Below are 144,179 nucleotides of genomic sequence, written 5' to 3'. Positions count from 1 at the left end.
CTGATGAGTTTACCAAGTTTACACAGGCATGTCCTACAGGACCAATGCCTGATGCCATTGCTAAAGTTAAGTCTGTGAAATGTTTCATTCAAGTCAAATCAAGTGGAGTAGGCTTTTATTTTCATTCCAACCATATACAGTTCAGTACACAGTGAAACGAAAAAACGTTCCTCCAGGACCAAGGTGCTACATACATGCAACAACATAAATTTACAACACAACTCTACCGGAACCAGCTAGCTAACTAAGAGACCTAATTGGCTGACTATTTTTAAGTTAACCTAAAACTACTTCTATACAAAAAAAAAACAATAGACAACAAAGTATATGTGCAAAAATGCAAACAGAGTGACAAACACTACAGAAAGCTACAAAGAGCTATAGAGTGAGAAACACAACAACGTAACCTGTTTCAGTACTTTCGTAGTAATAAGGTATAAGTTAAGGTAGTGGGAAGAGTAAACATTTGACATTCCTGAGTAGCAGCAATGATTTAAAAATACTTTGTGAAAAAAAAAGATCCAGTACTGCAGGATGGAGTGCTAAGAGTTGGAGGACGTCTTGGTAGGTCTGCAATGCCTGAGCTTGTAAAACACCCAGTCATTATACCCAAAGACTCACACATTACAACTTTAATCCTAAGAGACATTCACGAACAGGTCGGACATTGTGGAAGGAATTATATGCTGTCAAAACTGCGTCAGAAATACTGGATTCCGACGGCAAATTCCCTTGTAAGAAAGTTTCTGTCCAGTTGTGTGACATGTAGAAAGATCAGAGCAAAGAATAGTGAACAAAAAATGTCAGAACTGCCACGTGATAGAATAACACCAGATCACCCACCGTTCACTAATGTAGGGGTAGACTATTTTGGACCCTTCGAGGTCAAACAGGGTAGAAGTAATGTTAAAAGATATGGCGTATTGTTTACTTGCCTGACAACAAGAGCCGTGCACATTGAAGACGCGCAGTCATTAGATACAGACTCCTGCTTAAATGCTATTCGACGCTTTATGTGCAGAAAAGGCCAGGTGTCAGTTATGAGAAGTGATAATGGAACACACTTCATAGGTGCTGAGACTGAATTGCGTAAAGCTATCCAACAGTGGAATCAGTAAAAAATTTAAGGCGTCCTCATGCAAAAGGGGATACAATGGATATTTAATCCTCCTGCTGGGTCTCATTTTGGTGGAATATGGGAAAGGCAGATAAGATAAGAAAATCTTGAGGTCCGTACTAAAAGAACAAACACTAAACGATGAGAGCTTGCATACATTCCTGTGTGAGGTGACAGCTATAATGAATGACCGTCCCCTTACCACTGCTACGGACGATCCCACAGACCTGGAGCCCCTGACACCTAACCACCTGCTGCTGATGAAAAAACAGCCAAACTTGCCTCCTGGACTTTTAAAAAAAGAGGACATTTATGCACGTCGCAAGTGGAAGCAAATTCAATACTTTGCCGACTTATCGACTTAAGCGATGGGTGCGTGAATACTTGCCCTTGCTTCAGGAGCGCCAAAAATGGTCTCAAGTGAAAAAAAACCCTCACGATCGGAGACATAGTCCTAATAATTGACGAGTGTTCTCCAGGAAATTTATGAGTCGTCGGAAGGAACACGAAAGTGTTCCCTGATAAAAAAGGACTTGTGAGACGTGTACTGGTCAAAACTAAAACCAGTACCCTGAAAAGACCCATCGAAAAGCTGTGCCTCATATGTGAAATGGACTGTTAATTCCCTTATAAAGTAGTCATGGTTCTTTCATTTGGTACGCAAAGATATGAATACCTTAAGTTAAACCGTTAACAAATGTTTAAAGTGTTAAGAAAGTTAATTAAAATTTTTATTCAATAGTAAATGTTGTGGCCCAATTGTAAAAAAAAAAAAACAACAAAACAAAAAATGTGTGTAATTGTCAGTCTTCCTGCCTGTCAATTAGGGGCTGGAAATGTAAGGGCCATATTTCATTCTTGTGATTTGTTGTTGTGTTTATTTCATTTCAGTCTATTAGTTATTAAGCACTAAGTATCATACTCATAATTTGTATTGTGACATCATTTCATGTGTTGTTCTGTGACATCATCTCACAGTTATGTAGCTGCATGTCTATCACGCACGTTAGTTGTTAGTTGTTGTTGAGACACGGAAGGATACAGAAAGGTGTGGAGCACACAAGCTTTTGACCGTAAGACAGTAAGCTAAAAGGAATACAGTAAAATGAGTTGTTGTAACTGTAACTCTATCAAAGCTACAGAACACAGCAAGTGACTTGTCGTGACTACAGTGGATTTATGCAAGAAACTGTAACAACCATTGTACTTTGATGTTAAAAATAAACAAGAGACAAAGAAATCAACGAAACGTCTGGAGTCGTCAGTGACACTGTGTAACAAAAGACACGCATCAGAACTTGTGAATAACATCCACGTACACCCTTTTCTTTCCATTTTTTTTCCCGTAAGACCTCGCCGCGAGTCCATGCTTCATGGTGCCGCCTGTGCACTTAGAGTCAAACCCGTTATATGGCCCAAATGTAGTCAACAATAGGCCTATATATTAAACGTTTTATTCTTGTTTTAATGTTATTTGGAAGTAAACGAAAAAGTAATAGCTAAAATAGTAAAATTAATAGTTAAAATATTAACAAGGGGAATGTTTTATCATGTGGGCATTATAAGATTTGTATTAAAAACTTCTAACTAAAAAGTGGCAGCTGGCACGCCTAAAAATAGAAGCAGGTTAATTTTTTTTAATAGTCTAAATAAAAATTTTTCTTTTTAATTTCCTACATTTCCTACAGTCTAATCAGCGCTCAACCGCACCAAAACGTTTTCCCAAGCGCAGAGGAATGTTGTTGTACTAAATAATATTTATGCAGTAAGGGCCTCTTATTCCTGTTAATCCTGGGTTGTCGCACCCTCCCCAGGTGTGAATCAGCTGTTCTCCCCTATACATTCAGAGAAACTGAAATGGACCTCTCCACACTTTAAAAACCTCTTGAATCTGAGGCTCTTCTGGAGACTTTCAGTAATTAAAATTTGTGTAATTTTAATCTTCTGGATTCTAGATTCTAAAGTTGACATTGTTACTGTTTGTAATCCTTGGAATGGAAGAAATTGAGATTTTCCATATGATAGCATAAATTGCATTGTTTTTAATCACCCTATACACAATACAATTCTTTGGTATTTTTATTAAAAAAAATAAAAACGGGTATGGGGCTATCTTGGTTTATTAATCCTCGTGCCTGGCTTAGGTTTAGTATTCAGTGCGCACCGTTTGTACATATAGTTAAAATAACAGATCATAACACTCAGAAAGACCTTTTATTTGGGGTAAAGTGACTGATGTGCCTAACATTTTTCAGCAGATCCTCTGTTTCACTAAATAATCCTTGACTTTTCATGAGTATGTAACACCTCTCTCTCTCTTTCACACACACACACACACACACACACACACACACACAGCAGACCAATTTATTAGCACGTCCCTCCCCCAAACAGCGCAGCCATTTACTTTCTTTCCATTTACGTACATCTGAACTGAGTCGTTTACATAAGTCACTGATCAATAGCTCATCATATCAATTTATTCATACAGATCTTCCTGTTTTACATGAAAATTTACAGGTTTGTTACAGAATGATTGACTCTGACAGAGCCATCAGAACAGTGGCTGGAACACCTAAAACACATGCAGGATTATTTTTTTATATTCTAAACATTTCTAAACGTGGGCTATTGTTATTTACTTACAATATTTGTTCATTCAATTTAAATGGGGTTTGGGCTCCGGGATGTTGAGCATCGTGATCCTTAACTTTACTTTCTGTGACGGCGTGCGCCTGTGATGGGTGTGCGCACAAGTCTACTATCGCTACTCGCTCACTCCGTAGGCTCCCTGAATAGGCAGCAAAGGGACAGAGCCGCCTATTCGTGCCGGCTGGCGATAATTAACTTTAATAAGATTGCGGGCTTATAGAGTTACTGCATTATGTTTCAAGACATTCTTAATTGAGATTTTACTCCTAATTACATGTCCACAAATACTTTGACATACACTTATCAACAGAAACTCTCCGTGTTATCATGAATTGCATTTTATGTGAATGTTACATATGAGACTCGCGCACAAACACACACTTATAGGCCTATAATATATTTACATACAAACACATGCTGTATACACATAAAAACATAATATATTCAATAAATTTGTGAATTACACTCAAAGTAATTATGAAGTCTGATTTAATTGGTACCATTAAACATTTTATTTCTATTTATTCTATGTTTTGCGGGCGAAATAGCAGGTTACATTTTTACATCCCAGCAGCCCCGTTGCGCTGTATCACTGCCGGCCAAAACCTTATAAAATACAAGTGAAACATTAAACGAATTTATCATCACAGTACTAAAATTACAGTACCATTAATAAGCAAAGTAAATGTTAACGCAGTGAGACTTTATATTTTATCATAACACTCGTGTAGCCAGAAAACTCTGGTTGTGTGTATCAGAAAACATGGGTGAGTCACAGGTGTTGTCAGATTAATGGGCAAAAACAATATAATAAACCTATATAAGCTACATAGCCTTTATAAGACTTTACTTTTATTTAAGTGCACACACAATGATAACAAAAAGTTATGATGTAAAATAACGAAAGCAAACAGGGATACAGCGCTATTCTGTATTGGTTTCTGTTAACTTGAGCGCGTCAAAAAATACACAGAAACTCCGTGTATACTCGCCTCACGGACGTGAAAAATATATATTTACAGAAAGCAAAATGTCTGCTTTTATATAAACTAATGAAAAAAAATTTGCTTATGTAATTCGTATGAAACGTGGATTACTACAGCGCATCCACTCACAGCCGAAATGAAAATACATCAACTTATCAATGAATTATTAAAATGGCCAGTCAGTTTCCTTGCTGTTTTCCCCGACGCATTCATAATCATTAGTCTAGTTCTGCCGGTGCGGTGTTTATCCCCACCCCCGTTAAAACGGAGTATTCGGAGGTTGTGCGCGCGCGGTCCACTACACAGCTAAAACATATTTGTATATTATGACTGAGATACGGCGGCTCACATCGGCTCAAATGTGTGTTTGTTATATTTCTGGGAAAGAAAAATCTCTTATAAATGTCTCATATCGGCCGCGGGTTCACGCAAACATTTTACATACACTAAAAGATTAATTCACAACCACATTTCGGCCATTCACACACATGCGTTGTGCTATGTTGTTTGTACACACTTTTACTTTTACCCTTCTAATCTCCCCTTTGATCAAAATGCTTCCGATAATGCTTCCAAAATGCTTCCGATATAATTAAAGCTGCTCACATCACGCGCGCTTTCACTTTAAATCGTGTCGATTTAAAGTGAAAGCGCGCGTGATGTGAGCAGCTTTAATTATTGATAATTAAAAAATTATCAAATGGTAGATATAAACAGCAAAAAGGACAATATTATTTTACTTTTGATTATTATTATCATGTTATTGAATAATTATTTGAAACTGAAGCGCTCCGTGTAGATTAATACCACGAGTCATTTTATCATACAAATTATTACGTTGTGCTCGGACCACTAAGCGTCTGTGGATTCCAAAATTGACATTTTTACCGTTTTTTTAATCACTGGAATAAAAGAGATAGAAAGTTTCCTTATCATAACACGCCTTGTTTTGTTTTTAATCGCTCGATACACAACCATCTAAAATAAAGCGGCTCACATCAGTGAGCCGTTTGCAAAATGTCCCCTTGCACCACCTGGCGGTCATTTCACAAATTACTTTGAATTGCGACTGATTTATTTTGGCTGTTGCTGTTTGCCGCGACAGAGTGCGTGACAGTCATAGACATTCCATGTGAGTAACCACTGTATATTTGCCAAAAATATATATTTTCCCCGTAGTGTGTGAATGCGCATGTAAATGCATGTAAATATGTGTGTGCTTTGTGATGGATTGGCAGCCCGTCAAGGGTGTACCTCACCTCATGTCTCCTTGAATAGGTCACCAACACTCTGTACACAGGATAAAGTGGTGTAGACAATGAGTAAGTGAGTAAGTAAATAAGTAATATTTTTTTAGGTGTTGTAAACATATATATTATATATATGTTGTAAATACCAATTTTGACCTAAATTGCATATAATTATTATTATTTTAGAAAAAACACTATACCTTTTGGGATTTTCAATTCATAATAATGTTGATGACTGTTAATGCAAATAAAAATATATAAACAAATAAATAAATCTAGCAGATAGGTCTTGACCTGTGTTTGCATTTACACAGTCAGCATTTCAAGTAAAAAAAGCTTTAGTAATATGGATCATGTAGGGTTTTAGTGTTATATAGTATGTAGACCTAAATGTCATATACAATGGAACCTTCGATTACGAGCAAAATTCATTCTGGAAGCAGGCTCTTATTTCGAAAACCCGGGGAAACCAAATTGAATTTTTTCATTAGAAATAATGGAAACTCAAATAATTTGTTACCCAGCCCAGTATTAATACATTAAAATAATTAACACAAAATATAAAGTACAAATAAAACAAATTAACCTGCACCTTACTTAAAAAAAAAGTAAAAATAAATCCCTCCACTCTTTTTACACACGCGTGCACACAACGAAAACACTGTTTTATCGGAAAAATAAACAAAAATCTCTCTAATGACACTCGATTGAGAGACACACTAATGAAATCACTGCTGTAAAGTAAAAATAAAACAAATTAACCTGCACTTTACCTTTAAAAAGAATTGCGATCAGTGTTTCTGTGTAGAGCAGAAAGAAAGAGTGTGTGTGTGTCTGCGAAGGCAAGTAGGAGGGGTCTGTGTGTGTGTGGCACTTGTGTCCAAAGATGCCAATCAGACATAAACAGCAGGCTAATACAGAGAGAGAAAATTAATCTTTAACCTCTCTAATAAGACTTGCTTTTGCTTTACATGTGCGCTGTACACACACGCATACAGACACAAAATAAAATATGTTTTACGCGCACACACGTCGTCACAGTGTTATAGTAAACAGTACATGTGTGCGCGGATGTTAATCATACCAGTAAGAGATGCGCACTAAGTCCCAGCAGGGGAGATAATTACCCACAATTTCACAGTACAAGAGAGAGAAAAACTGTTGACTCAATTGTGATCACCTGACGCTCAGCGTCAAAACAAGAGATGCATGTGTGATACATGATACTTGGTTCTCGTAAACCAAGACTTGTTCTTTTTCCAAGATAAAATGTATTAAAAATCTTTGCTCATCTTGCGGAACACTCGCAAACCACATTACTCGTAATTCGAGGTTCCACCGTAATTATAATAATTTTCTAAAAAAAAAAAAAAAAAAAAATACCCATCACCTTTGGGATGAATTGAGAAGCTGACTGTGTCAAGGCAAAAAAAAAATACAGGTCAAGACCTTTAGTTATGTTTACATCAAACATAAGAACAAAGAAACTTTGCAATCTCCACTTTAACTGTATGATGGTTGTTGGCACTAGAAGGACTGGTTTAAGGATTTCATAAAATGAGGATCTTCTGAGAATTTTACACAACACTCTAGTGATTATACAAAATAGTGTGAAAAAACACTGAGTTCTGTAGATGGAAAGTCTTGTTTATTAAAGAGGTCAGAGGAAAACAGGCAAATTCCCAGATAGCACTACTGTGTTGGTCCAACCGCAGCAAAATTTTGGTAACCTTTTGTCAGTGCTCCAACATCGGCCAACATTGGGACAGTGCATACTGTCCCAATGTGATGTTGTTCCATGTTGCCATCAGTGGTTATAAATTAAATGATATTGCTTTAGCTTTGTACAGTAGGCTGTCTTAATGAAGCAGTTACATCAGGAGCTCATATGAGGGTTGGTTACCATAACTAGGGGTTGGTTATATAACTATACAAATTTTTTTTGTCAATTTTATCTTGATAAACGAGTGAGTCTTGATATACGAGTACCATCTTGGAGTTTGATGTGGCACGCATGCCCTTCTTGTTTTGACGCCGAGCATCACGTGATCACAACTGAGCCAATAGTCCTTTATCTCTCAAGCTGTGGAGTTGTGGGTTCCAGTGCAATTCTTAGTGCACATGCGTCACTCCTATAGTCAACATCTGTGCGAGCGTGTATTGTTTATTATAAAACTGTGACCATGTGTGTGCTTGTAAAGCATCTTTTTTCCAGTTTCTCTCTTTCTCTGTCAGAAAGCACTAATTCCGTTGTGTGCGCGCGCAAGTGTCATTAGAGAGTGTGTGACACTAATGACACTCACACATGCACACATGAACATACTCTAATGGAACAGCTTCTCTGTCGCAGTTCTTTTCAAAGGTAACGTGCAGGTTGATTAGTTTTATTTTTACTTTACGGCAGTGATTTCGTTAGTGTGTGTGCGTAATCAAGCATCATTGTTAAAAAGAAGTTCCTTGTTAAAGACACACTGTGTGTGTGTGTGAAAGAGAGAGAGAGAGAGAGAGAGAAAGTTGCCCCACACAGTAGACATTACTCTTGTTTTACTCTGGTTTCACACACATACACAGCGCATGTGCACACACAACCATACTAAAAAAAAAAAAAAAAAAACTGTCTGCTTATGATAACCTTATTTTCTTGCTCTTGTGAGATGCCCAGCGTTGCCACAGTACAGGCAGAGACCCTGGGTTAGTCGTCTTTGTCTTGCAGCCGGTGCGATCCTACCCCTATCCAGTTGCATAGGTTTCGTCCCCTGGGGTTTACTGATGTCATCGGTTGGTAAGGAAGGGAGATGGCCACGCTCCCTGTGTTGGTGCGGCATGAGGCGAGTAGTGCTGAGCAGTGTATGGAGAGCTGGATAAATCGTTTCAATCCCACGTCATCATCGTAGGTAGCTAGCATGAGTCGCAGATTGGGTTCCAATCCCTGATGGTAGGTGGTTATGAGGGCCTGCTCATTCCATCCAGTATGGAAGTACTAGAGTACGGAAACACAAAGCATAATTTTGAAGTGATTGGTTACTTTGTCTCAGGTAATATAACTGCTGTCTAGCGGACACCTCGCTGTCAGCTCACTCGAAAACCTCCTTGAAGTGAGTTACATCGATATGATCTTGTCACCGGTCCTGCCTGTGACCAGATTGATTAAGCCTATTGTATTGATTTAGCCTATTGCCTGATCAGTGGGATATAATGCAGATTTTATGGTGAACGCTAGGGAGCACTGCAGCAGGAACCCCTTCCAATTCCCTGCTGAACCAGAAAAGGGGGCTGGTCGCGCCATGGGGCTGGAAATTTGGAGCGCAGAGGAAGCGTTGGATGTGCCCTGTAATGGCAGTGGTGTTGCTGTTAGTAATGCCTGGCGAAGCTGTTCCATTAGCGCTAGAACTGGGTCTGGGTCTGGCTCACTCATCTTTGACATTTGGTAAGGTCTGGGCTTCTGTAACAAAGACAAACTCCACGAGATATTAAGTACAAAAATAAGTAAGTTTATTTTACAGTGAGGTAAATCACCGTAGGGTAAGAGATGCAGTTCTGTAGCAGGTAAAAGTTAGATTTTACATACAGGTAACCAAGGGGAGATTTCTGTTATAAATATAAGAGAATAAATTTCTGTTTACTTTCTCCTTTTTGCGAGGGCGTCGAGAAGTACAAACTGACAACACTGGGAGACGAGAACAACCACACACCATGGAGGGTCGGAGATAACCACCAATTCAACTGGATCACTTCTGGAAACAAAAGCACAGGCAAGTAGTTAGATAAGTGTGTTTTTTTTTTCTCTTTTAACGCATTCACAGGGAATTGAGTCCACTTTCTTAGATACACTGGACACTGGATAGCCTGGACACTGACTAAAGCGAGGTGTGTGGTTTTTATGTGCTGCTGCTAATTGGTGACAGGTGATGGTGATTAGTACTCCAGAGATAAAGGGCGTGGTGTCTGACTGAGTTTGGAACCTACCTAGGATTTACTACAGGTTCATGTTGACTTCAATGTTCAGTATACAGAGTCAGCCAAAAAAATGGATACACACTTCAGGAAAAGAAAAAAAGTATAATGTACTATACATTTTATACAGTGTATATATATATATATATATATATATATATATATATATATATATATATATATATATATAATATCTGTGTATTTATATGCTATTTCTTTTATTGGTTGATTGGTCTAATGATTCGTTTTTTTTATGGTAAATCCAATTTACTAGCCAGGAAATAATAACCATAGCTTTGATGCTTATAAAAACTTTTAACCTTTTATTCAAGTATTTTCTCATAAAAAAAAATACAATTCAAATTTTTCCTACTGTACATAAAAAATATTTGTCAAGAAGTAATTCCAAAGGCTGTGTGGGGCATGCATACATTGTATACACTCAGCCAAAAAAGAAACGTCCCTTTTTCAGGACTGTGTATTTCAACAATAATGTTGTAAAAATCCAAATAACTTTACAGATCTTCATTGTAAAGGTGTTTAAACAATGTTTTCCATGCATGTTCAATTAACCATAATCAATTAATTAACATGCACCTGTGGAATGGTCGTTAAGACCTTAACAGCTTACAGAAAGTAGGCATTTAAGGTCACAGTTCTAAAAACGCAGGACACTAAAGAGACTTGTCTACCGACTGTGAAAAACACCCAAAGAAAGATGCCTAGGGTCCCTGCTCATCTGCCTAAACGTGCATTAGGCATGCTGCAGGGAGGCATGAGGACTGCTAATGTGGCTAGGCCAATAAATTGCCATGTCCACACTGTGAGACGCCTAAGACAACGCTACAGGGAGACAGGAAGGACAGCTGATCATCCTCGCAGTGGAAGACCGCGTGTAACAACACCTGCATAGGATCGGTACATCCGAATATCACACCTGCGTGACAGGTACAGGATGGCCACAACAACTGCTCGAGTCACACCAGGAACACACAATCCCTCCATCAGTGCTCAGACTGTCCGCAATAGGCAGTCCATGAGGAGGAGATGCACTGCAGTACTTTAAGCAGCTGGTGGCCACACCAGATACTGACTGGTACTTTTGATTTTGAGGGACACATTGTGAAACATTTTTAGTTTATGTCTTATGGTGTTGACTCTTTTAGTGTTCATACAAATATTTACACATTAAGTCTACTGAAAATAAAAAGAGTTGAAAGTCAGAGGACGTTTCTTTTTTTGCTGTGTATATATACACCCCTATGCTGCTGTGAGTGAGTGAGTGGGTGGGTGGATGAGTGAGTGAGTGAGCTGTTTTACTTCAACACAGCATGTACACCATCATTCACATCATATATTCAAGAATTCATTAAGTATATTCTGCCTTTTTAATTCAATATTTTAATATTTTCTATTCATTTCATATAGACTGAATTTTATTCAATACATTAAAGGGGTCATACGGGCCTACATGCACTTTTTCAAGCTGTTTGGACTGAAATGTGTGTTAGGAGAGTGTGTACACAACCACTCTACAATGATAAAGAGCCGCCCAGTGATTTTTTTTTCTTCATTTATTAAAATAAGATCCCCCTTCTGAAATCAGGCCAATCTCAAATGCCTGTCAATATGACGCCACACCGACAGAGTCCGCTCCTACTATAGTTGATTGACACTGGTGTTTTAGCAAAGACCCGCCCCGAGTGAAAAGAAAGCTGTCGGCCATTGTTTTTCGCCGCTGGAGCAAAATGTCGCCTAAGCAAGTGTGGTGTACAGTTGTTGGGTGTAATAGCAAACACAGCAGTCGTCATTCACTACCGACATCTGAGCCGCTGAGGACGCAGTGGCTGAATTTAGTTTTTGAAGCTAACGTCCCCGCCGATCTACCTAAATGCGTTTATGTTTGCGCTAATAATTTTTCACCAGACTGCTTTATAAACGCGGGTCAGTATAAAGAAGGTTTTGCTAGGAAGCAGCTCCTAAAAAAATTGATCTGTACTAACGCTTCGTGTTCCTGCTTCATCTTAACCAGGCTCGGTGAGTGTGATTTCTTTTTCTATGACTCTTTGCAGATCGCCTTTTCTAATAATCACAATGAATGCGGAGTGTAAGTTAACTTACACTCTCATAGAACATGGTTATGTAGTCTTCTCTATGTACATCCGTCTCTATATAATTCCTAACGGCACGTTTATAATAAACCATGCATTAAGGTGATTGTCTAGTTGCAAACTGTGTACGTAGTCGGAAAACTATATTATGCTTACCTTTGTAACGTTAGATGGTTTATAACGATGTCTGTAAAAGATTAAGAAGTCATGTAAACACATCAGTAAACACATCGCGTTCGTATCTCTCTCAGCAAGCTTCTCTGCTTTTGTTGTTGTTGCTCGCGGCAGCATAACAGCCCATTAATTCATGCCCATGCAGTGATGAGAAAGACAAATGGGTCGATGCAGTCCATTCTTTTAATTTCTGCGTTGTCAGGCAATATTACAAACTTCCAGGTGGGTTCCTACTTAAATCAAACCAAAAACCACTTAGAAAACAGGCTCAGGCTCTATATTCCAGCGTTTTCCAGTTTGGACTGCATTACCCCCAAAGCATTGCCCACAACGCATGTTTATTATAAACGGGCAATTAGGGATTATATAGAAACGGATGTACATAGAGAAAAAGCCATAACCATGTTCTATGAGAGTATAAGTTAACTTACACTCCGCATTCATCGTGATTATTAAAAAAGGCAATCTGCAAAGAGTCATAGAAAAAGAAATTACTCACTGATCCTGGTGAAGATGAAGCAGGAACACGAAGCGTTAGTACAGATCCATTTTTTAGGAGCTGCTTCCTAGTAAAACCTGCTTTATATTGACCCTCGTTTATAAAGCAGTCTGGTAAAAAATAATTATCGTAAACATGAATGCATTTAGGTAAATCGGCGGGGACGTTAGCTTTAAAAACTAAATTCAGCCACTGCGTCCTCAGCGGCTCAGATGTCGGTAGTGAATGACGACTGCTGTGTTTGCTATTACACCGAACAACTGTACACTACACTCGCTTAGGCGGCATTTTGCTCCAGCGGCGAAAAACAATGGCCGACAGCTTCTTCTCATTTGGGGCGGGTCTTTGCTAAAACACCAGTGTCAATCAACTAGTGTAGGAGCAGCCTCTTGTGGTGTGGCCTGATTTCAGAAGGGGCATGTTATTGTAATAAATGTAAAGAAAACCACTGGGCGGCTCTTTATCATCGTAGAGTGGTTGTGTACGCACTCTCCTAACACACAGTTCAGTCCAAACAGCTTTAAAAAAGTGCATGTAGGCCTGTATGACCCCTTTAAGACCTATTTGTTCCTTTAATACTTGGGTTAAAACCAAAAAATGTTTTTTTAAATGCTCAGGGTTTGACTAAAGGTACTTGTTAGTTAGTAACCTAAGTATAAGGATCTATGCAATAATGAAAAATTTAAAGCACTTTTGTACTTTAAGTCACTCTGTATTAGAGCATCTGCCAAATTCCTTAATGAAGATGTATGTAATGAGTGGTGACTTAGGCAGCTAAGGCTCTAGGTTGTTGGTTTAGGGATCTGATGATCTGTGTCCAAGCCCTACTGTCTGTGGTTGCCATACTGGTTACTTCCCAGATGTTGGCAAAAAAATTTATTAACCACAAAGTGTACTTTTGTGTATTTCTTACACAGTAAAAATTGTTGGAATGCACTTATAAATATATATATTTTAACTTAATTAATTACTGATTAGTTAGTACATTACATATACAATACAGCCATATACTTTAAGTGTACTAAGTATACTTAGTACACTTAAAGTATTTAGTAGTAAGTTCCACTTAAGCACACAAAAGTAGATTTAAAAAAGTAAAACTGTGCTTTTGTATAATTTACTTACAACTTACAAAATTAGTTGGTCCAAAATAGCAAACCTCATGTATACTAATCATTAATTACAAGTAATGCTTTGGCATGCTAGGATGCCACCATCACCCTTGGTTTACTTATCAGGGATAATCTGATCATTTTAATTATACACTACTGTTCAAAAGTTTGGGGTCACTTTCTGACTCCATGATCGTTCCTGATTTTTCTTTCTTTCTACATTGTAAAGAAATGCTGGAGGCGTCTAAAAAATGCATTAATCTCCATTGAACAGTTAATGGTGAGTTGTGTCTGCTACTTATGACTTCATAACGCCTCTAATCTGAGGTGCTGTTAATTGGTCATTTTTCAGGCTGATAACTCTAAATGAACTTCTCGTCTGTGGCAGAGGTAGGTTTTGGTCTCACCCTCCTGAGATGTCCTTCATGAGAGCCATTTTCATTATGGTGCTTGACGGATTTTGCAAATGCACTTGACGATTTTGCATACTGTTCTTGCAAGAACTATTACAAAAAGGCTGACCTCTGTGTCTTAAAATAACAATTAACTGTTGTTTTCGTTGTTTTTATATAATTACCTATTTCCATATGTATTATTTTATAGTTTTGAAATCGTCAGTATTGTTGTAGAATGTAGAAAATAAATCACTAAACAAAAACAAAGAAAGTTGCAAGTGACCCCAAACTTTTGAATAGTAGTATATCTTCTCACACATTTTACACTTATTTCCTTAATTTTTTTTATGATTCTGTAAAGCTGCTTTACAACAATGACCATTGTTAAAAGCATTATATAAATAAATGTAATTAAATTGAATTGAAGTCCATGCTCGAGTATAAAAGGGGACCCAAGCATCAGTCCAGTGAGAAATGTGTGCCTTCTCCCCTATTGCAGCAGACCCTGGCCCTGCGCTGAGTCACATACACTGAACCCTCACACTAAACACCCCAATCTCTTCAGTGACTTCTGAATTAAATAAAAGAGCTTATTTTCCTTATTTCTTGCTACACTGCGTTTAATGTTCTGGCTTCCCCTATGTGCTTTACACCATCACTTCACACAAACACTATATACACTTCCTTTGTTCTGTCTGTACACTGCAGTGGTACAAGTTTCAAACTAAGGCTTTGTAATCAGTGTCAGAAGTTTGTAATCAACTCTGAAAAGAACAGGGAGTCTGTGAAGAGATAAGGAACAGACAAAATATAGACCATTGTCCTGGCCAAAAGACGGTGGCAATGAATAAGTACCCGAGATTCATGGACAAGGGTCTAGAGCTCTGTGATGTTGCTTCTAAGCTAAAACACCAGAGAATCGCTTAACTTTTCTTGTTTTTTTAGTCAAATTCAGATCTATCTTCGCTGCTACCTAGAAGGAATGATTACTGATTCTCCTCACACTACCTCAATTCATTACATCATCACCACAAAGTAATGAAATGTGTCATGTTGTCACTTTGTTACTCTTTGTTACTCATGTGCAATTTATGTTGTTTCTTTTGTATAAGACTTGTACTGTAAAGGATAGTTTTCTGTTAATTTAAAAATGTCAATTTGTCTCAGTTAATTCGGCTTCTTGGTTAACTAGTTAGTTTTTGTTAATTTTTGTTGTTAATTTATGTTGTAATCAGTGGTGGGTAGTAACGAGTTACATTTACTCCGTTACATTTACTTCAGTAACTTTTTGAGAAAAAAAATTATTCTCAGAGTAGTATTATGCAAATTTTTGAAGAAACACGCTACTCTTACTCCTTTTACAATCTATATATATTTGGTGGCTGTCTTTCGTCTTGGCAATGTTGTATTATTCACGTACCTTGGTGGCAATATTTTTTATTATTTAATTATAAAAGTAATCAATTAAGTCGAATTACACCATGCATCAGTTCTAATGTAGTGTATCAAATTGGGGTCACAGAAGACATTAAACAATTAAAATCCACAAAGTAAATATTCACAAAGAGCATAGCGGAGTTCAGGCGCCAGTCTTGTTCAGCTATAGCCAACAGTCAAACCATGTACAAAAACACAAGATTAATCAAAATACATTTAATTGCATGTGGTACATGGGCACTCTAAATGTTTATTACATGGGTAGCCTAAAATGAGCACACTTTTCAGATTATCAAAAACACAAACAGATGATGATTGTCAAGTTGTAGTATGTTCTGTATTTTCTGGTCATTATCCAGTCTTTAATAAATTAGCAGTCAAGTCAATCGAAGAACCAGCCTTGTTAATCCTATCCTGTATAGTACTTTTAACAGTGGTCATTCAAAAACTTTACAGAAATAAAAAATTATAGATCTAGATTGGAATTTTTTTATTTTTTATTTTACACAGTAGCCCCCTCCCTCCTCCTCTCCTCTCTCATCTTACTTTAGCCTTGATTCTTTTTAAATGTGTGGATTAATTTGTTTTATTATTTTGTATGGGGAAATTTAATTTAATATACAAGCACACTTCCAGAATGAATTATGCAATCCAAGGTTTAACTGTAAATGATAAAAGGTTTGTCCTTGATAAGCAAGTTGGAGTGACAGTGGCAGGGAAAAACTGTGGCAAGGAACCAGATTGAAGAGGGAAAAGATTTTATTTGCTATTTGTACACATACCTACAGTATCTGGAATTTTTTGCATAAGCTCTCTCAGTCAGTGATAAAAAGAAACATAAAAAAGGTAAAAAATAATCATGTAATCTAGGAAAAATAGTAAAAGGACTTAAGCAATCAGGAAATAACACACTATAAGCATAATCTCTCTGTCAGTAATAAAAAGAAACATAAAGGTAAAAATAATCAAGTAATCTAGGAATTAATAGTAGAAGGACTTCAGCAATCAGAATATAACACACTATAAAATTATCTACTATGGCATATTTTAAACATGATTCTCAGATATTGAGCTATTGCACTTTTTAAAATTTCCAAATTGCACTTTTCATATCAGATTTTATATTGCATTTGTTCTTTGATAATAAATTGTTGAAGAATAGTAATTTAATCTTATACCAGATACATGACCACTCATTATAGCAGCAGGTCTCAATACGACAGAGACAAAAGTTTACAGGAATGAGGCAGACATGCTCTTTTCTTTCTCATTTCTTTTGTCATCAATCTGACTGTGGCTGGAAAGGTGCTGTTACAGAAACGTGCATTGCATGTGAATATACTGTCTGGTCTGAGGTTTGTTTGTTGTGCATTTTTGCATAAACAGAGAGTGAGTTGGGTGGTGTGTGTCCCTGCAGCATTGTGTGTATAGAGTGTCCATGGAGGGCAGGTCAGATCAAATGAGATTCTCTGCAACCTTTATGACTCTTTAGAGAGGCATTCCGTTTGGCCTGGATAGGGGGCACCATATTCCAGCATTCTTTAGCAGCCGAATGAGAACAGTCATTGCTGGGACCTTTTCATTGTAGTAATGATGTTTTTTTTTTTTGTTTGTTTTGTTTTTTGTACAGCTCAGGTTTTCTGTCACTCCACTTCAGTCCCTTTGATGATGAAAGGGATCAGGTGGTGTTTTTTTTTTTTCATGACTATTTATTTGGTCTTGTCTGAGTTCAATAAGGATATTTATGGATATTTTTCTTATTTATGGATAGGAACATTGTTTTCCTATCCATAAATAAGAATGTTTTTGACAAGTTTTCTGTAACTGGACCCATCAATATCCTTAATGAAGCCCAGGATGGTTGTATCATCTGTGTCTTTAACGAGTACAGTGTCATCATGGGCGGTGAGACCGTTGTTGGTGTACAGGGTGTAGAGTTTAGGCCTGTTGAGGAATCAGCCCTGTTTTGTTCCTGTGCTGATTGTGAGCTCAACCGAGACCTTGTCTCTTATTCGTATTTCCCACCTGTGGTCTGTCCATAAGAAAGTCCAGAATCCAATTACTAGTGCAAGTTGGGTCCCCAAGGTCCCAGACTTACAGTCTAGGAAGAGTATCCTTACATATGTTCTGCTGTAGTCTAGGTGTTGAAGTGTATGGTCTAGGGTCATAACTACAACGCCATCCACTGTTCTATTGGGGCGGTAAGCAAACTGAAATAGGTATCTGGGATCATGGAGTTGATATGTGACAGTACCAGTTTTTTTAGGATCTTCATGGCAAACACATGCCACTGAGCTGAAATCATTTGGAGTAAACATGTCTGTTTTTTGGCACTGGTATGATTATGAAAACTTGAATTAATGTGGGACGAATGTTTGTGTGAGAGACAAGTTAAAGGCATCTGTGTGTACGCTGTCAGGTCCAACTGCTTTGTGAGAGTTAACTCGCTTCAGAATCTTTAAGACCTGTGTGTGTCACTTGGGGTATTGTGTCCTCTGGGTTGCAGGGGGATTTTAAGGGTGTATCAGTTTTCAGTCTGTCTAATCTGGTGTGGAATTTGTTAAGTCTTGTACAGTGATGTTTCGGGTTTCAGTCCTGTTTGCATTCATTATTGGAGGCTCAGGTAGAATTAATTGCTCCACAGTCCTGACTATGGAGCAACTCCAGTCACAAGTCCTCCCATAGGTGCCCCCACCCGAAAGTCTTAAAGTGGTGCCCGCGAGCGCTGGGTGGGGCCCTTCTGCTTGGCAATGAGCGGTACAGTGTGATACAGTAACTCGGCTGCACGCTGGCTCGGACGGCTGATCACCGCCGGAGAGCCTGGAGGACTGCACGGGGAGAATGTTACCCTGTCCCCAGCTAGGTTCACCTAGCGCCCTTTTGCCGTAATGTGCCGCCATTATGGGCTCAGCGCGCTCGGCCTCGTGCAGCGCCTCAGAAAGGGAAGCTGGTGCCGCTAACCTGATCGTGGAGCCACGTGTCGCCGCGCGTCGCCCTCCAGCGAGAGAGCTACCCGGATTGCTGTTTCCGCCGGGGACCAGCCCGCGAAGTCGGCGGCTAGCTCCACTTGGGCGAGGAATGCGTGGGGTTTAACGGCGCCGTTGTAGGAGGGAAGGCGCAGCTGCAGGTTGCCTTGCTGGCTGATGGCGCACGGAGCTGTATCTTGATCCGGTGCTTGCGCAGCGCCGGCCTCCGCCCCAAGATCCAGTGCCGGATTTTCATCTCGCTGCTCCGCGTTGGTTGCCGTGGTGTGCTCGCGCTAGCTCCGTCGGGAAAGTGCTTTTTCTTTCTGAGTAGTCGCTCCGCTACTCGGCGGCCCGCTTGGATTTTTAGAAGATCCTCCGATGTGCGCTCCAACCCGTTACTCTCCATCCCACTTCTGACACCAATGTAGTGTTTTACCGCCGGGAAGGATGTGGAAGAGACAAGCAAGCTTACTTGCTGCCCAATGCAATGGCTGGGAGTACTTTATTTCACACACGCAGCTATACAAAAGCAAGAACAGCACATTCACACGAAGCCTTTCTCCAATTCAGCCTAAGCATGAACTGGAGCACATTCCACACATCACATACACCACACACAACCAGGGCCGAAGCCACTAACCCAAACACCTTTCCCCAACATGGTGAACACACCGACATCCCCGCAAAGCATGCTGGTCGTCAGCATGCTCTACTCTACGTCCATGAATCCCCCAGATCTGCTCCTTTACCTAAGGCTAATCTATTCACAAAAATGCTTGGCTAAATAAATAAGTTTTTGGCATAGATTTAAACGCTGAGACTGTATTGAACTGAACTGTATTATATTGCAGCATTAATTGGAAGGCTGATCCAAAACTTTGGGACTTTAGTTTTCATAATATGCGGTACTGACAAGCAGTCTGCACCCTTTGATTGACGTAGGCGTGGCAGATCATAAGACACTAGCAGTTCACTGACGTATAGCCGCGTGAGACCATTTAATGCTTTCTAAGTCAAAAATAGTAGTTTATAATCTATGTGAAATTTCACTGGGATCCAGTGTAGTGTGATTAAGGTAGGGGTACATCTAGTGAAGCTTGTTTATGCACCTAGTTGAACAAGAGTTCAAACTAGAGGTAATAAAAGCATGGACTATTTTTTCTTCATTGTTTAGTGACAATATATTCCTTATATTGGCAATATTTTTTAAATAAAAGAATGCTATCCTGGTTATTATCCTTATGAGCTATAAATTGCAGATTTTAATCTATAACTGTGGTATTTAATGAAAATTAAGTTTTTGACACAGATTTACAGTAAGCTTACAGTTAATCAGAAAGCTTACAGTACTTTTATTTGTATGTGGTCCTAGTATCAGAACCTCTGTCTTGTCAGGATTAAGGAGATAGAAGTTAATTAACATCCAGTCTTTGATATCTCTCACACATTGCTCAACTTTATTAAGATCCTTTTTCTTACAGTATCTGGCTTTGCTGAGACAAATAATTGTGTGTCATCAGCATAACAGTGAAAACTAATACCATGCTTACAAATGATGTTGCCCAGAGGAAAAATGTAAAGAGAAAAATGCAGTGGGCCTAAATCCAAACCCTGTGAAAGACCAAACTTCAACTGAAAACATCTCGGGTTACTTTGCTGTAACCCTGTTCCCTGAAACGAAGAACTGACGAGTGCATACTGAAGACAGTAAGTGAAACCTTTCCTGCTCCGGAGCTGTAAAAGGCGGAGGACAGAGGCTTTGAGGAAGACTGGGTGCATGGTCAAGAATGGAAATAGTTTGGGTGAGGATGCAGAATAGCTCTGAGGGGCAAAGTTTAGGCAGGACGGGAAGCCTGCAGATCTACAATTCTCTTGAAAGAAGTAACTATAGGAATAGGAAGGATTTGAGAAACAATCACTTTGACATTCAAGCTTTTGAACCTGCCATTTTTGGATAGCGGTTGAGTCCGCGAAGATCTAAAATTAGACGCACCACCATTAGGTTGGACCACCACCATTACAGTGAGGAATACACATTGGCTGTAGTTGTCCAATCAACTGAAAGCACCTTCGTTGGTTGGTTGGTGACATAGCTTCCTGTTTTTGTATCGTTGCCGCGAAAGTTTCGCATTTGTATCAGTGTTTAAATTACATAGCTTTTTCATTTATACAATAATAATATTAATAGCAACTAGTTTTTACATCTTCATACTATTTGGCTTCGCCTTTTTCTGCGCTTTTTGGAGAACCCGCGAGTTTCTTCGTCTAAGAACAACAAACGGAATTCAGCTCCAAACAACTAAACTCCGACTCAGGTACGATATCATGTCCAATATTCAGCTCGTTCAGTTGGTAGAGTGCAGGATGTTTAGACATTCTTCCTCCGTCGTTAGTGGTGATTTTATTTGTGATAGGTGTGTGTTAGTAAGCACTCTAACGGAGAAGATATCAGCCTTAGAGGACTTTAGAGAGGGTTAGAGAGTGTGAGAGCAGTGTTATTCCCATAGCGGACAGTCTGGGTGCTGCAAGCGGAGATAACCAGCCCCCGACTCCGGCATTAGAGCCCTCACAGCGGGGGGAGTGGGTGACGACTCGGCGGCATACTTGTTCAGCCAAAGCTAATGCTAAGGCTAGCCCACCAAAGCACACCTCTTCTGCGCTTCACGTGTCCAACAGGTTTGCTCTCCTCAGTGATGCACCTGAAACCTGAAAGAGCTCTGGTTATAGGAGACTCTATAATGAGGCACGTGAAATTAGCCAGGCCTTTAGGCGCGCCAGCAGCAGTGGTTAGGTGTATCCCGGGAGCCAGAGCACCAGACATAGCAGGTAATCTTAGGGCTCTAGGACAGCACAGGTTTTCCAAGATAGTGGTACATGCTGGAACTAATGATATACGCCTTCGTCAGTCAGAGGTTAGTAAGAGTAACTTTATAGAGGTGTTTAAATTAGCGAAGGCAATGTTTGATGGAGTAGTATGCTCTGGTCCCATCCCAATGAGACGTGGCGACATACCTTACAGCAGGTTATGGTCTCTGAACCGCTGGATGTCCAGGTGGTGCTCCGAAAACAACGTGAGCTTCATTGATAATTGGACCTTTGAGGGCAAAACTGGCCTGTTACGGCGGGACGGTGTCCATCCCACTCGGGAACGTGCTGCTTTCATTTCTTGTAGTATAGCCCCCACCCTCTGGGGAAGAGGCCTAGTTAATCAGTGACAATCCAGAGCCCAGGCTAGGGAGCAGACAGACAGTCTTAACCAACCGTCTGCTAGCTGCATAGAGTCACTCAGGGTTCATCATATTGAGACTGTGTCTGTTCCCTGAGCTAAAAACAAATTTAGAAAGACTCAGAAAGTCTGTTTTAGTAATTTAATTAACATAAAAACCACAAACTCAGATCATACTGAATGCACAGCCGGCACCTCTGATCTGAAGCTAGGACTGTTAAATATTAGATCTCTCGCATCTAAAGCAGTTATAGTTAATGAAATTATCGCAGATCAGGAGTTTGATATACTTTGTTTAACAGAAACCTAGATTACACAGGACGAGTATGTAGCTCTTAATGAAGCTAGTCCTCCTGGATACAGCTACATACACCAGCCTCGGTTAACTGGTAAAGGGGAAGGCGTCGCAGTTATTCACAATGATAATTTGACTATTGTACAAAAACAGGGACACACATTTAATTAATTTAAAATTCTTTATAGTAACATAAGTGTATTTAACTATATTAAGTCAGCTCAGTCGATTCTAATAATTATCACTTACAGACCTTCAGGTCCGTACTCTGAATTTCTTAGTGAATTTGCAGATTTCCTCCCAAACCTAGTCATTTCTGTAGACAAAGTGTTAATTGCTGGAGATTTTAATATTCATTTTGAGAATCCAGAAGACCCTCTGAGAACAGCATTTATGTCCATACTTGACTCGGTCGGAGTAAATCAGTGTGTAGTAGGACCCACTCATAAAGCAGGTCACACTTTAGATTTAATTAAGTATAAGAAATTTACACACAATTCCACTATCTGAAGTTATCTTAGATCACTATCTTGTCTTAATTCAAATGTGTCACAGTAATAATGTACGCACAGCGCCGCGCTACCATATGAAACGTACATTCACATCAACTACCAAACAGAGTTTTATCAGTAGTCTCCCAGAGTTCACAACTTCGATTAGATCACCGTCTGACCCCACAGAACTCGATCAGGCGACTAAATATTTAGAGTCGACATTTCGCTATACCTTAGATAATGTAGCTCCAGTTAAAAGAAAAGTTATTAAAGATAAGAAACTTGCTCCCTGGTATAACGATCACACGCGCACTTTAAAACAGACTATTCGGAAATTAGAACGTAAATGGCGTCAAACTAAATTGTTAGTATTTAAAATAGCATGGAAGGAGAGCATCCTGAACTATAGAAAAGCTCTTAGTGTAGCTAGATCAACATATCTCTCCACTCTTATAGAAAATAACAAAAATAATCCTAGATTTTTATTTAATGCTGTAGCCAAATTAACCAGAAATAAGTCCACTGCAGAAATCTCCACAACAACATCATGCAATAGTGAGGACTTCATGAACTTTTTTAATAATAAAATTGTAAATATTAGGCATAAAATTGAGGTTTTGAAACCGAACAATGTAATTGATGCAGATGTTAATCTAGCCATGTCAGATCAGAACCTAGAATACTTTACTCCCCTTGAAGAGGATGAACTAATTTCACTCATCTCTTCTGCGAATTCATCAACCTGTACAGTATATTAGATCCTGTACGGACACATTTTCTTAAACAGATAGTACCAGCAATAACAGAACATTGGTTATGTTCCAAAATCTTTTAAATTAGCAGTTATCAAACCAATAATTAAGAAACCTGACCTCGACCCCTGTCAGCTGTCCAATTACAGGCCAATATCAAACCTCCCCTTTATCTCTAAGATCCTGGAAAAGATAGTAGCGGAGCAGCTATGCTCATATCTACATAGAAATGGCATACATGAACTGTATCAGTCAGGATTTAGGCCTCATCACAGCACAGAGACAGCACTCGTTAAAGTAGTAAATGACCTCCTATTGGCCTCTGATAAGGGTTGTGTAACTATGCTTGTATTACTCGACCTCAGTGCAGCTTTTGACACCATTGATCACACTATTCTTCTTCACAGATTAGAAAATGTAGTAGGAATTAAGATACAGCCCTCTCCTGGCTCAGATCCTATCTGACCCATCGTTATCAGCATGTAGACCTAAATAGTGATTATTCTGCATGTTCTCTAGTGGAGTTTGGCATTCCGCAGAGCTCAGTTTTAGGGCCACTGCTTTTTTCCCTTTACATGCTTCCTCTGGGCAACATAATCCGTAAGCATGGTATTAGTTTTCATTGTTATGCTGACGACACACAGTTATATGTCTCAGCAAAACCTGATGAGAAAAAACAGCTTACTAAAGTTAAGCAATGTGTGCAGGACATAAGAAATTGGATGCTAATTAACTTCCTTCTGCTTAATCCGGATATTCTAGTCATAGGACCGCATACAGCTAGGAATAAAATTTTAGATCACACCTTAACTTTAGATGGCCTTTCTGTTCCATCAAGTGCAACAGTGAAAGACCTTGGTGTGATTATAGATTCCAGCCTTTCATTTGAAGCTCATGTAGATAATATTACCAGGATAGCATTCTTTCACCTCAGAAATATTGCCAAGATAAGAAATATATTGTCGCTAAACGATGCAGAAAAACTAGTTTATGCTTTTATCACCTCTAGGTTGGACTATTGTAATGCCTTACTGTCTGGTTGTTCAGCTAGATGCATAAATAAGCTTCAGCTAGTCCAAAATGCAGCAGCAAGAGTCCTCACTAGAACCAAAGGATATGAGCACATCACCCCTATCTTATCTTCACTGCATTGGCTCCCTGTGAAATTTCGCATTAATTTTAAAATACTACTCTTGCTGTATAAAGCATTAAATGGTCTCGCGCCGCAGTACCTTACGCTTCGATCAAAGGATGTCAGTACCGCGTATTATGAAAAATACAGCTGGGGACAGAGCTTTTTCTTACAAAGCCCCAAAATTATAGAATGGTCTTCCAAATAGTGTTCGGGACTCAAAGACAGTCTCAGTGTTTAAGTCTAGGCTAAAAACCTATTTATTTAGCCAAGCATTTTTATAAATAGATCTGCCTTAGGTATAGAAGCAGATCTGGGGGACTCATGGACGTAGAGTATTATGGTGAACTGGTATGTTTAGATGCTGTCTTCCTCACTCTCACTGATCACTCAGGTTTGCTGACGGTGATCCAGACTCCCTCTCCCCTCTGGACCTGTCTGATCCATCCTGGTGCCCCGCTTCTGGTTAAAGATCTCATCACATGGGTCTACCTGGGTCTTCAATAACTACCTGGACTACATATTAACATTAATTAACATCAGCTATTATAGCTGAACTGCCTGCCACCTAACACACTGTATAAATGCAGATCATTTACTGCTTTCTGTTTTACCCAAATGAGGATGGGTTCCCTGTTAAGTCTGGTTCCTTTCAAGGTTTCTTCCTATTACCATCTCAGGGAGTTTTTCCTTGCCACTGTCGTCCTCGGCTTGCTCACCGGGGACAAACTGACCATTTTAATTCATACACATTCACATTTCATACAAACTTAAATAATTCTTTTGATTGTGTAAAGATGCTTTGCGGCAATGACAATTGCTAAAAGCGCTATACAAATAAAATTGAATTGAATTGAATTGAAATGATGCGGCCCCCCTTTCCTCTTGGAAACCAAGAAATACTGACTGTAGTAGCCTGACTTTCTGACCTTCTGTAACTCCAGAGTCAGCAGATGCGCCCTTGCCGGTTTGACGGAAGTGGAGACCATGCCATTGAAACGCGGAGGGCGATGTGAGAACTGGATCTTGTAGCCTCTCTCTACAGTACCCAAAGAAATATACTTGGCAGTCGCTTTCACACTGCCAGTTTCAACCTGGCAGGAAAAGACAAAAGAACTAACATTTCTTGAATCCAGGGAGAACACTTCATCCTTAAAAGGAATTTTACACGCCCCTCCCCGGGCAGAGCCAGGTCCTGGGGGAATGAAGAAGACAGTAAGTAGGTCCGACTTCTTTAAGGTGGATTGCGCGGCGCGCTGCACCCCAGTCTTACAAGGGGGTGCCCGAAGAGACGAAGAGTCTGTGGCTCGGCGACGTTCCGGGAACGCCCTATCATGAAGAGCTCCGCCAGTGCTCAAATCTTTCAGCAGGTCATCCTGGTAAGCCTGCAAAACCAGCCATGGTGTGCAGTGAATCACCAGCCTGATCCCTTGCCTGAAAGACTTTCCCCACCAGAAAAGATGTCAGTCTATGTGGCTTGGTGGGGAGAGTGTGCTTTTTCAGGGAGGATGATGTCTCAGGAGAGAGATAGCCCGCATGCATTTCTTATATCTGGGACATCATCATATAACCCCGCTCCTTCGCATCAACGATATTTAAATAAATAAATCAAAGTTGATGGCAAGAAGAACATGGGATAAAGCACTTTAATCGAAACAGTGAGTGTGGAGATCGCCCTTCCGAGATGGGATTATCGCACAGAGGGACACATCTCGCTTGAAGCTCAACCATATTGGTAAGTAAAAGATTTTCCTACCTTTGCTGGTCTACACATACACAATACCAGTCCTGAAGAAAAAAAGATCTGAGGAATGTTTCCGGTTCACTTCTATTCATAACCTGCAGGTGCACTTCATCAGATGACGTCACCTGAGGTTATATAAGCCAAAAATTTGGCGTTTAATACACACCTGCTTCACAACTGGCAACACAAACAAGATGCTCCCATAGCATTTTCACGCAGCATTAAGTGTAGCTTTTGAAAGGCAGAATAGTCACCATTTAAATCTACAAACTGATAGCGATCAGTCAAATAGGATATAAGCCAGGAGAGGGCCCTTCCTTGAATTACTACTACCTTTTCTAGAGGAGATTCTGGGGGACTGTTCCATGAGTACTGAGCTGGAACTGGTGCTGGAAAGGAGGACCTTGAACAAAATGCTGTCCATCATGTCCAACACCAGTCACCCAGCATGCTCAGTTTACTCCTTTCACAGAGCTGCTCTACTGACAGGCTCAGGAAATCCCTTGTTCCCAGGGTCAAATGCTGCTTTAACACATCTTTACAGTGCCTGGGGATGTGATTGAAATTCCTGGTCAGAGGGTCCTTCTACCCAGTGTCATCCTGTGGGGTTGTGAGGCCCTAGGCGAGATCATAAAAACCCACTGGTGTAAATAACTTCCATAGCAATTTTACGAGTTAAGAGAAAGCACATAAAATGACAATATTTAAGTGTATAAATGTGCGTTAAGTACAAAATATTCAACATACAACACAGTATATGTAAAACATCAAATTTAAACAAATTTGCAAGTAAAGAATTGCAAATATTTTAGTGCAAATATATGTACAAATGTGCTTAAAAAAGTAAGCAAAATATATAAGTATACATTAAACAAATAAAATTAAATATAAATGTCACATACTAACCGGAATGAATGCAACCACGGGGGGGCGCAATCCAGTGTCTTCTTGTGCCAGTTCCAAGTCTGGATAAATGCAGAGGGTTGTGTCAGGAAGGGCATCCGACGTAAAACATTTGCCAAATCAATGATGCGAATCAAGAATATAATTCCCATACCGGATCGGTCGTGGCCCGGGTTAACAACGACCGCCACTGGTGCTGTTGACCTACAGGGTGCTGGTGGAAATTGGGCTACTGTTGGTCGAAGAAGGAGAGGAGGAAGGCGTGTTCGTAAGCAGAGAGAGAAGAGGAAAGGCAAGAGTTTAGGAGTGATAGTAGGGACTTTGAATGTTGGGACCATGACAGGGAAGGGAAGAGAGTTAGTTGATATGATGCAGAGAAGAAAGGTGGATATACTGTGTGTACAGGAGACCAGGTGGAAAGGCAGCAAGGCTAGAAGCTTAGGATCAGGGTTCAAATTGTTTTACCATGGTGGGGATAGGGAAAGAAATGGAGTAGGAGTTATTCTGAAAGAGGAGTTTGTAAGGAATGTTCTAGAGGTGAAGAGAGTATCAGATAGGGTGATGAGTCTGAAGATGGAAATTGAAGGGATAATGTTCAATGTTGTTAGTGGTTATGCCCCACAGGTAGGATGTGAGTTTAAAGAGAAGGAGAAATTCTGGAGTGAGTTAGATGAAGTGATGCAGAGCATCCCCAGAGGTGAAAGAGTGGTGATTGGTGCAGACTTCAATGGACATGTTGGGGAAGGGAACAGAGGTGATGAAAATGTGATGGGCAGGTTTGGTCTTCAGGACAGGAATGTAGAAGGACAGATGGTGTTGGACTTTGCAAAGAGGATGGAAATGGCAGTAGTAAATACTTTCTTCCAGAAGAGGCAGGAACATAGGGTGACATATAAGAGTGGAGGCAGAAGCACTCAGGTAGCCTACATCTTGTGTCGACGTTGTAACCTGAAAGAGATCAGTGACTGCAAAGTGTTGGTAGGGGAGAGTGTAGCCAGACAACACAGAATGGTGGTGTGTAAAATAACCCTGGTGGTGAGGAAGGTGAAGAGGACAAAGGCAGAGCACAGGACAAAGTGGTGGAAGCTGAGAAAGGAAGAATGTTGTGAAGTCTTTAGGGAGGAGTTGAGACAGGCTATGGGTGGTCAGGAGGTGCTTTCAGTTGACTGGACAACTACAGCCAATGTGATCAGGGAGACAGGTAGGAGGGTACTTGGTGTATCATCAGGTAAGGGGAAAATGGACAAGGAGTCTTGGTGGTGGAATAAGGAAGTCCAGGAGTGTATACAGGGAAAGAGGCTAGCTAAGTGGGACACTGAGAGGACTGAAGAGAGTAGACAGGAGTACAGGGAGATGCAGAGTAAGGTGAAGGTAGAGGTGGCAAAGGCCAAACAAAGAGCATATGACTTGTATGCTAGGCTAGACAGTAAGGAGGGAGAGGGGGATCTGTACAGGTTGGCAAGGCAGAGAGATAGAGATGGGAAGGATGTGCAGCAGGTTAGAGTGATTAAAGATAGAGATGGAAATGTACTGACAGATGCCAGGAGGGTGATGGGAAGATGGAAGGAGTACTTTAAGGAGTTGATGAATGAGGAAAACGAAAGAGAACAAAGAGTAGAAGAGGTGACTGTTGTGGAACAGGAAGTAGCAAATATTGGTAGAAGTGAGGTGAGAAGGGCGTTGAAGAGGATGAAGAGTGGAAAGGCTGTTGGTCCTGATGACATACCTGTGGAGGTATGGAAGTGCTTAGGAGAGATGGCAGTAGAGTTTTTGACAAGTTTGTTTAACAAGATCTTGGAGAGTGAGAGGATTCCAGAGGAATGGAGGAGAAGTGTATTGGTGCCAATTTAAGAACAAGGGAGATGTGCAAAGCTGTGGCAATTATAGAGGTATAAAGTTAATGAGCCAGACAATGAAGCTGTGGGAAAGAGTAGTGGAAGCTCGGTTAAGGGCAGAGGTGAGCATTTGTGAGCAGCAATATGGTTTTATGCCTAGAAAGAGTACATCAGATGCAGTATTTGCTTTAAGGATGCTGGCGGAGAAGTACAGAGAAGGTAACAGGGAGTTGCATTGTGTCTTTTTAGATTTAGAGAAAGCGTATGACAGGGTGCCAAGAGAGGAGCTGTGGTATTGTATGAGGAAGTCTGGAGTGGCAGAGAAGTATGTTAGAGTGGTGCAGGACATGTATGAGAGCTGTAAGACAGTGGTAAGATGTGCTGTGGGTGTGAAAGAAGAGTTTAAGGTGGAGGTGGGTCTGCATCAAGGATCGGCTCTAAGCCCCTTTTTGTTTGCTCTGGTGATGGACAGGATGACAGATGAGGTAAGACAGGAGTCCCCATGGACTATGATGTTTGCAGATGACATTGTGCTCTGTAGCGAGAGCAGGGAACAGGTGGAGGAAAATTTGGAGAGATGGAGGTATGCTCTGGAAAGCAAAGGAATGAAGGTTAGCCGCAGCAAGACGGAATACATGTGTGTAAATGAGAGGGACCCAGGAGGATTGGTGAGGCTACAGGGAGCAGAGGTAAAGAAGGTGCAGGATTTTAAGTACTTGGGGTCAACGGTCCAGAGCAACGGAGAGTGTGGAAAGGAGGTCAAGAGGCGGGTACAGGCAGGTTGGAATGGGTGGAGAAAAGTGTCAGGTGTGTTGTGCGATAAAAGAATATCAGCGAGAATGAAAGGAAAGGTGTACAGGACAGTGGTGAGACCAGTGATGCTCTACGGCTTAGAGACAGTGGCGCTGAAGAAAAGACAGGAGGCAGAGTTGGAGGTAGCAGAGCTGAAGATGTTGAGGTTCTCCTTGGGAGTGACAAGGATGGATAGGATTAAGAATGAGTTTATCAGAGGGACAACCCACGTTAGATGTTTTGGAGATAAAGTCAGAGAGGCCAGATTGAGGTGGTTTGGGCATGTTCAGAGGAGAGATTGTGAATATATCGGTAGAAGGTTGCTGAGGTTGGAACTGCCAGGCAGGAGGTATAGAGGAAGACCAAAGAGGAGATTTATGGATGCAGTGAGAGAGGACATGAAGTTAGTTGGTGTGAGAGAAGAGGATGCAGAGGATAGGGTTAGATGGAGGCAGATGATTCGCTGTGGCGACCCCTGAAAGGGAACAGCCGAAAGACAAAGAAGAAGATACTAACCGGAATGATCAGGAGATTTAGCACACTTAGCGGTTAGCCCTTTGTAGTGTGGATGGTAAACCCAAGATTCTTGGTGGAAAGCCATACCTTGTCACCTACGTGGTACAATCGTTCCGGAGGGTGTCGACGGCAGTTTTGGGTAGTGTAGCGGGCATTGGCTTGTTGAATTGCCCAATTAGCCTGGTTCCACAACCGCCGACACCTGCGGACCAACTGTTGGGCTGACGGTACGTCAACCTCTGGTCCTTGTAGCAGAGTAGATGTGGAGATTATGTGAAAGTTCTGCCCAGGAGCGCTGATGGTTTGCTATGAAACATCTTAAGTAGCGCTCCAGTTGTTGGTTGGCCCGCTCTGTCTGACCGTTAGTCTGAGGGTGATAACCGGATGATAGACTGCAGGTGGAGTCGATCAGATGGCAGAAGGCCTTCCAGAATCTGGCAGTGAGCCCTCTGTCCGAGATGATGTCCTTTGGGAACCTATGCAGATGTACTACGTGCTCTAATATTAGCTCTGCTGTTGTTTTGGCTGATGGGTGTCCGGCGAGGGCCACCAAGTGCACGGCCTTAGATAACCGATCAACGATGGTCAGGATGGTGTATTTTCCCTCGGAGACCGGCAGGCCCATAATGAAGTCGACGACAATGTGCGTCCAGGGCCGTTGAGGAGTTGTGAGGGGCTGTAGTTCACCTGGCGTTGGTTGTTTGGTGTGTTTTGCCCTGGCGCACACTGGGCATGCCTGGACGAACTCTTTGACGTCCCTCGCGATGGATGGCCACCAGAAGTTGCGTTGGATGAACTGGAGGGTCCGTCGCATGCCCGGGTGTCTGGAAAGGGGTGATGAGTGGCACCACTGGAGGACTTTCGATCTCATGACGTCGGGCACGTAGAGTTGTCCAGGTGGCCCACCTGCCGGCTCGGTCTCTGTGGTTTGTGCCTGGCGAACCTTTGTTACCAGGTCTAGCTGAAGTGGCGCGATGATCTTCGAGGGGGAAGGACAGGCGCAGGGTCCACCCAGGGAGCGTCCACTTCATGTTGGCGAGAGAGGGCGTCTGCTTTGGTGTTTTTCGATCCCAGGCGGTACGAAAGGTGGAAATTACAATGTTCGAAAAATAGCACCCACTGCGCCTGTCTTGGGTTCAGCTGCTTTAGATTCCGGATAGTGATTAGATTTTAATGGTCGGTCCAGATAATGAATGGCTCTCTGGCGCCCTGGAGCCAGTGTCGCCATTCTTCCAAAGCCCACTTTATGGCCAGCAGCTCACGGTCCCCTACCTCGTATCGCTGCTGAGTGGTGTCAAATCTTTTGGAGAAAAAACTACATGGGTGTAGCTTTTGATCTGGACTTCGTTGCGAGAGAACAGCCCCAGTGCCCATATCTGAAGCGTCCACCTCTACAACGAATGGTTTATTGACGTCAGGATGTAGAAGGATGGGGGCAGTGGTAAAACGGTTGCGTTTTTTTAAGGTGGCAATGGCAGTAGAGTGAGTTTGAAAAGAAGAGATGAGGGACGGGTCAGAGCGGTTAAGGGCGCTGCAACTGTACTGTAGTCCCGGATATAGCGGCGATAGAAGTTCGCAAACCCTAGAAACCATTGAAGTTGATTGGGAGTCTTGGGTAGGAGCCAATGACGCACAACTTCTATCTTCTGCGGGTCCACGGCCTCACCCTGGGGCAAGATAACAAAACCCAGGAACGTGGTGGAGCGCTCGTGAAAAGCGCACTTCTACAACTTACAGAACAGTTGGTGGGCGAGTAGTCTCTTTAGAATCGCTCTGACATGCTGGACGTGTTCGTCAGCGTTGCTGGAGTAGATGAGGATATCGCCTAGGTAAACAAATGCCGACCAGCCAAGCATGTCTTGTTGAATTAGCCATGGCTATCCCAGGATGATAGGGGGCGATGATACAGTGGTAAGGTGGAATCTGAGCTGCGCTTGGTGTTGGTCGATGGACAGGGTAATGGGTTGGGTTTGGGCGATGATGAGGCTAGATGAGACAGGCCCACCGTCCACAGATGTAATACGAACGGGCTGGGATAACGCCTTAGTTTTTACCCCCAATTTTTTGGCATAAGAAAAGTCAATAAAGTTGCCTACAGCACCGGAGTCGATGAACGCAGTACTTCGAACCCGTTTGTGGCCAAATTGGAGGGATACCTGAACCGTAAGGCGAGAGGTGGTGATGTTGGAAGTGGTGGAGATTTGGAGAGGGCCCGGTGAGTCTCTCCTCCTGCTCACCGGGGCTGTGTGTTTCCCGGACGCAGTGGACAGATCGCCCAGTGGTGTGCCGCTGACCCACAGTAGGCACACAGCCCCTCTCAACCGGCGTTCGGCTACGGTCAGGGAGGCGCTTCCTAATTGCATGGGTTCCCCGGCTCCGGTGTCAACCCAGCAGGAGGTGGAGATCCGACATGTCCTTGGGTGGTGGGAGTGAAGGCAGTCGATGGACGTGAAGTAGTGTAGGCGAAGGTGGGTGTATTAGTATTTGTGAACATAGATTCCACGATATGTCTTTCACGATGTGTCGCGTGTTTGACACACATGCTTCAACAACCGGTCACGCGGAGAGCGTTCTCATAGCGTTTTTACGCAGCATTGAGTGTAGCTTTTGAAAGGGAACTTTAGTTTGAGCTTGCTTTTCTTCCTCTGCTTTTCTCTCTTATTTTTTTCGACAGCACCTTTTTTGTCATGCAACTTCCTAATAAGAAATGGAACATAAATAAATGGTAAGGGCAAATTTTAAATGGGACATTTTAGGACATTTTTGACTGTCTATAAAACATGAGAAATTTGTAGAACATGAGAATATCGTGGAATCTATGTGCACAAATACTATGATCATTAAGGCACTTCAGTTCTCCCAGTATATCGCAGGCGGTGTATGCAAATTAGTATGTGATGCTTTTTTGTATGTTTCAAATCTTTTAGGCTTTTATTTATATTGTTTTTTTGTATTCATTATTGTTTTTAGCAATTTATGTATTGATTTATACAGAGCTATTTTTTTTCAAAATTGTGAGTATTTTTTTCTTTTCCTGAAGTGTAATATACAGAATTTTTTTGTCTAACTCTGTATATATACATATATTTATAATATATATATATATATATATATATATATATATATATATATATATATATATATTCTTTTAGGGTTTTTTTACTACACCATACATGATTGGTGATTACTACTACATGTTTATTGGATATTATGTTACTATCTTTGCTACTGGATGTTGGAAATTTTCTTTGGGATCAATAAAGTATCTACAGCTTATCTACTGAGGTGACCCTTCTCCGGATTCGTCAGTGTGGCCGGTCAAAACAATGCTTCAATGTTATGTAATATTCTTATGCAATATTGTGAAAAGATGCATCTATCTGGTTTTCCACTTGGGTCATGGGCAGGTGCACCACCAAATTAATAAGACAGCAGTGATTGCAGCCTGTCTGAAACCTAAGAACAAAAAGGGGGTGAGGCAGTTCCTTTGGCCAATATAAGAGGTCTGTGCTTACTTTTTATATGTCATCAGCCCACTGACTGACCTCAAAAAAAGGGGACACGGATCTGTTCTAGGTAAAAGCCTTTTGAACAGATAAACATGTTTTTGTGTGAGGGTTACAGTTCACTTGATTTTAGTTTTCTATTCCTTTTCTTTGGCAGACTGAAGAATGAGACCGAAGGCAGGGGCGATTTTGCCACAAGTGATAGATGGAAATAGTGGCCTTTGCTGTACAGTATATCACGCGCAAATTATCTGTGGAATAGAAAAAGCACGATAGAAAAATAGTGCCTGGCTGTTAAGTTTGCAGTCCTCACTCTCTGGTACTACCTTCTGGAACAACTTGCCACCCTTGATCACATCCAGTGGATCCGTTACATGAGGGCTGGCAATGTTGCTACTTGTTGGTATCTGGCACTGCCCATTTATGCAAAGGCTGTGTCAAACTTCGTCTCCTGCCAGAGGGAAGCCAGCTGCAGGTTGGATGGCTTATTATTAGGAGAAAGATCGTTGAGAGGGTTAAGTTTAAAACCTTTCCACATAACATTACTAATATCATTCAAGAATTTTCCCCTCCATTTATTCCATCCATTAATTAACTATTTACTGTACACATTTCCATTGCCCTGTTTGAATCATATCCCTGCTTGAGAATGCCGCTTCCTTCCTATTAATAGCTATTTTAGTATCCCTACTGACCCATGTCTTAATATTAGGAAACCATTTTTGTATTTTTACATGGGTTGACAGAGTTGACACAAAACAATATATACTGTAGGTTATTACTGTGTCCAATATACAGTCAATATAATCATATCATAAAAATATAGTTCAATCAATGCATTTGAAACATCTCTCACCATTTTCCCTTCAACAGGCCACCTCTGTGTGGTTTGTTTGACATATTCAGATGAACTAAATTGTAGTCAGCCTGCCCTATAAACAGCAATACAAAAGTCATATAGTGTAACTGTTCTTAATATTGAAGTTAACCAAGTGTATTGCCAATTTGTTACATGTATCTCTCTTATGTGGGGCATGTAACGAATTGTTTAAAAGATGGTAGGATAGAAGAAAGTAAACAATTATTAAAATCTCTATTAATAATAATGAGAGTGAACAACCACACTTCAGGAATTGCAATACATGCCGTGGGGGTACATACATACCTTAAGCATTGACATGAGTTAATGAAGAAGTTATTATGGTTGACAACTTACCGCGAACAATTCTATTAGTCCAGAGTGAAGTGTGTTTTTACAGTTGTATGACTGGGATGACACCACAGGTTGTTCGCATACAAACATATTCCTCCACCTGACAGGTGTCCACAGAATTTTGTGGAACAGTGTGTCTAATCCTTTGATAAGCAGTGGTGATAATTGAAGATGTCAGTGACATTAACTAAATATTATCCTGTGGGAATAATTTACCCCACTTAATAAAGATTTCCATTTAGTCATGAAAAACACTTGGCATGTAATGACTGTCACAGGTCAGGCTCATAAGCATCTAGAAAGGAAAGAAATTCCAAACACTGCTGAGTCCCCTTTCTTCTATTCCTGGGTAATATCTGACGTTTGTGGTACAAAATGTACCGAGACACTATATGTGAGAATTTTATGAGTCTGTGCTGACACCCACAAAATTCATTGCTGCTGAGAAAGAGCTGCAGTGCGTAGCAGGTTGGCACAGAAAATTCCTGAGGATTGTGTTACTCTCTGAAATTCTCCTGGTTTGTAATCAAGACACAAGGCCATTATCCCAACATGAATGCCTAAGCAGTTTATTCTTCCCATATAATTTCAGCATTATGTTTAAAGCAAAAACATGAACTTTCAGCTCGTATTTTCCTACACTACAACCACCTCATCACTCTTCGCTCGGCTCAAAAACCACACACACTTTGTCCAAGAGGCCCATCAAATGCAGGCCAACACAGGAAAGCACAGAACTGTGTTCTCATGAAACTCCTATTATGTCTGTCATTGACATGTAGCATGATATTATTATCATTATTAAGATTGTTATGAAGGAAGTTTTTGAGGTAATGCAAGACAAAAAACAAAGTAATTGATGGTGCCACATGCATTTGAGGTTATTAAGATGGCTTTTGTTTTTAATTTTGTCTGTGCTGCTTACATAAGAAAAATCTACATCCACTATGCATATTTGTATTTATTACCATCATAGTGCCTGGCTTTAAAAAATCACAAATACAAACAAGGGTGAAAGAGTAAGAGGCTGCAATTTCATTCATCATATTTTATGACTTTTTTCTCCTTTTTAAAATGCTGTGAAACTTACTAGAAAAGCTCTGATTTAAGCAAATGCATCTGGATTTTTGTCCCTTTAAGTTACAAAATTATTTTATGCTTGAATTTAAAAAAAGGAAAACAACATGTGTATGAATTCTATAACACCAAACATTGAATATGTGGAAGCAAAATAGAAATACTTAAGATGAAAACAGAATCTTAGATCTAAAAACCCCTGAGTATTGCATTTTTTTTCAAAAAATCCAAAAGATAAATGTCAGGTGACAGCCTGCAAAAGAGAACAATATGGTATGAGGTAGTGCAATCATCGTTCAAGAGGTTGTAAAAAGTATGCTTTAATGTGCCAGCTCATTTTTATTTAATGTTTTTTTTTTTTTTGCTTGTTTCTTTGTTTGTATTTGTTAAGGGGAAAGGATTCTATACATATTGGCTTACAAATGGGATTGGAGGAGGTATGTTTATGTGCATCTCAAGTCCACATAAATCACCAACCATAAATCAAGTTGGAAAAATCCCATAGTTTTGATTAGTAAAAAAAAAAAAAAAAAAGATTTATGTTTATCCAATATTTACTGAACCCTGAGGAAGAGGACACATTCAGTAGCACAAAACATTTCCCTATTTCCTTGGTAGTTTCTTCCACAACACAAGACGTTGTAATAATTCACACACACACACACACACACACACACACACACACACACACACACACACACACGCACTCACTAAGAAGACATTTAGCTTAATAGGTTTCAAGTAACATAAATGGTCAATTTATGCATGTTTTGGTATCCTGTGAGCAGTTTTTAAACTCTGTTATAACATTTACCCTGGATAGCACTGTTTCCAGAGTTTGGCCAGGGCTGAGTTCATTTTCTAAGATCTCTAACAGTGCAAATTTCCGCAAAGCATTTTGAGTTGTTCATCGTTTTTTCAGCATCAGCACTACAACAGCACACAACACTGGAAATACAGCTGTATACAGTAGCTCTGTCGATCTACTTCAGTACCCAATGTATTATAAAAAAAAAATAAAGTTTGGCCAATTTGGTAAATCAAGATGGCGCTGGTGAGGTCGGCTGCCGTCACGACTGCTCCGACCAACTTTTCTTTGTTTTTGTTTTTTAAGTTAGTTTTCAGTGTTTTAAAATCCGCAAAATTACCACCATTGAGTACATTAGTTATGATAGAGACACCCTTTTTTCTATTGGTGTACAATGTACTCACAATTCGACGTTTTAAACTCCAGATCCGAGCTGGCCGAGTGATATCCGGAGAGAGAACAATGGAGAGCCCGTGCACACCGCACACCTCTGCCTAGCATCTTGCTCGCCAACGTACAGTCACTGGAGAACAAGCTCGATGACCTCAGGGCCAGCAGCTGGTGCAACAGCACGAGCATTGTTCCTCTCACACGCTCCTGCACACCAAATCTGGAACTACTGTCCATCATGTGTCACCCTTTTTATCTACCTCGGGAGTTTACATCGGTCATAATCAGCGATGTTTATATTCCACCACAAGCGGACACGGACACTGCCTTATGCGAGCTGCATGAGGCACTCACGCAGCACCAGACACAACACCGGAATGCTGCGCTTATTGTGGTGGGGGACTTTAACAGTGCCAACCTCAAACGCGCAGCGCCGAACTTTTATCAACACATCACCTGCCCCACCAGGGGTGAAAGGACACTAGATCATTGTTATACAATGGTCAAGGACAGCTACAAGGCACAATCTCGCCCTCCGTTTGGTAAATCCGACCACGCCGCCATCTTCCTCATGCCAAAATACAAACAAAGGCTGAAACAGAAAGTTCCGGTTCAGAGAGAGGTCACGCGCTGGACGGACCAATCGGTGGCCGCAGACTGGGACATGTTTAGAAACAGCTCCGATAGTCACGTCAGCGTGTTTACGGAAGCGGTTGTGGGATTCGTCAGGAAACTAGCGGATGATACCGTGGAGAAAAAGCCTATTAGAACGTTTCCCGACCAGAAGCCGTGGGTGGAGAAAACCATCCGCGACGCTCTGAGATCTCGCACCGCTGCCTACAACACAGGACTTGCGTCAGGGGACATGGAACCATACAAGGCTGCGTCATACAACGTCCGGAAGGCGGTGAAAGAGGCGAAGCAGCGCTACGGGAGAAAACTAGAGTCAGTCATACAAGCATTTCACTGAATATTGTACTGTGTATGACTGTGTATGTGACAAATAAAATCTGAATTTGAATTTGATAAAGGGATCATACGATTTCTATGGTCAGGGTCAGTGCGATGCACAGCTCTGACATCTCATGCACAGCTCTGACATCTCACGCACCGCTGATATGAGACGAGCAAAACACAGCTGTTTAGAATTAGGCAGGTATTTTGTTGGGAAAGCATTTGGGAAAGTGGTGGTGGAGGGGCATATTGTGGAATCTGTTGTTTTGCTTGTAACCTGATTGACTGCATCAGGTAGATCATTTTGTATGATGGTAAAGTAAGATGATTTAAAAGAGTTGCACTACTAAAAAAAAATCTTTTTAGCAGAGAAAAACATATACTTGTTTATCATAAAATTTTCTGTTTTTTTAGCATTTAGATGTGCTTTTTCCATCCATCCAGCCATCCATCTTCAACTGCTTATCCAAAATCAGGTCATGGAGGTAGCAGTTCCAGCAGGAAAACCTCAAGCTTCCCTTTCCCAAGTAGCTTAAGCTAACTCTGACTAGGGGAGCCCTAAGGCGTTTCCAAGGCAGTGTGGAGATCCTTGTTCTTAGGATTAGATACCTAATCCTTGTTCTTCCCCATGGCCTCCTCCCAACTGGATGTGACAGGAACACCTGCCTAGGCAGGCGTCCTGGTGACATCCTTACTAGATGCCTGAACCACTTCAACTGACTCCTTTCCATGCAAATTCTCAGCGGTTTGACTAACCCTAACCCTAACCCTACAGAGTTTGTCAGGGTTGACTGAGCATCTCATCTTATCTCAAAGAGAAAAGTCAGCTACCCTTTTGAGAAAAACCTTTTTTAGCTGCTGGTATTCGCTATACTGTTCTTTTAGTCAAGACCCAACGCTTATGACCATACTGTAGGCGAAGGGTAGGAACAACCGCTATATTGAGAGCTTTGCCTTTTAGCTCAATTATCTTTCCATCACAACAATGCAAGGAAGCCACTGCAATACCACCACCGCTGCTTTGATCCTAAGACCAGCTTCACGCTCCAATGTCCCATCACTCGTAACCAAAACCCCAAGATACTCCTTCACTTGGGATGATGAATCACTCCCTACCTGGAGTATCTATCTATACTGTAGGTTCCCTGGTGAGAACTATGGACACAGATTGCTCATCCGTTTGAAACACACACGCCTGCAAACCAATCCAGCAAGCGCTGCAGGTTACAAATACTGAAAACAAGTCTGGCCTACTGCCAACTCGAACTCAGCTATCACTTTGGGCGTAAAGGTATTGGATGGCCCTGAGAAGTGACAGCATTACTCCATAATCCCGAGGTTCCTTCTACAGAAAATCCTGGTGAACCCAATTATTTGCCTTCTTCAAATCCACGTAACACATGTAGACTAAATTGGGAGTCTAGGGGAGGACCCTGTCCAACAGGCCTTTAACACCCACCTCCAGTGTAACTTTTCCAGCATCCCTATGGAAGTTGGTGTCATTCAATGTTCAAAACTTCTATTGCTGATAGTGGACTTCAGTACAAAGCAGGAGAGGAACTACCAGACCCCCATCATCAACAGGAGCCCAATGGAGAGTGTGGACAGCTTCAGATACCTCGGTGTTCACATTTAGCAGGACCTGTCATTGTCCTGGCACATCAACACTGTGGTGAAAAAGGCCCTGTAGCGTCTCTACCACATCAGATGCTTGAGAGACTTTAGACTGCCCTCCAAGGTGCTCAGGAATTTCTACTCCTGCACCATAGAGAGCATCCTGACGGGTAACATCAGGGCCTGGTTCGGGAACAGCAACATGCAGGACAAATGAGCTCTACAGAGGGTGGTGCGATCAGCTGAGCGCATCATCCGCACCGAGCTCCCTGACCTGCACTTAATCTACAGCAAGCGGTGCTGGACCAAGGCCAGGAAGATCGTGAAGGACCTCAGCCATCCCAGCAATGGACTGTTCACTCTGTTGCGGTCTGGAAAGTGATTCCACTCCCTGAAGGCCAACACAGAGAGACTGAGGAGGAGCTTCTTCCCGCAGACGATAAGGTCTCTCAACCACACCACCATGCAGAACTAACAGAACATCTTTTTAACATCCACTATGAACACATTCCCGCATACCTACACTTACATATTTATGTTTTTATTTTGGACCATTGCACAAAGACACATAACTCACTTTAATAAGACACTTTTTTATGCATATTTGCACACCCTCAGTCTTTTTTACACCAAATTTCAACATTTTTACAATTCATATTTTTTCTGGACAGTATATTTCTATTTTTATTTTTATTTCTATTTTTTGTACAGTATATTTAAATTTTTATCCTAGTAAAATTAATTTTATATCGTATTTCTTTTATTCATATTTATTTATATTCTTAGTTATCTAAAAGCTTTAATTCTCTTTTTCTTGGAGGAATCCTGAATCAGGAAGCTCATTATTAAAATTTTTGTTAAATGACTAGATTTTTCCATAAATGAATTTCTTCTTCCCTGAGGGCACAGGCATATTCCAAGATTAAGATGGCAGGATTCATCAGGCTTTAACAGATGAGTGCCCTATTCGTGCTACTACAATTACTGTACAAAGCCATATTATGGCAAGAAACACTCAGTTAAGTAAAAAGAAAAGACAGTCCATAGTTTAAGAAATGGTTGATTAATCTCAGTAACTTTAAATGTATCCCAAGTGCAGACACCAAAACCATTAAATACTATGATGAAATTGTTTTTATGAGGACCATTCCAGGAAATAAAGACGAAGAGCTACCTTTGCTTCAGATACTTTTTTAAAGAGTTTTTTAAAATGAAACCACCAATTTACAGCATCTTAGATTAGAACATGGATAAATGCTTCTCAGAGTTCAATCAGCAGACATATTTTAATACCCACTTTTTCCCCATGATTTCTTTAGATCTACAACAAGCAGAAGAGACTTGCTTCTAAGAAATAGAAGAAATAGAAGAGAGGCTAAGAAATAGGAATGGACATTATATCACTGGAAGACTTTTGTGAGTCCAAATTTGAGATTTTTAGTTCTAACTACCATGTCTTTGTTAGATGTAGAGAGGGTGAACAGACTGTTTCTAAATGTGTGGTTCCCACTATGAAGCATGGAGGAAGAGGTGTGATGGTGTGGGGTTGCTTTTGCTGTTGAAACTGTTGAGGGCACACTTAAGCAGCATGGCTACCACAGAATTTTTCAGTGACATGCCATCACATCTGGTTTGCACTCAGTGGAACCATCATTTGTTATGTAAGTGATATTTGTCTCAGAAGGAGAATTAATTGAGCACTGCATTAGTTGACCTGGCCACTACAATTACCTGATCTAAACCCCAATGAGTTTATGAGTTGGACAAGAGAGTGAAGGAAAAGCAGCCAACAAATTTTCAACACCTCTGGGAATTTCTTTAAGATTGTTGAAAAAACCATTCCAGGTGACTACCTCATGGATCTGACTGAGAGAATGCCAAGAGTGTGCAAATCTGTCATTAAAGCAAAAGGTAGCTACTTTGAAGAGATGAAAATAGAAATCATATTCTGGGTTATTTAACCCATTTTTGTTGACTACATAATATCGTATTTGTTTTGTAATCATTTCAATATCTTTAGTATTATTATATAATGTTGTAAACAATAAAAAAGTAAACCCATAATATTGGTCTTTCTTTTCTGGGATAGGCAACATACAATAAGAGCCAGTTTTATCATAGTGTTTGATGGTTTTGGAGGCTGCACTTGGGGATACATTTCAAATTCTTAAGATTTTGCAGATTAACGGACCTTCATTTAAAGTAATGTTGACTGTTTTTTTTTCTCTTTTAAGTGTTTCCTTTAATAATAAAGATTGTTATAGTACCCTATTACTTGCAGAAATAGGGCTATTGACTCTGCACACTAAAGCACATTAAGAAGGCAAGTACTGCCACAGAGAGAATGACATGAGTGTGCCAAGGTGTCGTCAAAGCTAAATGTAGCTACTTTGGACAATCTAAACAATAAGGAAAAACAGATTCTGGGTTGTTTATTATACATATTCTATATTCTGTAAGATGAATAATATATATTCTTATTCTTCATAAGTTGTTTTGGAGGGATGAACACAGTTCTTTGGAAAGATATTTCTTTTTTTATTTGAAAAAAGTAGTGGAGAATGCTGAATACATCAGTACTAGAGGTGTTCAGTTGGTTTGAGTTCTGGTGACTGCAAAGGCAGTAGCTTTACATTACTTCCATACTTACCAAAGCATTACATGATCCCTACAGACCTATAGATAAAGACATATGGATAAAGAGACCACTCATATCAGGATAGAAATGTTTTCTCACAGGATAAAGATGGTCATTCAGAATAACTTTGTATTGATTTGCAGTAATTACTCTCTTTTAGAGGACAATTGACCCAAACACTGCAGTAAAATGGTTCCAACAGAATTTTTTTAAACAATACATAAAAAAAAAATGGGCCTAAGAAACAAAATTGCTACAATCAAAGTATACCAAGAGCATCTCTGAATGCACAACCATGAACCAAATGGGCTGCAGCAGAAGAAGACCACACTCAGTGCCACTTCTGTTAGGTATAAACAGAAAACTCTGGATACAATTCACATGGGCTCACCACAGGAAACTGCACCATATCACAAAGCTAAAATCATCTCAAACTATTTTTAATATGACAATATGACAGAGTGCGTATTGCCTCCACAGTCACCAGATATGCAAATTGCCTCCACAATCACCAGATCTCAAACCTTTGGGATGTAGTGGAAGATGTACATCTGACAAATCTGTGGCAACTGTGTGATTCTATTATGTCAATATAGACTACAATCTTAATATACAATCCCACTCTATAACTGAAGGTCAGATCTTAAAGTGAGGTATTTGTTGTAATGTACGTTGTAATGTTGAATTGGTCTACATTATATACACACCTGTGAGCAGAATAACCCAATATTCTGAGGATGTTATAAAAATCAATCATGTGAGAATTGATCTGCATAACTTATTAATCATTTTGTATGCAATTATTTAGTAAAACATTTGGAGACATACAGTACGATGACCATATGATTTTAGTAAGGACACCTGTAAACCTCCACCTTAGTGTAGTATCCAGTCAGCCAATCACATGGCAGCAGATATATGTTAAGAGCTTCAGTAAATTTTTCATCATACATTGGAATTGGGTAAAAGGTTAACTTCTGTGAATTTAACCAAAAGTTATTCTGTTTTTTTGTGCCAAAGAGGATGGTTTAAGTATTTCACAAACTGCTGATCTCCTGGGATTATCACATGCAACAGTTAGGTGATGTTATAGATGGAATGTTATAGATAATGAAAAAAAAAACACCTGTGATGTGTGCAGGCTAAAAATCCTTGCTGATGAGAGACAGAGCAGAACAGAATGAACAGACTGACAGAAAGACTTATGATCAATCTTTGCAACTCCTGGATGCTGGATGCAATTGTATTCCTGGACATCAGATACTGCTGTATAAACTTGGAAAATATTAATTAGGTCTACATTCTTCTTCTTTGTCTTTCGGCTGTTCCTTTTCAGGGGTCGCCACAGCGAATCATTTGCCTCCATCTAACCCTATCCTCTGCATCCTCTTCTCTCACACCAACTAACTTCATGTCCTCTCTCACTGCATCCAAAAATCTTCTCTTTGGTCTTCCTCTAGACCTCCTGCCTGGCAGTTCCAACCTCAGCACCCTTCTACCGATATATTCACAATCTCTCCTCTGAACATGTCCAAACCACCTCAATCTGGCCTCTCTGACTTTATCTCCAAAACATCTAACGTGGGTTGTCCCTCTGATGAACTCGTTCTTGATCCTATCCATCCTTGTCACTCCCAAAGAGAACCTCAACATCTTCAGCTCTGCTACATACAACTCTGCCTGCTGTCTTTTCTTCAGCGCCACTGTCTCTAAGCCGTAGAGCATCGCTGGTCTCACCACTGTCCTGTACACCTTTCCTTTCATTCTCGCTGATATTCTTTTATCGCACAACACACCTGACACTTTTCTCCACCCATTCCAACCTGCCTGTACCCGCCTCCTCACCTCCTTTGAACACTCTCCGTTGCTCTGGACCGTTGACCCTAAGTACTTAAAATCCTGCACCTTCTTTATCTCTGCTCCCTGTAGCCTCACCGATCCTCCTGGGTCCCTCTCATTTACACACATGTATTCTGTCTTGCTGCGTCTAATCTTTATTCCTCTGCTTTCCAGAGCATACCTCCACCTCTCCAAATTTTCCTTCACCTGTTCCCTGCTCTCACTACAAAGCACAATGTCATCTGTAAACATCATAGTCCATGGAGACTCCTGTCTAACCTCATCTGTCATCCTGTCCATCACCAGAACAAACAAAAAGAGGCTTAGAGCCGATCCTTGATGCAGACCCACCTCCACCTTGAACTCTTCTGTCACACCTACAGCACATCTCACCACTGTCTTAAAACCCTTAAACAAGCAACGTACCAAACATTTAACACACTACATCAAAGTGCTATATTTTACTTATTTTGCTGGTTTTGAAATCCGATCCTTATAGGATATACAGTATGTGTATGTGTGTGTGTGTTGGGAGGGGCGGATGGGGGGGATGGGGGGTCACAGTCAAAATGCCTGTTGAGACAAACACTGCCACTAAGCAATAGTGAAAATAATCTGCCTCAAACTTGTGAAATTCTACTCTATTTCTGTTTTCTATCCTTGTGTTTCTTGTTGTGGTTATTTGTTATTGCTGCTGGAACGCCATGCCTGCTGCATAAAGAAGCCCAGGAAATACTACATAAACCTGCAGGCAGTGGACAGCAGTGTGCTTGTAACCTATTACTTCATCATTCCTCTTCAGAGCTTGGTTTGGCCTACTGCCTCTCACAGCCACAACAACCAGCAACCACTCTCCAGTGTGACAGGTTTCAAACAACCGTACTTCAAAATGACTGCCAAAAGCTACGACTGGATAAAAAAAAAAAATAATAATAATAATAATAATAATAATAATAATAATTATTATTATTATTATTATTATTATTATTATTATTTTAACAGGTCTTGCTCTTTTGCAAGCCGAAAGGCTACCTAGTTGTTGTTAATAATTTTTAAACCTATACTGCGGGTGACACCATTAACATTTCATTTCCTTGGATGCCCTTAAATACAGGCATGTCCCAAAAGAGAGGTTAAGCTCTCTGTAATTGTCCAGATTTTTTTAATCAGCCTGTGGCACTGTTTAAAGGAGACTGAACTAAGCATACTTTGAGGTGAATGATGCAAAATGAAAACTTTGGAGGATTTCAAGCATTGGCAAAATGACCACAGAATGGGTTATTTACAGTTGGGAAAGGGAATGCCCTAATTTGAACCATCTGAGCCTTTGAAAGAAGTTGGGCACCAGAAAGAACAGAATGACAATGCCGGATCAAAAAAGTAAAGAAGGCCACATCATAATAATGAGGTCCTGGTGATTTTTTTTTATACTTCACAAATAGCCAAAAATTCAGATGAGTTGCCATGACTATAATTTCCTTTTATAGAATTTGCATTAAGAATGATAGACGGGGGGGAATTAAAATGACATTGAGTGCCTCAGCCACAGTTTGGCCTCTGTAAGTAAATTTATTCTAGGTATACTCTAGATTTAGTTGCCAGTTCACCTCAGCAGGGTCTACTGATTAAACATAGGATTGATGGACATCATCAGAAGAGTCAAGAATGAGTGCTATGGTGGTCATACTCTTCATATTGCACTCCATAAACTCTCTTGCATGGAGAGCATTGCTCGAATACATGATACAGTCTGGAAAGCCAGTGTTGCTCTGTAGGGTTTTGGAATTATGTTATGCTTCATTGCACTTGGTTTTGTTTCTTGTGGAATCAAGCTGCCACCACAAATACTTTCATTTTTCTTATGATTCTCTGAAAACAAAGCTTATATAGGTCACAGACAAAATCAATATCCATAAGTTAGCCTGTATTGCGCATTGTGAAAGAGGAGTGCAAATGAGAGAGTAAGAACCACATCTGACTTTCTGACATGGAAGTATGTGCATTAAGATAAAGCACCAGAGAGATCTCAGACAGACAGTGATAGTGTGAGACAGGGTGTGAAGGAGGACTGTTTCTTTAAGAGATAGGGAAAACTGGCTGAGTGCCCATTCTCCAATCTGCTGATGATGAGGCGAGAGAGGAGACGTGAGCCATATTTAGCGATGAGGTCATCCCTTATGGTTAAAAAAAAGAAAAAAGATAAGGGATAAAGAGAGCAGCCATAGAAAGTGCAGTCAATGTCTGGGCCTATCAGCAATAATATGTAATGAATGCCTTTCTGCATCTGAATATATGTTTATAGTCTTCTACTTATGGTTGCCCTTTGGTGCATTGTGGGAATTTCCTTTTTTTTTTTTTTTTTGCATTTCTAAAATATAGGACTCAATTAATGTTTATGCAACAGGTTACTTGATTGCATCATCACATGTGTAAACAATCTGCTGCTGCAAAACGAGGCATGTTGCTGCATATCATAAGTATTGTTTATCAAACAGAATACAATTTCGTTTTGATAACTCCAACCTATTAGCTTAGACGTAACATATCATTTGCACCCTACATACAGCATTTCTCTACCATACTGCTAGAGAATAAGTGAATGTTTCTAGTTCATGATAGGAAAGAACTTCACTGTGTGTGTCAGTTTGCAGGAGTGGGATTTACATGTTTGAGATCACTACACTAATCCAGTTAAACTTAGACACGCTAGGCACCGTTTATGCACCAGGGATTTTCTAAAAATATTTTGCAGTAGTATTTCCTTAGGAAAGTGGTATTCATGAGAAGAGAGACATTAATGTGAACTTCAATTAATAGCCATGAGTTACAGTAATTTAACACATGGTCAGGTTTAAATTACTCATTTATTTTAATTGCATAATAATTTAAAAAACTTTTTGAAGCAGTCATATCATATTAATAAAAAGCAATCAAAAACTATCAATAAATTAAGAATAAGATTGCCTTTTAAGAGCGAAGAGCACTAAACACAGAGGATTTTTTTGTTTTTTTTGTTTCTTTTACTTGCATGTGATGTTCTTTTATTATTATTACTTTATTTTAAGTCATTAATATAAAACATCTAATTTTCACAAATTTGTAATTAATATGAATGTGCTTTTTAAGGACAGGATAATCTGTGTAAAAAATTACATTATATTATAATATAAAATAACTTATAACAATTATGCAATTTTGGACTCTGTCTGATGTTAATTGTGTATTTTTATATGTAAACTAGTACAACCCCAGGAGCTCTCCTAAATTACAAGCATTTCAAGAATATCACATTTTTAGGGGTACCTGCTCTTGTGAAATTATTAAAAAATGTAATTTGAAATTAAATTTAAAATTAATTTAACACTATTTAATTACTGAAAAGACCTAATGCATGAGCACAAACAGTGAACGCTGCATGGCGTAAATATATATGTGTAGAGAAACACCTGTTCTGTGTTGCCAGGTGACACAGTGGGTAAGTTGAATCTTCAGGTTGCTCAAGAGCTCAGGTTACTGTCTGTGCAGAATTTCTTTTTGAATGTCTGTACGTTTGAGTTTCCTCCAGGTGCTTCAGTTTTCTCCAACCTCCCAATACAGAAACACAGTGTATTGCATAAATTATCCCTAAAGTAAATGAGGGTGTGTGTATACTGTATGTGTGTATACTGTATGTGTGTGTGTGTGTATTCTCACTCCCAGTATTCACAGGACATACTCCGGTTCCGCTTCAACTTTGGCCAAGATAAAGAGGCTACAGAACAAGTGAGTGAGAAATGTTATCTCAATTTTATGTGATAGAGTTTATGTGCACACCAGCGTGCCAACAAATTAATCAAATAATTACATATATAACTACAGCATACAGACATGTAAAAAGGAATCACAAGCTTTCATATTAATAAAAAAATAACATGCTTTTAAGCTTTAAGGCCTAAATTGTCCAAATACAGTCTTGTTTTCTTACCCATGTCTAATATCCTTTAATTTGTTTATGTAGTATAACAGCCCTCGGGCTTACAGGGATCTAACAGTTTCAAAACTCTTCTTTAAGAAATCCTTCTAACAAAATAACTCTCTCGCACATGGAGCTTTATTCTAAACTAAACACTTTTTTTTTCTTATAAATAACAATGCATTCTGCCTTAAATTACACCTTTAAGTACCTCAGAGGGCCAACATCAGGCTACTGTACATAACACTAATGCACTTATTTCACTATCTATTACCTAATATATATTCAGTACATTATGTCATATTTAACAGAGGTTTAGCCTAAAGGCAAAATGTTTTATTGCAGTGGACTACTGTACTATAAGTTCAAATCCAAGCTACCCAAGCTACCCCTTAACCCTGTTAACTGTTCAGTTGTAAAAATTTAAAATATAATGTCCTTTCGTTTCTGCAAGTCACTCTGGTTAAGGACCTCTACCAAATGCTGTAAACATACAAAGATTATTATTTATTTACTTATCTGACTGACATTTAACCATGATGTACTTCTACTGCCCTCTAATGGTATAAAAAAACAAAGTAATAATTATTAGAAAGTAAAAGTGTCTTAATAAGAAGACATCAAGAATAAGAAATATTCCGGATGAAGAATAGATCCTGTTGCAAATTAGGTTTATAGTATAATGGAACTACTTTGTTATGTAACTTTATTTATCTCAACATAGGGCACTCACAGGCAGCAGTAAGTGAACGGTGAGCGCACAAATAAATACAGTAAAGATCATATATAGAAAGAAGTTAGAATTCAAAAAAGCAATTTAATATAACTCAGATCTCCCAAAAGCTTAAAATACTGACCCCTAAAGAAGAATGGAAGTTACGACTTCGGACTTTTACGCAGTAAATATATGCTCTATGCTCAGTTACTTAATAGCAACTAGAAAAAAAAAAAAAAATACACTGAGGTTTTATTATTGTTTAAAATCTCAGACATATACTTAAATAATAACAGAGCCTCCCTACAAACAGGAAACAGAAACATTGTCAACAACACATGAGGTTTAACCAGACACTGCTTTAAATCTTTATACTGCTTGCCTTCTTATAATAACCTCTATTAAAATTTTTATTTAAATAATAAAGATTTCCTTTTACTTCTGCCTGTTTTGAGGTCTGGTGGTGGGGAAAGCTCATGTAGTGCACTTTCAAATGAAAACAAGCAGACATGATGCAAAGTCTACAGTGCTGGAAATGTGTTGTGCATCGGAATCAGACTGATTCTGGTCTAAAATGGTTAAATTTAACAAGTCAGTTCTAATTTGAACAGGTTAAGTATGCTAACAAAATTCATGAAGATGCTATGAACATCTGGCATTTCTATTTATTTTTTTCACTTCGTCTCTCATAAAAGGCCATGTGGGATGTCTGGTTGGGTTAATATTATCATCAATATAACCTCATTGGAAATTAAGCCTAAAGACTTAAACAGTTTTTGTAATTGAAAAACTAAAAAAGGTCAGTATCTGGCATTTCAAATATGCTGGTATCTGCTGGAATACAAAATTCAATTGGTATGAAATATTATTACAAGCCTGGAGCAAGTTTACCTGCTTTTGCTTTCCTTTAAAACTTCATTAGTATGACATTTAACAAAATCAGCCAGACATGCTATGATTCTTAGAGACTTAAGCTAATTTAATCTATGCTGTCAAAGCTCATGTACTGAAATCTCATACAAGCAAACATGCAGTTATTTTAATCACAGGAATCGTGTAATAGGGCACTCTGTGCTTCTGTTTAAACTCTCTCATGTATAGGCAGGTGACAAATTAAAAGCAAACCTAAGAACATGAAGATGAATGCCATTCTTCCAAAAGTGTGTCCTCTGGATTGCGTCCCACTTGAAGAACCCATTCCCATCTGGATAGAAATGTATCATCATAGATTAAAGTGATCAGGCTAAACAAGATTGTATTAATTAGTTTTTATAAGTGGCCTGAAAGCATGCCAGGGGAAAACCGCATGAAAGAACCACCATTTTTTCCTTTAATTTGTCACCCATCTATCATCTTTCTTTCTGTATAACTGGTAAAGGCAGATTGCAGCAAAACCGTACCAAGCTTCTTCTTTGCTTCCTTACCCAACATGCTTTTCACCCTCTGGACACTGTTAACACAGCAAGAGATAAACAGTATAGACCAAGTCCATGCGATATAATTTTACCAGGATCATCCAACAGGGGGAAGCATTGAACTAAAATACACCACACTGGTACATACTGGGTCTATATCAGCACAAAACACACGCACAGTGCTATAGACAGGCTGCAGAGTCTACAGCAATCATTGTTTGATATCCATTTACTGTGGAAAGCTGCATATTTCCTTTGTGCTACTGACAGATGTTACAATTCAGCAGTCAGAATCGGCAGCTTTGAGAGCTCTCTTTTGTTGGGTTAAATCCAGGTAAAGGTCAGATCGGAGAAAGCGAGGGTATGGGTCTTTCTCCATGAGTCCAAAGATTCGGCTCTGGGCCAGGTCGAAGCAGTCAGCGTTAATGTTCTCCATGTTTTCCTTAGTCTGCTCCCTGGTGTAAGAGTCCAGATTTACCTGAGATAAAAGAAACAAAAAGAATCATGTATTTTTAACGTATTTACCATAACGTACCCCAAAACACAGAAAGAAAAAAATAAATGGCTCTGACTGAAATAGTAGGTGTTTGAGTCACATTATTCCATAAACACAAACAGTCAGAACTGGGGTAACGAATTGTCAACATAGTCGACTAAAATCGTTTAACATTAAGCTGCAAACAATTTTAATTATCGATTACTTGGTGCGTTATTGAATTTAATTATCGATTAGAGGTGTTGAAAATCATAAACATAACTGTGCAGACATTCTGGAGTGAAGGAAATAACAGCATGATGACAAGACCTTCACGACCAAAAACCTCCAAGGTGAGGGAGCACCTCTGTCACAACGTAACTGTTATTTCATGCCTGATATAACGGTTAATGGTGGATGACAGGAAACATGGATTTATTTACCAGCAGTTAACTAGCTGAGTAGTTATTATAGTTATTATAGGCAGACTGTTTACATATCACATTCACACAGATTTTTAGAGTATGACCTTTTTTTTTTGGAATTATGGTTTGGAGCTGTCAAAAAAAGCTGTCACTTTTTCCTTGACCTCTTTCATTTTTCATTTGCACTTTTAACCTTAGAGAAGCGATTTATTTATGGCATCACCCAAAGAAATTGTTCCTCTTAAGGTTTCTGCCTTATGTCATCTCAGGGAGTTTTTCCTTGCCCCGTCACCTCCAGCTTGCTCATGAGGGATAAACTTTTTTATTTTATATTCAGAGTTTCTATTTTTGTAAAGCTACTTTGTGATAATGTCTATTGTTAAAAGTGCTATACAAATAAAATTGATCTAAATACTCAGCATTTTATATAGTACAGTGGAACCTTGGATTCTGGGTAACTTGGTCTGCGAACACTTGGCAATGGGAAATAAATTTTAAATAAATTGTAACTTAATAAACAAGCAAGTTCTTGACATACGAGTAGTAAGCATGCGCTTTGTCTTCCGAGCGTCATGTTATCACAACTGAGACAATGGTTCTTCTTTCTCGTTCACTGCGGGATTATGGGTAATCATCTCCCATGCTCAGTCCCAGTGTGCGTATTATAACATTGTGACCATGTGTGTGTGCACGCATGTAAAGTAAAAGCAAGAGCTATTAGAGAGGGTCCTTGTTAAAAATCTTCCAGATTCTTTGAATCTCTGTCAGAGAGCAGTGATTTCCTTAGTGTGTGTGTGTGTGTGTATGCACGAGTGTCATGAAAGTGTGTGTAGTCATTAATGTGTGTGTGTGTGTGTGTGTGTGTGTGTGTGTGTGTGTGTGTGTGTGCACTTTTAAAAAATAAAGTGCAGGTTAACTTTCTTTATTTTTACTTAAAAATTTAGTATTTATTATTTTTAAATGTATATTTTGGGTTTTCGTTTGGTTTCCAGTTTCCATTATTTCCCATGAAAGGATAGACACTGCTCATATAATCATTCTTTAAAAGCATGATAACCCGTGAAGCATCTCAGTATGGGCAAAACATTGAACCTCGAGATGGATGGTCTACAGCAGCAAAAGCCCACTTTAAGTTCTATCCTCTGCTGTTGTGGTTCATCCACCTTGAAAGTTGTTTGTGTTGTGTGTTGTATGAAACATTTTTCTTCGCACTACGGTTGTAAAGTGCACTTATTTGGATTACTACAGGCTTCCTGTCAACTTAGACTTGTATGGTCATAGTTCTCTGATCTTTAATTAACAAGTTGTTTCATCTTCATTGTTTCAAGATGTTTCTTGTACCCTTCTGTGCAAACTCTAGAGACTGTTGCGTGTGAAAATTTCAGGAGAAATATTCATACCAGCCCATCTGGTACAAATTTTCAAAGTCAAAGAAATCACACTCTTTCTTCATTATGCTGCTTCATGTGTATATTGTCAAATGCTCCTAACCTGCATTTGCATGATTTATGCATTGTGCTGCTGCCACATGATTGGCTGATTAGATAACTGTATAAATGTACCTACAGGTGTTCATGATGAAGTGGATAGTGACTGTAGTGACTGTATGCCTTGGGCTCAACAAATTTCCACTGGTACTTTGTACTTTGTCTGCTAAAGTCTTAAAAACACAATTAAAAAACCAACCTCTTTAGATGACTGAATGGATATGTATTGTTCAAAAATCTTTTTAGCTCTTGAAGCCATCTTAGATATGGATTTGATCCGCCTATATTCCTCACAAGCAAGCCAGAAATCCAGATTCTCCTCACTGAACTCCGTCTGCAGGAAGGAGCGGAACACAGCGAGTCCATCTGTCAAAGTAGATAACAGTTATTACATACACCTTAATAGTATGCTGTAAATTACTGAAAGAAATCAAGCATAAACATTTTTTATAGCTTACTTAATTAATTTACTGTGCTATAGGTTAATGAATAAACTGTACAGTGACTGCAATCTCTGTACAAGATGTACCTACATTTGTGAGAGAGCAACAGGTCAAGAGATTCTCCCCATTTAAAAGCTTCTTCAGGGGAAGGCCTAGTAGAAATACAGAGCAGAAAATGTGGTTTCAAAAATACACAGATTGACATTTATCATTAATTCCTCTGTTTTTTGTTTAGATAGACATCAAGCATTCAATACATTTACTTCGCACATTAATAATATCAACAGCTAATCCTTGATAATCATTTTCACATTTTTTAACATTACTTTGAATTTTTAAAATTTAAAGTTTTTTTCAAACCATTGATTTACAGCGTGGCTTATTTCATCTTGGAGTCATTTTTGCTAATATAGGAAGTACACACTTGAACTAACCTGTCTGATTTGAGGACTTTCTCAAGCTTGCTGGATGGATGACTTCCAGGTCTGTCATGGTTCTTCTTCCGAAGAAAGGTCAGGCGATTCTTCATATCTTTTGCACTGCAGGAAGGAAAGATATTAAGTGCTACCCTCAACTGTAAAATAGCTCCCCAGATAGCTAAGTGTTTTAATTTGTGTAGTTCTTTGGTGTTAAGCCAAAGACTAATAGAAATGTGAAGAGATTATCATCAAGATTACTGCGACAGAAGCTAGGCTTAATTTGTGCATTAGAGCAAAGATTCAAGTCATCATTTACTGCTTTGTGGAGCCATCAAACAAAGAACAGGGATTTTAAAAAAAGAAGATTAAAGATGCTATAAAAGAAGCCAATGACAAACAAATTGCAAGAACACAGAAGAAAAATACACTTTCTACAAAGTATTAGAAAACATTACTTACAGATTTTTCGATTTCTTCTTTTTCATGACACTCTTGCCCATTTGACACTTACAGTTTGGCTCACCACAGACCTGAGGTAGGTAAAAAAATGCTTTAATACAGTGTAACATGCCCTAAACTAATAGGTTAACTAGCAGTCATGTGGCAGGATATACACATTAAGAATAAACATCACAATTTGGGGGATTTGATCTCTGACTTTGACCATGGCATGATTGTTGGTGCCATGGTTTCAATGTATCAATATTTCAGAAAGTCCAAGACACCTGGGATTTTTTTTAACGATCTTTAAGGTTCACACTGAATAGTATTAAAAACAAACAGTGAGCAGCAATTAACAAGAACATTTTAAGGGAGTCAGCAGACTTGGTTAAAGCTGACTAGAAGGCTATAGTAACTCAAACAACTACTCTTTACAACTGTGGTGAACAGGCAAGCATCTTTGGATGTCCAAAACATTAAACCTTAAGGCAAAAGGGCTATAATAGGGGACTCCGAGTGGCGCAGTGGTAAAGTGCTCGCCCTATCATCCGGAGATCGCTGGTTCGATCCCAGGTGATGCTGTAACCTCTCACAGCCATAGGTCTAGAGAAAGCTGATTGGCTAAGCTCGCTCAGAGAGGAGGGATGTGAGGTACTTAGTGTTCCCACATTAATCACGGCTCTATACCCAATCATGGGTGGCTAGCACTGTCCTCCGAGTGTGTTACTCTGCCCTTAACAGTGCGTGAGCAAGCAGTTCGAAGGAAACACGTGATAGACTTCGCCCTCCCAGCTGAGTGGTAGTAGTAGCCTTAATGTGGGAGCCCCCTAGTGACGGGGAGGAATTGGCCACGACTAAATTAGGGAGAAAATCGGGAAAAAAACACAAGACAAAACAAAAAAACACAAGACATCACTTACAATTATACCATGTAATTAAGGTAAAATTACCATAAACTAGCATAAGCATTATTTAATTTGTATAAAATATTTACATTTGGAAAGTAATCATAACAAAAAAACAAAGCCATGGGATTTCAATTATGTCAATTTAAATTTATCTGAATCTGTAATAGGTTTTAGTAGCCACAGAAGATTTTCAGTTTGGAAATGGCTAAGCTAGAGAGAGTTGCACATGACAATCCCAAGGGAGGCAGTTTTGGAAATGCTTATAACAAGTGCATCTGATCTAATCAGACATACAAATTTTATTCATTGTTCACTGTGCTCATTGCAGCATAAAACCCAGGTTACCTATGCTACAGAGTCTATATAATTTACATAGTATATCCTTAAATGATTCATCTGTATAAACCATAAAACCTAAAATTCATGTAAAGCACACTGTAATTTTTGTACTTTAAAGCAGTGGAACATACAGTAGTCTGGAGGTTCAACTCTGTAATAGTGGAGACCAGTTGTGGTTGAGTTATACAGTAGTTTGTGACTGAAAGAGAAATATAGTTGAGGAATGAGTTTGTGTCAATGAAGGAGAAACATACCCTCCTACCAGTGAAGAGCAGGCAAATCTGATGCACAGATCCTCTGTTTTTCATGAGTTCTTTTCTCAGAGTCTGCGGTGAAGGAACAGTCCACCTCTGCTCCATCTCTCTGCTGTTCTCCATGCAGTGTATGGCTTGGTCAGAGATAAAGCGTGGTGAGCGTGGCTCCTGAAGCAGGCTGCCCTCGCTGTGTGTACGCCGGTGCAAGGAGCGCTGCACACACAGCCTTGTGCTTTGCTGCCCCCTACCAGGTGACATCTCCACCAGGCTCCTCCGCTTCAGATAGCCTTCATCACTGTCCTCTTCTTCATCCTCCTCCTCAAGGTCTTCATCATCATCATCATCAGTAGATGGAGAGGTGAGAGCATCTGGATTAAAAGAGCGATCTAGACACAGTTTAGGGATGATAAGCGGTGATGAGGAGGAAGATGAAGATGTGGGTCTGGCACTCTCTCCTTCACCCTGTTCCCTCTTCTCAAACTCTGGCTCCCGTTCACCTCGCTTTGGCTCCTTCACCCTCTCCTTCCAGATGGCAGCAGGCTCCATGTGTGCCGTTTTAGAGGTGTCTCCCAGTGTAGGAGGGGGTTGGACACACTCACTGGGATATGACAGACATTCAGAGGGGATGCTTGTTCTGGCTCTGGAAAGACCACTGAGAGGGGAGCAGGTGGGCTGTGATGGAGAACATGGTTCTGAAACACTGTGCATGCCGAAGCCTAGCAGTTCCAAATCAGCCTGATCTCCAACCTTTGGCTCTAGCATCTGGTGGGAAAGCATTTGCAAAGTGTTACCTAACTTTTATTTAATCAGTCTGGTTGGTGGGGGGGTCAATATCAATAATGAATATTTGCAATTTATGCTTTCATTCTGCACAAATTAATTCTGTGCAAATTTCAATTGTTTTACTCTACCATAAAGTCTATAAAACCTTTTTGACAAAACTTTTTAGACTTGATAAAAAGCTTGAAGTCCCTCATTTTAAAACTGTATACAACACAACAATGATGAACAAGTTTTGTCACTGGAATATCTAATACCCCTTTACATGGAGTGTCATTTGCTTGTATAGAGGCTTTAAAGAAATGTTGATATAGCTGAAGATATTTTATCCAAAAAAGTATGTCCAAATCATTCTAACTATAAGAGATTCTACCTGAAGTGTAATTAACAATCTTTTAGAATCAGGTGTCTACTGACACTGCCATTGTCTGGGCTGTGGTGGTACATTGATAAAACCTGTAGACAGTGTACACCCATGTTTTTTGCAGAGGTTTGCATGTGTTAGTAATATTGCCTGCTTGAATAACATTATCTTTTAGTTAGTTATCACTAGCTAATTAAGTATATTATTGTTTGTGCAGAGATAACCACATCAGTTGGGTCAGTGCTGAAATTAATAGTAGAATTTAGTTAATATGTAGCTTGTTTGGTAATATTACTAACACTAAGCCTAAATAAAAAGATTTATGTATACATTTATTGTTCATTTATACATATTGCTTATCTGTGCATTTACACAATCAATTTGGTATTCTTAAATCTCTCCTTAAATCATTAAAATCATTAATAAAAATCATTTGGATTGCATCCTGCCCCTGTGTATTCTGTAGAGTATATTTACTTATAATATGACCAATTAATGTGAACTGAACATGCAGATGTACAGGAAAGCTTTTACTTATAAATATAATATACATCTTCCTATTTTTCTTTTCCTGAAGTGTGGCTGACTATAAACTGTATATACACCAGTCAAAAGTTTGGACAAACCTTGTAATTCCATGGTCTTTCCTAATTTCTTTTTCTTTCTACATTACAGAACAATGCTGAAGTCATCCAAATTATGCAAAAATCTCCTTTGAACCTTTGATGTGTCTGCTACTTATGCTCTGTAACACCTTTATAACAGCTCCAATCTGAAATGCTTTAAATTGGTCATATTTGAGTCACCTAAAATAACAGTTAATTGTGTCGGAATTACCTAATTCCATGATATTTCTTAGTTTTGTAATTTCCATTATTATTCTAAAATGTAAAAAATAAATCATTAAACAAAAACACTGTATTAAAAGGTGTGTGTACATACTGTATACTGCATATAGAAAATATAGGATATATGGAAAACAAACCAAAACATTAATCCAAAATATACCACAATTTGCAATATTGTCAAAAAATTAACATCTAATTCTGTTTACTTTAAAATGTGTTTACATTTATCAAAAATTAACATGTGGAAACACAGTACAAGCAGATTTCAAAAACATTTACCAGTTTTAAAAATCACTGAAAAATCACTTCTAAATGTTACTGAAATTTAAAATAAACATACTGTACAATACATGCTGCTAATATCTAGCACTTCTACTAACAAAATGTGAATGACCTCACCTTCACAAATGATCCAGTGTTTATCTCCTAAAAACAAATAATGTGTTCTTTCATCAAGGCAGCAGCACTGGAACAGCTCTTTGTGACATCTTCCCTTTCCACCCTCCCGCCTGTTTGCCCTCCCTCACTTTCCCTCTCGAAGTCGCATGTGCGTATCTGTTTGTGCTGCTCTGATTAATGATTTCGCTGCTGAATCAATTGTTGCTAATGCCAGCCCAGGGGGCACCAAGTCGCAGCATAGATGAGAGACAGCCTAAAAAATCAGATTTTCCTCAACATTGTCCTCAAACGGAATGAAATAAGACCATAGGAGGCATGCTGTTTAAACACACACTGAATTGTGGGATTGAATTCTTGATGGAACTGAATCATAAAGTACACGATCATAGGAGATTTGCTCTATACTAAACAGTGTGCCTAACAAATGTCATGCTGAATGTGTATGTTCGTGTTCATGAGAAGTGAGGAAGGTGTTTGCTTGGTACCTGATCAGGACCCATTCTTTCTCTCAAAGTGAGCTGCTTGTTCATGTTGTCTCTCAGACATTGGTACACTCTTCTCTTTTGCTCAGCTGAAAAGGCCTCCAAACTGAAGAGACATTCAGTTCTCTATACACAAAAATAGGATAGGAAAGAAAGGTAAACAGAGAGAGGAGCACATCCCTTTTATTAAACCGCAGAGCAGCCAATATGTGCGTTATTGTCAGAGTTGATTATGTGTGTCCTTCTGCTGCTCAGGCTCTGAAAAGCAACCTTTGTCTCACATACTGCACTGAATCAGAGGTGAGGGAGCAAAAGCAAGAGACAGAAAGAGGGAGTGAGGGAAAGAAAAGATGAGAGAAAGCAAAAACAAGAAGTACACACTTTGCTACTCATGTATCACTGTGTGTGTGTGTGTGTGTGTGTGTGTGTGTGTGTGTGTGTGTGTGTGTGTGTGTGTGAGAGAGAGAGAGAGAGAGAAAGAGAGAGAGAGAAAGAGAGCAAGAGAGAGGTGTTGTCAAGGAGATGGGCAGATGGCTGTGTGTTTAACGCTTCGCCTCTGCGTGTATTTGCTGGAGTGAGCCGTCTGTCTTGCTGACATGTCTTCTCTTTTGAGAGCGGGGAGCTTGGAACAAACTCACATGTGACATACGTCATGTCATAATTAAGAGTCACTCCAGCATGAAGATGCTGTTAACATACTGTAAAAGCCTGTGACACCGAAATTTTGCATTCGAACAATATTAATCAGGTGTATAAAATGCATCTTATGATATACAACATATACAACTGGGCTGTAAAATTATTTTGAAAATACATTCTAATGATAAAATTATTGAATAAATTTGAGTATTTCTTATTTTTTCATTTCAAAGGAGCAACTGTTTTTATATTCCATCGTAAAACATGAAATGTGAACATTGTCTTGCTTTTTTGTTACCCTTGATTCTGAAGTGCATTTATCATATTTACTGATATTTAGTCATCTGGAATACATTTAAGCTCTTTTAGACACACGGTTAGACTAAATGCCAAATGGCTTCTTAATTTTTAAACACATGGGGTATCATGGCAGTTTAAAATAAATTTAGGTCACTACATCACTGTATCAAGAAAACACAATTATCCCCCTATTAAAACTGTTATTTACATATTGTTTAAAAACTGATAATTCATTATTAAAATATGGAAAACAAGATAAACCATGAGCATTTAATCAGGATTTTTTTTTTCTCACTATACATAGGATTTCATTAATTGGTATCCCTAGACTCTAAAGCTAGCTTTCAGGTGTAACTTTTTGTGGAGAAGAAGTTTGTGTACTGATATGCTCTTACCTCTATTCTGTATGAGATATACAGCCGCAGTTTATCTGCAGGAACTGCAAAGGAAGAGATATATTGTCTTAAAACAATTGGGACAGTTTACAGTGACTTCATGATTAGATAAATCTGGAGTTATTTTTAGAGACCCTTATTCATTTTACACCAAACCCAATATTAATGTAATGAGCACCCATTAGGCACTGGCACTTACAGACTCTTCTGTTTAAAAAAAAAGTCTATATAATTCCTTATAAAGAGAGGCGGCAAGAGAAAGGCAGAAATGCCTGCTGTGGCACGCATTTGGATATTTCTATCCATCATCAGGAAGATGAATAATACACACACCCTCCCAGGCAGCCTGGGACTGACTCTACCGGAGACAGGGCCATTGTTTATGGCGGACACAGCAGCAGAGAGCTGAACAGCTCGGCAGCCAGTCTTAGAGAACTTCTCTCATAACACACAGACAAGCACACACACATAGACAACCCTGCCGCCTCCTTCCTGAGTGCTGCCGTGGCTCATATACACAGTCACAAATAATCCAGGGTGGAGCTCATTCACATCCCCTCTTATCTAAACAATCAGAGCTTAGAGATGCTTCATAAGTTTTCACACACATACACAGAATGACTTCTCAATCTTATTTTCTAGAAATTATTAAGAAAAACATAAATAGGTTTATGTCAAAAACTGTCCAAAGTTATTGCCTTTAAACATGTTGTTTCCCTAGGGTGAAAATGTGAGGCACTCAGGTAAAATGCCTCTGCCTCATCCATTAGGTATGCGAAAAAGAAAAAAAAACACATAAGCAGTTTAAAAAACAACATTGGTATAAAACAGCAAAGCAACACTTCTCATTTGGAAGCATTTCATTAAAAAAAACCACTTGAAAGTACTTTAAGATATATGGCTCCTAAACATTAACATGTTCCTTCAGAACTAAATCTGGCACCATGTGTTGTGACCAAAAAAAAAAAAAACACAATTGAACATTTTAGTCATGTATACCATCTGCATATTAGGTGGCAAAAGAAGATTCTATACAACCTGCACTCATTTCCTCAATAATATCAAGAAATATGTAAAAGTGGATCACTGGTGCTTTGGGGGTAATTGTGGTTGTTGTTACAGGGGATTTTGTGAGAGGATTCCTGCTTAAACTCTGCCGGGGGGTTCAGACTTGGCCATACGCTCAAGAAGATAGTCTAATCATACTTTTAAATACATAGTGAGAAATTTTGTGATCTGTCCTTATAACACATTATAGAAAGATAATCTCTGCTGTGGTTCTCTCCACTGCAGTAGTATTAAAATAATTTTAAAGAAAAATTAAAATTTTAAAGAAATTTCAATTGGATCATTTACATAATAAGCCCACCTTTATAATTCCTGTTGTCCCTTCTCTTTCTCTCCTGTTTGTCTTTCTTATCTTTATCATTTCTTCCTAGGATTTTTGCTCATGTATCCCTTAAAAGTTCTGACAATTTGGGGGAAAGTCACTTCACACTTCACATCACTTTCACAAGATCACTATCATGCATGTTTTAGGAAAATCCTTAAAGGCAAAACAGCACAAATAAAAACAGTAAAATTAAAAATCTCCCATTATGTAGTTAAAAATAAGTGGACATACCATCTTGCAGCTGGATCTGATGGAGGTAGAGGGGACTCTGCAGTACATTGCATCGACCGGATTCGTCCTCTCTAGTTAGCAGCATCAGGTCGGTGTAGATGAACACTGTGACCTATAGGGGGGGATAGAGTCAAATATCATAGGGATACTCAAGATGCCAACGTTGAACCATCACTAGAAACTTTAACTGACACTAAAGTAATCTCACTATAATTAAATGCCAAAGTTTAGTAAACTAATTGTTAATGTAGCAGATTTGCATTGTGTATGTGCATTTTTTGGGGGGGAAAATAAGTATTTCACATGCATGTGGATGTATCGAAAAGCACAAAAGGCATGAATATACATGACAACTAGCTGACAACTATCTGCACACCCCCTAAGCCTATGATGTGTTACCTTTTAGGTCAAAAGAGCTAATGCATTTTGATTTTTTTTTTTTTTCACAATAGTCCTCCCAAGGCCGTCAGGTTTTACAAGTCTGTAAATAGTGCAATTAAAATGGTCCTAATAAACTGGTTTTGAATGCTATGTGTTTACATATTAAAGTACGATAGAAACTATGTTTATATAATGAAATAACATTTGCCTATTAGATATTCAATTTACAATCATTTTATATTGGGATTTAAAATAATGCGCTAACCATTACAGTGATATTTTAGTCTGTTTGATTCCCACAGAGAACCCAGCTGGGTCACTGTTTGTTTTGATCCCTACTAGAGTCTGGAGAAAAGCCAATCTAGTAAACTCAACAGCTGAATAACACAGGCAAACACACACAAATGTACTTTTGGGAGTCCACTGGGAGAATGCAAGCTAGTGATGAACAGCTCCTCCTTATTAAACACACCAAACTTTACAATTGCCAAACTCCTCAGCATGTCTCCACATGAGCTTCAAAAGAGAATAAAGGTCAGTTAACAGTGGCCTCCTGGTGAGAAAGCACTGGGCAAGAACATAAAGCAAAGGCAGGATTGCTATAGATACACCATGGATCAGAGTGGCTATTGTGGCACAGAGAGATTTATCTTTACTCAATATCACTCAAGCTGTGTTATCTAGAGGTCAGAATATTCCCAAACCCAAAGTTTCTTAAAAGCTGCTGCCACAAGAAAAGTCGAATTCAGGTGTCTCCTTGCCTGAGTCTCTATCTCATTAGACATAGCTTCTAAAAGCAAAGTAGTTTGTACTTCACACATAACAAAAGAGCTCCATGGAGCTGTACAATGAAAAAGAAATTAAGAACGTAAAATAGAAAAAGATTTTGATGTCATTCCTCTTATAAAGCTCAGATTGCAAAAATGTATATAAAGTAGTAAGTAAAATATTTATGCTATTTAGCTTGCAAAGCAATCCCCACATTAATTGTATTATGTCTGTAAGTGACATGCTTAAAATCATCCAGCATGCTGTCTTGCAGCTTTATTTTATTGGTGATAGATGCACATTTGTTCATCTGTGCTTGATACAGCAGATATTTTTTAGACCAGGTATATCTCCAAAAACATAAAAATAGACCTAAAACTAACCTATCCAAAAAATCTAAATCACCATGAATTCAGTCATTATCCACTCCAAAGTCAAATTTTATCTTTCCCTATATTTCCAACATTAAACAACAAAAATTGTTCCACAAAGAAACACAGTGTCTTACACTTACACTTGCTTGCAGAATTTTTAAGACGTAATTGCTATTGATTGCTATGAAGGAGGATCTTGGCAGCCACAGAGTACCTTTTAACTAGCACTGGCAAACAAGCAACCTTGTCAGTTGGCTGTTCTGTCTGCAATTCCTCCTCCTCCTATAATGCTCACCGTGCATGTACCAATGATTCCTACCCCAATGGGCCTCTGTTAGTACTTGTTGCAGTCCCCTAAACGGGCCAATGCCCCAGAATTGCGCAACATCTTAGAAAGTTAAGCAAATCAAATCTCTCAAATTGAAGTTTTTTTAATAATTGGGTAAACACAAAAGTTAACATAAATATTGTTGGAGGAAAACTGTACAATATGCAAATGTTGAAGGTGTGCACCCGTGAAGAATTGTAAAAAAAAAATATATATATATATATATATATATATATAGGTTCTCTTGTCAGTGATGGACTAAAAATTCACAGTGGTTTTTTTTGATTATTTTTTTAATAATACAGGACTACAGAAAAAAAGCCCACTAGTTATAATTTAGTCAGTCACCCTTTTCCGGTTAGGATTTCTGGACTTACCTTAAGTGCCATGTTTGTGCTGTCGTGAAGGACCATTTCCTCAGACAACAGGAGCGTTCTATCCGGGCTGCACAGGTCCAGTGGCTACCATACAAATCATATTCATTTACAATATATAAATCTAATAACCACTTCAGAACGTTATTCATATAGATACTGCATAATTGCATTACATACACAGCAGTTATTTGAAAAAGTGTAAATAAACATTTGGGTCTCTACCTGGACAAACACAGGGAAGATGAGGATCTTGGGGGCCAGGCTGACATAAGTGCCATAGCTGGAGTGGGGAAGATGCGATTGTACTAGTGTGCAGTTCTGGTAGTTGGCAAAGCTTTGCCTATATGATGAGGGTGGAATTGTGGCTGTCTTGCTGTTCAGAGACCTGCGTAACGTGGCTCGTGTTTCCACTCCAGTGTCCTGGAGATAAGCAGTGCTCTGCTGAATTCCTCTTGAGGAGTGAGTCTGATATATTCTTCCTGAACGAAAGAGGTAAAGTTGAATTGTTTACTTGTTCATAGAAAAGCTATTTCAGACATACAGTAAATATTTCATTTGTATTCATTTATACAGTAACAGCAACTATAATAATTCAAAACAACCATAAACTGCGGATAGTCTTACCAAGTGTTCCTAGTGTTCCATTGCTGTCTGGATAAACGGGTTGTAATATCTGAATATAAAAGATTTACATGACAAATAAATTCAATAAGAGCAATGAACCTTATTCAGCATGTTGAAACAAAATAGTAGAAGCCTATATAAAATAATTACATTTTATAAAACTTCATTGTCCACAGAATGAAGGTTGGATATAGACTAGCAAAGGATTGACATAGTATTACACTTGAAGGCTCCTAATTAAAAAAAAAGAGATCTGGCGTATATGAAAACACATAAAGCTTAAAGCTCAAGTCATGCAGAAAAGCAGCTTAGGGAAAGAATCTGCATGCCAGACCATTACCATAAATGTTAAATAAAGAATTGATAAAATTGTGTTATGTCATAAAATATGAGCAGTTTGATTAATCCTTACCTGGTTTCCTGGATTGACAGGAGATAGGATGATGTAATTGTCACCATTTGATGATGTCACACGGGTGCCCTTGAGGGTCTGTGTACGTGTTTTGTAGTCATTCTCTTCACGTTTCCCTGTCCACGACCATGTCGGCTCTCTGATTCCGTTTCCTGCACTCTCAGAGCTGTTTCCTTTCCGACGACGGCTGAGTTTGTGGTTGGAGGGTCGAGAAAGCAGGGGTGGCGTTTTAGTTTGGGTCTTGGTGGTGGGAGACATACTGTCAAAGCCAGAGGTTTTATATGAGGGCCTGTGAATCAGTCCTTCGTAGTAGGGTTTCATAACTGGCAGGGTCCTCCAGACCACAATGGTAATCTCATTTCGGCAGTTTCTAAAGAAGGAGAAACTATTTTATAGAGCTGCACACTTAAATTAAATTTGTTAATTTTTTTTATAGTCAGCATTTTCAGAATTACCTATTCAGCACTGTGAGCCATTCACATAATGTAATTACACAAAAAAATGAAATTTAAGACACATACACTGATATGATTTGAATGGTATGCCATTTTTTTTCTGATACCAATGGTCTCTCATGGGCCTCTAATAATGTCTCTACCCACTGAATGGCTTGATGAGGATGCAAATTATGTTGAGGATGTTATATTTAACATTAATGAATTTAACGTTTATGGTACATTCCCCATCACCAGCTGAAGAAATGTCATTCAGGGGAATGCTGTACAACCCGCCAGTACAGTTACTGTATATAGACTTGTAGAATTTATAAAAGGTGTAGTGAAGCTGTTCCTGTGAAATTAATAGTGGAATTAATTGGTTCATTTGATGACTAATCTACAATAAAATAAGAAAAAGAACTCATGAGGAACTTGGATTACAGTTATATGGCACACATTTTAAATGTCAAGCTTTGCTGATTTCTTTTCGCATAACTTGGCTAAAATTTAGCAGTAACCTTTTCTAGCTTATTTAGATTTAACTTAGCTAAAATAGCCAAAAGTACAATGTCAATGATAACGATGCCAACTGTTGATGTCCAATTCCAAGACCGAACCAAACAGTTTCTTTGCTGGCAAGCCAGTCTTAGTAGCCAAAGGAGAAATGTAACTAGCTGTGATATTTGAACAAGATTAAATGTATTATTTACTAAAAGGTATTCATAATAATAATTTTAAAAAAAAAGAGAGCAGCTATTTAATATTAATGATTCCAGAGTAAAAGAGACCTGATGGCATGTGCAAGGTCCACACACTTCCAGTGCTCTACTGGTTGGCCATTCAACTGAAGCACTGTGTCCAACTGCAGCAAACCCGCTTGGTGAGCTGGACCACCTTAAAATATGACAGAGAACATAACTCAATAGCTAGCCCAACATACTAACAATAATGAAAATATCAAGTTTGGAAAAAAAAAAAGCAATGTATCAGTTTCTGTTCTGCACGAAGATTTTGTGACAGGACTGACCTGGGTCTACAGCCTGCACACGCACAGGTGAGTCTGAGCAGATAGTGAAGCCGAAACCATCCTTCCCTCTCAGAATGGTAACCTGAATGAATACACATTAGCCAGAACAGAACTGTCACACAGTCTGTGGGAACAGAATTACCTCACTGCATGTGTTTAGCTAGATCAAGCAATCAGGGTCGGTTCCAATATAGGAGCTTAATAGAAATCCACTTAGACACTTATTCAAGACCTGCAAGTGAGTTGAGGCCAGACTAGGGCCTTTACTACTGATTAAAGGTGAAAATGTTTGAGGAAAAAAGCAACATTTGATATATGATAATTAGATAAAAAGCCACTTAGATTATTTTTGCTGGGGCACTAGAAAAGAAGTCAAGCAACAAACTCATTTAAGAAGAAGGCTTTTGAATTTGTCGGATGTATCCCAGCAGCAGTCAAGTTAAAATGCCACAGCTCCCGATAGTCAGATATATTAAAATGTACTAGTTGCTGGGAGATGTAGAGAGGACTTTACTCTCAGTCTGAAGGAAAATGGGGTGCTTCTAAAACCGACAAGAGCTCAGATAAACAGTGCAAAGGGGGATATTTGGACGGAGGAGAGGTAAAATGCCAAAAGAAGTGAGTGCCAAACTAAATAGGAAAAATGTCTTGTGGGTAACATGACACTGGGTAGACAACAATGAAGTGGAAAGACAGAGCGAGAGTAGACAGAACTATAACATTTTGAAAGCATTCCTATCATTTTTGCTTCCTCTGCATCAGCTGGTTCGAATACACCACTGAAACAATTATGTACATTCTACTTTCTTTCTACCGCATATAGGGCCCAAGGCCTACTGGCTTCTGATTGTGGCATTTTACACTTGCTAGCATTATCCCTGGACAAATACTACTAAATCTAGTATATAAAATTAGAATCTCCTTCATATACATTTAAAAATTTCAAAAGATCTGCTTAATGTCAACCAACTTCAGAGTACTGAAATATTTTACTTAAATACCAGCAATCTATAGTCGAACAGGTGGTTAATGCTTATTTCTAAATTGGTATGCCAAAAACCAAACCTTAGGAAATAAGTCATATGTAATAAATAAATTGCTCCACATATAAACTCTCCTATAAAGTAACCATGTAATGCTCCGCTCAACTTTACAACAGTGTTTGTTTTACCCACCAGCAATACAAAAACAAAAAGCTGGACCAACCTGAGGCAAGTTGTGTTCGATGCAGAACCTGCACAGTCCATGAATAGTATGCATAGCTCCTGACCTACACCAGCCTGCACATGTATGTGATTCTCGTATAGCTTGGTATGTTTTAAGGAGTCTGAATCACTACATGCGACAGCGCTGTTGTTCAGATCGCAGTATTAGTAAAACTCGGCATGCCTGCTCATGGGAACCGATCTGTATAAAAGAATCACAGGAAGTAACCTTCCAACCCCCCAGGCCGTGGCCAGGCAGTATGGCTGTACTTGATAAGCCAACAGGTTTCCTGAACAGTTCAGTACTGTAGTGGCTCTCTCTCTCTTTCTCTCTCTCTCTCTCACACACACACACACTCTCCTGCTAGGCCTGATTTCATGTAAACAGAAAACATCCATTATGACCATGGGGCATTACAGACATGTTTGTTTAAGCTGGGCACATGTCAGCAAGGTGTTATAGTGGGACTTTCTCCAGTACGTGCCAAAAACAAGTCCAGTGAAAATTACAAAACAATCCTTTGCACACAATATGTAGGTAATTTGAAAGCACAAAAATAAGTGTTAAAAACAAGTGTTAGCCCATGTATGCTAAGACAATAACTCACTATACAAAGCCAATAAATATACCTATTTATTAGATACTTCCCCCCCCCCCAGATTATATCAACAAACTACATTTTTATGAGTCCAATAAAACTCAGAAGAAAAAACTTCAGAACCTAAAAGTCTCATTACAGTAAAACAGGAAGGAAAGCCATCTACGATTATGACTGGCTTCGTCAGTTTCCAGATTTTAGGTAGGAAAACACGTCTTTGCCAAGAACAAACAGAATAGCAAAAGCATGGAACTCCAAAGGAGATAAATCATAAACAACATGTAGAGGCGGGCTTCCTATTACAGCCACTTTGTTGGCCTTTCCCGTTTCCCAGCTTTGTCTGAAGAGAAAAGCCCAATTGGAGAGCAAGGCCTGGGAAAAGCTGCACGCTAAAGTGGATGGGCGGGTTTGGAATCAGTGTGAGGGTGTAAAAGACAGAGACAGAAAGAAGAAATGACACTGGGAGAGAGAGAGAGAGAGAGAGAGAGAGAGAGAGGGACGATGCTGATAAACAATAAAAAATAATACACCTTGTAATACCCACAACCACGTGTCTCTCTATCTTTTAGAATTAAAACAGCTCTTTTACATTATGCTTTAAATGATAAGCTAAAGGTGTTTATACACTAAAATAACATGTATAGAAAGACACATTCTTTAATCCCCACCAACAGAAGTCTAAAACTAAAACTATCTAAGAAAGTTTATAGCAGTAGAAAACATTTATCTTATATAGATTTGCATACGGTCAATTGAAAAGAACAGATAAGCACAATCAAATGCATAAAGGGCATAGATGGATGGATAGATAGATAGATTACTTTATTAATCCGAAGGGGAAATTGTAAGAATATACCAGAGTGTAGTACATTGTATACCTGTACAAAGCCTGTCAATGCAAGTAGATACAGTATGGCAAATGGCGTTAGTCTTATATCTGTAGCCATCACTCAGGCATATGTAAAATTTGTGTAATGCTGCTTTCTTTTAGATCCTGCAGGACTAACTGGCTAACTAATAACATTAGAAAATAAACAATTATAATCCCTTCGGGACCATGTTCACCAAATAAAAATGCTAGGCGCTTCTCTCTTCTTTTTTTTTTTACTCGTCTTCTGCCCACTCACCACACACTGATATATTGTCTCCTCTTTTTTCCTCCCCTCACCATGATACACCTGTTTCACAGTTCCTCATCCAAACACTCTATTATTATATATTATTACAAACTAATAATAATAGAGATTGCCAAAAAAATGCTTATTATTTTAGATTATATTATAATCAAAATCCATAAATATAATACTCCATACAAAAGAACTAAATCCCATCTTACATTAGGGATGCACAGTTACTCAAATTTTATTCATAATCACAGTTTTTATTATCATTCCTTGGTACTATAAGCTTGTGATGCAGGAAACCATAACTTTTCTGTTAATTTATAAAAATGAAAACGTAATGAACTGCAATAAACTGCAATGTTTTGCTGCCAAACTGGCTAAATAGATTTGAGATTACTAAATAATATTACAATTTTTACTTAAATAACTACTGTGCTTCCTAATTGAAAGATTTTTAAAGATTAAAAGTAAATTTCACTCACAGTTAGTGACTGCATGTTCTCTGGTGATGCAATATCAGGTCCAGCAGCCTGGTTGGTCAGAGCAGCTTCTGAAACATACACAGTAGAATCCCATGAGTCCCAGGTGGAAAGAGTGGCCTTTGAGAACATTGCTTCAGTCTTTGAGATATCCTGAAACACAGCGGCACACTTTAACCCAAGAAAGAGTCACGCTTTGGTGTACAGCGCCTCTGAGATGGAGTTAAAGACTGAGAGTGCTTTTATTCATCTCACATGGAGCTTTGCTCACTGCTTTATCCAAGGAAAGAGAGAGAGAGAGAGAGAGAGAGATCAGCTTGTCTCAAAGTGTTATCCTTATCCCATTCCACCAACTACAGGCTCCCCCCACTATGTAGCCATAGTGATTACATCTCTCCCAGGAAACAATGTCTTTTTAAGCCTTCTTCATTGAGGTTGCTTTCAGCTAGGACACAATACAGCTGCCTTTCTCCCCTCAGGTCTGACCCAGTGCCCTCTCTCCCTCTTTTCTTATTTTACAGATGGCACATGCATCCTACAACTCACTTCATCTCTTCATCCTAGCACACAAGCACCACACTTGTCAGTGCCCTCTTTGCTCTTTTACAATAAGATCATCTTCACAATGCTTTTACTTTAATACAAAAACTAGCCCTCACACCCACTTGTATTAGTACTAAGTAGTCACTTTGGGTGAATGTCTCTGCAGGAGGCTATGGAAAGAGTCTAAGCTCAAAAGTAGCTTTGAACTGACTTGTACAATCCACTCCACGTTTTTAAGCATGTAAAACCAAATCACCGGCAACCTGTGCTCAGCTTCCTTGTTACTGGAAAGCACAGAGTGATTGTACTCTGATGTTGACCACAGAAAACAGAAGACCAGGACTGTCATCAACTGCAAAGAATCCTGTCTTTAATGAAACATTTGTGATGTAAGTACAGTATTCACAATACTTCTTAACTGCACATATGATGTGACAAAAAAATAGTATAATAGGCTAGATTATATTGATATATTTCATGCATCAAATGCTAAAATAAAATATATAAAAAATAGCAGTTGAACCTATGCTGTTCGGAATTTGGTGTATTTAATGCTGACAGAACACACAAAAAATTATTTGTTACAGAAACTATTTGCATGTTACAAGACAATATTGCTATTACATGCAATGCTGCCCTAATGCCGACTTTAAGCACAAAATTGATAGCAAAAAATCATCATAATCATTAATTTATTGTGTGTTCATGGGTTCCCCACTGTTTTTCTATCCTTAAATGCATATGTTTATACTCATGTCTGGTGACCAAACTCTGTAATCTGTGCTCTAACCATGTCTATTAAACAACTTCAGTTTAAAATTTAAATTTTTTAAAGTTTGTTACCCCGTATAATGAATAAATATAACATTAAATGTGATATGCATTAAAGAGGCAGTGTTAGTGTAAGGTCTGGTCTTTTTCACGAACTTCCAGACCTATAATATATAATCAGCTATAGCCCTAAGAAGAGAAAGAATCAACTTTACTCACCATCAGACTGCTTGACACGACGTGTGGCTACTCGTAAATGTTTGCTCTTGCCCAGCTCCTCACCCAGGAGATAATACCAACCTCTGATCTCCTGCACAGAGAATTTACAAAAGCTTTCACATGTCCAGAAACACACATCAGCAAAGACAGAGATAAGAGAAAACAGCAAAGTACAAAATACAATAAACAGTCATGCTCTTTTAAACAGTGTCTTTCAGGTTTTATGTAACATTGATAAATAGATGAACTTCTAAGAATGTGTTAGCTTTCATCCCACAGGGGGAATCTTTCTCATTTTTTAAAATATGATCTTTCTACATCCTTTTCATGGCTGTGTAATGGAATCCCTGCTTATAATGTGCTTTATTCATTGTATGTATTGTATTTGTTAGATGTTATTTTAAAACCTCATTATAAAACTTATTTCCTGCTAATCTTACTTTATAAGCAGCAGTCGACCAGAGAAAATGCTTTATCTACACTCAACAAAAATATAAACGCAACACCTTTGTTTCTGCTCCGATTTTTCATGAGACGGACTTAAAGATCTAAAATTCATTCCAGATACACAATATTACCATTTCTCTTAAACATTGTTCACAAATCATGTGTGATAGTGAGCACTTCTGCTTTGCTGAGATAATCCATCCCACCTCACAGGTGTGCCACATCAAGATGCTGACCTGACATCATGAGTAGTGCACAGGTGTACCTTATACTGCCCACAATAAAAGGCCACCCTGAAATGTAGCAGCTGTATGCATGTACCGTACTATCTATGCATACTTTTTGCATATACAACATTGTACTTTAGATTACCTTACAGTTTGTTCTTTTAATAGACACATTAACACATTAGCCACATTAACATTGCAGCCATTCTAACTGATGTTTATACCTTTGCAGAAGTGATGAGGGAGTGAATACCAAAACTCATACAGCCCAGGAACTCATTCCGTCTACGAGAATAAATACACATACAAACAGAACCTGTAAATTTAAAACAGCTACAATATAAACAGTTTATCAAATAAAAATTATATGTTTTGTGGGTTTAATAAAAATTGAAAATGGAAATTTAGCAAAAAATGGTTTAAGTTATAAATGCAGAAAAAAGAGTCACCTAGAAGTCCGACTTCGATTCCAAGCAGTCACCAATAGTCTTTTTGGTTGCTTGTCCTCACCCACATCTCTGCACACACACACACACACATAAAAAAACTAAAAAAATATGGGAAAAGTTCTTCTACGTCCTAATAGGTAAAGCTTTTTCATTATTTGAGTTTGGTCACCAGACATGAGTATAAAGATATGCATTCAAGGGTAAAAAAACAGCTTAAAGTGTGCTTAAAGTCTGCATTAGGGCAGCATAACATGTAATAGAAATATTTTTTTTTTGTAACATGCAAATAGTTTCTGTAACAAATCATTTTTTATGTGTTCTGTCAGCATTAAATACACCGAATTCCGAACAGCATAGGTTCAACTGCTATTTTTTATATATTTTATTTTAGCATTTGGTGCATGAAATGTATCAATATAATCTAGTCTATTATACTATTTTTTGTCACATCATATGTGCAGTTAAGTAGTATTGTGAATACTGTACTTACATCACAAATGTTTCATTAAAGACAGGATTCTTGCAGTTGATGACAGTCCTGGTCTTCTGTTTTCTGTGGTCAACATCTGGAACTATAGTTATCTGAAACAGAATATGACTCACGTTTGAATATATCCTTTGTACTGAGGGATTTCTCTATAGCATGAACACATTTGTTTCATGGATTTAGGTGATGTCACCCAACTTGCACTATATTACGCGCTGTATTCAAGAGGACAGATGACCCAGATGTCTGCTCTAAAGCAGCCTGAAAGTGGGTTTTATTTTAAAAGCGAACCTCTTTAGAGGATATCATAACGACGATGGATGAAAACACAAATCTTACTTTCTCCTTATATCCAAAAAATCAAACTGCAATTAAAGATTAAACATGCATGTTAAATGCTGTATTAAATCCTTAAAAACAAATGTATAAAAATAAGCATCGTGACTTTACTGACTACACAATATACGTTATAAATTGACCTACCGTTATGTACGAGTCGCATGACCTGGACTCCCGTCCCAGCAGACCCTTGGCTTCTAAAACTGTTAGTTGACACCAGAATCAGTAAGTAACAACCTTTCATTTAATTTCTATGAACAATGATACAAATTATCCAAACAATGGCTTTAAGCAAAGTTAAGTAATCATTAACATGTCAACAACAAAGCTTTTTAAAGTTCAAAACAAACAATGCATTTTTCAAATACATGAGGGGTAATTGTACGTACTCTGAATATGAAGCAGACCGTTGTCTGGTGTTACTATCAGTTTCATCTGGCCTGTGGGCAAAAATGCATTTATCTTTAAACACTTATTTTAAAATGATAGTGATGTCAAAAACTTCACTTTCAGTTTTAACAGTACCTTTATTTTTATTTTACTCGCTTTCATTTTGCTTACTTTTTGCTTGCTAACAATGTCAGCTATTCATTAAGAGAACCAATGGCATTAAAAATGAAACTTACCAGTAGTTTGTAAAATAAATGAGAAGTTCTGCCATTTTTTAGACCAAATGAGTGGCTTGCTCTCCATGTGTTGACAATCCATACCAAAAGTACTTAAATACCAACACTAAAGTTTACACATAGCTCCAGACTTTACCTTAAAACCATTCAAGCACATTCAGCCAGAGTTGAGCCACAACAGAAAGCAGGCATATTTTTAACCGCCTTTCCATTTTTGAATAGCTGATAAGCCAGCTGGAGCTCTGATTGGTCAGAGCTGCTTTAAAAGGAGAGCAGGGGTGTGTCAGCAGATGTTGTTGTTCCTGTTGACATCTGAACTGACCAGTCATAATGTTATCTGAGATCAGATTTGCCATCTATCTTATCATGCTTAAAAAAATACTCTATGTGATTAAAGCAGGAAAAAAAAAATCTACTGTCTGCCTCTGTTCAAATCACAACCGTCAGATCCCACAACAACATGGTCAGATGGCGCTAAGCTATTGTGAAGATCACATTTAAAATCCTTGAGACCCAGTAAAATAACTCATTTTCTGCAATGTGTGTTCATTAACAATCTTAATGTTTAACTCCTTTAAAAGTCATTGTTCTATATCATCTTATGACCTGGAGCGAGGTCTCTGTTTAGTCTGTTAATGGACTTTGCTCCCATTGAGTCACTCATTAGCCCAACAGGAAGTAAACCACTCGAAACCCCCATGATGCCTCATTAATTCCTACATCAGGTCAGTCATGACCATCAGCTATGCCCAAGTTCACAAATGTGACTCATGTATGGAAACACTATTGTGAATACATGCTTACAGAAAAAGTATAAATTTACTTGCCTTTGCCTCTAAACCCAGATGGGTGAATTTTTCTCCTTTTTCTAGGGGCAGGTTTTGTGGTGGTAGAGGTTGTCACGGAGGTTTTAACCACTGCTGCTATTTTGACCTGTGCTCCTGGACTCCTGTGGCATGCCATCCTCTTCCACTTACTGTTTTCTTGCCAAACACTGATATAACCATAAAATTAACACAGTAAAAGAAAATGCATTACCATGTATAAAGATTAAATGTGTAATTTGTAATGTTTTTTTTTCCGATAAAAATAGATTTTCTATTTTTAGCTATTTTCTGTGTTTTTTTAACACTATACAACTCAAGTTTAATTTAATTGAATAATATGGCCATGGATTTGTGGACAACTGACTAATACCCATATATGCATGTTGACTATCCCATGCCAGATTTAGTCCCCACATTATGGCTATGGGAATTAGTGAGGTCAAGCACTGACATCAGATTTTCAGTTAATTTCAGAAATGGTCAATGTTAGAATTCTGTGCAGACCGCTCAAATTCTTTAACTCCAACCTTGGCAAACCATGTCTATTTGTTTATAAACATCTATTTTAACCCGCTATTATGCAAAGACTTCCAAGAAAACTGAATGCCTTAGTCTTAGTATTTTTTCAATGTGGCAATAGTTCAGGGAAAAATACATAGGGATGTGCATGTCAAGTGTCCACATACATTTGGCTATTGCATACACAATCAACTTGTGAATTGTTTTAATTGAGCACTGTCCAATCAAACATAATATAATGACATGAAATTTCCAGACAAATAAGGCGTGAAGTGAGGACACTTCGTTGAGCGAGCTTGTCTACTTATGTCATAAGTATAGGTGTGTGTATAAGGAAGGTCAAATGCCAACTTAGAATAAGGATATATACATACTTGACTCGGTCATAGTAAATAATTTGTAACAGCCAAGACAAAGTCGTGCTTTAAAGTAATACTTCTTCAAAGATTCATTGTTTTTGCTGTAAACATTATAAATGTGTAAATTAAAATAGTATATTTAAAGTCTGATCTACTAATAATATATAATTATAATAATAGTGTTTGAAAATCATTAAAAGCACATATACTATTGGTTGCGTTTTAAAGTATTAAAGTTTTGGTATGAAGGAAAATCATTGAGGTGTTTACTCTGAGTATTGAGAAGGACCAAGCACCCTCTTGTTTCGTATGTCTCTTGCTACAGTTTTCCTCTCCATGTTCTCTGAATCTCTAGGGTTCTGGAGCCAGCATGGCTCTTTAGCATAGCTCCTCCTAGGATAAAAAGAAAAAATCTGTCATTTTACATAATGAAACAGTTCATTTCTGTTTAAAGTGTCTTCTCCAAATTTTAAGTTAATTTGTGTCTTTATGTCTTTATTACAGAAAATTAATTTTAACACTTTACCTCCACATTGATAGAGAGAGAGAGAGAGAGAGAGAGAGAGAGAGAGAGAGAGAGAGAGATTTAGCATAAACAAATTTTCTTATATAAAATCTATGTACAATGGCAGTGTAAGGCCAGCTTTTGCGACGATTAATAATGAAAATTTAAAACTACTTCTAAAATCTTCATACAAACAATACAATCACAATTTAAAAATTTAAAGTTGTGGTTCACGAAGGGGAAGACTTTCAGTTTTCCATATCCATATCAAAGTAAAGATTATGGAACACCGAAAAGAAGTCAAAAATATATAAATATAATCATGAGTTATTAATTCAGAAAACAGTCTTTTTAAAAGCAGTCTAATTTCTAAGAAGATGGATTATATGTCCATATTTAAGGTTTAATATATAAATACCTTTTTTTGTATGAAAATATGTATCCTAACTACAACAACTGCCTTTGCAAAATCATTATACTGTAATGTGAGTTGTCTTAAAAATGTAAAGCAGGTCTATTATTGCTTTTGGTAATAGATGGGACAGATACAGATCATGCTGATAAATTCTTGAAGTAGACCTTCAATGAATGATAAAAGCAATAAAAGGATAAGTTGTTAAATATATTACCACAGCAGGAGTTTAATTGAAAGTGAACTCTGAGCAAATTGGAACTACACAGAAAAGTATCTATGTAAAATCAGTGAATGTTTGCTTTGTTGTTATTTACTTTAAACCTGTACAAAGTGCAAGTGTAATTGAATTTTACAACAAAAAAAAAATTACAGAACAACACATTATGTTGTCCTTATTATAGTAATAGTTTCGATGCACTATTTGGTGCACTAATTAAACAGATCTAATGTAGGCAAATCAAGGCTCTTGACAGCTCAGTGTGAGATCTTTTTGAATGATCAAAGTGTTTGTCACACATGACTGGAGCCATTGACTGAGTATGTTCAGTATAAAGTATGTCACATGCTAGAACATCTAGGAAACTTGACTTGTTATCATCTTGAAAAGCATTTCATGACAGGGTAACAAAGCTTCAGTTTTCAAATTGGACAAAAATGTTTTATGTGAGATAATTATCAAAACTAAAACAAAATCAATAGTTATACCTTAATATATTTACAGCTATATAAAACAAACAGTTTTATAAAGTTTTACAATTCTAACAAACAGGCGTTTATTATTGCAAAGAAATGTTCAACATGTTCATCACATTCATCACAAAAATGATCTGATCAGCAAAGACTCTTGAGCTCTGTAGCAGCACATGAGGTGTCATTTTACCTACAGTAGGTCTGTTCCATTGTCAGGTAAAATGCTACAGCCACTTTCTACATGGCTGCTGTAATTTGAAAGCAACTGTAGAGCTCATTAGGTAGTGAATTAGGTATGCTTAAGTAAGTCAAAAAGCACATATAAGCATGTAAACATGTTCATATAATGATATCTATCATCTGTCAGCTGTGCTATCAGTCAGCATGCTCTTGGTATAAAATTGTGAGGACTAGGACATCTGGTGTTCAAAGAGTGCAGCTACATACAAAGCATAATTAACAGAATCAGTTTTCCAATTAAAGGGTTGCTAAAATGCGTAAAAGAAAAGTATGCTTATTGTGTTTTAGGGTTTATCAGGTTTAATTAATCAATATTACAAATTCCGAACTTACCACACAGCAATACAATGCTAGCATTAATATCAAGGTTGCGTCTTGTAATTTTCTTATTTCCACAAGGAAAATCCACCAAAAAAAGTCTATGAGTATGTTCCCAATTTATGATTCACAAAGCATCAGAAGTAAACATAGTAGTACTGTGCATGCAAGGATTCTCTCTAGATTACTTTATTATATCTGCATTGGCATGCATAATAATAATAGTGATAGTGGTAATGTCACTGTAGTAGACCATGATGGTGAAAACAAGGTTTTGTTTTTGTTTTTAGAAGAACAGTAAAAAAATTTTTGTTTTACCTTGTGTTTAAGTTATGACTTTAACTGCCATAACTGCAATAACTATGTGTAAGTAATGCATTACTTATGATATTGCATTAACATGGCAGATGATCTTTAACTTCCCAATAGGAATAAAGAAATTATAGTAGAACCAAACAAAATGTGCCTCAGAATTACTAGAAACATTACAAGCATTTCAATTCAAGATATATTTTAATAAAACCATATTTTATGTGTTATGGCTTTTTCTTCAATACTTTTTGCACAATCCCTTGTAAACAGTCAGCATACAAACGCTCTACAAATGGAAATTTTAATGATATTAGGAAAGATAATATGTTTCTGGTCATGTTTGCACCCCATTGTGTTTTTCCTGGATTTGGGTGGCCAAAGAACACTACAAGGGCGAATCATTTACTAAACATACTTATGGATGGTTCCTGCTATTAATGTTTTGTCAAACTATTCTGTACTGACATGCATTATTCGTTTCATTTGCTTTAATTTTAGTGTAACTGGAAAAGAACTTGAATGTAAAATGTTGCATTGTCATTCTATGCCTGTGTCTATAATGGGCCATGTCACCATCAATAATTTCATGATAATAATTACAGTTGTCATTCAAGGACAAGTCATAGATTTCTTAAAATAGCACTTTGATTTGATCAAAAAGTAAAATTGTTATGTATTTAATCCATGTTTATATTTACATATATTTAACACATATGTATTTAATGTGTTATAAATTTACCACATGAAAATGAGAAATTGAGCACATAGGGCAAATGTGAAAAACAAATAAAATATTGTTACTGCTTTTGTTGTACCTGTTGCCTTTGTACATTACATTGCACCAAAAATTATAAAGATATGAGATTAATCAAACAGGCTGTCTTTGTATCAGTTCACACAAATTGTATTGTTTTCCCTTGGATATACAGCAATTTCACCATCATTGAATCCTCATAACTTTTTCAATAATAAAAATGACATATTTCATGCTAAAGCTTTCTAATATCTTTATTTTGCTCAATTATAAGTATATTGCAAGTATATTGAATAAAATAGTATTTGTCACTTCTGTACATTTATTCTTAAGCCATCATTGTGATCGACAGTTTCACACCATCTGTCACTGCTCGAGCGAAAGATATGTTACATGCACACACCCACACACATATATACTTTATGACATTTAACATTTAACATTAAACATATACTTTGGACTGGGGGAAAAGTTAAGTATCTGATGGAAATCCATTAAACAATGGAAAAATAGGCAAACTTCATTCACGCAGAGCTGAGGTGAGAGATAACAGGGGCAATCCGTCCCTCAATCCGTGCAGAGAAAACCACTGGTAGCGTTCGGCTTTTTAATATAATTTAACAACTGTAAATCGAGAAATAAAATGCCATTTACTATGGCAGGTAAAACGTCTAATATTTACTAATGTAACATCCTGTAAAACGTTCTTGATGCTCCTTGAAGTTTATTGCGCGTTTTCATTTCAAAGTGAACTCCGAACTGTCTCAAAAAGAAATATTTATTAACTGAAAACGAGAAGCTTCCATAGGAGGCTATTTGCACCCACCTTTTTGCCCAGTGTGCGGGCTGCCTGCGTGTTCTGCGGTTCTCCATCTCCGCAGTCCCGACAGCACTCACGCGCCTTGTTTTTGTCAGTCGCTGGAAGTTCGCACGAGCCGACGCTCACATTCAAACCTCGGACGTCCTGCATTCTTAGAGCGCGAGCGCGCCATCCACCAATCCGAGCGCTGCATTTTAAAACCGCTGGCTACGTCCGACACGGCGCGCGACCCCACTGCACAGCATGACAGAACAACACTAAGGTCCTCATCAGGCATCAGAGCGAACATGTACTGTAGACTGCCATACTGTCTGTAGTGAGGTACTGTGTGCTTTGGAGTGCAGCACAGTCAGTGTAGCGTCAGTAAAATCGTATATTGCCTGTGGTGGAGCCATAGGGCTTTTTATTCCTGATCTTTCCACTAACAGAACACATTTTTGATCTTTTTTTTAAATAAAAATTAGTAACAAAAAAGGTTAGTAACACTCAGTCATGAACTTAACGATAACAGCAATAAGTGATTTGTGATCTTCCCTTTAGCACACTTGCCTGAAACATGTACTGTAGTAATTTAAATGAATGATTGGTTGGTAATATATTTTTTAAAAATACAGGATATATTATGATTGATATTCAAAGTGTAACTATGTAACTGTTTAATGTAACTGTTTTATACTCAGAGTAGCATGTTTGCATCTTGGTTGCAACAGTAATATATCAAAGACTTGATCAAGTTTATGTAGCCATATTAACATTAGATATGTGTTTCATTGATATATTTAAAGAATCTACATATCATAGGCTACAGCTTGTGTACACCTTGCCAAAGCATTAACTTAAGTAGTGTTGGTCTGAATAGAAGTGGGCCTGTTCACTGACTTGGACCCCCAACTGAATATCTCCTGTCCATCGTTGCCAGGAATCAGTGAAGAATTTAACATTTCCTTTTATTTTTGCAGCTCTCAAACTGTAGGATGCATTGTAAATGTATTGAGGCCAACAAGAAGCCATTTGTTTCTCCCAACTGACTTTGGTGGGGAAAAAAAGTAATTTAATGTTCAAATAAATAATAAGTATTTTTATATTATTAAACCATATACACTCATTCACTGTTTTACTGCAGTATTGATTTTTTTAAATAGTTATGTTTCTTTGAGTCAAAGTAGCCATGGTAATAAAATAAATCAGTAATTAGCCTAATAAAAAGAAACCAAGTCTTGATCAGCCATTAAGGATTTTGCACAGTGGGGGTCAGTGCCAAAAAAGCGGTACAAAAGAATGATCTTGTCCATAAACAAGGACTTAATGACAAAGGGGGTGACCGCCATTATAATGTAAAATACAAGAACTGTAAGCATTAGCATAACATAGACTTGCAGGAGCCTATTTGCAGATGAAAACTTTTAAATTCCATTTCAAAAAGTAACCTTAGGTGATTTGTTTTAGGATAAAAGAGGTTTGACGTTATACTGTACTTTATACCTATCATAACAAAACTAACGTTACAGGAACCAGTGTTTAATTAGTATTTAGAGAAAGCAGAAAAATCAACACATATTTGAGTTTTTTTCAAGTTAAAGCTACATACTGTACTTACGTTACGTGTGGCATTTTGTTTAGACCTTTGTTTTTACTTTTCTTTCTTTCACTGCTTTTATCATTCTTACTACACTTCGTTAATGATAAGCACAGCTAGCATTCAATGTATGCGCATGACTGATACTGGCATACAAAATGTGAGTAAATTGTCCTCAGTGGTTTTTAGAGAGCCTTCCTTTCAAACTTCCAGAATCCTCTACTCTAAAACCCATGGGTTGAAACATATTTTGCTAATCCTGCACAGGACTCTGCCTCATTGTGCAAGTATGTCATTGGATCCAGATGTAGGGGTATTTCTGTGGTTTTAAGTGATTGGAGACATTAAACTAATGCAGGACTCTTGGTTTGGGGTTAAGAAACTACACTGTATGGTATTCTTCTAGTTTGGGCTTACTCACAGTCAGAAGACGCTCAGAGAAGATACTGTGACATACAAATTTTCATAATTATTAAAAATAATTACTTAGCCCTTCTCTAAAGTAATATTATGAATTATTATAATGAAGGTTTTTCTTTACTGGTTGAGGATTTCAAAGCTGATTGTAAGCTATTTGGTCTTATCTGTAACTGTGCTCTGAATTTGCTGGTGAGACTGACTAAATGCTGATTTGGGAGTTCCTGTTCCTCTCATCTGAACAGTCAGCCCTCCCAAGAGCTGTAGCTACACAGTGAACTGCTCTTGAACCTTAAATCTTGCAAAGATATGCTGCCACTCAGGAGTGCCCCCAAAAGGCAGAAATGCAGATGACACAAACCCCAGTAAAATAAGAAACCTTTCATATAAAGCTTATATACTGCCTAATTGTATTTTTGTATACATACTTCATCAAACTAAATAAAAAGATGAACAAAAACAATAAATTAATTAATTAATTTATAAAATTACTGGAATTTGGCTAAGAACTGTTTATCACATAATGACAACCTGGAAGGATTGATAATTTCACAAAAGAAGTGTATTGGCAAAAACTCATGAATGATGAATGATTTTAACATTTAAGCAGTTTGTAAGTTACAAACAAATTCCAGTAAAGCTTTCTTTTAATAGTTTAATAGCTCAGGGGCCATAAGAAAACCAATGCTTAGTGAGACTAGTCAGAAAAAAAGACTCAAATTTGCACCCCCACATTGCATAGTGTAAATTTTCTATGATTCAAATGAGTGACTATTTATTTATTTTATTTTTCACAATGCAGTGTATTAGCTTATGTAAATAATGAAGAAAAAAAAGAGAAATTGGCATGTTGGTGCATTAGTAAGAATGTGCATGAATGATGCCCTAAATGATGAAGATGAGTCTGGATTCACTGCATCCCTGACTAGTTACTAAAGTGACTGAATGACTGAATTAATAAACATTTCAGCTGATGCCTACATGACTATAAGTACAGGATTTACTTGCATTATATAAACAGACACTTGCATAACATAACTTATTTCACAGTTTAATGTAAACACAAAGCACTGGCCAGTTTCTCAGGTTGAGCCAGTGGCAGTAAGATACAGGAGGCCATATCAGGCACAAGACACAAACACATTCACATTATTCTTTTAAATAGAATGACTCATAATATATACACATATCACTCATTTGCTGTCACTTCTTTCACCTTGTTATTAGTTATCTAATTATTGTACATCAATCAGTACACAAAGTAACAGAAGCAAAATTCCCAGAGATGCATCACAAACATACACCAAGCACAATCCTAATGTGCGTATAACATTGAAAAATAGTGTGAAATATTATTGTATTTACTCTCACATTTGGGTAGGGGTTGACAAAATATTTTTCTTTCATTCATTATGATTAATTCCTATTCTTATCCAAGACCCTCTTTAAGAAATTATGTCACTCGTTTCATTAAATTAAAGCAGGGTAGCTTAATTCTCTAATAATTTGGACAACATACTCCTTAAGACATATTGCACAATATGCATTCCAATATATACATACATGTGGATTCTTCACAAAAAATTATGGCTAATAATAAAAGAAGGCTAGAGGAAATCCATTGGCAGGATTTCATTGCATAATACAGTATTGACTATCTCCTACTAGCTTTCATTCATTATTAGCCTCACTGAAAATTTCAGGTGATGTATTACTTTTAATACAGCTAGTTTCAAAAGCTCCTGCACATAGAATTATTACACTTAAGTAGTTGATAATAAAGGAAACATTTAGCACCACCGAATATTTAGTTGTGCCTCAGTTGTAGGCTGAAAGCATGTGTACAGTAACATATACAGTATTTGTAATCTGACAAACAGGGCAAAACGTTTGCAGGCATTTCTTTAGCGATTGCTCAATATGGACCACATTAATATTATCTATTTGTAAACATAGAAACACTGCACAGCACCTTCATTACAAATAACACTGCAGTCGATTTAACAAATGATGTGAGTCTATACTGGGAATTCATCTTGAAAATAGAGAGGCTGCTTTATTCTTTAGGAATCTCTGCTAATATCCCCCTACATTTCCTCTGCATTTAAACACACATTAACATTATGTAGTGTAATAAAATCTTCATAGCAGATAGACAGATATGGATCTATCTGGCTTTTATGTCCACCCATCAAAATCCTCCTCGTCAGAGGAAAAGCAAGAGAGAAAGGGCGAGGAAGAATGGGATCTACTAGTCAAACGAGGGATGAGGGTTCTCTCCATGAGAAGGACTGCCTTTGCTCGGACGACTGGGTGAAAAAGAAGAACATATAGAAGGAAAAGCAGAAACAAATAGTGGGCAAAAACAATGCACTGAAGTAACCCACAAACAAATCTGTTATCTGGTATTTTTACTGACATTTGTAAAAATAAAAAAAAGTACTAAACTATACTCTTTCTTTTCATCAGTGGTATTTCATAGGGCTAATTATACTTTAAATAAGTTTAAGATTTTGATGCATACTAAAAAAATTTGTATGGAATTTTTTTTCTAAGCATATAGCGCCACTTATTGAAAGAAATACTAACCTATATCTTTATTATGGTCATTTAACACAATGAGATTTTGAGTTTTTACATATAACTGGGAAAAGTACAGAAACCTGTCAGATCAAAACATAACACAAAGGGTAGATGTTGGATAGACAGATGATAGACAGGTGTCTCCACAAGAGTGGGTAAATCACCAACATTTTAATGCTTCTTGAAAGTGGTTTAAATTTACATTATTTTTAAGTAAATTCAAACAGGTTTTACTTTCTTTTCCCAGTTTGTGGAAGCATGTCAAAAATCTTTGCCCATAGAAATATCATTCATGGTAGACATGCAGCAGATAATAAAGAGGTATTAAAAACACGTATTCCTTTAACATATTGCCACCATAACTGTTGCCCAGGTTATTGCTGGAAAACAGGGATTAGTTAAGAAGTCAACTGTATTTATAGTTTTAACTTGAAAAATATGACAAACAATAAAGCAAGAAAAAAGTGCTGCGTATTGCTCAAATACAGATGAAAGTTTAGAGTGTTTAGTTTGTTTCCCAAACCACCATCTTTTATTTGACGTCCATAAACTCTAACATTTAATCAAGGCAATGTGGCAATAAGCTTCAAGTTTGGGAAACATATATCTTAACAAATAAATAAATATATCAGACATGCACATATAAAACTTAAAATGAACCAAGATGCTATGTGAGTCAAATTATCCATTCCTTCTTTTAGAGTGCTAGATATAAACCAATTAATAAACAAAACGAACTGGAACTGTATGCCTAATGACTACATTTAGTCTGAAAATGAAGCAGGTTTTTCAGGAAAATGATTGAATGAGTGTGCAGGGTTTAGCGGTGGGGTGAGGTGGTTTGGGGGGGGGGGATGATGCTGCCCGCTGATTGACTTTGAGAGAGAAGGATGGCAGAGAGCAGGAGCAAAGTTCTGCAAGGTTGGAATTACAGCAGACATAGGTCAATGTCATGTAGCTTTCATGTGCTTTTATATTACATGTAAGTATTTAGATATACTCTATGTTTAAATTATGCTATCTGCACCATTTTTAAACAAAATATTTCTGACTTGTGCTGGTAATGCCACTGATAAGAATATGAATCCCACTATACAATGAACACTGTCAGATACTATTATCATTCTTGCCCTCTGATTGTTTTGTGTAGGACAAGGATGAATTTAAATAAACATGAGCACCTAGGTAACTACATCCAAGGAGTGCGTGGTTGTGTGCATGAGGAGATGAAGAGGCATGAAGATGAAGAGGTATTCTTCTGCCTCCAGAATGCTGTGCTAATAGTCTGTAAGAGAATCTGTGGATCTGTTGGGTCTTGTGGGCGATGCTGGTACTCGTCGACTTCAAAGATGACAACAGACAGACAAATGTGGGAAGACAGAAAGGACAGAACAAACTATCAAGAACAACACATAAATGCCAATGTATAAACAGACATACGATGGGTACAACACACTTAGAATATGAAAACAGAATGGTCATGTTGATTCATTAGGGTTTAACAAATTCCCTTGTCTTTTTATAAGTTGTTCTTTACAAAATGCAATGTCACTGTAGGGTGGTAGTGAATATAAATTAAAATGATGAATTACTTCTCACTAGAATATATGAGCAGCATAGTCAATCAAACTAGGCAGAAAGTAGGAAGATGCTGAATCATGTGCAAATTCAATCTTTGCAATAATACACTGACTTTTTTGAGATGCTTATGAACAAATATGGTCTTTATAATTTACTTCACCTCTAGACGGAAATAGTTTGTGAATTCACAAGAAAAAAAACTTTTATCTCTAGAAACCTCTTCTAAAATAACGACTCAGAAGACAAGGTATCTGTTTTGAACGCATTTCAGGATTTTTGTGAATGTTTTGAAACTCCAAATCCAAAAAAATGCAGACACTCCCTTCAGTGTGCCCATCATAGTCAGACTTCTGAAATACAAGCCTAGACCAACATGCTGGAATGCTAGTGGATCTGACATGCCTTTTGAATTTATGGGCACATCTCATATTGGCATTCCTTTCCATAATAAATTTAACAACTAGAGGGTACATGAGGAATAAAAAATATCAAAACCCTTTATTACTACAAAGGTCCAGGACCTTAATGTCCTCATAGGTACTTTTGTCAAATGAACTCTATGAATTTAATCATGAATTTACCTATGAATCTACTAATTTACCAATATATCAACATGCTCAGACAGATGTGGACTTCTATAACATAGTATAGCAAGCTGTAACATGACAAGGAATTAGAAGCGTATGCACTGAAAGCTCTTCAAGTGGTAAATCTGAACCCTAAAAGTACACCTCATCTTCCAGAGAAGAGAAAATATGGACTACAATCATTTGGTTAGATTTTAAAGATGAAAGGATAAGTGGATGAAAGAAGGTGACTGGACATAAAACCATGCACAGGGATAATCATGATTCCATACAAGAACAATATGCATAAGACATACCATTTTGTTACGTACCATCTCCTCATTGGTCACTGATAGAAATTCTGAAAGAATAACCGCAGTCATTGTGGGAGGAGCTTAGTCAGTGAGGCTGGCTAAAATTGAGGGGAACAGCTAAAGGAATAAGTATCAACAGTTTGTCTTTATCATTAACACAACTCTATTTTTATAACATCCCTTGCTGTATTTCAACTCAGCTCTTTTCTGGAAAGGTCACAATAAGAGCATGATCTCACAAAACTAATGATGGATAAACAAACGGTGGTGCAGGATTATGAACATGAAATGACTTCAAAATAGTTCAGGACACTGTCAGGCGTGAAGCAAACAAGACAGTTAATGATGTGGAATTGTGAAGTGAAAATTGTATAAAGTGGACAGTAATGAAGAAAGGGAGAAGAGGAAGAAGCAAAAAGGAACCAAGGTAATCCTTTGCCTCTGTGAAAGGATCAGGTAGTGATCAAGGTACTGAAAAGTGTTTCAGTGAGCAAATATTTATGTACATTTTCCACAAAACCAGTCAACAGTTTTAATACCATGTTCTTCATTTTTGTTTAAAATGTTTATAAACAAGATTGATCTAATTAATAAGTCTAATGACCTTGTCTAATGGTGTAGTGTTCAAGCTACTATATTTCCAGCAACTATTTACTCATTTCATTTACAGGATTCTAACATGTAATACTGTACAAAAAAATAATGCATAAAAGAACTTTTCTGTTGTATTTTAATGAAAAATACTGTATAGATGATTTTATTAAAAATAAAAGTTACAAATATTTTGGTCAAGACCAAACTTTCCAAAAAAAAATTATTATTATAATAAATAAATAAATTATAATTTAATTTAAAGACTACCGGTGGGTTTCCCTTGGCAAAGTACAAATTATATATATATAATAACTATATATATTTTTTAGCATCATGGGTTTTACAGATTACATTTACAAGTAATATCTACCGAAAAGGCCGCATTCATTTGTATATTCTCATAATTTTTTTATCCATAGGCTTAAATATCCTTGAATAAATAACTCTTCATTAGGATCAATTAGCTAATTCTAAAATAAACGTCAGCAATAAAGTTTTGCATTTGTATATAATTGCTTTAATGTACCTTTCAGTGAACAAACATTTGACTGGCCGTGCGTATGATTTTTATCAGCTACAAAATACGTGCTTAGTTGTTTATTGTTTTTTTTATTTGATTAATGATGTGTAATTAATATATCATAAAGGATGATAAAATTGGTAAATTACTGTGTTCAAAAGCACAGTTTGGGTATTTTACGTAAGAACTTACCTTGGGACTCCTGGAGGAGCACGATTGGGGCGTGAGGGTACTTGGGGTGGTGCGCCACTGTGTGGGTCTGGGGAGGCTCCCGGTCTGGAGGGGACAGGTGGAGCTCCAGCAGCAGGAGGCCCTGGAGCAGCACGAGCTCCAGGACGAGGAGGTCCAGGAGGAGCTCGGCGTTGAGGTGTGGGGCTTGACATAGGGGATCTGTGCATTAATTACAGACAAACCATATATTTTCTACTTGTTTCAAAGTGCTACAAGAGCTCACACCTTTTGTGGTTAATTCAAAGATATTTGATAATTCATGGAAAAACACATTTTTTTGTAATCTTCTATATCCCATAGTAATTGCTATGTTTGTGTACATGTATTATGTTGTTTTATGATGTTGTGATCTAATGTACAGTAGCTGTGAAAACCCAGCTAAAATATATATTTTTTGATTCATTTGATTGATTTTTGAAAATCATAGTTGCCAGTCTTTTGGCAAGTGGGCATCCTATCACATTTATCCCAATGTTAGACCATACAATGCTTAGAGAAATACAAAAACCCCAAGAGAAAATCTTAGAGCCCTTTCCAGGCACTCTTCTAAACAAATCATACTTGCTCAATTTTCTTGTAATTGTGCTGTCATAGACTTAAACATTTAATCTGCTTAATGAGTCCAGTGGGGTGAATGTGCTGGGATGTCCACTCCTGGGAAGACTGGAAACTGCCTTGAATGCATTCCACTTGTGAATAGTCTTTCTCACTGTAGAACATTGAACTCCAAATTGTTTGGAAATGGTTTTATAACCCCTTTCAGATTAATGTGCAGTAACAATTGGTTCTCTAAGACCATTGCTTATTTCGTTCCCTCTTTAAGTGTGTTAACACAGTCGAAAGAACAACAAAAACTGCCACAAACTATAGGTCTTATAGGTCTTTGTACACCTGCCTAACTCCAACAAAAAAGGGCTACTAATAATAGCACTGTGAAAATAATTTTTTTTTTTCGTCGGAAGTTCTATTGACTGATACAGACACAAGATGATATGATCAGATTTTTTTTTTACAAAAACAAAACATAGAATAAAACCTTTTACCATGAACATATATAGAATTAATTTATGTAAAAAAAAAATTAACCAAAAGACTTACAACATAATAAACAGAAAATTGTTATTTTTAGGATTTTCACAGACAGATTTTAACTTATAGTTTTATATATTATATTATATCATGTCATGTTAAGCAACTTAATGTACAGTATATATACTTAGCAAAAAACACCAAATGTATACAATATAATAATAAAAAAATTTGCAAATGCATGGCAGAGAGACATGGTTTCAGCTAATGACAAACCTTCGTCCTGAGGGTCCTCCCTGCACCTGTAGCCAGGAGTCATCTACTGGTGGAGGCATAGCAGTTGACACAGTGGTCGTACTGATGTCTCCAATAATACTCAGGGCTTCTTTTAGTGCATGGTACATGCGCAACATCTCATCCCTGTGCTGAGCCTGTTCGGCCGATTCCTCCATCAGAGTGTTTTGGTCTCCACACGAATAGAGCTGGGCCAGCAACTCAGCGTGAATGAACTCTTTAGCCTATGATAAATGTAAAAGAAAATTGTAATATAATAGTAGACTCACAAACTCAACTGTAAGGTGTTTTGGATCTAAAAGCATTACACAAGAAATAGAGAATAAAATACTGTAAATATTTACATTGATGATCATAAGGTGCATGATGGTCTTGGGCATCAGATCGCGTACAGTCTTGTTGACAATAGCCATATAGGAGTCCACCAAGTTGCGGATGGTCTCCACCTGCCTTTCCAGCTGAGGATCCATGGAGTGCATGAAACTATCCGAGCTGTTCTCCTCACTGCTTTCACTTTGCTGCACAACACAGCAGTGCATCAACATAATATCCACTATTCAGGTAAACATTAATTAAAATAAGATTTGTGACAATTTTATTAGGTTTTATTGAGAAATACTTTGAGAAAAGGTGAACGTGTGTTACAAGAAGATGATTCAGATTAAATGATTGGTTAGTTTTTTGACTGTGTCAGTGATTAGAATACTGTTTTGTGAAACTTAATCAGATAGTATGGATAGCAGTTAAGCATTACCTTCTCCTTGTCCTTTCAGTTCAGGCACAGGTCACCAGTAAAGCAAGGATAAACAGAGCAAAAACATTAAATCCAAAGTAACAGAGGTCATGTTAAACATTACTGTTACAGTATATTAATCAAACATCCTACAAAATAACATCTGCAGTTAGGAGTGCAGTCATAATGTCAGTAATAACTAAGACAATTTAATCTGTATTGATGATGTCATACCACTATGCGCTCTGGGTAAACACCAGCACGCAGGAAGGAGGCCTTCCAGCTGTCCACTTCTTCTTGTGTCTCACATGCCAACTCTAGCTGCCTGTAATCCTTATACACATTCCTGATGAGCAAAAGCAGCACAAAAAAAATAAAAAATAGATCTGCCACATTAATAGCAAGCACAAGAATACTGACATTTTCTATAAAAACCAAACCTGTTTTTATCATTTATGTAAACCTTTTTGTCACATAGCACATTTACAGATTTTTCAGTCAAGGTATAATGTCTATAATCTGTCTAATTCATCAGAGGGGTGTGGGTCACATACAGAGGCCACAAACCTCAAACACTGTTAAGAAACCTTTAACTTGACAAATGTTTTTAAGGTAAATGATGAGTTCACCACTCAGTTTGTCAATGATGTTATTAAGAGAACTTTGTCCTGCACTGCAAATATTATTTGTCCCTGTGCCAAGTGACCAGCTTCACAAGCGGAAAATATGTCATTTGGTTCTTTGCATGTATTTTAATCACACTTGTGCTGGTTTCTTTCTGCTTCTCTAAATACCGTATATTCCCTTGCAGGATCAGCATTTAAAGGCTGTGTCTTCTCTTTTTATCCTAAAAATCTTTAATTTTAATTCTTTTAATAATAAAAAAAAGGATTTAAAAAATATTTTGATGAGGGACAAAGTGTTCCCTTTGAACAACATGTGCTGTGACGTATGTAGACTGATAATGTTAATGATGTAGTAAAGATGACTATCTATGTAGATGTAGAAGTTTCCTTATTTTGGCCCATAATTTTAGTGGTAGGATTTGCCTGACTGACCTTGTTAATTTTTATGAACATGACATATTTGAACAAATAATTTAATTAAAATCATGAAGAATATATAACTCTCATCAAAATACTTGTGATACTTGTAAAAATTTAACAAAAAAGAAATAGAAAATAGAACACTAAAAAGTGTTTAAAAGGTATACCATAGAGATGAATTACATAATTTTTTTTTTAAAAAAGAGTTGATAATTCTTTTGTTATTATTATTTGTGTAAAAGTAGACCTAATGGAATAATGGATCTGAACTCACCTTTGTTCAGTGTTAAACAGGGCAAAGATGTGTTTGCTGGACATGAAGCTTTTCTCAATGTCTCGGAGTTTCAGGTTATCCACAGGAAGCATGTATTTCTTCTCTTTCTCCTGTAGAGGGAAGCAGTGTAAGATAGCAGGAAGGAAGAACATGCTGAGCTGGATCTCTTACGGCTAAGAATATAAGCTACAGTATGATCTCAGGTTAATTTTGCTCTGTGAGTAACAACACTACACATGTACTGAACTGCCTGGGAAGTTTTAAGACATCAGAAGATGTTAATGCTGTTTTGAGGGATTTCTGTATAAAACATGAAAGGACAGATTAAAAAACTAAATAAAAAAAGAATATGAAAAGAAAAGATGTTGGTGTAAGCCAAATGAAAATTGGAAACACTGCCTGGTACAGTCTCAGTGTGTTTTTCTTGAAAATGTATGTATAAAAGAAAGTTAGACAAAATTCATGTATATCATACTTAGAGAATACAGACTCTCTTAAAGGGCATAAAAAATCCCCTTAAACTATGTAGAAAAAATAGTCCTTATATTTAGCATGTTTCATATATTTCTGGGTCCTTTAAACTGCGCTTAAAACTGTTCCCTAAGAGGCTCAGGGATAATAATAGAATGTCATTGACTATAATTTAAGAAGTGGCATAATGGTTAGCACTGTGCCCATGTGCCTCCAGGTAAATTCCTGTCTCTAGTTTGTATGAATGTTCTCCCCATGCTTGGTGCCAAAACTACTGCTTTTATAGAGGTCTGCACACCTGCTGATGATCAATTAATCAAGGGCTAATGATTAGCAGCACCTGGCTGCAACTTTTCCTCTTAAATCATGATGAAGCAGTTAGGGGGTAATTAGTATTGCACACATGGTCTTTTTTTTTTAGCTTCAACGGAACTAAAAGGGGTACTAACTTTTAAGGATGACTGTATCTAACTTAAAATAAATATATCTTTATATATATATATATTTACAAAGCCTTTAAAATGTTTACTACAGTTATGGCAAACTTCCCTGTAATGTGATTTTTTTTTTTACCAAAGTCAACATTCAATAAAAATAATAATAATAATAACAATAATAATAATACAATTAAAACAGCATCTTGGTAAAAAGCAATCAGGTCAACACAGAATCCACAGTATGTCTCACTGTTTAAATCTTCACTCGGAATTGGATGATCAAGCGTCACAATTCTAAACATTTTATTTAATGTTTTAAACTTTTTTAAACCTATTTAATGAGCCATTGAGTAAAAGCTTTTCATTACATTTTAAGAAAATGTTAACCGGCTTCCCAGACTGAAATGTTTCTATTTTATATAATTTATATTATGTGTAAAATTAATATTTAATATTATTGGTACCGTGAATACTGAATCATTTCTCTGTTGATCTGCAGAGTTAGTCCATGACTATAACCCTTCAATTTAACATTATTATGCCTATATAAATTACACATTCACTCACGGAGAAAAGCAGACTAAATTCTTTGGGCAAATAATTAGTTTGAAGCTAATACTAATGCCCTATTAATATTCTAACGCTCATATTTACAGTCATCCCAGTAAAGTTAAATAGGATTTTTGCTTAAAAAAAGGTTAAATTCAATCCTCACTCTTGAAAATGTTCAGTTTCCGGTATGTGTTTGTGTGTGTGATCAGTATAAAGAGCTCTTTATGTGTGGAGCTTCAGAGGGAAAGCAGTACAGAGAGAGGTAGAGTCCAAAGGCCTACACATCTGGAGATACTACTACTCTATGAAAAGGAACGCCAACATTCCTTGGCCTCTGCACCCCAAACCTACACACACACACACACACACAGTCTAACCAGAGCATAAACATTCAGGCTCATGTCAGCTCACATGGTGACAGGTCTTCAACATTAGTCTGGCCTGCAAAAGGCCAACTGTCACTTCCTGTTGACCTCTTGCCTTGTACTTCCTGTTTAACAAGAAAAGGAGAAAGAAAAATTGAAAATGGATAAAAATGCATGCTCCTCCTCCGCTTGCTCCCTTTCCATTTCTGCTCCTTTTTTCTTTTTTCTTTTCTTACTAAAAAAAAATCTGCCACGTCGATTTGGTTGAATCTACATTTATGTACATTTGTTCTAAAGCTAACCTTTTTCCTCTAATGAAACCTTGTTTTTTTCCTGATTAAACATTTTTGTCCGTTTTTAGCAGTCTTTCCAGAATATTTGGTATTAGATGTAACCTTCAGACCTCCAGACAAGCATTTTTGTCTTTTTAAGAGCAACTTGTTACCAAAGTTGTCCAATTGCCTGAAGTGAGATTTATGAACTGACCAAGGTGAAACAGGTCAGAAGAGGGACGACTTCTTGCCACCCACGTTCCTGTCTTCTCTCAACACCATCAAACACCGATATCCTTCCGAGGACCCTCCTCCCTGCTCCCCTCAACCCACCCACTGCTCCCTCACTCGGACCTCCATCAGTGTGCGGCAGGAGAAAGAAAGAGAAAGGGAGGGATGGAGGAAAGGATGGACAGAGATTTTTGAGAGAAGCAAGAACATATCTGGTCGCCGACGCAATTTGGCAACAGACACAGGAATCCAGAGGTATCCTTTATGGTCTTTTGAAGTATTTATGGCCTACGTGTGTGCAGATGAGCTTTGGAATGAAAGGAAACAACTCAGATTGTGGATGATGGCCAGCAACATAAACAAGTCTGTAGAGATATTCAGGTTGTCCGTCTGATTTGTTAGCATGTTATGTTAATTGTTTTATACTTGAAATTATTTGCTTTACAGTGATGTTGAATTTTTTTTTTTTATTAAAATCTAAATCCACAGATCCACATGCAGATGAGGATAGAAGTATGACATGAGAACATAAAAAAATAACAGATGATGCAAAAAAGACTACATACTTTTATGTAGTAAAGTCTATTATTCTTTTTTTATTCTTCAAAACTAATACCCTGTGTAATATTTACTGATCTATATTTTTTATAGTAAGGGACTATCTGAATGCATTACTTCTCCTGGGGAGATGTTTGGAGTGTTTGGTTCTTCTCCAGGTCTGTGGACTCAGAGGCCTGGCCCGCTTGCCCAGTGTTCAGACTACCTGTTCAGGATGTAGTGATTGTACAGTAGTCTGCACATTGGTTAGGCTGATCAGGGGAAACCACACTGAATCAGTAGGAGCACATCAACACGTCTCTGGATGGCATTCTCTAGAATTCTTTAGTAGTGTTTAAAGCAAAAGGGTTTGGAAAAGGTGTCTATTCTACTCATTAATGTTAAAAATTAAATGTATGTACATATTAATGTTAGGTACTCGAGGTTTGCCTATGACAGTCTCAGTTTTCAGAGCTGATTTTGAAAAAAAAAAAAAAAACCTTGTACAAGACTTTAAACAGAAATCTCAGGAAAAAGATAGAAAAAAAGTATAGAAGTCAGGAATATTTTCAGGACTGCCAGAATATGAAAAATACTTAGACAATAAAAATGAGGTTAGTATGAAAATTATATATATATAGGAAGGATAAGGCAAACCTTTAAACTGGTTTTATTTCCTTTTGTGCCATTTACATTACTTGTGATGCTAAAGAAACTTGATCTTGTTCCAGCTCATATTCGCAAGTAAATAAATTCTTCATTTTGTACACCACTGCACAAAACAGAAGAGCTGTAAATGGTTCTATTCTTTGTGTGTGTGTGTGTGTGTGTGTGTGTGTGTGTGTGTGTGTGTGTGTGTGTGTGTGTGTGTGTGTGTAATGCACCACATGTGTATGAAAATAGAAAGACTGCACTGTGTGACATGAAAAAAATAAAAATGACTCATTCCTTGAAAACGTGTATTGCTGCTGCTTTTTCTTCTCATCACTCAATCCATGAAAAATAAATTTCAAGAATTAAAACCAGACAACCAGAACCATGTGACCTTCTTACCATATCACTATACAAAATCAAAAACAGACATAAATATGACTCTCCAGTCCCTTTGAATCTCTTTCAGAAGATGATAAGGATGTTTTCTATTAGCTTCAGATTTCTGCAGACTTTAGGAAGTGCTGGGCTTCACAAGGGCTTTGGAGAAATGTTGGCCTAGCAGACTCAGAGTCTGGTATGTAAGGTAATGAAAACCAGATGCCCCCTCCCCAAGGCACAGAGCAGCCCCACTCGCCACAGCCTGATCTAGCCCAGCGTACAAACCTAGTGTCTGGGGTGCATTGGATGGGGGCTGGGTGGGGGTCATGGACCCACCATAGCGTGTACACACACACACACTTATATACATGCACACACAATATCATAGCTCTGTGGAGATATTGTGATTTGCCATAATTTGAACTAAGAACAGAGATCCTGAATGCACTTTTATGATTACACAGAAAACTTTTGCGTCCAAAACTTATGTACTGTACGCCCATGTGATTATGCATGCATTGAAGTGAACATATGATGTAGGCAGTTTTCACACTGTATACATTTTTATAGGATAGTTAGTTTAAAGAACTATAACCCCAAACAGATACAGACTGTCTGAGTCCCACATTCTGGAACCACAAGCAGAACTGTCCCGAATTTCAATCCTTAAAGGTTCTTGGTTACTTGACTCTGATATTAGCTACTGTACAAATTGATTAAGATGCACCCAGGACTCCTCTACAACCCATGCTAAACTCATACTGAACTGTCAAGAACTGTCATGATTTACATACCAACGTTTACAAAGTACCTACTATATTTTACAATTTACCCTAAGTATAAAGGTGTATTACACATACACCATTCTTCATACACTCCAAGTCCATACTACAAGTTCATACTACACTTCATTTTTTTAAGAATTGCCAGGAATGAATGAATGAATAAATAAATAAATAAAAACAAAGGGTTAATTATCACTTCCATTTGTACCATATAACTATCCTTTATTCTTATATGTAGTACCTGGAATGTTTAATTGTGAAAAAAAAAGGTCTAACGGGTCTCTGCTCATCATACCGAACAAATACCTTATGCGTGAATTTCAAATATGTGAATGTGTTTAAAAATATAACAATCCATTTTCAATATGTTGTAAGTAATAATGTTTAAATAATAAACTTACTTGTCCAACTTTCACATGTAAAAAAAATATGCATCCAACTTTACTAGCTTGCATCAATTTAAAACAAGATCATTCCACATTATTTAAAAAAAATAATAATTAATTAATAGGCATTAACACAATTTTGTTCTATTAAAATCTTTAGCTCCTGGATCGTTCTTTTGTTAAACAGGGTTGACATGGATGGTCGTTCACTGCTCTACAACTGTTTGCTCTGCAAAAAGGCTTGTCTTGCCAGAATTAAAATGTGACGGGATCTAAATGCATGAGTTATTTTGCTAAATTCATTTGTTTTGTCATGTCAGGGTCTCCTAATCTGTACTTTAACCTTATGTAACTTTCAAACTCTTGTGAGCCCAACAATTATTTGTACAAAGTCTATGAACCACCTCCAAACTGCTACAATCCATCTTCAAATAATTTACAGACTGTTTTTTAACATCAGTGACTACATTTCAAACTTCCAAGTAAACTTTCAAGATTTTTTCATGACTAGGATTTCTCCCACACGTAAGGACCTTCCAATGAAGGTCCTTTACTTTATAAGATCTTAAGATCTCACCTGTTATAAATTAAATTCGGTAACATAGTTAAAACCCCCCTAAGTCAGTATTCCCCTTTAGGGTTTATGATAGTGTATTCAAAATACCAAACATAGAAAAAAGATAAAGATGTAACTCTTTCGTTGAAATCGAAAGGAAAAAAAGCAACAAAATGAGGTTTGGTCATCTGTCCTTTCAAGTAAATATTGTGTAATGAAAAAAAGTCTTGTGCTGGATTAACATGATGGTCTTTAAAGAATGTGTGTAGATCACATGGACTTTGAATAATGAGCAGTAAAAGGACTCACCTCATCATCTTTGTACCAGGATAGAGTTTCAGCAGTCAGCACAAACCAGTACTCCTTCGCTCCTCCCTTCATGATGCCAATGTTATTGATGGTTAGCCAGCCCTTTCTGATCACCTACACACAGGCATATTACAAAGGCCTAAATACTTAACGCAGAATAGACTGTGTGTGCGTCCATGGCAACTAAGGGAGTAAGCAGGAGAGAGAGCACTAGCTATCTAAATAGCTAAGCTCTTGGCTCTCATTTATTTCATACATGCTTTTCAGTGCACTTTACATTAGAAACTTCAACAATACAGAAACAACAACAACAAAAAAAAACGGGTCACATTCAACGGCTTGCATACGGGTGTGTAAGTGTGTGTGTGTGCTTGAGCATGCATGCATGCATGTCTCAAAAGCTCCACTAGGAGTCCACTGTCTCAATGATTAAGGGAGTCACTGAAAGTACAATGAGACACAAATAAGTAGACAGGCAGCATTAATATTATGCAGGTGGAAATCATCATGCCAGTCTGACCCACTTCCTCTCTGTCTACAGATAATGCTCAATCACACGCCCACTGCCCACTTCTATAACTGTTATACTAAGCCCGTCCTGCCCTTTTAATGCTCCTGGTTTTTATCAGATTTGTTTCCTGTTTTTTTTTTGTTTGTTTTTTTATTGAGATTTTGGCTTTTCAGGTAACTTGCCTGACCTTCAGCTTGCTTTTGATGACAAATAAGTGTTTTTGGATGTTTTGCTATTTGCCATCTTTAATAAAAGCATTACTGTACCTGCAACTGCAATTGACTATTAAGGGTTGACCTAGATAATGATCAAATAATATTACCCCGTACCAAACATTCTTATCCTCTACCTCATACCACCTGCCCAGAAAAACTTGTTCACGGCCAAATATTAATCAAATTAGATCTGGCACTGCTTACAACCTCATGAATCTTGAGGAAATAAATACATGGAAAATGGTTTTAAGAAAACACAGCATTTCATTAGGAGTACTCTGTAATACCACAATCCTCTGTCTTTAAGAGATTGTGCAAGCCAATTCTTTTCAAAATCCTGGTTCAAACTGTCACGTGCCAAATGAAGAATGCATGTACCCCTAGGACAAGGGTAAGATTTGTCATCTGGTCCACACATCCCCAGCCACAGTTTAACAGTTCCACAATAAATCCTGGTGACAAAAGATAGACACTGATGTGCATAAAAATCATCTCCCATATTCGATGTGTAACATTGGACCTTAGCTCTGGGAAAACCGGTTCTGCCTCCAACACCACAGCGTCCCTGGCCACAGCATGTCCTACACTTAATGGACCTTCCAGAATCATAAGGAAACACTTCGCCTGATCTCATCACCAAATCTGCCACATCCTTCAAAACTACAGAAGTGCTTTTTAGTCAAGTGTTTCGAAGATATGAGGACAGGTAAACAAAATGCCCAACTCACATCCAGATTGTAAAAGGGATTTTTTTAGAAGTGGCCTCACCTTTGGATATCACCTTATAGACAATGGCCAAATTAACAACAACACCAGGAAGTTAGTTGTTCTTGTGGTTCTATCTGTGCAGATAATCATGATTATTTCCCCCAATGGGCCACAATTCCCTTTTGTTCCGTCGTGCAAATGTCAAACTGTATTTTACTTAAAATAGCACATGCTACAAACATGGCCTCCTTAGACTCCAACCCCCCCAGACACATAACACAATGACACACTTGCATTTACCTGATCTTTTTAAAAAGTGAATATGATTTCAGTCATCCACATACTGTTAAGTATCCACTCAGCTTTGTTGTACATCTGTCATACCAATCCGTCTTGTGCTCCTGAAGTTTTCTTTGGTTTCCATGTTGTTGTTGTTTTATGAGTTTGTCTTTGACTTGTACATCCTGATGGTAAATCATCTGAGCCTCTTCCTGTTTTTGACACCTTTTTTTTTTACTCTGTTTGCTACTTATTCTCTTCAATAAAAGTCAATTGTTACTATTCAGAAATTACGAGGTAATAGAGAATTAACATAAAAATTTGAGTTGAATTATATTTGGGATAGGGTTAGGGTTACAGATGTTTCTGTTAAAGCTGCTCTTATGGAAAATGAATCAATACACACACACACACACACACACACACACACATCTTTTAGACAGGTCTTCTCTGCACACTTACCATTATCTCATCCTGTGTTTCCGTTGCCAGAGCAACAGTGGCAAAGCAAAAGAGATGGTTTAAAAGAGGTCATTAGATAAGCTGAAAAAAAAAGAGCGGAGAAAAAAGAGCAACAGAAAGCAGAAAACCGTAGAGGATGAAGAAGAAAAACTAAGGAAAAATCATTTAATCAATTGGTGCATTCCAATTAATTACATTATCAACAAGCTTCAGAACTGAAGTATCAGATATATCGGATATATCAAAAACATTTTAACAAACATTTTGAAGTCCTAAAAGGTGTGTTTAAGGCAAAAAGGGGGAAGGAACAGATTTAAGAGAATTATTTCATACTCAGACGTAGATAGCTAATTCTTGGGAAGAAAAAGAAGAAGAAGAAGCATGAAATTAAATTTGTGTTATAGATACTAGAGCACTTTTACCATTTAACTGCTTATTTAAAATATCCATTAATGTCCATCACAGGAAGAATGTTGTAATTGTTTCTGTTTAGGCTAAAACAAATGAACAGTTTGGGTATGTGGGCCGCTGATACCTACCTGATTCCCTGCAGCCTTCTTTTTACTCATCTGACTGCTTCTCTGTTGGGCACTGTCAAGCAAATTTGAAAGAATTTCAATCTGCATAATCGATTAACATATACATTAACTTTTCTGAACTACACTGTAAACTACTGTAAACACAATCTTTAAAACTTAATAAGCTGGTTAATCTTACTTAGCAAAACCAATGAAATCTTCATGATTGGTGTTCATGTAGGCCAGCTCAATGTCAATCAGTAGCATCACCTACAACAAAAATGAGAATATCACATGCAGTTACACGCATTTTCTAAGCATTTTACTGTATGTTGTCATAGATTTTAAAATAGCAGTTTAGGTGCAAATGCAGCCAAACCTGGTCCTTTGTGCGACTCTCTCTGTCACGGATATGCTGTGTGACAATCCTTTCCATTTCCTCCCTCAACATTGGGTACTGAGCTAACTGTTAGCACAAAATAAACCATACCATTAAACAAAAATGCTCTGAAATATAGATTCATCCACAGAATTATATTCCAGCTATGTAGAACCAGTACAAAAGTGAAAAGAAACAAAGTCTAAACCATATTTAGGCTGACCCTTAATCCAAGAAAAGGAGTACAATTCATTTTAGCTAAACTATTATTTGAACATTCTAGATTTTTAACAATTTGCAAAACATGGTAGTAGCAATTTTATTACAGCGACCAAATTGTTGTTCAAATTGTTATGACTTGTATAATTGTTTATCAAATAAATCAAACTATGCATCCATTATCTACTGTATACCGCTTCTCCTGGGCCGGGTCATAGGGGCCTGCTGACTATCCCAGGGACCTCAGGGCACAAGTGAGGATACACCAATGAACCTGCTTAACGTCTTCAGAGTGTGTGAGGAAACCAGAGTATGTGGAGGAAACCTACCAACCATAGGAAGATTATACAAACTCCACAAAGTCTACAAGTGAAGAACCGCCTGGTGCAAAGCGATCGTGCTAAACAACCCAACCACTAAAGCACCCAAATGAGTAAATTTCTCACTAATAAACCTCACTGCTTTAACTTCTTAATGTTTCTTTAGTCTGTACGGAAATGAGAAGAAAAAACTTTGCCACAGTTAAAGTACACAGATGTAGACTTACCTTCTTAGTGCACTGCCTGACTGTATTGACCAGCTCTGAAATGACCATGTCCACACATTTCTGACATGGCTCTTTGATCTTAGCAATCTGTCTCTTCACAATCGTCTCAAAGGCCATATCAGGGGTGAAGAGACCAGTCCTGAAAGAGAGAGAGAGAGAGAGAGAGAGAGAGAGAGAAAGAGAGAGAGAGACTTAACAGAAATACAGTGCATCCGGAAAAATCTCAAGTAAACATTTTTCATGTTGACATTATGGGGTGTTGTGTGTAGAATCCTGAGGAAAAAATGAATTTAATCCATTTTAGAATAAGGCTGTGACATAACAAAATGTGGAAAAAGTGATGCGCTGTGAATACTTTCTTGATGCACTGTACATAGCAATATACTGTACTGCAAAATGTCTTATTTGCAACATTGCTTCGGTCATTGATGTATCACATGACCCTATGTTTACTATATTACATTTAGTTATACATTTTAGCAATATGACATTAGAGGGAGTGCGGTTGTACTAAATATCAGCATGGCTAGTCACAATTGTGCAGTCTTCGTGTTACTAAATTCAATACTATGTAGCCAAAGGTGAAAAGAATAAACCATGGAATTGGTGGACAGTTTTGAGAAACCTACTGTATGAGATTTACTTTATATTTCCACTTATTCAGCTTTAGAACAGCAACTTCCAGGTTCCAGGTTTGAATCACAAATAGCGTTAAATGGAAAGCTAGTTAGGGTATAGAATCTGTGTAGAATAAGCATAGATTACTAAGGAGACAAAGTGTTGTTTAAGATGACATAACATTATTATGACCAGATGTGTTTTCTTGCTTAAAGTGCTTCTGCTCTCTCTTTTCCCAGTACTACGGACTGTACCAACCTACTTTCAACCATTGTGTAATTAATGTTTGCTAGAACAACAATAAGTGTGTGTGTGTATATACTGTGTATATACCGTGCCCTCATGTCTATGGGCACATCACAGCCATTATGATATTTAGCACAACAGCACTTCATTTCATATGAAAATAAGTAAAGTCCCACTTAATTGGAAAAACATTGTGGCATGAGGTCCAGAAACCTGTAAAACAATCGATCTAGTATGAATAGATATTAATTTAAGGTGTGTGTGTGTGTGTGTGTGTGTGTGTGTGTGTGTGTGTGTGTGTGTGATTTGTGTGTGTGTGTGTATGTGTGTGTCTTGTGTACACACCTGATACCATGGATGTTTTTAATAGCATAGCTGATCTCCTTACGCAATTCTTTCTCATCAAATTCCATCTACAAATTTAAAAGACAGTGAGAGGAAACATATGTAAACTTTTCTCCCTAAGGAATGAAAAACAGCTAAAGAGCAAAAACATGATAAAGTCCTGTGTGTGATATAAACACAGAAGAGGTAATACAATTAATGTCAGGGGTAACTTCTGAAGGGCACTCCCTGCACCAAGTCGCAACAGAGGACAGATGGCAAAGACCATGGGCAGTGGCTGTGTGCCATCCAGCAGCGAGCAAAGGAGTTCATGATACTAATGGACATATGCGTCGTTCCAGGCACAGCATGCAATGGAATTGATGCAGTAGCTTCTGGAGGAAGAAGTAGTGCTCACCACCTAGCTGCCTTAGCCAAAGATGGAGGTTGACAGTCAGGCCACCAGCACCAAGTACCAACCAGAGTTAAGTGCTAACTGTAATAGCTCTCATAAATCTGTCATGTATCCTCATGATAACTCTGTTAGCTCTGTTTCATGGAAGCTCTGCTCTATTTCCTGTCTACCCTGTAGGCACTTAGGGGTGCCCTGCTTCACCTGAGTTCTGTCTCAGCCAGATACTTCACCATCTCCATCTAGCTCAGCAGCGTCCTCTGGTGGTGAGGATATGCAGCTATTACTACCAATTCTCCACTCCAGCAGTGCACTGTTTTCATTACCTGTCTGTGAGAACATCATGTTCGCTCCTGTGTCTGGTTTCAAGGCCTTCATGTTTGCTTCACCCCCTGAGTTCAAGGATATTGTGTTCATTTTTGGAGACATGGTGGCTTAGTGGTGGCACTGTTGCCTTGCATCTTCAGGTCCTGGGTTTGAGTCCCATGATAGGTCTGTGTGCATGGAGTTTGCATGGTTTCCCCATGCTTGGTGGGTTTTCTCGGGTTCTCGGGTTCCCGTCAATGTGCGTGAGCATTTTGACTGGAGGTCCTACCACGTTTGTACAAAATGGGAATAAATACAATGGTCCCCATTTGCCTCCAATGGTCACCATAGGCCTCCATGGTCCCTAGTAGTCTTACTGAGTTTGCTAGATGGATGGATGGATGGTGTTCATTTTTATCATCCAGATTCGAGGACACTGTATTTACTCCACCACCTAAATTCAAAGACATTGTGTTTTGTCCACCACCCAGGTATAAGGATTTTAAGCCCCAGCTCTATCCCTGTGACAAGTTTCTGTCTTTGACTCGTTTTTATGCCTGTTTAGACTAAAGCACTTCAGCCGCAGTGTCGGAAAGCCTGATCAAAGGTTTTTTTTTTTTTAATAGTCAGGTTTCAGCATAATTTCTAGGCTAATTTAAAAAAGGCTTGAGACTGTAATACATATAGAGTTGTAAAAAGGCCTTCATGAAAATTTAAGTTTTTTTAATGGTTGGTCATATTGTGCCCGTGTGGATGGGCTGTGAAATGAACCTTACAAGGTTCTTTACTTCATGCTATTATTTTTAACTTTCTGGCTTAGCTCCACCCTTAGGCAGAACAGAACTGCTCAGATTTGGATTTTCTTTTTTGTCTTGCAGACAACAAAGCACACTTACCAGTTACAACCTGAACTCTAACAAAGTGCCACTATGTCGGCATTAAATCCAGTCAACTTAAGAATTTTTGTAGCCATGAATTTCCTCTGAAAAAAAAAATTATTCAAAGAGTTTAATTATAATCACCTTGACCAGTTCAAAGGGAAAACGCTCATGAAAGATACGGTTGATCCTGGCTCCCCCTGACAGCTCATAAGTGTCGATCTGATCACCGGATCCCTCAATGCACTTCTCAAAATCCACTGCAAACTGCTGAACCATTCTGTAAGAAAAGAGCGCAGCAGTTAACTAACAGGCAAACCAGGATTATAATTGCACTAATACCAAAGAAAATGGGACTGCATTAAAAGAAATGACATAAAATGAACCTTGTTATTATATACCTCTGTGTAAATTAGTGTAAACATGCAAGATTTTTACGAAATGACGACAACAACAAAAAACACTGACTGAAGAAGAGCCTTGGTCTTGCGAGAGGGGTCATCTGGGCGAAAGTTCTTATACTCTTCCACTTCCTTTTCAATGGACAGCAGCTGGCTTTGTAGCTTGTTCCTCAGCCCTGGCAGCGTGTCCCGAATGTGATTAGTCAGTTGCTGTAACCAGACAAAATCCATAAGCATGTGTTAATTCTCAATGCAACTCATGCTCTTGTATCTCTAGTCCACCAAGCAGTTTATGCTCATTTGAGAAACGAATGGAGACATTTAAGTACCACTTTCACTAATTTCTTTTGTGAACCCTACATTTTAGAAATAATGAACATAGTCCGATTTTGACCACTCTACCTGTGACATACCTGTCTTGATTTTCTACCACTGCATATTACAAATCAACCTGACTACTGTATATGAATTCTTACGATGTCACATGTTATTTCATTCCCATTCTTTAAGCTACATAATAGGCACATGCATTTTTTTTCCAAAGATCATTGCATGCATAATTATATACAAAATATGACATGTTGTGCTATAAAGCGAATGCTTTATTGTGAATCTCTTACCTGATTGAGGGCTTTCTGCAGGTAAGACGTCCCCATGCGCTCAGCCAAGTGACGATAGGAAGGGTGGCTGAGGAAGAACTTCCTCTCAGCTGCCATGGCAGCAGTAATGTCCTTTTTTCCATCAATGTCTTTCTGACTACGATTCACGACTCCAATGTAGCCTATAGGGGCCACAAACATTACAGTAGCAAGCCAGATCACAGGCTTGTATGTTATGAGATGTACAAGAAACCTAGATTTATGATTTCTTTTTTTTTCTAGCTCCATGACCTACAGCTTTCCCAAGTGAAGCACATTTACACACTACAGGCAATTTGTGGGAGGTCCAGAGATAGCTGATTGGCCGAGCTCTCTCAAAGGGGCGGGATGAGAGGTACTTAGTGCTCCCACATTAATCACAGCTCTACAGCCAATCAGGGGCGTCTGTGAGTTCACGCAAGAGGAAGGAGCGGATAGCGCTGTCCTCCGAGTGTGTTACACCGCCCCCAAAGGTGCGTGAGCAAGCAGTTCGGAGGAAAAACGTGATAGTCTTCGCCCCTTCTGACTGAGTGTTAGTAGTAGTTTAAAACCTAGATTTATGATTTCTTTTTTTTTTCTAGCTCCATGACCTACAGCTATTCCAAGTGAAGCACATTTACACACTACAGGCAATTTGTAAATGCCAATTAGTCAAATCTGCTTATCTTTGGGCTATGGGACAAAACCCGAGCAAAAAAGAGGAACCCCACCAAGCATTGGAAGAACATGCAAACTTATGAAGAACATGCAAATTTTTAAGGTTATCTGGGGATTTGTCTATAAGAAATGGTCCCTGACTTTCGAGAACCGCTGATCTATAGCAGTTTGTTTAAGCCCTTGTTTCTGAGAGTGTCCTTGTGTCAATGAAAATGAATATTTACTCTCATAAAGACACATTTATGAAGCGTGCTCTGAAAATAACCTGCTGACTTAAGTGCAATGATGCCCACTACATTGTGGAATAGGAGGTAGTGACCCTTATGTCCTTTTGTGAATGATATTTACCTCTACGTAAAGGAAGAAGCTTGTTTTCCAAAATTTCACGTGCATCTGTACCCTCATCCATCAGGTCCAATTTAGTGATCACACCAATCGTTCTCACACCTGCTCAGAGACACACACAAAAATGAACACTTGATGTCTCTCACATAACATAAAACATTATATCAACTACTGTACATTCACACATTTGGTACATCTGGCCATGTGAAAGCAAAACATGATAGAAATTATTAATAGACACTCCATTTTATACCTTGAGGGTCCACTTCCTTGGCAATCTTGAGGGCATCCGAGTTTGCAAGGTCTGAGTTGGCAGGAGAGACTGCAAGCAGGAGGCAGTTTTCCTTTGTAACAAACTGCATGATCATATCTTTGATCTGGAGCTCAATATCAGCTGGCTGATCCCCCACCGGCACTTTGGTCATTCCAGGCAAGTCCACCAGAGTCAGATTCAGGACTAAATAGGAAGGAAGAGAGGTTTTACACTAGGCTTTAAATTCTATAAAATATCTCTCTGTTTTGACATTGTTACAGCATTTGTCTCTTCCATACAATGAAAATAGTTTTTTTCGGGCCTCCGAGTGGCGCATTGGTAAAGTGCTCACCCTACCATCCGGAGATCGCGAGACTAATCCCCGTGGGAATCGAACTCGATATTGAGGTGATGCTGTAACCTCTTGCAGCTGGAGGTCCAGACATAGCTGATTGGCCAAGCTCTCTCAAAGGGGGTGGGATGAGAGGTACTTAGTGCTCCCACATCAATCACAGCTCTACAGCTAGCGCTGTCCTCCGAGTGTGTTACACCGCCCCCAAAGGTGCGTGAGCAAGCAGTGCGGAGGGAAAACGTGATAGTCTTCGCTCCTTCTGACTGAGTGGTAGTAGTAGTTTAATGTGGAAGCCCCCTAGTGACGGGGAGGAATTGGAAACGACTAAATTAGGGAAAAAAATGCTTTTTCTGCTATAACTGCAAAAATCAGTGTTGTGTTTATATAAACTTTTTTTTTTTCAAATGAAGCAAGAGCTTTTACAAACTGAGAATATTTTGTGAATTTTCTCTTTAAATCACTAGAGAGCACAATCACTAAATCTAAAACTAAATCATTAAAAAACACAAACAAAATTGTCAGAGTGTGAAATTTGTGTGATTTTGCGAATGCATAAACTTCACCTGCTACAGTTTTGTCCCAATATATAAATCAGCCTGAATTTATGTTTGTGATCATTTAAGTATGCCATTAAGTATTAAAACATATGTTGCTTCAGTCTTAAAAAAATATTGCAAATTCATGCTTTAATCATGATTTTGTAGTGAGTCAAAAAGATAGGAGCAAATGATGTTAAGTGTTGTTTTTTGTAAACAGAAGCTTTTAAAAACAGTACACACGCATCATCAGCCTTCTCCTCTACCAGTTTTAGTTTCACTTCAGTAGTTGATAACAGCTCTTTATCTCATGTCTCTTGTACATTAAATTTATGTGCATTTGTAATTTTGTAATTGTATTTTTCTGCTTAGTGTTCATTTAAAAATATTACTGCAAAGTGAATCAGTGCTCTCAACTGCCACAAAACCAGTGCTAGTGATAGCAGGATGAAAAAAGAGATGCACCAATTAAAAAAAAAAAGTAAAAAAGGTTACACTACAGTATCACATAACTTTGCTATATATTATTGTATTTGCACAACATTAAAATGCAATAATTTGCTGTTTTACAGATTGTATTGAAGTCATTTAGCGATGCATGCCTTAGCTCTCATGGTTTGTCTAAAAGTTCAAAGTTTAAAGCTTCTTAAATAGGATATGTATCAGTTTTCTTATTAAATGTTTTGTTACACCTTGTGTGCTAGAATAAAATTGGTCAGACCATTTTAATTTTGCTTTTAAAATAAGATTTCCTGTACTGTACTGTATGTCTCACCATTAGGGGAGTAGACTCTCAGGTTGATGGGTACTGGGGAAATGCCTTTGTTCTGTCCAGTGACGCGGTCTGTTTCGGCTTCGATCTCCTGACGGACTTCCTCAAAATCAATGAACTTTTTCCCTTTGCAGTGGAGAAACTCAGCATATTCTGCAAATAAATCATGATTTTATTAATAAAATTGAAAAGCTATCTGAAATGCTAGATAAAGGCAGTTGTGGTTCAGTGGTTAGGATATTAGACTCATGATCATGTTGTGCACTTAAGCAAGACCCTAACCTCAACTGTTGACATCCATCATGTTGCACTTATAAGTCACTTTGGAATTTAAGCCTTGGCCCAATAAGGTAAATAAATCCTCTTCAGCCGAGGGTTTTGGACTGTCTTTTCTGGAGTGGTCCTCATAAGAGACAATTTGATGATTTTTGCAACTACGAAACTACGAAAGTTACTGTTTTAGCAAGTTCTGGCAGTTTTCAAAATAACCTGAAAGTAATAATGGACTGGTGGTTTTGAAATGCAGACACATGCATGTTTTATCCTTCATCAAGGAACCTATTAAATAAAAATGCTAAATAAAACACTACCAGTTATACAAAAGTCCACCTTTTTTATCTGGCAAACGATGCTGTGTGATGTAGATTTACATGATCTATTTATTCATCTCCAGCATCGACTTTACTTTTCTCTAGGTCACAGTGTATCTTGAGTCCATCCCACTGGTTGTGAAGTAGGATTACAAGTAGAATTATCATAGGGCCCAATGCAGAAAAGTTTGCCCACTCATTCACACCCAGTGTGGGTAGGTGGAAGAAAACCAGAGAATACAAAGAGAACCCAAACAAACATAGGAGAACATTTAAAACTCACTCAGTCAAAAAGTGAATAATGAGAGCTCATGGAGTTACAGGCAACCCTGGAGCCGTAAGGCAAGACTTACCACTGCATCTCATTTTTATTACAATGCATTTGCATTTATTTCGTGAATCCTGTAGCTTTTCTTTTAAGAAAAATAAATAACAAAAAAAACTATGTACAATTCCACAGGTTTTAGTACCTGTTTGATAAAAAATCAATACTTTGTAGCGTTTTCAGTCACTTTAATAGTATTTTTGCACCAATAAATAAAATTATAATGCTAATAAGCATCAAAACTAATGGTAGATAGTTTACATGATAAGCTCTTGTTACCTGTTGGACAGTTAATCAGCTGCAACACCAAGGGGCGGCGAGTCACGATGCCAGAGCCTCGAGGCAGAAAATCCCTTAAATAAATAAATATATTTCAGTGGGCACTTACTCATACAAAAGGCAAATCAAGCAGTATTTAAAATAGGTAAGGTCTCCTAATGCATTGAGAGGGGGATCTGTTAACATTAGACAAGCTTGAGTTCAATAAGTAGTAGAATGTTAAGCACAACCTGAAATCAACACTGATCTTTTTTTACACAGTTAGTTCGTACAGTATATCTTTTCGTTTTTCACTTCACCTGTTTTGTATAAAACAATATGCATGCACAGGAGTATGATGTTTTACCTTCTCCCCTATCATCATGCAAAAAAAACAAAAAAAAAAACATTTCATTTGGAAACAGAAAAACAATGCAGTATGATTTTACACCTTTTGCATTTCTTTAAAGTGGTACTGTGTGAGTTTGTAACTGTTAATGAGCAGCTAAATGGCAGAGGACCCCTACTAGGCCCAAAAATGTGATGGTGTTGAGTGTAGGTGGTGTGATACAGACGGCGGGTGCGGATAAACTAAACCCTTTGGTGCACTACATTCATATATCCTGAGCATGGCATTTGCAGAACTGCAGCTGTGCTCTAGGCACACCACAGTTTACGTCTGAGGCATGAGCTCCAAAGCAATAGCCACTAAAGTCCATTTTTACACACTAAGACAGACTTACTGCCTCTCTCACAGACCTTCACACATATACTCTTAAAGCACATCTACTCACAATTCATGATATTTTAGTCACACTCCTTATCATCATCAACCACATCACCAACCTCACAGACACAGGGGAGTCAATAAAAAATTTGTAATATATAAATACAATTATTTTTTTATGTTTTAGTAACATCGAAAACTTTGTTTTTAGCATTGTCTTTTTTCCAGTTCCCACTCGCAAAACTCCCACCTATTATGTAACAATTATCATCCAAAAAAGGTGAAAACAGCCAATTTTTGCAGGGCACATACAGTAGTCTTGAGCCATTCCAGCATTCTGTTGATCAATTCCCTCCTCCACTTCTCTTTTCATATTAGGCAAGTCCTGTTTAGGAGCCAATTATGGAAGTAAAAAAACAAACACTGCTGTGTCCATGGCTTGAGTTAGCTTTCTGTCAGCAAAGACAGATGCAAGTTCAGACACTTGCAGTGCAACGCAAACAATACAAACCATATATCTTAGAAAGCTAAAGATGAAATATAATCTTAGTGTAAAAACATGAATGGAGGATTAATTAAACAAACAAACAATAAAACTGGAACAATGAAACATGCAAAAAGCAGAGCTTAAAATATCGCTCATTGAATTACTATAGTCAGGTGATGAGTAGGGGTGGGTGGGTATTGTAGATCTGCACCATGATTGAAATAAATTACGTAAATCAGAAAAATGTGGAAAATAAAAATAACAGAATCAGAAAAACATTGACTAAAATGTCCAATCTCAGAACTGAGAGAATATATAAAACATTATCAAAGAAAAACATAGAAGTAATTGAATAATAATAAAACAACTGCTTCTTTACGTACACAAACTAAGCTGAAGGTTTGGACTATTAGCTCTTTTTATTTTTTTATTAGCGATGAAAAAAGGGAAAAGATTATTTAACCAAACATTTACAGTCATTAAACTGTTCTAGATATTTCATAAATCTACAATGTAGAAAAGGCTAAATTAATTTACTTTATTTTGTAGGCATAGATCATTTCCATGTCATTAAATTCCGGTTCTGGCCTACCTCTACTATGTTCATCCATTCATATGGGGAGTGAAGGCATTGAGAAAAAGGTAAATGCTGGTTCCAACAGAAAGGCGCTAGAACGCACAGGCCATTACTGTCATGGTGGCAAAAGAGGAGACCTACTTAATATTAGGTGGGTGGTCATAATGTTATGGCTGATCAGTGTACATCTATATGTATCTGCATATATAGCTGTTATCGCAGCTTTTGTTTTCAACGCTGGTGATTTAACTTAAATTAAATGAAGTTGGGACTTTAGTGGCTTGTGTTTCAGTTTACTGAATAATAAAATGTGCAACATACTGCTAACCTTTTCTATGTATCACAAATGATTTCTGCTTTTATAAAAACGTTAGCAGGATTATAAAAATAATACAATAAAGTAATTGTAAACTGTGTGTGTTGTAATAAGTTTTTTTTTCTTTAAGTTTACTCTCCCAACTCGCAAATAAACACAATTGTTAGTTATTTTTTCAAACAAAGTGGCTAAAGTTTTCTAAAGTGACAGCAAAATTAAATGACAACCATAGTCACTGCTGCATCTTTTTACCCTGTTTGTATCACGAGGTCTGTTTTCACTTAGGGTACTGCAGCTATGTATGGGGGAATCTGCGCGCATGCGCGGTACACAGGCCAGCTAGTGCCAGAATCCTAAGCAGCTCCGAGGTCGCGCGCTGCCGGTGCACAAAGCTGCCTGTGTCCGTGCAGAGTGGAGAGAGAGAGCACGAGCAGCTGATTGCACACATGAAGCGGATGTTTTTTTAAAGGAGGCCTCTTCTCGTTCTAAAAAGGCTAGTCTGTAATGAAAACGCTGTTTAATAACAGCCGACGTTTGGAACCCTGACCAAATGCAGGAACCGCTTGCCTGTTATACAGTATATTTACTATCAATATGCAAAGCAAAACATTTCTTTAATATAATTTTTTTTAAACATGTTGATATCCCTTAAAATAGACTATACGTACATGCATGTATTCTACATATTAAATATTAGTGCTTAGATACGTCACATATTGAACATGTTGGCTATTTTAGATCTATGGAAAGCTTAAGATAATGTTTTCTTTTTATCTGCATAAGATATGTCTTTTTTATGCAGGGACTGCAGTGGGTTTATATGAACTATTCAGTACCATTAACCCCACTGAATAAAAAAAAAAAAAAAAAGGTAACTGTCCTTGGTGCTGAAAACACGAGACCCGAATCTCGCTATTTAGGGGAAGATTCTACCGACAGAGAACAAACGTGGGAGTGTCACGTGACTGCATGATGGTCATCTCCTCCCTTTCTTTATTTCTTATACGCCAGGGCTTTACTGTAGCATTATAACACTCGTGGTGGCATAAAATCATGAGTTAATATATTTGCGGGTTAAACGTTGAAACATTATAATGATCATCAGGCAACACTGTCCAGAGAAGAGAGGATAGAAAGGATTACCTCCGCATCATTCTTACATGCATTCATGGCCTTGCGCCCATTTCTTAATGTTGCTGTAAAACCCCAAACCTCTGCCAATAGAAAGCATGTGTACTATAGAAAACCCTTGATCGTAATATAGCACTAACGAAAAAAGGCAGTGGTGTTGCCTCAGTGCTTTGAACAGGATCCTCCAGCCTTTGAGCTCATCACGAACCAGCCTGTTTAAAATTCACAGAGACAGCTGGCCTATCGATCATTCATGTTTTGTGAGAAAACACACCCTCGGCAGAATTTTCTCCCAAATAATATATAATCACTGATCCCAGTGCCTTAATATCGGGTAAGTGTTTGTAGTGATATGTTAGTGAAGAAATATCTTGTTTAACTAACATAAATTTCCCTGAAAATGAAGAGGTTTGAGTACGAGTGATGGTTCTTCTTTGAATATTGTTTAATATAATAAACCTGCATAACATTAGAATGGGAATAAATAAGACTAAATGCTTGTTCTTACAGTAAAATGTTGAAACAGTTCTATTATGTAACTGTATATTTATTATATATTATTGTGTGGAAAATAAAGCTCTGAACTTGCTCAGGTTACTGTAATGGTGTAATGAATTAGCCTGACACGGATTTCCCCAGATGAAGCTGTAGATGATGTTTCGTGGCGCTTTTTGCATCACTTACTTCCCCACGAAGTTCTCCAGTACCGAGCTTTTCCCTGCGCTCTGACCTCCAACCACGGCGATCTGGGGAAGGTCCAGGTTGGCATTTTGTCCGATCGCAGAAAACGCATCCTGCATCCGGTTAACCAACGGAATCAAATCTTCCATCCCCCGATTTCCCATTTTTTCTGCTGCTAAGCTTCTGCTTCACCTTGAACTGGAGAAACAGCGAGGAGTCACCAGTACCGTGATGTCCAAATGTTTTATTGTCCAATGTCTAGTGGACAAATGCTGTCCAGGGGCTCGCTCAGATTTTAGTGGATACCTTCATAGACAGGGTCATTTTGCATATGCGCTCTCTCTCTCACGCACACACACACACACACACGCGCGCGCGCGCACGCGCTTTGAGCTGAGATGATTTTAGGGTTGCCAGATTGGATTTTTAATTCCTCTCATAAGTAGAATTGACTATAAACAAAAACTGACCTTACAATATTGCGTAATATTATGAAGTCCTTTTCCAGACAGACTAATAGCTTTTTATTAGGCTGTTTGGGAAGTGGAAGTGAAAAAGGTGGATTTTAAAGCACTTTACGAATAAAAACTTTTTTTAATGCCAATCACCTTTATTATTATTATTATTATTATTATTAATTAATTAATGGGTTTTTTATCGTTCTTGCTGTCCTTGGTTATGATGAGGATGATTCATTCATTCGTTCATTCATTTAATCTTTCATCTTTATTACCTAAGTGCCTTATCTTACGAATTGCCTTAACTAGAAAACAGTGTTTCCGAAACCTAGTGGGCCGTAAGGGTACTGCAGGTGGGCCGCGAGACGCTATCTATCTATCTATCTATCTATCTATCTATCTATCTATCTTTCTATCTATCTATCTGAAACAAAAATTCTGATTGGCCATAGCCAGTGTTTGTGTGTTTGCTCAGGTATTTTGTTACCTTAACAGTGAGCTTGTCACAGGTATTCCTCACCGGCTGTAACAGGCGGCTGTAATAAGCATCTACAGCTAAAATGGGTAAGTCCAGTCGAGATAACATAACTACTGAAACCACAGATCAAACTGCAGAGTATCTACGGTGACAGTGCATACGATAAGCAATTAAAACCCTGGATCAGACTGTGTCTTGTCTACAGCGACCTCGCATAGTGTCTGCTGCAACATGCACCCTTCTGATAATAAATAAATCTTCTTCTTTGTCTTTCGGCTGTTCCCTTTGAGGGGTCGCAACAGCAAATTATCTGCCTTCATCTAACCCTATCCTCTGCATCCTCTTCTCTCACACCAACTAACTCCATGTCCTCTCTCACTGAATCCATAAATCTCCTCTTTTGTCTTTCTCCAGACCTCCTGCCTGGCAGTTCCAACTTCAGCATCCTCCTACCGATATACTCACAATCTCTCCTCTAAACATGTCCAAACCACCTCAATCTGGCCTCTCTGACTTTATCTCCAAAACATCTAACATGGGTTGTCCCTCTGATGAACTCATTCTTGATCCTGTCCATCCTTGTCACTACCAAAGAGAACCTCAACATCTTCTGATAATAAATACATAAAAAGTTTTAAATTTGAAATTTAAAAAGTTATCAGACACTAATAAAGAAAAGCCATGCAATTTAAACAGTGTGATATTCCTCATTTATCTTAGTCCCCTGTGTTGATCAGAGTTGTTATTAAAGGTTTGGGTGGGCTGCAGAAAATGTTCACATTTCAAATGAGCTGATTTTCACATTTTAATGGGGTATTAAAAGGGGCTTAACTCTGTTTTAGAATGACTGTTGTAAACCAACCTGGGGAACACTGGACTGCAGGAAGAAACCAAAGGTCAATCAGTCTGTTCAGCAATTTTGCTTTGTTAGTTTACCTACTGGTATTCACTTTGGGAGTGTTAGGGTTAAGACAAGTGCCCAAATTATTAAGTTTTATACTGAATTAAAAGAAGAAAAATGATTGCTTGATGAATCCGCCATGCCTTGATATACTTCCCAGGCGGGGTTACCCAGAGAGAGAGATATGTACACACAATATGTCTAAAGTTCTCTGTTTATTATCAGCAAAGAATGTATATCTAAGATATGTCTTATACATCAAAGAACAAGTTATGAATATGTAAGTCACAGAGAGACCCGAAGACAGTTAGATGATATTCCATATTTCCAGTTAGACAAGGGTTTTTCTGCTTAGACAAGGGTTCCAGAGTTAGGGTTGAGTATTTGTATTTGTTGAGGGGGTTGTTTTATAGACATAGAGGCATGGGAACGTTCGCATAATATCATATATTCAATAATATCAAATACATTAACAGTAAGTAAAAAAAAAAAAAAAACATTTAAACATTGAAAAATGATTTATCTTGTGGTTATCTTTAAAATAAATTACTTTACCCTATTCTTTTTGTAAGACAACAGCATTTATGGCAACCTTGTACTAAGAGTGCTTATTACAGACCACTGGGGGGAACAGATGAGACGTTTTTTAGAAATTTAGAATTTAGATTTTTTTTTTCATCTAATATAGAGTTTGCGTTAATACTTATTCCACAAACGGTCAAAAAAGAACATTACAGATAGCATTGTACTTGTAGCCTGTCCTTTTTGTACTGGTCTTTAGACTCCTTTCTATTTCAAATGCGCCATCTAGTGGAAAATGGTAAAACATTTCTGAAGTTATGGGTTGGATAAAACTCCTAATAGAGAAAGTCTCACAAAAGTCCACATAGCCACAAGACAATTTGTCTTAAAAAATGTAGACATTACTTTTAAGACATTTTGTCTTAGCCAGGTTTGTTAAATGTTAACATGTTGTTTGTTATTGTTAAAATGTTGTAAGTACTATATGTAGGACTTTGGTCCTGAAGAAACGTTTATTTGTTTGACTATGTACTGAACTGTATATGGTTGAAATGGCAATAAAAGCCTGACATGTTTGGACTGTTAAACTTACTGGAGTAAAGTGAGTAATAGCGCGATAAAAACACCTTCACAGGCAAAGGTTTCTCCTAAGTGTGAGAACATTTCACTTTTCGCTCCTAGAATCAGAGGGAAAGATTTTGTTTTGAAGTTCATAATTGTATATTATTGCTTTTCATTTGTTTCAGATGTATTTTTATCAGGAAAGTTCATTAAAAGACATTTTTGATGATCTATTCATCTTTATTCTCTTGATTTAATCAATCAATCAAATTTATTTATGAAGCACATTTAAAACAACTTCCACTGACCGAAGTGCTGTACAAGTATAAAACAATAAACAAAAACAATTGATTGTTACAACTCGATTACAAATGGCACAATTTGGGCAGTCTAAATAAGAAATATTGAGTAATTGTGCCATTTGTAATCAAATTAATCAATTAATCACTTCAGTAATCAATAGATTAATAGATTTTCAAAATAGTTATTAGTTGCAGCCCTACTGAGGATGAATTTAGAAGAGGGATTAGGGACTCAGCCTTGCAGTAGCAGCTAATTAGCCTTGTAGCTTCATTAGTCGTGAACAAAGACATGGATAGTTCAGAGGAATTCAGAATGATGTAGATGCAGTTATTAAGGGTACAAAGTAACCTTTACATGAAAAAAAACATTTATTCAGTTCCTGAAAGAAAGTGACAGAAAGTGCTTCTGTGACTGGCAGTGGAGCACAAGGAGCATACATTATGTTCAGATCTATATGGACAAAATATATTTTTAGGCTTAGAAAAAAGAAGGAAGGGGGAAAATAAAATAAATACTTTACTCATGAATTACTTGCGAATGTAAACAAAAACAGTAAAATTATATACTTCAAAACTGATTTTCCCCCCCTCTTCATCTGATAGGCAAGTTGTCCTGTTCAGTTCACTGATTTGTTGAACCACTTCTTATTCTCTGTTTTTCTGAATTTTCTTTGTTTTGGGATTTATTGTACTCAGCAAGGTTTTTATTTCATTAGAAAAGTGTCACATTGTATTAAAGCAGAATTAACTTTACAACAACCCTTTCCTTAAACCTAAATTTTGCATTGTGTTTCATTATGAGGGTGAAGATATTATAACATTTGTAACAGCTTTCATTACTTCTGGTGTCATCAACCAAAGTTTATATTGGTTTGTGATAAGTAAATGAGTTTTCCTCAAGAAATAATTTCAAAGTACTATTGATTTTAATGTACACTTTTTAGTAGAACAATCATAGCCATTGCATTCTAAATCGCCATGATGTGCAAAACACAAATTTAAAAATACAACAGCAAAATACAAAAATGTCCAGGACTAGTGTGTAAGAATTTATCAGTGAATTTATCAGAGGAATCATCAGTACAAAGATTTTATTAGTTTGATTTTTATTAGTCACTACCATATTTATTATTATTGTTATTATTATTATTATTATTATTATTATTATTATTAATAATAATAACATTGACAATAATGATTTCTGGTCCCTGTTGGTTTATAAATAGCTATAATTTGCTTCTGGATTAAATTCTTATATTCTCCAGCAAGCTCAGTAAAACCTAATTGCTAAGTTTACTTATAATACTGTGCAAAAGTCCTGGGCACATACAAAAATATGGCATAAGCAAAAGATGCTTTTGAAAACTTCTGCATAAAAGAAACTTCTATAAAGAGCAATAAAGAGTAATAAAATAAACAGTCAATATTTGGAGTGAAAACTTATTGCTTAAAAACAGGAGTTTTAGACACAGATTTGTGCAGTTTTAGACACAGCTTGCTGGAGAGTATGAGTTCTTCTGGTAATTTTGTCACACTTGCTCCTTTCTATTTTTATGTAAATCCTAGGAGCATACATTAGATTTTTTGTTTCCATCTGAAAACTGGTCTGTCTTGTACTATATGTTTTTCTTTACAGCCATGCTTATATTCTTCTGTCATGTTATTTATTTATAAAGTTATATATGAAAATACTAAATGATTTAGTACATAATTATGTAGACATGATAAACATATGAAACAATATTGGTACAGCATATAATATGGTGCCTAAGACTTTTGCACAGTACTGCACATATTTTCTCACACATTCCACACTGATTTCCCTAATTTCCTTTGATACAATAAAGCTGCTTTGCGACAATGACCAATTGAACGGAATAATAATAATAAGCGCACAGCACGTGAGGGAAGGTATTAAGACTCAGTTGAGTTATACTGTATATTAGTGCCCCTATGCAGTGGAGATCAGAGAATACAGTACGTTCTGGAATAAAAAACGTTGAGCCTGCACTTTTCCTCCGGGGCGCACGGGGGCGCACAAGCACGGCTGCCTTCGTATTTTACTGAACGAAGAAGTCAATGATTTGTTTACTGTTGTGGTGGAGTTTGAATAAGCTAACGTCGCGTATAACTGGTAATTAAATGTATATATAAACAATTATAAACAATAAGTGTTTTGTGTACAGGTTAGTCCTCCAAGCGGTTTTCTCGGTTGAGTCATTTTAGAAGTCGATAGACTAATAACGCTGCACGCGACGCTGTTATAAACCTTAAAAAGTCAGCCAGTGCAGTTTGTTGGGAAAAATGCTGTAGTTTTGCATCCAGGAGAGAGAAGAAAGCCAGGATGATCCGCGGCAAGGAGAAGCAGCTGCAGCGGTTTCCAGCTGCTGGGCCTCGCGCGCTGATCCCGTCTCTGCTGTCTCTGTCCTCACCTCCTCCTCACCTGCACACAGGGACACGGTATACACACCTGAGCACCTGCTCCTTACACACTCACACTGCAAAACATTTAGCTCACAGCCACTCTGTGCATCAATGTTTATTTCTCTTATTGCAGTGGAATGTCGTTACAATCAACAACAAGCCCAATAAATCTGGAGAGAAAGGGTTAAATGCAACATCATCTATAATAACAAATGAAAGGTTTTATCTGAAACTCGCTCTTTCAATGATATCTTTAGGTTTCATATATTGGCGGACCAGAAACCATCAGTCTCAGCACAGATTTTTCACAGCATCACGCAAAACTGGCTGGACTGAATGTAATGAAAGTTTTGCAGTATTTAGATATCTGTCTAAAGTTTAACTATCAGTGAAATCAAAATGTTGAGTAAAAGCGATTTTATGGAGAGTTATGTGTCAGATTTCATGCTACTTGTTCATTGTAAGCAAACACCTGCACCCACAGATATTCATTAAAAACGCTAAACTGAGTATTTTTTACTGGGATTAGTTCATATTGTCACTGCTGAAATAACAGCGAGTTATAAGTGGAGTTGTTTTAAAACATCTTTATATGATCTAGCTTTTTAAATTCTCATCTGTGATTAACTCTCCAATTACCGAAAAGGAAGTGTAAACTTAAATTAAACATAAACATAAACTTTTCTATCTCTTTTCCACTGATTGTAATAAGATAAAATGACCGTAGATTTAAAATCTTGCTGTGAACTAGGTAAGTTGTGTACAATTTCCTATACTATATAATACAGCGCATCACTTTTTCCACATTTTGGTATGTCACAGCCTTATTCTAAAATGCATTAAATTATTTTTACCCCAGAATTCAACACCCCAACATGAAAAAAGTTTACTTGAGATTTTTGCTAATTTATTCAAAATAAAAAATTTGTGAAAGCACATGTACATAAGTATTCACAGCGTAAATAAGTATTCACAGCCTGTGCCATGAAGCTCAAAATTGAGCTCAGGCTCATCCTGGTTCCCCTGATCATCCTTGAGATGTTTCTGAAGCTTAATTGGAGTCCACTTGGGGTACATTCAGTTCATTGGACATGATTTGGAAAGTCACACACCAGTCTATATAAGGTCCCACAGTTGACAGTTTATGTCAGAACACAAACCAAGCATGAAGGAATTGTCTATAGACCTCCGAGACAGGATTGTCTGGGAAAGGTTACAGAATAATTTCTCTGCAGCAATCCACCAATCAGGCCTATATGGTAGAGTGGCCAGAGAGTCTCTTCATACCTGAGAATTTAGATTTTTTATGGTCTGAAAGTCCTTCAGGTGCCTTTTGACAAACTCCAGGCGGGCTGCCATGTGCCGTTTACTAAGGAGTGGCTTCCGTCTGCAGAGATGGTTGTCTTTCTGGAAGGTTCTACTCTCTCCAAGGTGGACCTCTGGAGCTTTGACAAAGTGATCATCGGGTTCTTGGTCACCTCCCTGATTAAGGCTGTAAATACTTTCCGGATGCACTGTACAGTAATGTTGTCACACCAAACAAAATTTAAAAATGAAAATACAGTTTTAAAATAAGGGCTTCATCTTTGTTGCAGGCAGACATGTACATGGCCTTCAACCTGAAATAATATCACTGATTACATTAAAGCTGATCAGCTTATTTTTACCTTTAACCCTACAAACTCTTAATTTTTAAATTAAAATTAAAATTCACTCTTAAAATTTAAAATCAGCTAGTATTTGACTTGAGTATATATATATATATATATATATATATATATAAGGCTGCCGAAATATTGTAGCAGACCGCACACTCTATTAGCCGGTTATGGTAGCACAGAGGTGTCAGGTTACCCTCTAGTATAATAATAAACCTGGGATGTCTGGGATTTTGGTTAAAAACTACACATACTTAATCATTATAGTATATTTTACTGCATTATGATTTATAATAGTTTTAAAGCCCACACATTAACTTGGTTTTGTGAAATTAAATATCTGCCAGCCAGATATCACCTTGGATTTATGCAAAGCATGTGACCTTGACCAATCTTATATACCAAATTTTACATATAATTCATGAGCGTAATGAGTGCAAACTTTTTGTGTAACTAGAGATTAAAGCACTTCTAATGGCAAAATTTGTAATAAAATATCAAGGTAAATTCTTGTTAGGATCAACTTTTAAAGATTTTAAAAAGTTAAATTAGTAACACTTCTGTTTTGAAAACTACAGAGTTCAATAATCATGTAAGTAGTGATGATTGAAAGCCAGATAAACAGTCATCAGCACTATTAGTATCTGTCTAACAAGACAACACCAGCTGCATAAAAGCATAAATCAAAATTTTCTGATTTTTTCCTGAACAGTAATTTAGTCAAGTCAGGTTTGTGGTGTTCTCATTTTCACCCAAGTAATAAAAAATGAAAAGTAATAGTAGCTTATGAAGGAACACATGTTTTGCTTCAAATTGTAGAACTGCTGAGAACTTTTACAAAGGGTGTCTTTTATCAGCTTAGTGCATGTACTTGTGCTTCAGGCCTTCTAAACTTTTAATACTCATTCCCAGAATGCAAGGTAGAGGACCTCGTGGAGGACATTCGTTTCCATCTGCACAGAATGTCAGACCTGCTCATTCACAGGGCCTCCTGGGTCCCTACCCCCTGCTGCAACAGACCATGCCCATGGCTCGGAGACCTGGTAAAAACCTTAGTTTTGGGTTTGTACATTTTGCTACTGCTGACTGAGTAATTTTCTAACGTGTAATTCCCAATGTCTTTAACTTTCCTGGACTGTTGAAGAGATGCCACCATGTCGTGGGAAGCAGCTGCACTTACCTTCATTATCTTCAGGAGGCGGCAGGTCTCTTCTCGGCTCTGCTCCTGTCGGTGTTCCACTGAGAATGCCTCGTATGGCTTTTATCCCTGAACATCACCGTGAGTCACGTGGATCTTTTCTGAATAAGGTGACAGCTTTTCATCTCAACATAGCTGGAGCTATTTTCCAAACCTAAACTTCTTATATAAAAAAAAAAGTGCAAAAAAATCTGCAATATTATTCTGTCATTTAGCCATTTTAAGGGTGATTATTATAATTTTTTTGTTATGAATTGTTTTGAATTGCGATTTGTATCAATGTTTTACGTTTTAGGAAGGCTCTTTGCACAGTGTTCACAGAAAGTACCAAAATGGCCATGTTGCAGAAGAAAAAAGTAATGGGCAGATGAGCAAATGCAGAACAGGTGTAAAGACTTTAAAAGAGGGTGAGTTTATTTGTCTGAGCAACGGTGCCAGCAAATAGTGGCGCTTTTCAGAACTTTCATTCTTGTGTTGATGCAGTGGAAAGTGGAAAAGTGGAAGCCTCTGTTGAAACCCAGGCCTCATCCTCTGAGCAAACAGAGCCTCCTGAGAAAAAACAGAAGAATAATGGGTAATCATAAATACATTTTTAAAAGTCAATAAATTGAGACTTAAAATATGATCACTGTTTTCATGTGCCAATCATTTTAAGTTTCACTTAACTAAACCTCTACATTCTGAATTACACAGAACTACTGGGTTGGTTGAAGAGCTTGAAGATGGTGATACAGAGCAAAAATTAGCTGATCCATCAATGATCCAAGAGCAGGAAGGTTAGTTGGCCATATTAGTGTTTCCCACACGTCTGAAATATACTTGCGGTGGTAGCCAGCAGCACGTGCCGTCCTTACCTGCTAGCACAAAAGTAGTCTACTAAATGCAACAAACAACAAATACATATAACCTTAAACACAGTATTTAATTTTTTTATATTTCTATTAATTTCACATTTCAGAGATCCAACCTACAAACCCCAAATTTTTGTTTTAGCTTTCAACATTATTATATGGCAGCTTTTAATACAGCGCTTAAACCAGAACTTATCTATTTATCTGTCTGTCAATTTATTCCTTTACTTATTAATTGTGAACTTCAACACCCAATTAATAAATTGGTGTGTACATGGCATATAAGCTATTTTATTACTTTTTAATTTGTCTCTTATGTTGTAAGGATAATATGATGAGTGTTTATAGTAAATCGATGTGCTCAGTATTTCCTTGTCTGCTACATTAAAGGGCCTTGAGTTCATAATTTTATTTGTATTCAGTTTTCAATATAAGTTAGGTCTAAGATTCTGTCTTCTTAGTTTATTTAAAAGAATGATGCTATTAATTCATTAATTGTTATCTTTATGTATTTAAATACCATTTTGTATTGTTTAGATAAAATGTAACTTTTGAATTTGCCTGTTTGTACCTGCCTTAGACTACATTCATGCTTATGCAGAGAAAGAATCTTCATCTGCTGAAGCTGACAAGGAAGAGAGCAGGACAGCAGAGGCACAGGTGATCAGCTGTCCACCATTTTGGTGCTAGCATGCAATACGATTAACGCAGTTCTAAATGGACAGAGTGTATGGTGTATTGGCATACAGGTGCTGGGTGTCGGAACATCTCTTAAGGTCACTATTCAGCGCAGCAGTGAGAGTCGAGCCTTCAGCACCGGGTCAGAGGAGGCAGCAGCTGCTGCAGGCCCGGGCTTGGACAAAGACAAAAGCATGGCTGCAGAGAAATACTGCTGCTATATCTGCAATGTCACATCTCCAAACCAGCAGGTAAAATTATATCTTGCTAAAGGAAAAAAAAATATATATACTTTGTGTAAATGTATATCACAGGCTTGTGATGGCCCGAAATGTTGGTTTGATGCAGGAATTTCAGACTCACATGATCAGCTTTGAGCACCAGCAGAAGATGATGGAGATTCAGCACCTGAGTAACACATGTCTGGCAACACTGTTACCCAAAATGCACCAGTCACTACAGAGCAAATACAGGCATGGATCACACGTATTACAGTTCAATTTTAATCACCTGGGCACTGGGCAGTTCCATGACCACCTGCTTCAATAAGCTACATTAGCATGCTACATTGCAGTGGGGCCAGAGCCTATTACCCCATCGGACATGTCTCTACATAATTACGTTAAATTACTTCTAAATAAATACAAAATTTACATAACTTTTAACTGCTGGTCTCTGGTGGTTTCTTAGCTAGACTCTTCAAAAAACAATTTATGAATTTTATCTGATACAAGCAGAATGCATGATCATTGTGGGTTCAGCAGACTCTACCTGTAAAACAAGTAGGAATTAAGTCTAAATTATAATTGGAATTTAATTAAATTACTGTACTACTGTGTTACAGAGGCCTGCAGCGCTGGTGTGCAATCTGCCAGTGTCACTTTACTGGTGATCTTATCGAACACAGAAGAACCAAGAAGCACAAGGTATGAATAAATATAGAGATATAGATCTTTTTTATACGAAATTCACTTTTTAGTCATTTATAGTCATACAGAAGGTCTCCAGTCTGTGTGTTTAAATAAAAAAAAAATAATAATAAAAAAAATATATATATATATATATATAAAACTTTACCTGATTTTTGTGAGTTTTTCCAACTTTGTATTGGCTTGGGCTTAAATAAGCAAATCAGATTTTCCTGCTGTTGTAACTTCATATTCCAAGAGCCCCTCCCCTGGCTCAATACTTAGCAAAGCCCAACAGCCATTCTCTGGCCTTCTTAAAACTTTTTTAAAAGCTAAAATAAATAAACCTAGGCTAGGTGGTAGTAGGTAACTGTTAACAGCTAACCTAGCAATCTTTAGCTGTTAAATAGGTCTATGTTAGGTATTAATGGTTAGTAGTCAGCAGCTAACTCCTAGTGGCAAACCTAGCCCTCTACACCTCTTAGTTTTAAGTTTATATCTCAAAATTTTGAGGATGTTGTTGCATATATTTTTCCACTTCTGTATTTTGTTTCTGAAAGTGCAGGCGGGAGAAAACTGAAAATGGGTGGAAAATTAACATTAACATTTAAAAATTTATATAGTATATGACCTTTAAAGCTCTGCTGCTGATGCTCTCATGTTGATCACAGTTGGCAAAGGTCTCCTCCAGGCCATTCTGCACGGTATGTGAGCGACACTTCAGAACTCCTCGCAAGTTTGTGGAGCACATGAAGTCCCCAGAGCACAAACAGCAGGTAGAGGAGGTGTGTACGCTGCACATTGCTTTGTCTGAATCAGAGTTTAAAGGAAATCAACACAACCTTGGCTGAAAGACATGTAGGGGGAGATGGGGCAAAAAAATATTTCTAAACCTTCTATGCTCACAGAAATAAAAGAAAAGGGGTAATATAATATATGTATTAGTCTGTGCGTTGCTCTGTTTTGCTTTAGCTAAAAGAAGGGGGACCTGAAGTCATGGAGGAACTCATAACATTAGATGCCATAGGTTGCTTTGAAGATGAAGATGACTATGAGGAAGAAGGAAGTGAAGATGAGGAAGGAGACCTGGTGTCTGAACAGGTTCATGGCGTTTTTGCCTACACTATCAGTTCTTTGTTTGCTTTATAGTCCATGACCTTCTGCTTTTCTCCCTAAAGGTTAATGCATGCGAGGTTGAAGATGATAAAGCCTATGATCCAGAGACACAATACGGTGAGCACTGAGATTCATTATGATTCATTATGATCTGGGGATAAATATTTCATAAAGGGTTTTATCAGTTTTAATACCTTCTGTCACAGGCACCAGTTTTGTCGTCCCAGTAGCAGGCTTCCTCTGTAAACTCTGCCATAAGTTCTACCACTTTGAGTCCCGCGCTCGAGAAACACACTGCAAGTCTCTCACTCATTACCAGAACTTACAGGTAATAAAGGCTTCAAAAAGTTTAACATGGTAACCATGAATATACATATTAGAGTGAAAGATGGCTCATAACTTTTTGAACCAACAATGTCAAAAAAGAACTCCCTCTACAGTGAGCAGAGGTAAAGAAGGTGTAGGATTTTAAGTACTTGGGGTCAACAGTCCAGAGCAATGGAGAGTGTGGAAAGGAGGTGAAGAGGCGGGTACAGGCAGGTTGGAATGGGTGGAGAAAAGTGTCAGGTGTGTTGTGCGATAAAAGAGTATCAGCGAGAATGAAAGGAAAGGTGTACAGGACAGTGGTGAGACCAGCAATGCTCTACGTCTTAGAGACAGTGGCGCTGAAGAAAAGACAGGAGGCAGAGTGGTAGCAGAGCTGAAGATGTTGATGTTCTCTTTGGGAGTGACAAGGATGGATAGGATTAAGAATGAGTTTATCAGAGGGACAACCCACGTTAGATGTTTTGGAGATAAAGTCAGAGGCCAGATTGAGGTGGATTGGACATGTTCAGAGGAGAGATTGTGAATATATCGGTAGAAGGATGCTGAGGTTGGAACTGCCAGGCAGGAGGTCTAGAGGAAGACCAAAGAGGAGATTTATGGATGCAGTGAGAGAGGACATGAAGTTAGTTGGTGTGAGAGAAGAGGATGCAGAGGATAGGGTTAGATGGAGGCAGATGATTCGCTGTGGCGACCCCTAAAAGGGAACAGCCGAAAGACAAAGAAGAAGAAGATGTCAAAAAAGAGAGTCCGTCAAAATGTTCCTTACCAGGGATGAATAATGCAAGCTAGAAGAACTTTTGTTACATTTTGTTGTTTCTCACTCATCTAAAAACATTTTTTCCTTATGATTTTACACACAATACTTCACAATATGACCACGTGAAAACAGATGTTCAAAGTTTTTGTTAATTTGTAAAAAAAAAAAATGTATTATTATTAAGAAATATTCTATTTACATAAGTATCCAGACCCTTTGTTATGACAATACTGCAATGCAATGCAATTGAGCTCTGGTGTATCCTACTCCTATGAGTGGTTATTGAGATGCTTCTACAATTTGACTCAAGTCCGCCTGTTCTTAATCAACTTCATTGGACTAAATTAGGAGAGGCATGTATCTGTATTTAAAGGGTCTCAAAGTAAATTTAAATCCAGATAATTTTCTGTAGCCCTGCGACACAGGATTGATATCATGATACATGTAAGTTAAAGGATACAAGAAACTTTCTGAAGCATTAAGAGCACCCAAGAGCACGATAGCTTCCACCATTCTTGAGTGAACAACCAACCAAACCGAGTAATCGTGGATGAAGGGCCTTGTGCAGAGAGTTAACCAAGAATCTAAGGGTCACTATAAATGAGATCCTGAGTTCTACTGTGGAGATGGGAGACACTTACAGAAGGACAGCCATCACTGCAGCACGCCACCAATTAAGCCTATGTGATGCAGTGGATAACAGAAGCCTGATATGGTCTGAGTACTTGGATTGGAATCAGGAAATCAAGAACTACACATCACCTTATTAAAACCATCCCTAAAGTCAAACATGGCGGTGTCAGCATTATGCTGTCGGGATGACTAGCAGAAACTTTTTTTTTTCATTGTATGTTTTCTTGGTTGCCTAAGTTTTAGTGAAATTATTACATTATATATTTATCTAAATGTGATTTTTTTTTTTAAACAGAAGTACAAGGCCATGTTAAATCTACCTCAAGAGGATGATGAGAATCCAGTCAGTTTTAATGTACAGAATATTAAGAACAGCCCAGACAAAGGACAGACTTGAGGAAGAGAAAAAAAAGTCAGATTTCATGACACACCCAGCTGCTGCCCAAACGAAGAAGCAACAAATGTGTTGGGGGGGGGGTTTAGGGGGTTCTGTGTTGCATAAATTTAAATAAAAGTTACTGTTTTAACATCTATTAGCTCTAAATGATCTACTCATTTAATTCACCATTGTTTGTAGTTCACCAACAAAACTCACAAGAGAGTGGCCAAGAGACCCCACCAACCAACTGGCAGTTTTGCGGCATAATTGCAGGGCAACACACATCAGCACACACATAAATGCTCATAATGCCGTAGGCCACTTGAGTTGCCGAGAGCTTAGGCACTGCATAGACTTAATGCAGAAGCATAACATTTTTGTATACTAAAGCAGCCTGTGAAGCATGCGGTATGGATTCATATTTATACTTTTCATTAATCATTTTTTGTGAAGGGGTTGTATTATTCTGACATTTATTCTGAAGTGATATGGAGTCTACTTTTGTTACTGTAGGCTCAGGCACAAAACTGTTTGTGGGTGTCTTCATGACCAAATGGCACTGTCATGGCTGTGAGTGTTACATAAGTAAGTTGGGTGAAGTTTTTTGCAAAGAATTTCCGAAATCTGACAAGCATACGTAATAATGGCACAAAGACGTTTATAACATTCTAACCCAATCTTATTATTATTATTACTGAGAATTTTCATTTGATAAATCATTTTGGAAAGTTAGAAAATGACAGAAAAGCATTTTAGATTAGATAAATTACATTAGAACTTGCAAAGTACATGTACAGATCCAATGAAATGCAGTTAGCATGTAACAAGTGAATTAGTAGGCTATTTACAATAAATATAAATGTGTTACATGATGTTATGACCCGTATGAACATGGAAGAGAGTGATTAATGTACAGCAGGTGCAGTAGGTAATAAAGATATGGTTTGTGTGTGTGTGTGTGTGTGTGTGTGCGTGTGCGTGTGTGTGTACAGTAAAACTGTGCAAACATTGTGCCGTGGATTGACATGTCATGAAGATAACGTTCAAATAACATGATAAAAATATGTACATTGGAGTTCTGAATGATATAGTATATACAGAATAAATATGGGTGGAATATACAGTAGTGCAATGATGAACACAAGTTATGAAGGTCCATAAATTGTTCTGGATAAAGCAGTGGAACATTTACAGAAAGTGACAGTGCAGTAATGTTAACACTCCATGATCAGCTGTTCAGTGCGATAACCACCACATGGAAAAAAGCTATTTTTCAGTCTCGTTGTGCAGGCTTTGAGGCACTTGTAGTACCTGCGGAAGAAGAGTGAATAGTACATGATTGCCTAGAGAGGTATCTTTGATAATGCCTCTCATCCTTTGAAGACAGCATTTTTTTGTAAATGTTTTCCAAGGTAAGTAGCTGAGTGCCAATAATTTATTGGTCAGTCGGTTTTACCACGCTCTGAAGGGCTTTACGGTCCAAAGCAGTGCAGTTGCCCTATCACATAAGACGGGTTTGAATTTTAGTGAACCCCTAGGCCTCAGCTATGGCTTGAAAGAAATGGGCCTAAATTGGCCATACTGAAAAAGGGATGATGTTACTCTGTCAGTCAGTGGTGGGCCTCTGTAGGCTGATATACACTACGGCTCAAAAGTTTGGGATCACCTGTAAATTTTTTTGTTTTTATTTAGTGATTTATTTTCTACTGTATATTCTACAACAATACTGGGAATTTCAAAACTATAAAATATATAAGTATAACACATTTGGAATTAGGTAACTATGTAACACGACAGTCAGTTGTTATTGTAAAGCACAGTGGTCTGCCTTTCTGGAACAGTATTGTCAAGTGCATTTGCAAAACTCATCAAGGACCATGAAGAAACCGACTCTGATGAAGACCATCAAGACCAAAACTGATCTCTGCTGGAGAGGAGAGGTTTATTTAGAGTTACCAGCCTCAAAAATCACCAGTTTTACATCACCTCAGATTAAAGTCGCTATGAAGGCTTTACAGGTCATGAGTATCAGATACATCTCAATATTAGCTGTTCAAAGGAGATTATTGCATATTTTGGACACCTTTTAGAAAGAAATAAAAATCAGGAGTGACCATGGAGTTATAAAGTAATCCCAAACCTGAGTGGTAGTGTATGTGGAAGGGTAACTAAACTTTCCACATGTGTTACACTGCTCTGTGATATTATAGACTTTGTAGGTTTTAGTTAATTAACAAAAACACGGACACAAGCTGTTGTCTACTTTGCATCTGATAATGTATTATCAGTTTGATGGTTAGTAGAACTCCAGAGAAGGGTTTCGCTGCATATCTGGCAACCCAGAGAGGACTGAGGAAGTGAGATAGGGTGAGGCGTTTCCTCTTACGTGCTAATACAAATAGACTAATAACCATACTAACATAAGACAAATTAAATGTAACCTTTACATTTTAAAAAAAAGCTAAATAAGTATATGCACACTAAACCGTTATTTTCAACCGTCCTCCGTTTGGTGTTTGTTCTAGCCCTTTAGTCCTCGGCGACAGGTGGCGCTGTATCAGCTTGGGTTGCCAGGTCGTAGTTAAATATCCATCCCAGGCAGTAGTGTGCGCGCGCTACATACGTTAACATTCCTGCATGTTTCTGTGCTTTATTAATTCCAACTAGAAAAAAAATGATAAACGGTGCTGCAAGAAAATGTGTAACCTCATTTACAGTTTCAGATCCAACTTTATTGTCTTTGTGCAAGTTACATTTACAGAGTCAATGTTGGTGGTCTTTCAGCTGCTCCCAGCAAGGGGTCACCACAGCGGAATACCCAGTCCTTGGCCCTTCCTGACACAACCCTCCCATTTTATCTGGGCTTGGGACCGGCACTGCATCCAGTGGCTGGGGTTTGGGCACTGGCTGGGAATCAAACCCGGGCCTTCCGTATGGCAGGCGAAATATCTACCACTGAGCAACCAGTGCCCTACATTTACTGCGTCAATTAAATGCAGTAAATTTTACATATCCCAGTTAGAAAGCTGGGGTAAGGGAAAACCAGAATATAGCACCCCTGGAGCAGATGTGGTAAAGGGCCTTGCTCAAGGCTGGAACTCAAACCCACAACCTTCTGATCAGAAACCCAGTAACCTACAGCCAATCACTGCCCCTCTAATACTGTGTAAATTTGACCTGAAATATGATCAGATCCTAAAACCTAGATAAGGTCCTAAATCATAGACAAAGTTTATTGCCATTTATTTATTTAAAAATGTATCCAAAATAAAATTTTTCTGAATAAGTATGTGACTCTCTCGTGGCATGAGTTAAGTTAAATTGGTAATTGAAGTACAGTGTTTTGATTAAAGTACATAAATACAGGTTTATAGAAGTGTGCCATGCTTTAATTAAATAGGATTGCTGGATACCTCAAAAAATGCTAGAAAAGATTGCAAAACCGAAAAAGAGTTTGGTCTCCATCATTCCACTGTGAGGTATATTATATACTAATGAAGGAAATTCAGCACCATTATCACACTCTTAAAGGGTGGTTGTCCAGTAACAATCAGTTCAATAACAGAGTGAGTAATTTTATAGGAAGTGGAAAAGAACTCCAGGGTAACATCTCAGGACCCAATGTCAGTAACAAAATATATATATATATATATATATATATATATATATATATATATATATATATATTTTTTTTTTTTTTTTTGATGACTCTACTCAATAAACAAAAAGAAAATGACTTTACTTTATATTATTTTAAATCATACTGCATAATTTATTTAACTAAGCTTTCTTTCTTGTTATATTTAATTGGCAATTACATTGATTACATGTAAATCAATGGAAAAAAAATTAAGACTTTTCTAGACTTTAACAAAACAAACATAACATTATTTTAAATTATGTACAAATGTTGTAAATTCATTAACATTAAAGATGTCACAAATTACCAAACTGACTATTTTAAATCATTATTTCTGTAATGATTCTAAATCATTATTTCTGTTAGACATAAATGATAGAATATTATTTTTTATATTTTAATATTCAATTCCCATCTCTGTGTGCATGGAGTTTTCATGTTCTCCCCATGCTTGGAGAGTTTCCTCTGGGTACACTGGTTTCCTCCCACAATCCAAAGACCTGCGGATTAGGCTAAATGGCATACCAAAATTGCCTGTAGTGTGTGAATGAGTGAGTGTATGTGTGTGTGCCCTGCAATGGATTGGCACCCTGTCCAGGGTGTACCCGCCTCATGCCCTAAGTATCCTGGGCTAGGCTCCTGGCCCCTGGGGAAATACAGGTAAATACGGTAAATACAGGATAAAGCGGTATAGAAGATGAGTAAGTGAGTGAGTGATTGGTCAGTTTTAGGTGTTCATTGGTCTTCTATAATTTTTAACCACATTTGGAAATAATGTTTATAATGGTTATATTACAAGAGAGTTGAGCTGGTAACTTGTCACACTCTTACCATATTCATTGTACTTATGAACTTAATAAAAAGTTTAATTTAAAACTTGTAATCCATGGGTAGGGGTAGCTCAGTGGTTAAGGCATTGGACTATGGTTTGGAAGATTCCAGGTTCAAACCACCAAGTTGCCACTGCTGGACCCTTGAGAAAGGCACTTAACCCTCATTTGCCCAGATGTATAATGAGATATAAATGTCAGTTGTTCTGGATAAGTGCATCTGCTAGATATGTAATCAATAGCCAGGAGTGAACAAATGAAAACTGTTATCATTTATGGATGGTGTTACTCTCTATTTCCTGTCAGACCAACTAACTTGGCAAAATTGCAGGGATATAAGAGTCATAAACTCATAATTGATCAAAAATGACTTGCAGGTGGTATCATTTCATCCCATCTTTGCTAATTTTCCTGTAGAAATTCCCCTAGTCATGTTTCAGTTCTTGCATAATAATAGGCCTAAATTACAAGTAAAATTTGTTAATTATAACTTCACTTCATGCAAGGCCCTGTGATAGGTTGGCACCAGTGGTCAAATTGCAAAAAAAGAAATCAAGGGAGATCAAGTAGTAAAGTATTTATTTTTATTTTTTTGCAAACATACAACATGATTGCAAAATATGTAAAAATTTTAAGAACAGTTTTATTAACAAAACACATAAGCTTATTTAAATCAACTTGGAGACATTAAAACAAAAACACATGCACTTAAACATGAAATTCACAAAACTATCAATTGATCCCTTTCATGGCTTTCATCTGGGAAGGATTATGAGAGTGCAACAAAAATCATAACATTAGTAATTAAATAATTTAATAGTTTTGTAGTTTTGTATGACTAAGCACCAGTCTCTCTCTCTCTTTCTCTAAGAGTCTAATGAAAAAACAAAGCCTCTTTTTTAAATTGAGAAGAAAATTACACAAATTGGGTAAAGAACTCATATTTTATCATCATAAAAGCTGTCAGTCATTTCTGAAATCTCCCATATTAATCTAAATCCTTCGTTTTCATCGCATCTCTGCTGGGAGGATTTGTGCATTTTTATCATAACTTCATTTCCTTTCTTTTTGAATATGTCAAAAGCTGTGCTTATACTGTTCTCTTGCGCATGGTGGCTTAGTGGTTAGCAATGTTGACTCATATCTAAAGAACCTTTGTTCTCTCTGTGCTTGAGGGATTCACTCTGAAAACTCTGGTTTCCTCCCATGGTCCAAAGATGTGTTTTTGTGTTTAAGGTTGATTGGCATTTCCATATTGCCCATAATGTATGAATGGATGTATGACTTCATAAATTAATAAGTGCACAGAATAAATAATACAGACAAAGGACCCAATTTTGACCAATGTTCACCTGTCGGACAGATGGCCTCACATTTGCCTCAAGACTACGGACGTATGGAAGAGTTCATGGTTGACTTAATGACACAAGGTGCCCACGTCCTGTGGCTACAAAATAAGTCCAAATCATCACACCTTCAGTGCTGTGTTTGATTTGAGGTTTTGAATTTGAGGTTTTAAGGATTTTCTGCTGAAATGTTGTTTAATTTTCCACCAAACATAACACTGGCCACACAACTTCACCTTGGTCTCATTGGTCTCACCAAACACAGGGAGAACATACAATCTCCAGACACAGACCCCGATGCGGGAGTCGAACCCAGACCCTGGTGTGCAAGGCGACACTGCTAACCACTAAGTCTTTGTGCTGCCGACTTCAAAAATAATCATCCACCGCAATATAAAAGTGGATCTGGCAACCATGTCTAGATCCCGTGGTCCACGTGGCATGCAGGACCAGTTGTGACCTTCAGGGGGCGACATCAGCCAGGGTATCGGGCATTATGGGGCGGCGATGCTTTATATCCACACGATAACGAGACGTCGCGTTTAAACAATCCGTAAGATCTGCATCAGGACACGGAGTTCAGGCGACTTTCGGCCAGGCAGTGACCCCGGTAGAGAGGCTGCAGCACAGACAGCAGGGTGAGATGGTGCAAAGCGGTCTGATGAGCAGCGCGGAGGACGTGGCGGATCAGGTGAGAGAGCAGACACACGGCCTGATGGAGGGAGACGCACAGCCTGGAAGTGCAGGCAACTCCTCACACTTGGTTTTCTCCTAATCTTTAACTCACTCTCTCTTTCGTGTATGAGTTTAAACATACAGGGTAGTTCACTTGTGGACTGAAGTCAGGTTTATGTAGTGGAAGAAAATAAGGAAGAGACAGAGAGGGCAATAAAACTGCAGTTTAAGGAAATAGTTATAGTGACGTGCAGAGTCCAGCTTTAAGCTCCAGTTTAAAGAATAAACCCCAGAAGTGGTTGTAAATAATAATTGATGCACTATATTAATGACTGTATCCTGTGTTCTGTACACTGTGGTGCTGTAGTCAGCTGTGGCACTCACACTCCCTGGGTGCTACTCGCATTTTTCTAAATTATTCCATGTTCTTAAAAAAAAACTTTACATTTGCCATGATCCAGGTGTGTGCCTGCAGGTGATGATCACTTTGTTTCCACCCTCACACACACACACCTTAAAAATCAAAACCATTGGAAACGTTACAGGCCACCTGAGCATCGATTAGCTCTGTGTAGCACTGATCTTATAAATAATAAAAAGCTAAATACACTGGATTTTACCTTTATTTTATCATATTATTTAAGCCTGTTTTGTCTTTGTCAAAGTTGTTACACAAACCAAAAGGTGAATTGCTTCATACTACTGATGCATCACTTCTGTGCACTTTCTGACTTCAGCCTTCAGATGTGTTTTTCTAGAGGACAAGGCCAGCACACACTGAAAAAAAAAAAATTTAAGCAAAATCCAGTGAAGACTATCAGCTCATTGCCATCTGTAGCTATGATTTAGATCAGTAGCTTGTATGCACGTTACCCCTTATGTTAACAGTAAGCACTTTTTTATATACACACTGCTTTTACAACTGAATAAATGTACCATCTTGTCAAAATTCTTTGGCTGCCAGACAACTGAATAAACATGTTCCTGTAATCCTGATTGCTAAAGATTGAGTCCTACGCTGCCCTAAAGGTCTCTCTCCATTCATCGGTGTGCTTGGCTCTTACTTGTTGATTGCTGATTGGCTGCTTTGACTTCCTGCCTCTGACGTGGAGCCTGTAGGGGCGGGGTTTAACAGAGATCCTGGTTGCGCAGACACTTTCACAAGACACTACAGACCACAATTTCATAATGAACACCTTTGCTGGCAAATCATAGTGTTTTCCATATGAGTCATGAAGAGTCATGACATGGCTTAGACTGAAGTTTTGACTATAATTTGATGCATGCAACAGGAAGGTTTACTAGAGATTTATTTTACTCTCTTTGCCTCCATTGTTTTGCTGTGACTGCACGGTTTAAGTTTTACATATGTGCAACATGATTATCATTATTATTTTTTTTTTGCATAAGACTTGCTTTGCTGCGATATGTTTTGTTTTTCCGGCAGTGTCTGCCACATATATGATGATTAATTTGAACATGAACGTTTATTGTCTTTGTCACTTACAGCAATAAAATAATATTTCAGTTTCCTGGTTTCAAAATGTACCAAATCTTCTAAAGAACATAGAAATCCAGCTCTGTAATAAAACATTCTGGTATGTCATAACTAGACATAACAGTTCTGCTGTTGAATAGGGTAATGGTGAACGTAATGTTTTTTTTTTAATAGACGGCTTGATTGTTGCTTCCAAGTTCAACTAGCATTCACATATACCCTGCATATATTTAGTTTTCTAATCTCACAAAATCTGGGCTAGAGGCCAAAAATAAATGTCCTCATAGCCATATTTGACATGGCTTACTTACATTTCAGATGTGCATTTAGAGCAGATAGATGTGATAATCAGAAAGTGGTACACATGTTTTTGTACATTTCTGTCTTTTTCCTTCTCCGAGCTAGATCGTTCAGATCAGGCAAGCATGATCATGTTATTGTAAAAAGTTAGGGAGCTCAAACTTGGGTATATTGCTGTGTCAAATGATTTAAGACTTAATTATATAATATTGATGTAGATTACAGTCAAATGCATTTTTTTATTGTCCCTTTAGTGCCTTAGTAACTATTGTTACTCAAGCAGTCAGAGGATTGATTTGAATTTACAATATGTTGATGTTGAATAAAATGGTTTTTAACTAAATTGAAAAAAATAATTATAGCAACAGCAAGATACCATATGGGCTAATCCTAGCTGGTTAAGTGATGATTGTTGCCGTTGGTTTTATAGGACTGGTAAAAGGCTAATTTGTGCAAGATATTCTCCAGAATCAGGGATCCTTGTTTTAACATGCTTAAAATACACTATTAATTGGTTATAAGTTTATTCTGCGTATTAAAGATACTGAACAGTTGCAGTGCAGATAATTAAATGTCTTCTGTCTGTGTTATCTGCTTCAGTTCCTGCGAGTGACAAAGCAGTACCTTCCCCATGTAGCACGGTTGTGTCTGATCAGCACCTTCCTCGAAGATGGTATCAGGATGTGGTTCCAGTGGAGCGAGCAGAAAGAGTACATCGAGAGCTCGTGGGGGTGTGGCTTCTTCCTTGCCTCACTCTTCGTCTTAATAAACTTACTGGGCCAGCTGGGTAAGGTAGTAGCTATTATTTAAGAAGAAAAAAATGTTTAGTATACATCACAATATCATGCCTTAATTTAATAAATATATCTAGGCTGTTACTTTTAATTTTAAGATGCCCAATGGCTAGCAGTCACTTCTATTTCCATTTAAAACCCAGAGCAAAAAACCTGGGAGTGCTGGCAAACCTTTTGCCAATACGGTGACTATTACAAAGCGCTGAAATCCGAGATTGCTTGTAGAATTGTAAAACAAAAACCTTCACCACATCTTTATAACACATGGGGTTTGTGGATTTGTTTAATAAAAATAATGGATTATGCAGAGCCCATTCAACTTCCTGTGTATGAGCTGTTACCATAGAAACAATAATAGATTAGAACTCTTGCCGCTATACAAAAATATCATAATTAACATCCCGATATGGCTAATTAGGCTAACAGGTGCCCTGTCAATCTAGTGAACAACATGCTAAATATTGTATTGTGTAAACCCGTGGGCAAGTTTGCTAAAACGTCAGATTTGCTAAAACGTCAAACGTAAATAAATTTCATCAGGCCTATAATATCCCATGTGTGGTGAAGTTTATAATTATTAGAAATATTTAATAATTATTAAACATGATAATGGGCATTCTATTAATATGCCAATTCATGATGTTCTGGTTAAATAACTCTATCAGTCTGTTCTCTATTTAAGCAAAATCTCACGAGACGGAGTGCTGCACATCAGCACAGCTATGATTCAGTGATATGACACTCAGCGCAAATTATTCGTTCTTTAGAATTACTACGACAAATCTGAAAAAAGTGTTAGGCCACTCTGTTCAAATAATGAATTACTGAATGTTAACATTATTGTATTGAACTTGTATGTTTCCAGGCGGTTGTGTATTGATTCTAAGCAGGAATTTTGTGGAGTATGCCTGTTTTGGATTGTTTGGCATCATTGGATTGCAGGTGAGTTGTTACAGTGATAACTGAGGTCTTCTGTGCTGTATTTGAAAAACGTCTAGAAAAAAAGATCCATGTTTTGCAATTATAATAATAATAATAATAATAAGAAGAAATGATTATTTCGCTTATACCAGTTAGGAAGCTAGTGTCAGAGCGCTGGGTCAGCCAGGATACAGCGCCTCTGGAGCAGATGGGGTTAAGGATCTTGCTAAATAAAGAGAAATCATTGTAATCATTCATTGAAATCATTCATTGTAGCTTGGTTTAGTTTGTAACATCAATCCTGGTCTTTTACATGTAAATGTAAGTAAAATGAACTTCAGCATGTGGGCTAAAACTTGTGTTGTGCAACATCTCCTATTTCTGTTGCCTGATTTAAACCTCACTTAATGAATCGCTTAATGAATTATCTTAGATTATCAAAACCCAAACGAATAGCAAAAGCAGAAGTGGCAACATTTTGAGTCGATGCAGTAGTCATGGTTAAACCACCAGGGGTCAGATTTCCCTCAAATATATAAGGAATAAAATACCTGGGGTTTGCAAACAGCAGAGAGCCATTTTCACCCTAAACCTGATGGTATTCAAATAATAGTCTGTGTTTAGGGTCACTTATACATTTACGCATTTGGCAGATGTCCTTATGCAGAGTGACTTACATATTTATCTGTTATTATTTTACATCTGAGCAGTTGAGTTTTAAGGGCCTTGCTCAAGGACCCAACTTGGTGGTTGTGGGCTTTGAACCTGGGACTTTCTGAACCATAGTCCAATGCCTTATCCACTGAGCATTTATAGTTAGATAAAACAAGATTTGTGTTCTTGTTAGCAGTTATATGTAAACCTTTTACCTTGATAGTGTACGGACACTAGTAAAACACTAGTAAAATTCATTAGTGTATCAGGGGATTATATACAGATTATATACAGGGTTACTCTCATAACTGTGTTTTTTTATTTTAACAATCAAAAGTCCCGCTTTGGCCTGAACATCCCTCATATCATTATTTTGGCCAGATGAGTGTTTGTACAGGACATACTACTGTAAAAAAAAAAAAAAAAAAAAAAATATATATATATATATATATATATTCCTATGTACTGTATAAGAAATGGACGTCACCCAGTGGTTTTTTTTAAAGAATAGATTTAAAGTTCAAATGTGGGTAGTGCTGGTCATTTCCATGGCAGGAGCTGACTGCACCTAAATCCCGGTTAATACATAGCACCAGGCTATTGGTTGGAACACACCTACAGTATTTACCTCAGTTACCACAAGCTCGCTATCTTAACGGTAGATAAGCTAAAATGCTAATGCTAAAAAATAGTTATTTTTTTTAATTCTCTTGAAGTTAATAAGGCAGTAAAATATAGCTTATCATATTACCCAGAAAGTATTAAGTGTTTTGTCCTGAAAACTGTCAGCAAACTTTAAAGGTAAAAATCTACTCTAAAGGTTCCAAAAAATGCAGCATAATCTCCTCACAAAAAAATATAAAAAGTAAAGTTTTATATCATGTTTTCAGTAATGTAAAACCATGCATGCCACTGTATAAGCATAACCTCTGTGTAAGTCTCTGTGTTTAACAAATTAACCAAATGTCTTCCGATTGAATTGAACATTTAGAATGTGGTATATACTGTAGGACAGCAGGATCAGATTGATTACAACAGTTATGTGGTAAATAAAATTGTGGTTGAAGAATAAAAAAGTCCCCCAGACTCCATATTCATTGTATTTGTGCTCTGTTGCAGACTATTGCCTACAGCATTTTGTGGGATCCAAAGTTTTTGATGAGGTGAGTTTTAGTCAAGGTTAAGAAAAGCAAGTGTGCTTTTTCTCCATTAATATTAAACCATTATTCTTATTAATTATGCCCTCTCTCTCTCTCTCTATAAGGAACCTGGCACTGGGAGGCGGGTTGCTGTTACTACTGGCTGAGTCACGTTCAGAAGGGAGGAGCATGTTTGCTGGTGTGCCCACGGTGCGAGAGAGCTCTCCTAAGCAGTACATGCAGCTCGGAGGACGCGTACTGCTCGTGCTCATGTTCATGACCCTGCTCCACTTTGATGCCAACTTCCTCTCTGTGAGCATACACACACAGCATAACTAGCTCTCTTTATGTTCCATGAACGTAGGCTGTAGTGTACTGAATAAATTAATGAATAAAGTATGTGGGGCGTTCACATCAAACCGGGACTTGTGATGAAATGTTTCGAGAATGAAGATATAAAACTAATTTTAAAGAAGATATAAAACTAATTTACTTTACAGAAAATTTCAAGAAGTAAAACATTTAAATGATACAAAGAAGGCAGTACGTTAGTAAAGGGTGATCCCGCTGTGCGGTGGCTCAGAGCCCACTGCAGTCGTTCATGTGGACATTCATTGAGTGGAACGCCTGATCCTTGAAAATCAACAGACTTGCAGCATAAACACACCGGTCTGTGGGAACACAGTACACACAATAATTAACAAAAAACACTTGCACTTTACAAGAACTCGGCTGGACGTTATTGTCATATCCCCGTATGGTCCTGACCTCGCTCCAAGCCATTTCCACATGTTTGAGGCATTAAATGAGTTCCTTGAAGGGCAACGTGTCAGACATGAAGCAAGCAGACTATTCTAGGGTCCAGTGATAGTGTACGGACACTAGTAAAATTCATTAGTGTATCAGGGGATTATATACAGAGAGAGGGGGTTGCTCTCGTAACTGTGTTTTTTTTACTTTAACAATCAAAAGTCCCGCTTTGGCCTGAACATCCCTCATATCATTATTTTGCCCAGATAAGTATGTTTGTACAGGACATACTGCTGTAAAAAAAAAAAAAAAAAATACTGTGCTGTTTTAAATGAAAATTAGGTCTATATTACAAACACCTAATGATTTGTTTTAGGAAACATAAAAACCTTCGATGGAATCAATAGTATAGCACTTTTGACCACGTAGCACACGGTTACAGAAGTGATGTATTTATGGTCGTACTACGTGGTGCACCATGTACTGTATAAGAAATGGACAAACCCGCTCTGATGTCACCCAGGGGTGTTTTGAAGAATGGATGATCAATGAAGTTCAAATGTGGGAGCGCTGGTCATTTCCATGGCAGGAGCTGACTGCACCTAAATCCCGGTTAATCCATAGCACCAGGCTATTGGTTGGAACACACCTACAGTATTTACCTCAGTTACCACAAGATCGCTAGCTAAACGATAGATTAGCTAAAATGCTAAGGTGACTAATGTTAAATTATTTGCTAATAGTACTTTTTGAAATTTCCTCATTTATACCCTACACATCATCCCCTGACAACTCCTACTTTTTTGGTAAGTTAAATTACAGCAATGCATGGCAGACAGCTAGGGGTTTGACATCCGCATTGTAGCTGTCAGTCAAAATGGCCACACCCCTTATTATATATAATTTTATGCCCTAATTTAATTTTAGTCAACTGATGGGCCTGGTAGCTCAGTGGTATGTGTTCCACCTGCCATGCGAAAGGCCCAGGTCAAATTCCCAGTTGGTGCGCAAACCCCAGCCACTGGATGCAGTGTCAATGCCAAGCCCTGATTGACCACAAGGTGTCAGACTTGCACATTGTCATAATTCCAAGTGTCTTTATAAACATCTCTATGTTCCAGATGTCTAATTAGTTTTTGTGTCTTGCAGTTCCTACAGAACCTGGTAGGCACAGCTCTAATAATCCTGGTGGCCATCGGCTTTAAGACGAAGCTGGCTGCCCTCACTCTGGTTGTGTGGCTCTTTGTCATCAATGTCTACTTCAATGCCTTCTGGACCATTCCAGCTTACAAACCCATGCACGACTTCCTCAAGTACGACTTCTTCCAGACCACTTCCGTAATCGGGGGTCTGCTACTGGTGGTAGCGCGAGGTCCTGGTGGAGTCTCCATGGACGAGAAGAAGAAGGAGTGGTGAGACTGGGCAAACCTCAAATGGCTCTCTTGCTTACTTTATAGTGTGTGCTCAGCAGTAGTTCCTGCAGCATTACCCCTTAAAGCAAGTGCACTATATAGGGAGTGATGAGCAGTTTGAGACATGGCCTGTAGTGAAGGAACCCAGAAACCAACAACATGACTTAGTCTTTACTTTTGCAGCCCAAGTACTGTCTACCTTTTCTATGGTTTCAGGGTGTTTTCTTCATTTCTACAGGCACTTTTAGTCGTTATATATTTTTTTGTCATATTTATTAGCAACAGATATGGCCAGGATCTGTTTTTGTTTTATCCCTGCTGTTAATGTAATCATTTAATATCTGATATATTACAATATTTTAATAATCCCTGAATATCACCTCTGTTTGGTACCAGTCACAGTCCACCGACCAAAGTTTTATTTTGCATTTAATTTAATTTAATTTAATTTTTTTATTAAAACAACTCTGGCTGCTTTGGTGTCACATCCCTGTTGTAGTTTAAATGTATCATAAATAAGTTATAATAACATCAATGTTCTTATTAGTTACCCCTTTAAGAGCTAATGGGGATTTACATCACATAGCTGTTTATGGATGTATATCATGATTGTGCTGATTCCAACTCAGTGGTTAGGCGCGGTGTGTGTGACAGCTGATATGTACATCATTACAGCTCAGGAGTGTAACAGGCAAAAAGTAAAAGATTAACTGATAATTAAAACCAAGTTTGTGTTACTGTTATTAAAATGGAAAACTAGAATTAATGACCACCCTCAATGGCCTTTTAGAATCTTTAATAAATATATATATATATTATAAATATTTTCACCTTATTCCAGTGTAAATGTGTTAATTTGAGTCAGCATTGTTCTCTGTATGTAAACTGTTGTCAGGTCGCGAAAGTTTACAGGAGATTAGTATTTTTCAAAACAAGCAAAGCAGGAAATTTGAAATAAATGAAACCCTGTGATTTGTCATGTAGTGTTTTTCTTCTTTTTGTACAAAAAAATACAGAATATGTTGGTTTTCTAAATGTCTCAAGTGTCTCATATACCTTTTTTAATAAAGGGAAAATAAAAAAAGCAATGAAAAAAAGGTTTTGTTTCAGTTAAATATTTCAGTATTTACAGCTACCCATACATCATCCTTTTCAAAAATATTTTAAAGAAAAAAACCTGACGAATATAATGAAAGTCCCCTTGGAGCCACCAAAACAGCAGAACACTTGACACTCCACAAGACCTCTGTAGGTATGCAGTGGCATGTAGAGATTAGCAACAGATGCTTTATGAGTTATAAAGTGGGCCTCCATGGATCAGACATCCCACAAATACTAGATCTGAGATTTAGAGATTTTAGAAATCAAGACCAGGTCGGCAGGCACGAGTACGCTGACTGGTATGTGGTTATGCTGCCCCATTCACAGTGTCTTCTGTAAATCAGATTATTTAATAAATGTATAGATAAATACTTTCTTTCCTCCTTTTTTTTTATTGGTTCCTAAGGAAATAAAAAAAAAAATATGCTGGTTGTTGCTCTGTGTCAGTGAGCATCACTTCCCCATATCCCTGTCTCTAGTTCACCAGTTGTGCTTTCCTGAACCACTTTATTTTTTTAAGTACTAACCACTGCATTCCAGGAACACCCCACGAGACCTGCGATTTTGAAGATGCTCTGACGCTATCATTTAGTGATCACAATAGGTTTGTGCTGACAGTTTTTTGTTTTAGGTTTGATTTTCTGGCACATATCCAACAAGAAATCTTGCTCACCTACAACTTCTGTATCAATCACTTAAAAAAGAGATGCCAACCGCCATAAAACAAGAAGTGACCTTATATTCACCTACATCATTATATACAAGTAAAAATAATAATACTTTCATTTATAATTTACAGACCACTGTCCTTATTGAACATGTTGATTAACCATTTACTGCCATGGCTGGGAAAACAACTCTTTGTTGCCAAGTGCTTCTTGTCACTTTAAACCATTCATATGCAGACCATTATTCCTCACTTCATTCTATTTGTTCCGTGCAAGCTGACATGTACTGAATTACTGTTTAATAGCTTATTAATGATTTTAGTATAAAGGAAGATAAAAATATATTTGATAATTGATGTAAAAAGAAATTGCAGAGCCTATCTCAGTAACACTGGCTGCATGGTTGTGTCACAGAACACCATTCACACACATTCATACAGTATACTCAATAACAATAAGGATGAAAACTGGGACCATGTGATCAAGACCGGGTGCTTTTTAGTCACACATAGGTGGGTGTGAGTGCTCTTTCATCCCCCTTCATGTGAGAGTGGATGATTTTCAATCTAATGTGAATGAACCTCGGTAATGTATAAGCTCACGTGGGTGAGACTGACTGTTTTTATTCTCATGTCGCCAGGACTGAGTGTTTGTTTTATTCCCATTTGGATGGGACAACATTGTTTTTAGTCTCATGTTAGTGGGACTGGGTGGTTTTGAGTCTGATTTGGGTGGAACTTTGTGTTCTTTAGTGGGTAGGTTTTACTGGATGGTTTACTCTCATGCCATCACTTTCATCAATGCAAAAGGAGATGATGTTAAATCTCTTGTCTTGTGAGATGAAGAAAGGCTGCCTGATTAACAGGAGACCTTGGCATTGTGCAGTGCCACCATGATGTGTTTACTGAGTCTACTGTACTACTCATTCATTCATTCATTCACTGGTCATAGTCGCTGTGGACAGGTTTATTTTTTAAATGTTTTAGCAGTTGGAAACATTTATATATCCAAGCAGGTACTGGTCAAAGCAGGGTTTAAATGCATCACAGTTCTGTATCTTTGCATTGATTTTACCACAAGGTGGCAGACGTGTTTTTCAAAACATTAAAAGAACCACTTTTCAACACTAAAGCTGAGTGATAGAACAGGTTTGCTTTTCACTCTTCTGATACATTAAGATTATTGTGAGGCCTGTGTAAAAGGAGCAATAAAACTGAAAATAAAAAGTCTTTGAATTCTCTTTATCGTGTTTAATTGCAGAAATAACAGTACAGTTACAGTACAGTTATTTATATATACTGTAGATTGTTATCATTCATTCACCCTTGCATCAGTTATATACTCACTCACTCACTCACTCATCGTCTATACCGTTTAATCCTGTATACAGAGTCGCAGGGGGCTGGAGCCTATCCTAGCAGTCTTAGGGCATGAGGCGGGGTACACCCTGGACA

The 144,179-nt window shown here is 37.9% G+C and overlaps 4 protein-coding genes across 10 annotated transcripts; 2 read left to right on the top strand and 2 right to left on the bottom strand.

The window, feature by feature from the left end:
• Window positions 1–48,987: 48,987 nt before the first annotated feature.
• Window positions 48,988–79,574, bottom strand: LOC128509360 (regulator of G-protein signaling 3-like). 4 transcript variants are annotated; one of them, XM_053481065.1, is made up of 26 exons: window positions 79,494–79,574; window positions 75,704–75,826; window positions 74,556–74,722; window positions 73,492–73,542; window positions 73,247–73,305; window positions 72,767–72,858; window positions 72,277–72,345; window positions 72,052–72,112; window positions 71,154–71,244; window positions 69,624–69,691; window positions 66,214–66,295; window positions 65,975–66,080; window positions 64,750–65,119; window positions 64,338–64,386; window positions 63,936–64,192; window positions 63,714–63,797; window positions 61,486–61,597; window positions 59,862–59,905; window positions 58,531–58,653; window positions 58,046–58,072; window positions 55,655–56,416; window positions 54,172–54,242; window positions 53,728–53,832; window positions 53,384–53,445; window positions 53,050–53,216; window positions 48,988–50,941 (listed from the first exon to the last, which is right to left on the bottom strand). In XM_053481065.1, the coding sequence occupies exons 1-26, from the start codon at window positions 79,538–79,540 to the stop codon at window positions 50,744–50,746; spliced, it is 3,447 nt and encodes a 1,148-aa protein (XP_053337040.1). In that variant the 5' UTR covers window positions 79,541–79,574; the 3' UTR covers window positions 48,988–50,743. The 4 variants fall into 4 exon arrangements, with proteins under 4 accessions (XP_053337040.1, XP_053337037.1, XP_053337038.1 ...); XM_053481062.1 differs by lacking the exon at window positions 58,046–58,072; XM_053481063.1 differs by lacking the exons at window positions 58,046–58,072; window positions 74,556–74,722; window positions 75,704–75,826; window positions 79,494–79,574 and adding an exon at window positions 73,729–73,839.
• A 2,587-nt stretch (window positions 79,575–82,161) lies between these two features.
• dnm1b (dynamin 1b) lies at window positions 82,162–113,185 on the bottom strand. 4 transcript variants are annotated; one of them, XM_053481241.1, is made up of 23 exons: window positions 112,850–113,185; window positions 108,949–109,022; window positions 107,758–107,907; window positions 106,095–106,298; window positions 105,845–105,943; window positions 104,822–104,982; window positions 104,269–104,411; window positions 103,945–104,080; window positions 102,226–102,293; window positions 101,017–101,155; window positions 100,251–100,337; window positions 100,071–100,141; window positions 99,893–99,944; window positions 99,354–99,365; window positions 97,179–97,292; window positions 91,246–91,355; window positions 90,160–90,271; window positions 89,947–89,958; window positions 89,537–89,710; window positions 89,175–89,416; window positions 87,831–88,028; window positions 86,528–86,571; window positions 82,162–83,789 (listed from the first exon to the last, which is right to left on the bottom strand). In XM_053481241.1, exons 1-22 carry the CDS (start codon window positions 113,008–113,010, stop codon window positions 86,550–86,552), a joined length of 2,541 nt encoding a protein of 846 aa, XP_053337216.1. In that variant the 5' UTR covers window positions 113,011–113,185; the 3' UTR covers window positions 82,162–83,789; window positions 86,528–86,549. The 4 variants fall into 4 exon arrangements, with proteins under 4 accessions (XP_053337216.1, XP_053337217.1, XP_053337215.1 ...); XM_053481242.1 differs by having other exon boundaries at window positions 86,543–86,571; XM_053481240.1 differs by lacking the exon at window positions 86,528–86,571 and having other exon boundaries at window positions 82,164–83,789.
• Window positions 113,186–118,163: 4,978 nt separating this feature from the next.
• On the top strand, window positions 118,164–127,078 carry ciz1b (cdkn1a interacting zinc finger protein 1b). Its single transcript, XM_053480533.1, has 16 exons — window positions 118,164–118,202; window positions 118,394–118,528; window positions 121,063–121,193; window positions 121,295–121,458; window positions 121,644–121,755; window positions 121,832–121,922; window positions 122,042–122,124; window positions 122,780–122,859; window positions 122,949–123,128; window positions 123,226–123,350; window positions 123,722–123,803; window positions 124,457–124,570; window positions 124,758–124,886; window positions 124,964–125,018; window positions 125,108–125,229; window positions 126,914–127,078. Exons 2-16 carry the CDS (start codon window positions 118,413–118,415, stop codon window positions 127,013–127,015), a joined length of 1,686 nt encoding a protein of 561 aa, XP_053336508.1. The 5' UTR covers window positions 118,164–118,202; window positions 118,394–118,412; the 3' UTR covers window positions 127,016–127,078.
• A 6,218-nt stretch (window positions 127,079–133,296) lies between these two features.
• Window positions 133,297–141,933, top strand: surf4l (surfeit 4, like). The gene is made up of 6 exons (XM_053481620.1): window positions 133,297–133,504; window positions 135,887–136,073; window positions 136,946–137,022; window positions 138,775–138,818; window positions 138,920–139,106; window positions 140,694–141,933. The coding sequence occupies exons 1-6, from the start codon at window positions 133,457–133,459 to the stop codon at window positions 140,958–140,960; spliced, it is 810 nt and encodes a 269-aa protein (XP_053337595.1). The 5' UTR covers window positions 133,297–133,456; the 3' UTR covers window positions 140,961–141,933.
• Window positions 141,934–144,179: the final 2,246 nt, after the last annotated feature.

Source organism: Clarias gariepinus, chromosome 21 (genome assembly GCF_024256425.1).
Source record: "Clarias gariepinus isolate MV-2021 ecotype Netherlands chromosome 21, CGAR_prim_01v2, whole genome shotgun sequence".
NCBI lineage: Eukaryota > Metazoa > Chordata > Actinopteri > Siluriformes > Clariidae > Clarias > Clarias gariepinus.
This window is presented reverse-complemented; position numbering and strand designations above follow the sequence as displayed.

What these genes read in the sequence shown, in the direction of transcription:
- dnm1b (XM_053481239.1), bottom strand. Translation starts at nt 113,010, where the DNA reads ATGGGAAATCGGGGGATGGAAGATTTGATTCCGTTGGTTAACCGGATG. An exon ending in TGCAGAAAGCCCTCAATCAG is followed by an intron (nt 104,412 to 104,821) that starts GTAAGAGATTCA and finishes GTCTGGTTACAG; the next exon opens with CAACTGACTAATCACATTCG. An exon ending in CTGTTTAACACTGAACAAAG is followed by an intron (nt 90,272 to 91,245) that starts GTGAGTTCAGAT and finishes TTTGCTCATCAG; the next exon opens with GAATGTGTATAAGGATTACA.
- LOC128509360 (XM_053481065.1), bottom strand. Translation starts at nt 79,540, where the DNA reads ATGGAGAACCGCAGAACACGCAGGCAGCCCGCACACTGGGCAAAAAG. An exon ending in AAAGAATGGGTCCTGATCAG is followed by an intron (nt 58,073 to 58,530) that starts GTACCAAGCAAA and finishes ATTTGTTTTTAG; the next exon opens with GAGATAAACACTGGATCATT. An exon ending in CCTGTTGCTCTCTCACAAAT is followed by an intron (nt 53,217 to 53,383) that starts GTAGGTACATCT and finishes CTACTTTGACAG; the next exon opens with ATGGACTCGCTGTGTTCCGC.
- surf4l (XM_053481620.1), top strand. Translation starts at nt 133,457, where the DNA reads ATGGTGCAAAGCGGTCTGATGAGCAGCGCGGAGGACGTGGCGGATCAG. An exon ending in AAACTTACTGGGCCAGCTGG is followed by an intron (nt 136,074 to 136,945) that starts GTAAGGTAGTAG and finishes GTATGTTTCCAG; the next exon opens with GCGGTTGTGTATTGATTCTA. An exon ending in GATCCAAAGTTTTTGATGAG is followed by an intron (nt 138,819 to 138,919) that starts GTGAGTTTTAGT and finishes TCTCTCTATAAG; the next exon opens with GAACCTGGCACTGGGAGGCG.
- ciz1b (XM_053480533.1), top strand. Translation starts at nt 118,413, where the DNA reads ATGATCCGCGGCAAGGAGAAGCAGCTGCAGCGGTTTCCAGCTGCTGGG. An exon ending in AAAAAACAGAAGAATAATGG is followed by an intron (nt 121,923 to 122,041) that starts GTAATCATAAAT and finishes TGAATTACACAG; the next exon opens with AACTACTGGGTTGGTTGAAG. An exon ending in GAGACCTGGTGTCTGAACAG is followed by an intron (nt 124,887 to 124,963) that starts GTTCATGGCGTT and finishes TTCTCCCTAAAG; the next exon opens with GTTAATGCATGCGAGGTTGA.